This window comes from Rhipicephalus sanguineus, chromosome 1 (genome assembly GCF_013339695.2).
Source record: "Rhipicephalus sanguineus isolate Rsan-2018 chromosome 1, BIME_Rsan_1.4, whole genome shotgun sequence".
Taxonomy (NCBI): domain Eukaryota; kingdom Metazoa; phylum Arthropoda; class Arachnida; order Ixodida; family Ixodidae; genus Rhipicephalus; species Rhipicephalus sanguineus.
The window spans coordinates 65,986,194-66,127,566 of record NC_051176.1 but is presented as its reverse complement, the minus strand read 5'-3'; the positions used below and the strand labels follow the sequence as shown (position 1 = coordinate 66,127,566).

The window sequence follows — 141,373 nt, the reverse complement described above, 5'->3', positions numbered from 1 at the left end:
AGATCCGGCAAACCAAGATGTGCGTATGAAGGTGCACTGGCTGCTGCACAAGGTTCTTGATGAAGATGTGCGACGTGCGTTCGAGCCGTACGGTCAAGTGCGGCACATTAGCAGTTAGCGGTGGCGTGTAAACGGCATCACCGAAAAAGGCTCCACGACCCGCATTGTGGCACTTCGGTTGAAGGTGGGCGTTAAAATTGATGACCTGCCTCATCAAGTGAACGTAAGCGGTGAGCAGGCTTTGGTGGTTGTAGCAGGCAGAGCGCCAGTTTGCCTACGTTGCCGAGCAAAGGGGCGCATACGGCGCGATTGCCGTGTACCACGATGTGGTATCTGCCGAAGGTTTGGCCATGAGGATAATGACTGCACGCTGTCTTATGCCAGCGTTCTAGGTCCAGCTACTGGCAACGACCAAACTGAGCTGTTCATGGATGAACATGAAGCGGAAGAAGCAGCAAGTACGGCCGGGACAAAAGAACAGGTTACGCCCCAACTGGCGAAATCAAGTAAGCCCTGCGGGATAGCGGACGGAAAGGTCGTGGAGAAGCCGTCTGAGCCAGAGCCACTGAAGCCAGAAGCATCAGTCAACGCGGAGCAGCACCTGCCTACTGTAAATGATCCCAGTGACGCAGAGACACTGAAAGACGACATGGAGGTCAGCGAAAACACAGGCAGTGGACTAGCTGGAAAGCGGCCGAGAGAAAATGGGGGCGAAGGCGAGAGTTCCTCCGGGGATTGTGGTGGTGGAGAACCACCAACTAAAACCTCAGGAATTCGGCGTCCGACTTTGAGGCCACGGCCGAACTTCCAAGCCAACTCACGGGCGGAGGCCAAGCAGCTTCCGCAGCATACGCCACCTGAGACTTGAGACTCTTGTGCTTTTTCCGGACAGAAAGTAACCCGTAAGTGAGCATTGTTTGCCCAGCAATATGCCTGTAAAATGTTATGGGCGTGGTGTAAAGAATTTTGCAACCGCTTTTTTTTGACAAGCGTTCACCTGAAGTAGACACGGTTTTTCGCACGCTCAGAAAGATAAAAGCATGGCTTACAAAATAGAAGCAGCCTTACGTGTCGCTACATTTAACGTTAGAGGATTACGTTCTAGGAGGCGGCAGTATCAGTTACGTCGTCTGTTGCTTGAAAATGACGTTGATATTGCCGCCGTGCAGGAAACAAAAATTGAATCTGAAGAGCAGATGGATACTATATTTTCGACTTTCCGCTCTAGCTACAATATATGTGTAAGTCATTCTTTAGGTACGTCAGGTGGATGTCTTCTTTTTATGAAGAACACAATTGGTCTTGTTGAAGAATGCGTACAAACTAATAATGAAGGACGATTAATAACATGTGATTTTTCTTTTTTCGGGTGTGAGTTGGCGCGTTCTTTGCGTATATGCGCCAAATAGACAGCATGATAGGAAAATGTTCTTTGAAAACCTTGAAGTGTATCTATCGAGTGATAAGACAACAATAATTCTAGGCGATTTCAATTGTGTCTGTAATGCCGAAGACAGGGCATGTAAAACGCCTATACGTGACTCTAGTGCCTTGTTTTTGGATTCGATGGTTCGTGAGCGAGATTTGGAAGACGTGGGATATGTGCTATCGCAGGCTACCCTCTACACACATTACCAGTTCAATAGTCAGGCCAGGCTCGACAGAGCCTATGTGTCTACGTCATTGCTTCCCCTGTGCCAAGACTACGCTGTGAAGAATGTCTCATTTAGTGACCACAGTCTAGTCATGTTTACCATTAATAAAAAAAGAAAAGCCCAAATTTAATTGGGACCTCTGGAAGTTGAACAATAAGTTACTTGAGGATGAAAAGTTTGTGGGAAACATAGAGAAGGAATTAAAAGAAGTGGTTGAGGGCAACACAACCAGTCTAATTCACGCATGGGAGTGTTTCAAGGAAAAAGTAAAAATAGATGCGATCGGAAGGTCAGCTTCAATAAAGCACACCAAATTAAAAGAAGAAAGGCAACTACAGTACGAACTCGATTTTTTGCTCTGTCAAGAGTGCACGCAACCTGGCATCCGCAGCAAAGAAATCAAAGAAGTGAAACAAAAATTAGAGGCCGCAGATGTGGAAAGATACAGAGGAGCGGTAGTACGCGCACGCGCAGAAAGGCTTTGGTGTGGCGAGGTTCCTACGAAGCGTGCAGTAGCAGATGAAAAGAGCTACGCGACAAGAAACGAAATCCGGGCGATAGAATACAAAAATGAAGTTACAAAAGATAAAACGCAGATTGAGCGCGCGTTTGTGGAATATTTCCAACAGTTGTTGGGGGGCGTAAAACAGGACAGCAGCACGTACGTTCGGCTTTTCTTGTCACTTATGCCGAAGATTGATGACGTCGCGAAAGCTAGATTAGAAGCACCCATCTCTGTCAGAGAAACTGAAATGACCATTGAAAAAATGAACAACGGGAAGACGCCGGGCCCAGATGGACTAGGTGTTGCATTCTATAAGAAATTTAAAAGTATTGTGGCAGAAGCTCTGCGGAATATGCTAGGTGAGGCATACGAAAAGAAAGAATTACCAACATCCTTCAGAAGAACGCACATAGTGTTAATCCCAAAAAGTGACGACCCTACGAAACAGCTGTCTGTCAAGTCGTACAGACCAATAACCCTAGCGAATGTTGACTACAAAATATTCATGGGAGTGTTAGCCAGGCGGATTCAAACTGTGATTAAAGAAATAGTCGGACCACATCAAACTTGTGGCATAAAAGGCAGAACGATTACGACGAATATTCACATTGCAAGAAATATTTTAGAATGCTGTGATGAGTTTGAGTCTCGAGTAGCTATGTTACAAATTGATCTCGAGAAGGCGTTTGATCGCGTGAACCATCATGTACTCTTGAGCATTCTTGACTACGTCAACATAGGAACTGTGGTGTTAGAAGGGGTACGAATGGCGTACACGGGGTGCACTACGAGGATTGTGATAAACAAACAGCTTAGCGAGAATATAGAAGTCTTATCGAGCGTAAAACAAGGATGTCCTGCGTCTGCACTGCTTTTTGCTATCTATTTAGAACCCCTATGTCAGAAAGTGCTACAGAATGACCAGGTGCGAGGGTTTCGCTTGATGTCCGCGGAGGTCAAAATGCTTAGTTACGCGGACGATATTGCTGTGTTCTGCCAAGACCGAGAGAGTGTCAGAGCAGCACTAAACGATGTGAAGTCCTTCTGTGAGTGCACGGATAGTAAAGTAAATTGGAGTAAGTGCCTTGGAATATGGCATGGAAACTGGCACAGCACACCATCATTATATGAAAACATTACGTGGAAGGTAACACCTGACAAGTACTTAGGTGTACCTCTCCAACACTACAGGGACACAACAGAATATTGGAGAGAAGAAACGGAACAGCTAAAAATCAAGACGAAAAAGTGGGGAGGGCGAGACTTTTCCATTTTTACGAGGTCAACAGTCAGCAATATATTTCTTATTTCACGAGTGTGGTATGTTTTACAAGTGCTATTTATGTCACGCGTTGCTGTACAAAAGCTCCACAGAGTGTTGGCAGTGTTTATCTGGGCTTCGACGTGGGAGAGGACAAGTCGCACAAATCTGTTCTGTTCTGTGCAAAGTGGGGGGCTAGGTCTTGTACACTTGTTCCTGAGGCAGATAGTGGCCAGGTTTATTTTTTTACGAGATCAAGGTGATTGTTTTTTGAGAACGGTGATACATGTGCGGTTGTCCAATTTTTTGCCTGATTTTATTGTAACCACAGTCAACGGGGCGACAAGGCGACCTAGGGGTTACATGCAAGAAGTGATTGCGGCTTTGGAAATTTTGAGAGTGCGATTTTCGATGGAGTATCTCTCTAAGGTGTCGCGAAAGAGACTGTACAAGGACCTCGTAGAAATTATGTTGCCAGAGCCTCTGTATAGAACATTGTACCCCAATGGGCCAGGGGATGACGTCTTAAAGAGAGTGAAAAAGATGCCAGTTCGGCCCGCAGTTAAGACATTCTTTTTCAAACTTCATAGTGGCACACTCCCTACATTACCTTAGCTCCGTGAAAAAGGAATATTTGTCCCTTGGTCAGTAGACTGTATTATCTGCAGAAAACCTGAGACAGTTGACCACATTTTTCTTGACTGTACTGATGCAGTCTTTCTCTGGGACATCCTTCAAAGGACCTTGAAGAAAGAACTGCCCGTTACACCGTATGGCATCCGTTTTCTGCCTGTCATAAGCGTAGGGGGTGTGCCCTACGATATGTTCATGGCACTGGTTCTTCACAGTGTGTGGAGAACACGGATGGCAGTGCGAAACGTAGACGTGAATCCCCGGCCTGCTCGAGAGTATTTCATTGAAAGTGTACAATATTTGATGACTGCATACGAGGCACAAAATGATAAGCCAGAGTGGTTCCCCTGTTTGGTTGAATTGGTTGGCATGAAGCGTCTGCCTTTTTAACTCCCATGTGCTGCAAGGTGGGGCAGCACTTTTATATGTGACACTGCAATGTATTTTATATGTTGAGTTGTACTTTGTTTGCTAAGCAGGCAATAAAGAAAAAAAAAAAGGCATAGCTCAGTGGTAGAGCATTCGACTGCAGATCGAAAAGTCCCCGGTTCAAACCCGGGTGCCCCCTTGAACTCCTTCTTTTACTTACTTTTTAGTTACGACGCTCTTGACAACGACGCCGTGATCCTCTCAGGAGAGTGGGGGCATAGCTCAGTGGTAGAGAATTCGACTGCAGATCGAAAAGTCCCCGGTTCAAACCCGGGTGCCCCCTTGAACTCCTTCTTTTACTTACTTTTTAGTTACGACGCTCTTGACAACGACGCCGTGACCCTCTCAGGAGAGTGGGGGCATAGCTCAGTGGTAGAGCATTCGACTGCAGATCGAAAAGTCCCCGGTTCAAACCCGGTGCCCCCTTGAACTCCTTCTTTTACTTACTTTTTAGTTACGACGCTCTTGACAACGACGCCGTGATCCTCTCAGGAGAGTGGGGGCATAGCTCAGTGGTAGAGCATTCGACTGCAGATCGAAAAGTCCCGGTTCAAACCCGGGTGCCCCCTTGAACTCCTTCTTTTACTTACTTTTTAGTTACGACGCTCTTGACAACGACGCCGTGATCCTCTCAGGAGAGTGGGGGCATAGCTCAGTGGTAGAGAATTCGACTGCAGATCGAAAAGTCCCCGGTTCAAACCCGGGTGCCCCCTTGAACTCCTTCTTTTACTTACTTTTTAGTTACGACGCTCTTGACAACGACGCCGTGATCCTCTCAGGAGAGTGGGGGCATAGCTCAGTGGTAGAGAATTCGACTGCAGATCGAAAAGTCCCCGGTTCAAACCCGGGTGCCCCCTTGAACTCCTTCTTTTACTTACTTTTTAGTTACGACGCTCTTGACAACGACGCCGTGATCCTCTCAGGAGAGTGGGGGCATAGCTCAGTGGTAGAGCATTCGACTGCAGATCGAAAAGTCCCCGGTTCAAACCCGGGTGCCCCCTTGAACTCCTTCTTTTACTTACTTTTTAGTTACGACGCTCTTGACAACGACGCCGTGATCCCTCTCAGGAGAGTGGGGGCATAGCTCAGTGGTAGAGCATTCGACTGCAGATCGAAAAGTCCCCGGTTACAAACCCGGGTGCCCCCTTGAACTCCTTCTTTTACTTACTTTTTAGTTACGACGCTCTTGACAACGACGCCGTGATCCCTCTCAGGAGAGTGGGGGCATAGCTCAGTGGTAGAGCATTCGACTGCAGATCGAAAAGTCCCGGTACAAACCCGGGTGCCCCCTTGAACTCCTTCTTTTACTTACTTTTTAGTTACGACGCTCTTGACAACGACGCCGTGATCCTCTCAGGAGAGTGGGGGCATAGCTCAGTGGTAGAGCATTCGACTGCAGATCGAAAAGTCCCGGTTCAAACCCGGGTGCCCCCTTGAACTCCTTCTTTTACTTACTTTTTAGTTACGACGCTCTTGACAACGACGCCGTGATCCTCTCAGGAGAGTGGGGGCATAGCTCAGTGGTAGAGAATTCGACTGCAGATCGAAAAGTCCCCGGTTCAAACCCGGGTGCCCCCTTGAACTCCTTCTTTTACTTACTTTTTAGTTACGACGCTCTTGACAACGACGCCGTGATCCTCTCAGGAGAGTGGGGGCATAGCTCAGTGGTAGAGAATTCGACTGCAGATCGAAAAGTCCCCGGTTCAAACCCGGGTGCCCCCTTGAACTCCTTCTTTTACTTACTTTTTAGTTACGACGCTCTTGACAACGACGCCGTGATCCTCTCAGGAGAGTGGGGGCATAGCTCAGTGGTAGAGCATTCGACTGCAGATCGAAAAGTCCCCGGTTCAAACCCGGGTGCCCCCTTGAACTCCTTCTTTTACTTACTTTTTAGTTACGACGCTCTTGACAACGACGCCGTGATCCTCTCAGGAGAGTGGGGGCATAGCTCAGTGGTAGAGCATTGGACTGCAGATCGAAAAGTCCCCGGTTCAAACCCGGGTGCCCCCTTGAACTCCTTCTTTTACTTACTTTTTAGTTACGACGCTCTTGACAACGACGCCGTGATCCTCTCAGGAGAGTGGGGGCATAGCTCAGTGGTAGAGCATTGGACTGCAGATCGAAAAGTCCCCGGTTCAAACCCGGGTGCCCCCTTGAACTCCTTCTTTTACTTACTTTTTAGTTACGACGCTCTTGACAACGACGCCGTGATCCTCTCAGGAGAGTGGGGGCATAGCTCAGTGGTAGAGCATTCGACTGCAGATCGAAAAGTCCCCGGTTCAAACCCGGGTGCCCCCTTGAACTCCTTCTTTTACTTACTTTTTAGTTACGACGCTCTTGACAACGACGCCGTGATCCTCTCAGGAGAGTGGGGGCATAGCTCAGTGGTAGAGCATTCGACTGCAGATCGAAAAGTCCCCGGTTCAAACCCGGGTGCCCCCTTGAACTCCTTCTTTTACTTACTTTTTAGTTACGACGCTCTTGACAACGACGCCGTGATCCTCTCAGGAGAGTGGGGGCATAGCTCAGTGGTAGAGAATTCGACTGCAGATCGAAAAGTCCCCGGTTCAACCCGGGTGCCCCCTTGAACTCCTTCTTTTACTTACTTTTTAGTTACGACGCTCTTGACAACGACGCCGTGACCCTCTCAGGAGAGTGGGGGCATAGCTCAGTGGTAGAGCATTCGACTGCAGATCGAAAAGTCCCCGGTTCAAACCCGGGTGCCCCCTTGAACTCCTTCTTTTACTTACTTTTTAGTTACGACGCTCTTGACAACGACGCCGTGATCCTCTCAGGAGAGTGGGGGCATAGCTCAGTGGTAGAGCATTCGACTGCAGATCGAAAGTCCCGGTTCAAACCCGGGTGCCCCCTTGAACTCCTTCTTTTACTTACTTTTTAGTTACGACGCTCTTGACAACGACGCCGTGATCCTCTCAGGAGAGTGGGGGCATAGCTCAGTGGTAGAGAATTCGACTGCAGATCGAAAAGTCCCCGGTTCAAACCCGGGTGCCCCCTTGAACTCCTTCTTTTACTTACTTTTTAGTTACGACGCTCTTGACAACGACGCCGTGATCCTCTCAGGAGAGTGGGGGCATAGCTCAGTGGTAGAGCATTCGACTGCAGATCGAAAAGTCCCCGGTTCAAACCCGGGTGCCCCCTTGAACTCCTTCTTTTACTTACTTTTTAGTTACGACGCTCTTGACAACGACGCCGTGATCCTCTCAGGAGAGTGGGGGCATAGCTCAGTGGTAGAGAATTCGACTGCAGATCGAAAAGTCCCCGGTTCAAACCCGGGTGCCCCCTTGAACTCCTTCTTTTACTTACTTTTTAGTTACGACGCTCTTGACAACGACGCCGTGATCCTCTCAGGAGAGTGGGGGCATAGCTCAGTGGTAGAGCATTCGACTGCAGATCGAAAAGTCCCCGGTTCAAACCCGGGTGCCCCCTTGAACTCCTTCTTTTACTTACTTTTTAGTTACGACGCTCTTGACAACGACGCCGTGATCCTCTCAGGAGAGTGGGGGCATAGCTCAGTGGTAGAGAATTCGACTGCAGATCGAAAAGTCCCCGGTTCAAACCCGGGTGCCCCCTTGAACTCCTTCTTTTACTTACTTTTTAGTTACGACGCTCTTGACAACGACTCCGTGATCCTCTCAGGAGAGTGGGGGCATAGCTCAGTGCCAGAGCCTTTGTATAGAACGTTGTACCCCAATGGGCCAGGGGATGACGTCCTAAAGAGTGTGAAAAAGATGCCAGTTCGGCCATCAGTTAAGACATTCTCTTTCAAACTTCGTAGTGGCACACTCCCTACAAAATCTTGGCATCGTCAAAAATGAATGTTTGTCCCTGGGTCAGTACACTGCATTATCTGTAGAAAACGTGAGACAGTTCACCACATTTTTCTGGACTGTACTGATGCAGTCTTTCTCTGGGACATCCTTCAAAGGACCTTGAAGAAAGAACTGCCCGTTACACCGTGTGGCCTCCGTTTTCTGCCTGTCATAGGCGTAGGGGTTGTGCCCTACGATGTGTTCATGGCACTGGTCCTTCACAGTGCGTGGAGAACACGGATGGCAGTGCGAGGCGTAGACGTGAATCCCCGGCCTGCTCGAGAGTATTTCATTGAAAGTGTACAATATTTGATGACTGCATACGAGCCACAAAATGATAAGCCAGAGTGGTTCTCCTGTTTGGATGATTTGGCTGGCATGAAGCGTCGGCCTTTTGTTTGTTTGACATTTTGACCGCACAAAAAAGACGAGGACAGAGGGAGGTACGAAGTCTGTCTTTTAGATGCGAAGCAGCTTATGGCGGAGTTCAATCCGGTGGTGGTGGTGTGCGGCGTGACCGCCCTTACTGAGCATGCGCAAGCCCTCTCCACACACCTCCTCCCCACACCCCCTCTCTGCTGCCTATCTGCCCTCTTTCTCCCTCTCCATTCCTGGCCCTCTCCACTACCCTTCTGCCCCGCTCCACTCCCCCTCTCGCGAGCCTCATTCTCTACTGCGACGAGTAGGCAGCAGCGACGCCTCCGGAGTCTTGACGTGGCAGGAGCGGCCGATGGCCGCCTCTGCTTCTGTGGCTCTAGACGCGGGGCGCTCGTGGTCTCCTTCCTCCTGCGACGAGTAAAGTCCCTGAAACTTCGTAAAGTAGCGACATACATGCATAAAAGCGCGCCTCCTCTCTTTTCTTCCTCCTCTGCCCTCTCTGAGGCTGACGCCGCGTCGGCATTGGCCAACTGCCGTCACGTGGGACCGCTCGGAGCGTTCGTTTGTTAATAACATCTTCGACTGGTCGTTTTCGAGTGCTCCGCAGGCGCTGAAAAAAGTGTGTAATATAGCAACTAACTATTGCTACTAACATTATCGGGTCAAAACAGAATCAGGAAGGAGAAACATGACTTGCATACCTTCTTGTTCTCCTTGAAAAGGTTTAAAGCTGTTTAATTCAACATTTTCAAATACTGTCAGAGCGCTCTCAAACGACCAGTCGAAGATGCTATTGCAGACGCTCGCTATTGCTATCTTTGCTCTTGAAGCGCGGGCTCGCTGGTTCTCAGCGCATGTGTTTTATGGATAAGCACTTTCCATTCCGCGTGCGTTGTGCTCTGTGATACCTTGCACGTAAGACCGACGTCACGGTTAGTTGCCATGGGCTTCTGCTGCGCTTTCGGATGCCGAAACAAATCAAGTGAAGGCAAAAAGCTGTTCATGATACCGTCCGGGAAGCGCGACGAGTTGCGAAGGAAGGCTTGATTACACCCAACCGGAAGATGTAACTTTCGGCCTACGTTTTCGACGCGACTATGCGAGGTAAGTTGCTCTCCTCCCACTATAAGTAAAGTCCCTGAAACTTCGTAAAGTAGCGACATACGTGCATGAAAGAGCGCCTTCTCTCTTTTCTCCCTCGTCTGCCCTCTCCGAGGCTGACGCCGCGTCGGCATTGGCCAACTGCCGTCACGTGGGACAGCGCGCAGCGTTCGTTTGTTTACAGTCGCTCGCGACTGCCATCTTTGCTCTCGAAGTGCGGGCTCGCTTGTTCTCTGCTCACGTGTTCTATGGATACGCACTTTCCATTCCGCGTGCGTTGTGCTCTGAGATACCTTGCACACAAGACCGACGTCGCGGTTGATTGCCATGGGCTTCTGCTGCGCTTTCGGATGCCGAAACAAATAAAGCGAAGGCAAAAACCGTGCGGGAAGCGCAACGAGTTGCGAAGGAAGGCTTGGTTACACCGAATAGGAAGATAGAACATTCGGCCGACGTTTTCGACACGTCTATGCGAGGTATGTTGCTATCCTCTCACTATAAGTACTCGTCGAGGTTCGCGCAAATCGCTGAGTGCTATAACGCCGTAGAAACGTCTCAGCTAATTGTGCAGTACGTCGCTATTCCTCACACGTTTTATTGCTGCTTCTGCGGGGTCTGCACTGAGTATTTTTTGTTTTTTTTTTCAAGAATATATGGTTAGGTTTTCTGCTTGACGTGATGCGCCTACTGGTTTGAGTCTGCGGTATTGGTTTGTGCGCCTAGCATGGCACGCCGACTGACGATCGAAAATGTGATTGCGAAACTTCAGAGATTCGGCGTAGTTCTTTTTAAGAAACAAAGCTGCAGTGTGAAAGCTCACATTAGGAGTGGTACTCCCTGTTTGTTTTTGGTTGCGTGCTCGGTTGTTTTTTTTTTCCTGGAGCAAATAGCTTTCTCTGGCTCTTGTACGTCGACAGATCGGCCGGTGGACTTGCGATAGAAGGTAGGTAGGCAGAGCGTGCGTGCCCAACCGAGTCGCAGGGTGCGTTCATCGTTTAGGAACCTCACGTGCACGTGTTATTTAGCGCGAAGGTTTATGTGCCATTTAGTGTGGAGGTTTATATCCGCGAGTGGCTTTCCGCCGCGGTGGAGCAGAGGTTATGATGATCGGCTGCTGAACCGAAGATCGCCACCGACCGCGGCGGTCACATTTCGATGGAGGCGAATAGCTTGAGGCCAGTGTGCCGTGCGATGTCAATGCTCGTTAAAGAACATCAGGTGGTCAAAATTTCCAGAGACCTCCACTACGGCGTCTCTCATAATCATATCGTGGTATTGGGACGTAAAACCCCAGATGATATTATTATCCGCGAGTGGAGCTCTCGCGAAGGAAACGTTTACGGTGGCAGCTGGCTAGTTTATTCTTTCGCTTGCTCGTTCGTTGAGCAGCGAGTATAGTTCGCATGTCAAGTACGTCTACGAGGCGCACTTGCGCACTATGGTTGTTGCGTGTAATCTCTTAACGAATCAACCAACGCAACGCTGTCTAAATATATCGACTGGAAATGATGTACGCCTTCTGGCGCATTCTTCTTTCAATGAAGCTCCGAGCCGCTGCTTGCACTGACAGTCATTTTCTAAATAAATAATTGTGGCCACTCTTTAACTAGCATAATACCGCCAACACCCATTGCCCATGTGTTTCTTGCAATTTAAATACTGTCCGTACCATTTGTGGAGTCTTCTTGCCCGTCACCAACAACCGTCCTCTGGCTAGTTTGCGCTTCCTTTCTTGAAAACTCAGCGCTCGCCACTTTCCTATCAAGGTGCTGTTTAATAACACGCACGCCATTCGTGACCTGGAAGTACGGCGCGCCCGGCGATAATGCAAGGAAAGACACGCGAGATTGATGGTTATTGTTTCGAGACAGGAATACGCCTCATAGCACGGAGAGATTTGCTGAAAAAAAAAACAAGTGAGCCACATGCTGGATCTTGTTTTGTGGGAAAGAGATGCCTCAAATATGCCCTTTTGTATTGTATTGTACAGTGCTACATAATACAGGCACGTATAGCGGCGTTAACTATATTTACCCAACCGATATTTCGGAACGGCTACCTCTAGTGCGTACTGGCAGCCTCAGTGCGTCATTGGTATGTGCGGCGAATTCGCCTAGCGAGGACAACGTGTACAGAAAGCTTCAGAAAGCTTCATGTAGAGCGGGACATTAACGTTCAACATTACACATGTCCCTTACAAACGTGTCGTAACATCTCCTAAACAACATATAATTTAAAAAAAGGGTACCTAGAGCTAGACGGCTAGTGCGAATGCTTAAAGCGCGCCGCCTGGCAAGCGCGCGCTCTCTTTGCGAAGCGTCGTCTGCTAAGCGGGAGCAAGGTAGGTGGCGCCATGCTCGAAAAGAGAGTGCGAAGGAGAGGAAAACGAGGAGGAACGCGAGCGGAGGAGCAAAGTGTCGCTACCTTACGAAGTTTCAGGGGTTTTAGCGACGAGTAGGCAGCAGCGACGCCTCCGGCGTCTTAACGTGGCATGACGTGGGGGCATAGTTCGTAGTGGCAACCGTGGGGGCATAGCTCAGTGGTAGAGCATTCGACTACAGATCGAAGAGTCCGCGGTTCAAACACCGCGGACTCTTCATTGTTTTATTTATTTATTTTGTAGTTCTTATGACGCCCTTGATAACGACGCCCTGATACTCTCAAGACTGTGGGGGCGTAGCACTGTGGTAGAGTATTAGATCGAAAAGTCCCCGGTTCAAACCCGGCTACCCCTTTGAACTTGTTGCTTTATTTATTAAAGACGATAGACTTTCTTGGGATACTTGAACGCAGATATTTTGGTCTGTCTGTCTGTCTATCTGTCTGTCTGTCTGTCACACGATTCAACCACCCGGACAAATTTTAAACATTTGCTGAACACTTGCTACCTTTCAACAAAAAACGATTCCTCATGGAAAATAATATTGTGGCGTTGCCATCAATCAGAACAATACGTCGCTATATCGCAAACATAGACTTCAAGTCAGGCTTTGATAGCAAGCTTTTTGCTGCTCTAAAGAAAAATTTGGCAGAAAAGGACAGCTTTCAACAACACCGCATGCTCATCTTTGATAAAATGCAGGTGCGGAAGAATAAGCATGTCAACTTCAACACAATGACGCATGTAGGACTGACGTCAGAGGCCGGAGACTCGGGCGAGCTTGCTGAACACGCTCTGGTTTTTATGTTCTGTCCTTTTGGAGACAGCTATGCCCAACCGATTGGAGCTTTTGCAGCCAGAAGTGCAACAAAAGGCACTGTTATCGCACAGTTGCTGCTTCAAGACTTCGTGTTACTGGAAGAAGCTGGCGCCAAAATTCACGACTTTATCTGTGATGTGCCAGCTGATCAGTGAGCGTCGCCAGAAGACCACTGCGCGGACGGTTACGCTGGCGACCACTGACAAAGTAACATTTGTCGTTAACCAGCTGCTTCACAGTTCGAAAAAGCAATAATGATAGAACTGACAGATACAAGTCGGTGCGGAATCCGCGCCGTCGTGTTCGTAAAGTTGGCTTCGCAGCGGCGATATTGAACATTAACGTTATTTTGCACAACGTGACGGCACTCGCCGAATAGCGGCGCGAGCGGCGCAAGGAAAAGCTATGCCCAACTCTGCTACCTTCAGTAGCATATACAGGGACACAATGCTGCATAGGGTGCCTTGATGCGCGTTTTGTTGCGCGTTTTGGCGCACACATCGAGGCACACTAATGCTGCACTGCTGTCAGCGCCACGAGTGGCTGGTCATACCGATAATGTCTTCCGAAATTTGGGACGACGACGAAGTGTGCCTCTTGCACAGCGAAGAAATAGAAAATATTGAGCATTATTTTTTGTCCTGTCGAAGATATTCACTTATCAGAAAACGTCTTCTCATCACTCCGCTTTCAGAGTTAAGCTTAAACTTAACGGCAGATATTGCACTTAGCTTCGGTGCCTCAGGCTTGGGTTATTGCGACAGGAATGCCTTTGATGCGGTGTGTAATTACACTCAAGCTACGAAACGTACACCATTTTAATTCTGAATCCAACAAATATTTGTTAAATAATTAAAAAAAGCGTTAAAATCTAACAAATCTATTTGAGCTTATTCTGATCAGGTTAATACGACAGTGTGGTCTAACAGCGCAATCGCACTGTCATTAAAGTATTTATTTCATACGGTATCTACTATTCCATTTTTAGGTTTATTTATTTTTTTTTATCATTCTCCATTTTCAAATTAGCTTCCAAATTTTATACAACGAATTCTTGGCCAATCCCCCAGAGTGGGTAGGTGCCATGGTGTAGAAGGACAAACAAGCAAAGAAACAAACAAGCACAGCGCTTTGTTTACCGGGTGACAGTTTTTGGTGATTTTACAGTGAAAGCTGTTATTAGATCAGCAAAACGGCTGTTTGGCGTAGTTGGAATTGGTTCATTATTTAAGAAGCGCACGATGACACGGGGACGAAGTATACACACACACAGGACAAGCGCTTTCTAACAACTGATTTTATTATCGAAACAACTCAGACTTTTAATCCGTACGGGACTGCGCAAATCACATCTGCTAATGCCTTAGTGCACATCACTCAAACAACATAAAAAGAGGTTCACAAAAAAGCAGAAAGCCGGTGTATCTCTTTGTCTGATAGGGCTATTGAAGGATGACTAATGCAATTGTCCTTGTGTTGTGAAATGAAAAAAAGCTTCAGCAATTACTCTAGATGTCTGGTTCTGATGAGTGAACAAGGTGACGGTATTATCTATGTTAGGGTTGCACTCACATTTGTTGCAGTGCAATGCTAGGTTGCGTAGGGACGTCCTTTTAGGCTATTCATGTGTTCCCTTAACCTTGTGTTCACACATCTGCCAGTTTGGCCCACGTAAACATGCCCACACGTCATAGGTAATCTATATACGACCTTGTTCGCGCAGTCAACAAACTTGTTCTTGTGCGATATGGTGCACACTTCTCCATTTTTTACGCTGTCATATTTTCGATTCACTCTAGAGCACACACGGCCAATTTTGTTTTTTGCCGAAAATATTACTTTAACACCATAATTACCAGCCACCTTTTTTAACCTATGAGAGAGGCCATGAACATAAGGGATCGTAGACACTTTTGAAAAACTAGCATTTTGCCTGCTAATTTCGCTGGTCGTATGCTTATCCTGTTTCAGCTTCTTCAGAAGCCTCCCGCACGAGGCCTGCAACACAGAGTGGGGGTATCCAGCCTCCTTTAAGCGTTCAACTTGCGAAGCAAAAGCACTGTTCACAGAGTGAACACATGATTTCATTAAGGCAGACCGGAGGCAAGACACCGCAATTGCATTCTTCACAATTTTTGAATGACCAGAAGTAAAGTTTAAAAGTGGTTTCTCGGCACGAGGCGAATAAGACCAACAAATGTGGTTTGGCTGGAAATTTAAGTTTACATCCAGGAACTGCAGCTTATTTCCAACCGGAATTTCCGAAGTGAACACCAGCCCTTTTCCCTTAGAAGAAAACATGTCTACAATTTTCTTTCTGAAAACATCTTCGTCTACATTCGAAGTCAAAATTAAATATTCATCAGCATAACGGAACACCTTGCTGACTGCACCATCCAAATTTTTTTCTACTTCCCTGTCAACATTGCCCAGAAAAATGTTACTTAAGACGGACCGATGTGTGACAGATTGTGTTAACGTGGTGACAAAATCTTCAGTGCCTGCTAAGACTAGACCGAACGTCGGTAGGACGGCCAAATATTTGTATGACCACAACCTGCGAGTTGTACAAGCTGACAAACAAGGTATGTTGGTTGTTTTGCCGAATGACATGTATAATGAGAAAGCTTCATTGGCGATAGGGAAGAGCTTCAGTCGGTCCGAGGTTAACTTGGAACGGGTAAAGAAAAGAGCGGGGGAATTGTTGAAACAATGCAATCAAGAAAAGCTTCGTCTCAAGTTAAGAACGTAAAAGGAATGAAGCTAAAAGTGTTTTTCACAGCAAAAACGCATAAAGAGGGTATACCGTTTCGGCCAATAGTTTCGGAGAAAGGATCTTGGCAAGTCATCGTAGCGGGATATTTACAGAAAATGTTAAACTCGTTGATCATACAGGATCCTGACCTGTTGGTCAACTCGGAAGGACTTGTAGAATTTCTGGCGAAAGAAAGTGTTAATGGAGGCTGGGGTTTTAGTATTGACGTCCAAGATTTATATTATTCATTGCCACATATGGTCCGCTCATGAACTGCGTCTATGATTGTATAACCAAGGATAATGACGAGGTAGCTTTTCGGAACACTTGCGGAATGACGGTAGAATCATTTTTAGAACTTCTAGAATATTATCTTAATAACACTCACGTTGGTTTTTGTGGAGACACGTACATTCAAACCAACGTATCTGCATAGGGTCAAAGGTTGCTCCCGTCTTAAGTAACATTTTTCTGGGCAATGTTGACAGGAAAGTAGAAAAAAATTTGGATGGTGTAGTCAGCAAGGTGTTCCGTTATGCTGATGATTATTTAATTTTGGCTTCGAATGTAGACGAAGATGTTTTCAGAAAGAAAATTGTAGACATGTTTTCTTCTAAGGAAAAAGGGCTGGTGTTCACTTCGGAAATTCCGGTTGGAAATAAGCTGCAGTTCCTGGATGTAAACTTAAATTTCCAGCCAAACCACATTTGTTGGTCTTATTCGCTTCGTGCCGAGAAACCACTTTTAAACTTTACTTCTGGTCATTCAAAAATTGTGAAGAATGCTATTGCTGTGTCTTGCCTCCGGTCTGCCTTAATGAAATCTTGTGTTCACTCTGTGAACAGTGCTTTTGCTTCGCAAGTTGAACGCTTAAAGGAGGCTGGATACCCCCACTCTGTGTTGCAGGCCTCGTGCGGGAGGCTTCTGAAGAAGCTGAAACAGGATAAGCAACCGACTAGCGAAATTAGCAGGCAAAATGCTAGTTTTTCAAAAGTGTCTACGATCCCTTATGTTCATGGCCTCTCTCATAGGTTAAAAAAGGTGGCTGGTAATTATGGTGTTAAAGTAATATTTTCGGCAAAAAACAAAATTGGCCGTGTGTGCTCTCGAGTGAATCGAAAATATGACAGCGTAAAAAATGGAGAAGTGTGCACCATATCGCACAAGAACAAGTTTGTTGACTGCGCGAACAAGGTCGTATACAGATTACCTATGACGTGTGGGCATGTTTATGTGGGCCAAACTGGCAGATGTGTGAACACAAGATTAAGGGAACACATGAATAGCCTAAAAGGACGTCCCTACACACACCTAGCATTGCACTGCAACCAATGTGAGTGCAACCCTAACATAAATAATACCGTCACCTTGTTCACTCATCAGAACCAGACATCTAGAGAAATTGCTGAAGCTTTTTCCATTTCACAACACAAGGACAATTGCATTAGTCATCCTTAAATAGCCCTATCAGACAAAGAGATACACCTGCTTTCTGCTTTTTTGTGAACCTCTTTTTATGTTGTTTTAGTGATGTGCGCTAAGGCATTAGCAGATGTGATTTGCACAGTCCCGTACGGATTAAAAGTCTGAGTTGTTTCGATAATAAAATCAGTTGTTAGAAAGCGCTTGTCCTGTGTGTGTCTATACTTCGTCCCCGTGTCATCGTGCGCTTCTTAAATAATGTTATTAGATCATTTCAACAGCCGTTTTTGCTGCCGTAGTTCTCCGCCGCCGCCGCCGGTGTCCGTAACCACTATCGCGCGAAATAAAAAAAAAAACGAAATAAGAACAATTTTCAGGATGGAACGGGGTTCGAACCTGGGCCCTCTGCGTGGGAGCCCAGTGTTCTACCTCAGAGCCAACCGGTGCTGGATACTGCCTTGCAAAAAGACGCTATACAGGCTTCATATCCGGAAGGAACCATACTACTCTATGTAATATAGCGTGATAGAAGAGTGAAATAAGAAACAGGCGTCACTCTACGTGAATTTTGTAACCTGGCTTCACACAATGCGAATTGCGCAACGGGTAGGTTGTTGAATGCTTCCAACCCATTACAAAGGGCTCTGTCATAATTCTTCATCGTCATCAGGCACAACATCAACAAAGTGCGCATAATGCCTTCCATGTTTTTAGCGGGTACCACGGCTCTCCGTTGAATGACGAAAAATGGCATAGTGGCTGCTTCCCTACTTCGCAGAAATTATGATGATTTATAGCGTAGTGGGTTCCTCGCAAGTGCACTTGTACTGGTTGCCAAGGAAGCCCATAAAACCATGATCCATTTCCTCGGGGTCTCAATAAAGTTCTTCCCCCCCCTCTCTCTCTCTCTCTCTTTCTGACGTCGACGTATGTTATATTGCATGGTGGGCGAGTGAAATAGCGACCGGGCGTCACACAATGCGAGTTACGTAAATGGTGAGCCGTTTAAAGCTTCCAACCCGTTACAAAGGGCTGAGCTAAAATTCTTCGCCGTCATCAGTCGTCACGTCAACAAAGTGCACATTATGCCTTACAGATGTGTAGCTGGTACCTCGCTTCTGAGCAGAATGACGAATAATAACGTTGTAGGTGCTTCCCAACTTCACAAATATTGTGATTTATGGCGTAGTGGGTACCTTGCTAGTGTACTTGTATTAGTAGCCCCAAGAGAGTTTACAACGGACTCTAGAAATGCCGCTCTTCCAGCTTTCGCTGTCTCTGTGCTGCGCTTTCCGCGCAGGCCTGGCGTTTTCTTTTTCATGTTCATGTTTCATGTTTTTTTTTCATTTGTGCCTGTTACACCATCGGACAATCGGAGACACCTGAATCGGCAGACCATATTGAGGAAACTCGAGTCTCTGACTCCAAACGAAATCAAGGATGTTCGAGTCAACCCCCGCAAGAATGTCTTGGCCATCGACATTACACACCAGACATCTCTGCTTACATGAATCACACGAAGCCTCGTCAAGGGACTGTCCATTAGTGAAAAAAGAATGGAGCGTCATGAAACGAATGGTACGGGACGGCTCAACGCACAATGAGGCTGCTGATATTGTGAGAAATAGACAACGACGCTTGCGTCGGCGACGAAAGTCTAGGACTACTGCCGCCCAAAGTGGACGGACACCGCGACCTCCTACTCCGACAGACCGCCAGACTTCTCTTAAGCGACAGCTACCACCACTGCCGCCACCACCACCGCCCAATGCATCACAATCGGAGAGCCGAAACGACGCAGAGGCTATGAAAGCGGCGGCGGATGTCGCGTGGCCCTCACTGCCACCACTGCGCACTCATAAAGAGCCGATGCAGAATGTCCCGCAATGTGCTTCATCGTGCACAGAGGATTACCACGACGAAAACCTACAAGTCCTCGCTGTGTTGAGGTCTCTCATGACCACGATGCGCACTCCCCTCAACAGAATGACAACTTGGTCAGCTCAATACGCTATGCAAGTTCTGGATTCCTTGAAGCCAGTACTTGCAAATCTTTTTTAACATCTCGGATTCTAGCCTACTTTTAAGACAACCGAAGAGGAACCAATGTCAAATATTTCTCGGTTGTGGATGTCTGTGTGTGTGCGGTTAACACTGATGTGTGTGCGGGTATTACTTGTTCCCTCTTTCCTCCTTGCTCTCTATTTTTTTGTCCCTTTCCCCCTCCCCTCGTGTAGGATAGCAAACTGGGTACAACCTGGTTAACCTTCCTGCCTTCTTTCGCTTTTATTTTATAGCCATAAAATAAGTAAAAAACAAGAAAAAGTTTCTTTTCAGTGCTGGCATTCGAATCCATGTCCTCTTGCTCCGAAGGCGATTGTCGTTAAAACTGGGCTACACACCCTTGCTTGATGAGAGTGAATACGTTTTATCTAAACCATATGAATGCGTTGTACCCACCGTGCAAAACAAATGTAGAAAGAGAACACTTTCCATGCAGGCTTCATTGAATATTGTGGTAGGTCATTAAACGCCCTCTGCAGGACACGATGTAAAGCCGACATGGAGGATTGTACACATCAGTAAAACTTTTCCTTTGCAAAAAATTAGTGCTAAACGTACGTTTCGGTGGTCCTCCTGACGAGGCTGTAAGAGGTGCTGACTAACGAGTGGAAGCGCATAGAGATAGACTACCTGGCGGGTGTTCAGACCATTGGTTGTTGGAGGAATTCCTACGGCAGTGGTCATGCCGTTTCCTGTCGGTGGTCGATGGACGTGTGCGGCTGATTTTCCATCTAGCCTGGTTCTTGTAGCCAGGTGATCAGCCAGTGTTTGATGAATGTATATAATATGTATGTGTTTATTATTTCTGCGTGTGCATGTTACCGTATACGTGTGGGTTATTGTATATGTACATTTCATGCTAACATTATACAGTTATGTATGTTGCCTGCGCCATAACATATGTTGTACATATGTACTTGCATGTTCACGAAGTCGTGTATATTACGTGAAATTAAGTTTGTTGTACGTGTGTGTTAGTCCCCAATAGCATGTGTCATAGCAAGCAATAGCAATAGCAAGCCTGTGGACTTGGACATTTCTGTAACAATGTTTTTTGTATATAGGTGCTTAGACATTTGTATATGTTACTGTCCTTGATTACGACTCTGTACCTAAGTGTAGCGTCCTATGATGAAATAAACTTTTTGTAAAAGCGAAATGGTTCGAGTGGCTGCTCTTTACATTTATATTTCTCTATGGTACAGCGGTATAGCTCAGTCATTCTGCTTCCGGCAGCCGAGCTGATCCGATCGCAGAATCATGTGTCCACTGGGGTGGTGACAGCGGCCACTTTAGCCCTCAGAAGCAAAAACGGCGATTAAGAGACCGAGTACCAGTTTAGTTTGCCTCTGCTGCCAAAATCACGAGTTGTTAACAACACCGTCCTTTTGCATGGTGATGTATGTACGTGCCAGAGCATACGAGGTTGAAGACTTTAGGGGCGCGTTGACGCCGACGGCTCTGCTGCCTGATGTTGTCAGCCTCGAAGCGTACCAGGTTAACCACTTGTGGGCGGTGACATTCAGCGATACCGCTCCAACGAAACGCCTGCTCACCTTGAAAGAGCTCGAAGTGAAGGGGTGGCGCTGCGTCGTCGTGAACCCGCAGGACTAACAGGTGAGGATTAGACTCTACTGGCTCCTGCATGGTATGAGCGATGAAGATGTTCGGACTGCACTTGTGACCATTGGCAAAGTGGTTGAAGTGAGCCGGGAGAGGTGGCGGGTCAAGAGAATGGAAATGTTCAACTACACGGGCAGTGCTTCTAAAGTTCACGGCGATAGGACTAGCGACGAGCGAGGGCCTGGCGGAGCACGTCATGAACGTGGTCGAAACGGAGGACGCAGCGGAAGGTAGCAGCTGAGCCTGGTAGCGTGTTTCTTAGCGCTCCTCCCAGCTCGCTCGCGGTCAGCGTGGGAGGAGTTCAATAAAACTTCGGTTAAGGAAAAACAGATACCTATTGCGGCCTGGGCCGAAAGGGTCGCTGCCTACGTGGAGCCACCTTGAGGACGTCAATAAAGTTGATTCCTGCTCCTCTTTGCGCACCCTCGCCTTCTTTTCTCATTCACAGCTGGGCAAAGCCGCACCAGTTGGCCCGGCGCAGTGCAAAGAACACCAACACCGCAATTCTTGGCCACATTCTTCAAGCGATGCGTTAGGTGATAGATGTAAGGTACTCCTACCCGCTGAATGCCAAGTCGGCTTCGGTCTTCCTTCGTTGAAGAGCGAGTACGAGTCTTTACTTCTCTGAGAAGGCTTGTTCATTGTCATGCAGGAAGTCAACTGCGTCGTCACGGAGTTCAACTTCAATTGCGCGGTCGCGCAGTTTAAGACGTTGTTTACCGCATCCTTTAGCCCTACGGTAATTTACGTTTTGGACAGACGGGACAGTATTTAAATGCCCGGATAAAGGAGCATAGAGCAGCAGTGTCGTCGCCTGCCGCGGAGGGCCACTTGGCCGACCGTTGTAAGCGGTGTGGGCACGTCCCAGCATTTAATGCAACTCGGGTGTTTGGTCGGGGTCGTGACCAGATCCAACGAGGAATCTGTGAAGCTACGCACATACACAGGAAGGCAGGCAGGTGCGTAAGTGCACCCTCAACTTTACTCACACACACAAAAAAGAGATTAGACTCGTGCAAGGGTGCATGCGCGTCACGTAGCTTGGCCCGTGCAGCTCTTGACGGAATCGTGACGCTACAATCAGTCTAGATGTCTTTAAAACCAAGCTTTCTAGCGCTAGGTTCGAAGAGTACTCATGTAGAGAAGATTTGGGGTGGTAGCACGTCCGACAGAACCGCAATGTTGTGTCAGAGCACGCAGACGCGCGCTATAGCAGACGCCATGAATGATATTGTGTGAGTTCGTTGTTTCTTTTAAAGGTTATTATTTCTGCAGTTTCACGCGCGTGTCTATCATCACACCTGCTCATCACCTTAAGAAGAGGTCGTGTCCGCGTCAACGACTGGCAGCCACGTGAGCGCGCCCGTGCTAGTACGCCCACTGCGATTGGCGTAGCCGTCCTAAATAAGGCGTCATTGTCTTTATCCAGTACGTCTCGTCAACCAATCGCGTTTGTCCATTGTATCGTGACGTAAGCGATCGCACTAGCGACGTGCTCAGTTGCTCTTTGGACTCGCATCTGGGTCGGACGCCTGTCGTACGTACTAAAGAGGAGCAGTGGAGTGTCGTGGAACGTCGGCGCGCCCAGAAGAGCGAGTGTGTGCGTCGCCGTCGAGCCAATGCCAACGACGACAATCGGGCAAGTGAAGCCAAAAGTACGCGTGACGGTTCGCCATCGGAACGCTTCCCCAGCTTCGCTGGTCTTCCCTCTTTACAAACAGTTGGGAGGACTCTAATCTTCTTGTGGTTGTGATCATCTTATGCGTCATGTAGTGGAAGTAAAAAATCAGCGGAAGAATAGCGATTTGCCCCTGTTTTTATTTCTTTATTCCTGTTTTCTTTTTCGCTAGTAGTATGTTTTAAAAAGCAGGAGTTCTTCGAGATACTGATGAGTAACCCACCCAACACCGTCCAGGAATTCCTGTCGGAGGCAACAACGCTCGAGAAGACGCTAAAGATGCGCACCCGACAATACAATTTTGCTTGATTTCAGACAGCGCAGGTGTTCAAACCCTCGGCTCCGATGACTAACACGAAACTATGCGAGCCATCGGGGGAGAGGAGCTGTGGAACCTCTCACGTTTTCCACAGCCTGAAGTGATGTCAATTGCACAAGTAGTGCGCGAGTAAATGCAGGAGTGACTGGGTGTTCCTCAGCCAGGGCAGCAGCAGCCCAAAGCTATGAGCTATTATGCGGCAGTCGGCTGTCCTGCTCCCCTTCCGCGCTCACGTCAAGACGTCGCACTGCCACAGTGCCGTCGCCAGACACCGCCGCCACCACCAACGTAATGCCATCCGCCTGGCGGCCAGCGATACGCTCCGAGGAAGACCGACTTTAACGCGCTCCTCAGAACTGTTACGACTGCGTTGAAGCCGGACCCACCTACCGCCGTTGCCAGCGCCGCGAGCAGGGGCTACGTGGTTATGCCGACAACGCACCGCGTTAATAGCGTGGGGAGCGGCCTTGGGACATCGCTGACTACCGGTTGGTAACTGAAAGGATGCGTCGACGTCCGTCGCGTTCGACTTCGCCAGGATGCTACCTGTCGCCGCAATGTCGACCGTAACTGGCGCCACCGGGGGCGGGGCGGCGAGCCCGAATCCAAAAAACTAAAAGCCGCAACCGATGGAGCCGCGGTTTCTGTTCGTCAAGAAAGCGAAGATCCTCCGCTGACGACGACGTCGCTGCTGCGAAACCTTAACCACACGGCACCAGCCAAGCGGAGCCATCAGGACGAAGCATCGTGGCCGGAACAAGACCTCACGATATCACGTACCAGAAGCGGAACGACCCGACGCCGCGGTCATCCGACTCCCCGATGAAACCGAAACGCGAGACGACGAACCACCGACGTCGAAGTGTTTTTCTAGCGCCACAACGTCACCGCTCTTGTAAACACCGGAACTCACTACTCCGTCTTCAGTGGGCCGTTCTCCGCGAAGCTGAGGAAAGTAAAGACCGCTTGGGAAGGCCCTGAAACCCGGACAGCTCTAGGTCACCTAATAAAGCTGGCTGGAATATGCACAGCGAGAGTAACGATTAATAGACAGATTTTTCCTGCGAGCTTCGTGATCCTACAGCATGGTTCAGCAGATGTCATCCTTGGCATGAACTTCCTAATCAAACACTCACAGAGGTGACACACCACCGCCCGTAAGTGGTTTCTGCTCCACGTGCAACTGCCATGCTGATATCGACCACCTGTGTTGGGAGTGCCCCCTCAACATCCAACCTAGGCTTCGTGCCTTGGCCACCATAGCACGGGGACCTTGACTTTCTTCTTTCCGGACATAGGGCCGCCCGCATCCCAAGCCTCCTGATCGAGCCATCGAGCTCTGGTGTGCACGCCACTTGTTCCTCTAAGACCCGGAGGCGCCACCGGTCGGCGATCGGCTCCGCGACAGCCGCAAGATTCAAGCGATTCAAGCGGCCCACACTTAGCTAACTCTAGAACTTCCTTTAATAAAACGGAGGCGGCTCTACCCATTTCCCCTGTATAATACGCTCTCCCTTTCCACCGCAGCGCCCTCGGCGCATAACAATGTGGAATAAACATGATTTCATTCATTCCTAAGCAAACACGGCGCAGTCATCGAATGAAGATCGAAGTCGAAAAAAGCGAGATTGCAGGATACGAGCTTCGGTTACCTCGCCTTGAAAGTGCTCGAAGATCCAATCGACATTGCACCTCGCTCATAAGTAGCAATAACCGTCGGCACCGTAAAAACCGCCGATATAGGCAGCTTTACGTAAGACATATGGGCACCGCTACCTTAGGCTGTTAAACGAATGTTTTCCTATTTTTGTATCTGGTGACATGAATTGATAAGGTCAGGAAACGTGGAACGCATCAACCCAACCGTTTTCATGTGTGCAAGTTCACCATAACACTGTTCGTTTAATTATCCAAGATACATTGCGGCAAGGTTAACAGTTCAATATGGCGGCACCGAAATCCATCCGTAGAGTTGTCTACAGAGGGCGTCATCGAGAACGACCAACATCTGCTGCTTGACGGTAAAATTCGCGTCGCGAGAGGAATCGTTCGACGGCACGAAGGGAAAGGAACGGCCATGCTAACCAACTTCATCCACGAGTGCAAGCACATAAACAAGGGCATAAAGATAGCACACATAGAAAAAAATGTAGCTTTCGGGAATGCGTTTGCCTTCTCAGATTCTGACGAAGCTACAGCGACGACACCGATACCTGTGCCATCATTCGACCTCAACCCGAGCCTTCCCATTTGCAAATAGCGACGGCTCCGAAGCCTTCTGCAGCAATACAAGGACTGTTTCTCGTCGTAATCAAAGGTACGACAAACGCCCCTTGCCAAGCACCGGATCATAACGAAGGAAAGTACTAGTCCACTCCGTCAGAGTCCCTCTCGAGTTTTCACGCACGAACGAATAGCTATGAAGCGACAGGTCGTGGAGATGTTACTCGACGTCGTCATACAGCCGTCAAAAATTCCGCGGGCATCCCTAATAACCTTGGTGAGGAAGGAGGACGGAAGCCGGCGTTTCTGTGTCGATTACCGTCGCCTGAACGAGATCACAAAATAGGACGTATATTTGCTCCCACTTATAGACGACGCTTTGGATTGACTGTGTAACGCCAATTATTCCATCGGATGGATGATTAGGCTAATGGCAAATTGAAGTCGACGAGAAAGACCGAGAGAAGACTGTCTTTATAACACCAGAAAGATTGAGTTCAAGGTAACGCGATTCGGTCTTCGCTCGTCACCCACGACGTTCCAGCGCGTTATAGACACAGTGTTGGCAGGGCTAACGTGACAGGCTTTTCTTGTCTACTTGGACGACGTCGTCATCTTCGCCTTCAGGCTTCACGAACACCTCTGACGCATTGGAACAGTACCTTAGGCAATCAGGCCATCTGGACTCACACTCAAACCAGAAAATTGCCTATTCGCCTACGAAGAGCCCCTGTTCTTACGACACGTCATTAGCAAGTCAGGAGTCTGCCCCAGCCCACAGAAGACAACCGCCATCATTGCCTTCCCGCCATCCGACGACAAAAACGAGTACGGCGATTTCTTGGTCTGTGCGCCTAGTAATACCGGTTTGTCAGACTTTTCTCACATCGCGAAGCCACTATCTTTTCTTACTAAAGCGGACGTCTCCTGTGCTCAAGTGGGAAACGCCGCAAGTGGAAGCATTCCAAGAACTGAAGCGACGCTTGCAGTCAGAGCCGATACTCACACTCTTCGACGAAGACGCTGACGCAGAAATGCATACCGACGCAAGATGCGTACGACTCAGCGCCGTGCTTGTGCTAAGGAAGGGCGGGCTAGAGAGGGTCATCACTTGCGCGATCCGTTCACTCTTCAAGACAGAAGCGAATTGTTTCACGAAGGAAAAGAATGCCTTGCAATCGTTTGGGATACACCAAAGTTTCCTCCCTATTTATACGGGAAACCCTATGAGGTCGTGAGCGACCACCACACCTTGAGCTGGTTTGCAAACTGAAAGAAACGTTCAGGCCGCCTCGCACACTGGGGTGTCAGACTCATGGAATTCAACACCACCGTGGTGTTTAACTCTGGGCGAAAACGCTCTGATGCCGACTGTCTGTCTAGCGTCCCTATTGACCCGCCATCACGGAATGATATGAATGACGACACCTTCGTCGGAAGTGTGAGCGTGGACGACTTCGCTGAACAGCTACGGACTGACCCAGAAATGAAGAGCCTGGTAGGATACTTGGAAGGCAAGACCGCAGTAGTTCCTAAGATATTTAGGCGAGGACAGGCGTCGTTTTAGCTGCTAAAGAACGTATTTTAAGGAACTTTTCACCAGTTCGAGCCAACTACCTTCTTGTTTTGCCTTCAGCAATGCGGCCAGGGGTGCTGCAGGTTCTCCATGAGGACCCGACGACTAGACACCACGATTTCTCGCGCACGCTAGCGAGGATACAAGAAAATGATAACTGGCCGCGCCTTACTGCTGACAGCTCGCATTACGCAAAGCCACGCGGAGACTTCCAGCGACATAAGACACCAGCCGGGTTCCTACAGCTGATGAAATCACCGATAGACCGATCCAGCGGATGGAAATGTACTTAATAGGGCCATTTCCAACATCGATGTCGCGAAATAAATTGATCGTCCAGGGCCCAAACTACCCGACTCGCTACGCCGAAACAAAAGCCCTCCTAAAAGTAGTGCCGTTGAGGTGGCGAAATCCTTCGTCGAGAGCATCCTGCTGCCTCACGGTACTCCAGAAGTCCTCATCACCATCAGAGGTACGACTTTCACGGCCGACCTAACACAAGCGATTCTCCAATACAGCCGGACAAGTCATCGCCGGACAATAGCTTACCACCCGCACACGAACGGCCTCACCGAGCGTCTGATTAAACCCTCGCCGAAATGGTGGCTATGTACCTCGACGTAGAACACAAGACGTGCGATGCCGTTCTTCCGTATGTGACCTTCGACTACAACATGGCCGTGCAACAAACAATGCATATGATGTCGTTACAGTTGCTGTAGGGAAGGAATCCGGCAACAGCACCTGACGCCATGTTGCCGACGGTCACCGACGAAGAAAATGCGGACGTCGCCGCCAACCGATGGAGCCAGGCAACTCTTCCGTCTGCGAACAAGGAATCGTGGGACGAAATGTAGCTTGCGGGCGCACCTGTGAGGTACACCTTCTTTCATGATGACTGTGTGTCGGCGTCTGTTTCTTTAACCGTCCGGTGTGCGCAAATGAACTCTTTTGACCGTATTTCATTTCTTTTTTTGCAAGTATGCGCGCTTTATAGCTAACCGTGGGCGTTATTCCAGTTTGTACTTGTATAGTAACTATCCCTCATTTGCATCAAATAGTTACCTTGTGTTGCTTCTCCCCCTCCCTCCTTCCTCTGGAAAAATATCGTGGGTACGAGTCTGGTTACTTATTCGAATATTCGGATGTGTCCAAGTGTTCTGCTCTTTGGTCGCATATGCGGTCGTGCCCGAATGTTCGGGAAATTGCGAATACGAATTTTTCGAATCATATTGCGTCGAATAAGGAAAATCTTCTATTCGCATTCGAAATTAATAAAATCTGCACACCCCTCACAAAAACTAAGAACTCAACCTTTAGTAGCACATTGTTGATGTTTTATCAAGTGGAGACGAGATTGCTCCACTGCTGTACTACATCCCAAGTTCGCGATTAGCCTGCGCCTGGATGTATCTCTCAATTTATTCCGGGCTATGCACAATAAATTGTTTAAAGTGCCACCCGTGCGGTGGTCAATATGTCTTTCCCAATCGTGTATCCTAAGTTGTGGTGAAATATTTCGTGTTTAAAACGAGGCGCAGAAGTATTACTAGAAACCATTTATTGTAACAAGAGGTTGATATATTTAGGCATAAATAATGTAAAACGAGGATATTTCAACCATAAGGAAAACAACGAATGTGTCCTCGTTTAATAAGAAAAATCTTGATTATAAATTTGTGCAGTTGGTTATACTTATGCACTGTATTTACTGGTCAAGCATGCAAGACGATGAGCTTGGAAGAAACCATGTTTTGTTTTCGCCATTCAAGGCAGACTGCGCTGTAGCAGTCAGCTTTCCTACGGTGAACTAGGAATAAACAATACTAAAGGACCTATGAATGCAGGCAGTACCACTGGTAATGTATCAGCGGGACATAGTCCTTCCAAAGTGCGGCTAAAACACGCACGAATACAGCTGTCGTTTTCACACAACAGCAACCGTCATTGCACAGACTAGATCAGCAGAGTCTCATAGATATAGATTGGCACAATCCGGGGCTTGCGAGGTTGTCAGGCAGTGTTCTCGCTGTCCTCTTCGTCGTCAAATAGCTCCGTTTCAGTTGGAACGTCGACTACGCCCCTGCAAACAAGAACAAAAATTAGTGCGCGCTTTGGAAACATTGAAGTTCGGGAAGACTCCTCGTGCGAAGCTTACAAAAACTGATGACTAATGTAAGTGGTTTAACTTTCAAACTAATGGGCTGAAATTTCAAAGGGTATTTGGAAGAACACTACAAAGCTTGTAGAGGCACTCGATAATTATCGCGTTCCTGATCTGGCTGCCTTCAACGCAAAGACCACGCATGTTAGAAGAAAATAGATTACGCATGGTATTAGTAAAAAAGTTTCTGAGGTATGCACAACGACAGCCTACTTTCGCCCGCACAGCAGAGTTTCAGTAATGCTTTTGTGACTGAATTGTCAAAAAGACAATATGCAGTGCTTGTCACTATTCTTAACATGGCAGTACGGATCGTGCTATTGGCCGCGAGATCGAGCAGAGTCGCCGCCTGGCGGCTACTGGCTGAAGCGCGCCTAGTGTGGATTGATCCCTGTGTCGTCTGCTAGCCACGTCGTGTTTGCATGTGCGCGTACGTCCTGCACATTCTCAAAGGGCGGTTTGTTCTGTTATGTTAGCGCGAGTTTAACTGCTCGTACGTATACCTAACATGGTGTACAGAAGCAAATGGGCTTGCTCGACTGCATGCACATTGCAACAAGACCAGTGAGTGCGACTTTAGAGAGGGCTGTGTATTGGTGTCGTACCCTTCGTTCGCCAGAATCATTTCAATGCTGATGCCGCTTTCTGGTTCAAGCACACCCTAAAGTGCACTTGGCACAGTGCCAAACATAAGGAGCATTAAATAATGTGTGATGCCGCGTTTTAGCGACTCGGTGGTAAACAAAAGCGAGGCTCATGCACTTTTGTTAGGTGTATAACTGCGGCACTGTAGTTCATGATGAGCTGTAGTTGTGCTTATGATGTCCTTTTATTGCACGGTCGTGGTCCCACTGCAGCGAAATATTTCTCTCAAGTGAAGTATGACACTTCGGTACTCAAACTGTCCCCTAAAAAAAGACAATGGAATGACACGGCAGTGATAAAACGGAGTTCCCGTGCGCAATTTTAACATTGGGCGAAATTTATGCAGAAACACCCGTGTGCTTAGATTTAGGTACGCTTTGAAGAACCCAGATGTTTAAAATTAATCCCGACGGCGTGGCATTTTTGTCGTATAATGTCACGCAAAACCTCATCCTTTTTTTTTACATTATCTTGAGCGTTTGTGTGGCGTTGTTATAAATTGATGAAAGGCAGCGGACAAGATTAGTTCGAGAAAAAAAACCCTTATTCCATAACCGGACCTTTGTTGCATCACTGTCGTGCACGTAATCAATCGATGAAAACTCTGTGCCAGGCACTCTTACATGCGTATGCGTATTCGCGCGAACACTGCTATTGAACTCATTGTACAGGAATATGGGCTGGTATACAAATGAAGAAGAAGTAAACACTTAAGTAGTTCAGGCGTGCTACAGCAGTGCGTAGTACACAAAACACAAGGTAAACACGTACAGAGAAAACAACAAAAAACGTCGTATAGTGCATAAGCGCAGACTGTCACCCAGGGCGAGCATACCTTTCATCGGCAGATTGCGCTTCTCTCACTAGTAATTCCTTGGCATTACTGTCTGTTAGTTCTCATTAGTATTGTGTCTAACAAAGAAAAACGAGCCCTTAAGAGTAATCTTCTTTCCTTAGTAATAGTAACGTTGGATGATCTTCGTGCATCGATTCAATAATGAAGAGCGTATATGTTACCAGTAAGCTGCAATCAACGCATTTTATTCGCCAACAATCGGCTCAAACAGCTCACAACGAAGCGCCGCTGTGTGCATTTGTATACGCGCCGCCGACCGCCTCTCCACACTAACGCGGCGACGGTGCTGCCTCCTATAGGTCGATCTCGCGGCGAATAGGGTATTTTGAAACGGGGTCTGATGACATAAAACTGAGTAAGAGCCTTCGGTATACGTTGAACATAAACTAGCACCAATAGTTTTAGAAGTTGATTAAGATGGCCCATACAGCAACTACCTGCCGATAAAGCAAGTGGACCAGCAATATTCGTATAGAACGTATAAAGGTATTTGGAACCAGAATGAATAACGATCATCACTAAACTATATCAAGAAAATTGAAAAACAGTTCAGTGGCCAATAAACGGCCACTGCCTAAAAAAGGCGTAGCGAAAGAATGCTCAAACCATAAAACCATCGCTCTAATAGCTCATATCTGTACACTACACAATGTATTACAGACAAGGTTAGAATTTTCTATGGAACGATAGATTCGTTTTCAAAACGAGTCATACAGAGATTGGTTTTAGAAAGAAATCATACACGGTTGTATTCTTTTACCATACATATTTCACTTATACACAGATTATGCAATCGGACACCACGACCTCGAAAACTGCGATATGGGAATGAAAATTGGTGGAACAAGTGTAATGAACATGGAGCAAGCAGACTACACTGCATTAGTAATATGAAGCATAGAATCTTAAAACATTCATTCTGAAGGTAGAAGAAAAAAGTGAGAAGACTGGTCTTTTTTTTTCGAAACATATAAAGCACTGAAACTATTACACTATGAAAACGAGGCCGTCCATGCACACGATGGTTAGATCGCATTCTGGAAGTCGCCGGGAAACGTCTATAGATGAGATTAAAGAACTTGAAATTAATAGGTCCCACTGGCGGTCATATATTCCTCATGTCAGCAGGAGTCGCCAGCTAGTCGAAGGTACTTAACCACAGCAACAAAAGAACCCGGCACTCATTGAATATTGTGCTCGTGTAATTTTATTTATTTATTCATCTCCTAATACTGCAGGCCTACGGTGTGGGCCCTTGTAGAAGAAACATCAAAGAATTCGTACAAGAGGCTGCAGTTGTAACAGCGGTGAATTACAGCCCATGTTATGTATGTTAAAAGATACATTGTGACACAACAATTAAGTAGTGGATTATCGTGACAACACAGGCTTCTATTTACAGAAGCGGTTGTTCAGAGCTCTTCTGGTATTTTGGGGGCATTACGCGCCAGAACCGCGGTATGATCATGAAGCACGCCGTAATGGAGGACGCCAGTTCATTGCGACCATCTGCGGTTGTTTGGCGTGCACCTAAATATAAGCAGGCGCCGTCTCGAGCTTAGCAGCTTGACACCTTACCAGCTAAACTGAGACGGCGGGTTACAATAAGTAAGAGGGCAAAGAAAAAGGTAACAACATTTACTGCCATGCGGACTGTGACAAAACGTACTACAAATATCACCATAAAGTAATAAACAAATCAGTCAGGAATTTAAAATACCGAGCGACGCAAAGTTGTGAATAAAGATGAACTTACTTCTCGCGAAGCCGTAGCGTGTCCTTGAATGTGTCTGGTAGATTCTTGCGGAAAGTTTCAGGTACTATTAGCGACAGCAGCAGAGCAGCAATGACTAGAACCATGTCGACAAGAGTAGGGACCCAGGGATGTGTGAGCCTTCCCTAAAAAAAAAAAAGAAACAATACGGAAAAAACAACGAGGATTCATTTTACTGAATCGAGAAAAAGAAAAGAAGTTTCCTCTCTTTTTTGTGCAACACAGTGTAATCCAACGGTAACGTGGCACTGTTATAGCAAACAGCGTCTTCTGTTGTTCTTATGTTCACTGCTCTTATTTATTCGTTCTCATCCTCTTTATGTCCGTTTCAATAAATCCCGTCCCGCATTAAGTTTATTTTCTAGCAACTATAGCTGAACGCTTGCTCATTTACGTGGTTGGGGAGTTCGTGTCATTTTGGCTACGTTGGTGGCTTTATAAGTGCAATCTAAAAAAAATAATGTAGCATGTTTTCTTTTTTTACAGATTCAGCTAGCAAACGCGCTTGTCTTTAATTCTGGGGAGTTTAGAGAAAATCGAAGGTGTTTTTTTTTTCTTGAATTGAATTTCAAAATATTGCGTGTTTACAGAGGTGTCATTACTTAATTATTTTTGGCTAGCGTTTGACGTAACTCTCGGCAGATATACTTAGTACGCCTGCAACCTAAAGTGTGGGAATGCTCTCTGAAGTTTTGAAAGTGTTGACTATTATACACGCGGATCGAAAAATTTTAAATTTGAGCATTTCGGAACAATGTGCAATATTAGCGATTTCTTTTTTGCTTAATAAAAGAGAAGCACCAACACTGCGAGGCAACAAACATTTTGACAGTTCGCGGTATTCATAGTATGTCATAAAATTTTCAAGACGCGTAGCTACAACAGTTTGTTTTGTAGGACCTCATGCAATTCCCCTTTTCGAGCAATTACAAAGACAAAAAGAGTGGTTCCGGCTCAGTGGAGACGTCATAATTTTTCGGCGAAGGCAAATTTTTTTCCGCGCCACTAATTTTGGTTTTGTGGTTGTGGGGATTATATATATATATATATATATATATAATATATATATATATATATATATATATATATATATATATATATATATATATATATATATATTGTAGCGAAGCTTATTGGAACCGTGAAGTGGGTCGTCCTCTCCGGCCCCTTCTAGTGGGTTGCCCTCTTCGGACAGAGCGCAGCTTGCGCAGAGTCGGCCCCGCCTTGACTGTCGCTGTCGCTCATCTTCGCCGAGTGTCCGCCAATAAACATCTTTATAATTTGGTGGAGAGTGCTGTGCCCTTCAAACAACTACGGTCAGCATTCAATGCCCTTGGAGCTGCGATCCCGTGCCGTGCCCTCTGCCATGACTCAAGATGCCGCCCAGCAAACGCCTCCCCCTGCACCGACATCTTGTCCCGGTGTGCCCCGTATCCGCGACCCTCCTGTTTTCACCGGCGCGGATGGCACCGACGTCGAGGACTGGCTCGCGATTTACGAGCGTGTCAGCGTACCCAATAAATGGGACGAGGCCGGAAAACTAAGCAACCTGGTTTTCTACCTCGCGGGTGTCGCAAGCCTATGGTACAACAACCACGCTTCCGATTTCACTACGTGGTCCGCTTTCAAGACCGCCATCGTCGACGTGTTTGGCCGCCCTGCCGTTCGTAAGCTGCAAGCTGAACAGCGTTTGCGTGAACGAGCCCAGCAGTCCGGCGAGTCTTTCACGAGTTACATTGAAGACGTCCTGGACTTGTGCAAGAAAGCCAATGCGACCATGCCTGAGTCTGACAAGATCCGGAACGTCATGAAAGGCATCGACGACGATGCCTTCACCATGTTGCTCGCGAAAAACCCTAGCACTGTGGCTGAGGTCATCACACTGTGCCAAAGCTATGAGGAGCTGCGCCGGCAGCGGCTGATGACGCGTCGACCTCCATCACGCGACGCCGACCTCGCAGGCATGTCGGCCATTTCGGACCACTCCGTCTTGCTCGCCGAAATCAAGTCCTTCGTGCGCGAGGAGATTGCCCGCCAGTTCTCTCTACTGGCCTTCGCTCACCCGCAGCCTGTTGAACAGCCGTCGAGCACACTGCTGCCTCCCCTACGCCGGGCTATTGAGCAGGAAATCGCAGAGGTCATGCCGGAATACCACCAGCCCCCTCGGGCGACTGTGCCGCTCAGTTACGCGCAAGTTGTCGCCAGGCCGCCTCCTGCGATTCCTGTGGTTCCCCCACATACTTACGCCGGAGCCGTCGCAAGGCCTCAGGCCTTCGAAGAGAGTGTGCCGGCTGCGTACGCCGACGTCGTCCATACGCCACGACTGCAGCCCACCATGCAGTCATATCAGCAGCCACCCCGTCCCTTCGCGTCCTGCGACATGGATGGGACCTAGCCCGGGCAAGCCGATGGCGCACTTCCGACAACCGCCCCATCTGCTTTGCGTGCGGTTGCGCCGGTCACGTCGCCCGCTATTGCAATCGCATGCAGGCGCCTCGATTCGGATCGACCGTCACCAGCCAGTCCAGCCGCCCATACTACGAGCCGCCGCCGCCTATGTCACCGACGTCACGCCCGTCTCCATCTAACCGGCCGTTCGCCGTCCCCAAGACGCCGCTCACTGTCACCGATGCGGCCCCGTCCGGTCGCGCGCGACCAGGAAAACTAGTCGTCGCAGTCCAAGAGGCAAGGGCTGCGACGCTATCGAACTGCCAAAGCCCTCAGCAAAGCCCATCGAACGTAGTAGACGTGTTTGTAGATGGCGTGCGCACATTGGCCCTTGTGGACACTGGAGCTGCCGTATCCGTTATGGACGCTAAATTTAGCCGACTACTACGAAAAGTGACGACGCCGCTTTCCGGGCTCTCCCTCCGTACAGCCAGCGCCCAAAGTATTCACCCGACAGCGGTGTGTACAGCCCGTGTCATCATTGAGGACGCTCTGTACGCCGTCGAATTCATCATCATTTCTTCATGCTCTCACGACGTCATCCTGGGTTGGGATTTTCTCGCTCGCCACGATGCCGTAATTCGTTGCGCACCAGCCGAAATAGAGCTGTCACCATTCTCCAATTTGACGCCGGCGAATAGTCCATCGGCTGCGACCAAGGTACTCGTCAAAGACGACACAACAGTTCCTGCAAACTCGTCAACGGCTGTCCCCGTCTATTGCACCGGTCTCTCCGACACCGTTGCACTCCTTTCTCCCTCTGACCGCGTTTTCACCAGGAAAGGTTTGCTGGTGCCATTTGCGACCGTGCAAGTCACTCAGGGCGACACCGATATTTTCGTTACGAACCCATCCCCGTACGTTGTCACGTTGGTGCGAGGAGAATGTCTCGGCAGAGCGGAAGCCCTCGAAGACGCACAAGTTATGGACGCACCGGGTGACACGCACTGTGCCAGCTCCCGTACGCTCAGTGCTGTTACCACATCCGACTCGTCACCCGCTGACGTGTTTGCTTCCTCCATTGCTGACAACCTTACGTCGGTCCAGCGTTCCCAGCTTCTGTGCCTGTTGGAAGAATTTCGTTCTTCGTTCGATGTCGCGCAAACTTCTCTCGGCCGCACGTCTGCTGTCACGCATCAGCATCGACACTGGCGCCCAACCACCAGCTGCGGCAACGTCCATATCGCGTATCTCCAGCAGAGCGTCGTGTAATTAACGAGCAAGTCGAAGACATGCTTCGCCGCGATGTTATTCGACCCTCAAACAGCCCATGGGCGTCTCCTGTCGTTCTCGTTGCGAAGAAGGACGGCTCTGTGCGGTTCTGCGTGGACTACCGACGACTCAATAAGATCACCCGTAAAGACGTTTATCCCCTCCCTCGAATAGACGACGCCATTGACAGCCTGCAAGGAGCAGAATTCTTTTCATCGCTCGATTTGCGCTCAGGGTACTGGCAAGTCCCCATGGCTGATGACGCTCGACCGAAGACAGCGTTTGTCACAACCCGACGGCTTGTACGAATTCAACGTCATGCCGTTTGGGCTGTGTAATGCGCCCGCAACCTTTGAGCGCATGATGGACACCGTTCTGCGCAACTTGAAATGGCACACGTGCCTGTGCTACCTCGACGACGTCGTCGTTTTCCGCCCCGGACTTCTCCACGCACCTTCAACGCCTGCGGCTTGTTTTGACGCGTTTGAGCGACGCCGGGCTACAACTGAACCTAAAGAAGTGCCGATTTGCAGCACGGCAGCTGACAATACTAGGCTACGTCGTATCCAGGGACGGAATTCTCCCCGATCCAGCCAAGCTTCGGGCCGTGACAGAGTTCCCCAAACCTACGTCCGTCAAAGAACTGCGCAGTTTCGTAGGACTATGCTCCTACTTTCGGCGCTTCATACGAAACTTCGCGACCATCATATCGCCGCTGACGAAGCTCCTTGGCAGCAACGGGCCCCTCAATACGTGGTCGTCAGAGTGCGACGCCGCTTTCGCGAAGCTCCGTCGTTTGTTGACGTCTCCTCCGATACTACGCCACTACGACCCTGCGGCCCCTACAGAGGTACACACGGACGCCAGCGGTGTGGGCCTCGGCGCTGTCCTTGCACAGCGCAAACCTGGGTTTCCGGAATATGTCGTGGCATATGCAAGTCGCACGCTTACTAAAGCCGAGACCAATTACACCGTCACGGAGAAAGAATGCCTGGCAATCATCTGGGCCCTTACGAAGTTCCGACCTTATTTGTATGGTCGCCCATTTGATGTCGTCACCGACCATCATGCGCTGTGCTGGTTGTCGTCATTGAAAGATCCCTCAGGCCGTCTCGCCCGTTGGGCACTTCGCCTGCAAGACTACGACATCCGCGTACTGTACCGCAACGGACGCCAGCATGCTGACGCCGACGCCCTGTCGCGCTCTCCCTTGCCTGACGACAGTGCCCACATCTCAGTGTCTCCCCTTGCCGTTTCTTCCATCGACATTCACACCATCGCTACCGAACAGCGCAAGGATCGCTGGATTGCCTCACTGATAGACTTGCTGACTGATCCGTCGGCAACACCACCCACTCGCGCGTTGCGTCGTCAAGTCCACCATTTCGCCGTTCGCGACGACCTCCTCCACCGACGCAACTACAGCGGCGACGGCCGCCAATGGCTACTAGTAATACCCCGAAGTCTGCGTTCTGACATATGAGAGTCGTTCCACTCTGATCCGCAGTGTGCGCATTCTGGGGTATCGAAAACTTACCACCGCATCCGCCAACGGTACTTTTGGCGAGGGATGTACCGCTACGTGCAGAAGTTCGTTCGCTCCTGCATCGATTGTCAGCGCCGCAAGACTTCAACGCACCTGTCGCCGACAGGTCTGCAACCTCTACCTTGCCCTGACCGGCCGTTTGGGCGTGTTGGCATCGATTTGTATGGGCCACTTCCTCTGACATCCGCTGGTAACCGCTGGGCCATCGTCGCTGTAGACCACCTCACGCGATACGCCGAAACTGCCGCCCTCCCAGCGGCTACAGCACGCGATGTGGCCTCCTTCCTGCTCCACCGATTCATGCTACGTCACGGTCCACCTCAGGAGCTGCTCAGTGATCGAGGCCGTGTCTTCTTGTCAGAAGTCGTCGAAGCCATTCTAAAGGAGTGCAACGTTGTTCACCGCAAAACTACTGCTTACCACCCGCAGACGAATGGCCTCACCGAACGCTTGAACCGCACGCTCGGCGACATGCTCTCCATGTACGTCGCCGCCGATCACACCAATTGGGATGCCATTCTGCCCTTCGTCACCTACGCCTACAATACCGCCGCTCAGAGCACCACTGGTTTCTCTCCCTTTTTCTTATTGTATGGCAGGCACCCCTCGCACACAATCGATACAATCCTTCCATACAAGCCGGATCGGTCTGAGTGTGCGCCGATTTCTGCTACCGCCCGACTTGCTGAAGAGTGTCGCGAACTTGCCAAGACCTTCACTACGCATGACCAAGAGCGACAGAGGAGCATTAGCGGTGACAGAATCACTTCTGAGCCGACGTTCCTCCCTGGAGCGCTCGTATGGCTCTCGATCCCTACCACTGCACCTGGCCTCTCTTCAAAACTACTGCCCAAATACGAAGGCCCCTACCGTGTCGTTGAACGCACATCCCCTGTAAACTACCTGATCGAACCTACCGATCCATCCTCGGACATGCGCCGTCGAGGGCGCGACATTGTAAACGTGGAGCGCCTCAAGGCGTACCATGACCCGCTCATTGTGACAAGTTGTTAGGTCGCCAGGCGGCTCCCTTTTCGCACCCGGAGTAATTGTAGCGAAGCTTATTGGAACCGTGAAGTGGGTCGTCCTCTCCGGCCCCTTCTAGTGGGTTGCCCTCTTCGGACAGAGCGCAGCTTGCGCAGAGTCGGCCCCGCCTTGACTGTCGCTGTCGCTCATCTTCGCCGAGTGTCCGCCAATAAACATCTTTATAATATATATATATATATATATATATATATATATATATATATATATATATATATATATATATATATATATATATGCGAAATTAAACGCGGTCATGCTCCGACGTTCTTAGCTGAACACACCCAGTAAGGAAGGAAGGAACAGGAGAGAAAGGAAAGGGATGTTACTGTAGCTAATCCAGCCACAAGGGTGTTTATTAGTGCGTAGCATGAGAAAAGGCACCCCTGTAAAATCGGGGCCCTGGGTATTCAACGTAAGAAATGGTTAAAATTTCCCATCTGTGCCCTTAGGTAACTCACCAAGTCCTTGAAGAAGGGCGCTACGATAGCGCCAACTCTGCTGGCGGTGAGTGCGCTTCCCAGAGCCACCGCCCTGACCACGGTGGGGAAGCACTCGGTCATGTGGACGCACAGGGTGCTGTAAGCACAGTGGACAGCCAGCTTACCCACCATCACCAGACTCAGCTGGAGCCACACCATCTCTGCGAGCGAGAAGGAAGGAGTGGTCATCCGTTTAAGTGTCGTGGACACAGCTGTAGCCAGCTGCAGCTTCACGTCCTGGTCAAAGACGACAGGAGCAGCAATTCGTGAAGCTATTATGCGAATTGCCAATGAGCTCACTTCGACCATGACTACATTGCGGAACTCAAGACATCACTGGAAATGCTTCATGTTTTAGACCTAGACATTGCTGTTCCATACTGTTACCACAATAAAACGACGTCGTCTTGTACACCAACGAATCCCTAGATGCCTCTGAACTTGCAGGAATTAACTTTACGCAAAAACGAAAATTCTCCACATTACGGCATGCTAGCCCTAACTATGTTCTCAAGGCAAAGCTGGAATAGTTTTCTGACTGAGGCTGTGGACAAAGGGTTAGCGAGACATTAGCCATCAGAAAATTGTAACAAACATGTTAATATGACCGTGTCTACCGGCCGCGAGATCGAACAGAGTCGGCACCTAGCGGTGAACGGACGAAGCCCCGAAGTGTGGAAGCCGGTGGCCTGTCGCCGCTCCAGCAGCAGTGTGTGTTGTGTTCGAGAATTCACGATGGAAGTTGACGGGGACGATTTGGTTGACTTCGAGTAAACTAATTGTTTCCTTTTTTTCTAATAGAAGTTGTAAAGTCAGTCGCTTTTTCCGAGTAGCGACGCGAAAAGCACTTGTTTAATGCGGCCGCACCACATACGCTAGTCGTTTTTCAACGTGTTAATTAATAAATAATTAATTTACAGTACCTACAGCGCCCGCGTGGGGCATTAGTGTAGGGGGAGATAACAACTTTGAAATGCAGAATGGCGACAAACCATTAACACTGTGGGCGTTGTGGGTGTTAACACTGCGGTTGTGGGTGTTGTGAAACATCTGTAATTCCGTGTCGCAGTACCCTTGCCTCTGAGCACAATTCTGACTTATGTTGGAGAATGTGTCAAGTTTATCGTAGATGACGACAAAGTTGTTGCGGCGGACCACATCACTGAATTCAGTGTCATCTCTTCTACGTGCTGCTCTTAGCATGCCGTGCACGTTATCGCGTTCGTGCTCCAGTCCTCCTCGCTTAGCAAAGAACCAAAAAAAGTCTACGTCATGTTGATTGACGAGAAAACAACAGCAGAATCGAACTGCTCATGTCCTGCAGGATGTCGATAAAACCTCCAGTTCGGACAGGGTTGGTCGCGGCGCTTACCGCGCTTTGTTGTATCGCACCTTGGGAGGCAGCTTCTGCTAATCAAATACACGCGGTAATTCAACTTGGGCCTCAATCATTTATGGAAGATCCATTTAAAAGATTCAGAGAGCAAGTATATCAGCATGAGCAGTGGCGATAAACTCGCTCGCGCATGTTCAATCATCGCTTACATGGTCCGTCCATTTCTGGCTCGTCAAACGACATTTTTTACTCTGTACGAGATCATGCACAAACTGGACGAGTTTCGACGCCCATGTTTATACTTAGAAACATTGAGAATGCTTCCCATAGTTGAATAAGCGCGACGGAAAATGCGCCAACTATAGTAAGGCTCGGTGACGCTCGCTTAAAAGGACTCGCAGCTAGCGCGAACAATCCTTGCATTCACTGCGAAGGTGGCACACGCAGGGTGTAGAACGAATTGCATACTTGGAGACTCGATACAGTTACTTGCGGATATACGCAAAAGCGTTAGCAAATCACGACTCGCTGCCCTAGCCAAGCCGCCACAATCATTCGCGGACTTCAATGGTTTTCACGCACGTAGTGCGCAAAAACTACGTATGCAACCAGCATAAAGAGTGAGAAACTTGTTAGCGTATTTGACTGAGCATCGGCACTTTTCGTCAACAAATGCTTCAACCCATCGTGATCGCAATGCTTGCTACGCACTACCGGAAATCGCCTTGCCGTTCCGACACCTGACAAGCCACTCACGGCGATGTTGCGCGCCGCCGGGATAGAAATAAAAGCCTATCTCTGGCTCTGTGCAATATGTACGGCATTGCGGAGCCAAACAATACCTGCTTTTGGAAATTTAAACGTTTTCTAGAGCTACGGAGTACAGAGTAACGATACAGAAACGGCAACCCGGTACACTTCCACACACCGCCCAGGCGACGTATCCACACTAACGCCGCGACGGTGCTGCCACATATAGGTCGATCTCGCGGCCTATATGTGATGAAGACGTGCACGATCAATATTACAACAGCATTTAATGCTCCCGCCGACCTCCTCTAAGCCAACGCAACCAGTCTTCGTACTGGTCCCTTCTTTTGGGGCGTAATAAAGAGATCACCACCACCAGCATTTAATGAAGATGGAAATAGGAAAACAAATTCTCTAATGCACGGGGTGGAAAAGGAGCATTACGGTTACTGTCCCTTGATCGGTGGTTTGTGCCCTGTGTTTTGATGAAGTTGCGATACTTGTGGACTTCTTGGAGCCAACAACTTGATGCAGGAAACTCCTGTTATTACCAGTACGCCCAAACAGGATATTCAACCTCTTGTCAGTGGGGAAGAACCACTGCTCCGGTGGGACGCGTAATTTTCCTTTGGACCGCGCCCACAAGGCCCGTAACTGAAGGCGCCCTTGGCGATGGCGTCGACGGCGCGTCATAATTAAAGCAGCCAATGGCAGCCATAATGCGGCATCCCCTCTCCTCCCCCCCCCCTTTTTTTTTAACGCCAGTCTCCGTGCTCCTCCGTGCCGGCGGCCGTCGAAGCCACCAGCCTTGAAATTCGTTAAAGTTTCGTGATGTGGTACCGTTACTTGAAAGCGAGCGTTGGCCGGCGTGTGCTATTTTTGTGGTGTTTACTTGTGCACTTGTCCCGCCGCGATGGTACATGGCACGCACCATTCGTAGATCGTGCAATGGTGCACCGATACTTCAAGACCGAGTTCGGCACGATTCTTCCACGTTCCGAAAACAAAAGGTGATCATGTGGTTTCCGTGCCGGTTTTCATTTGCGCCAATTCGTGCGCGCAGCCACATATAGCTGCATTGCAGTTTGACAACAGTTATTGCTTTTAAATATGTCTGATTCGTGAAAAGAACGACGTTGCAGTATTATCGTAGTACCAAGAAGCAGGGAAAATAAATTACTTGAAAGTTATAGTTCCCGTCTCTGACATAACCGCGTTCTCGGTAGTGTGTTTTGCATTTTTCTCCTGTTTACCACTCGCCATCGTTTAAATACGCGCTCCTTAAGACTCAAGAATGATGCACCGCAACTAGCATTGTGCCTAGATGACGATGCTACTTTACCGTGGTCCCATTGCGTAATTTGTCTCGTTGGAATTAATGGTTTTTGGATTAACTTTCATTAGGGCGGAAATGTTTCGGAATATTCGAGAAGGCCAGAACTGATGCGTTTGCCCAAGGAAAGGTTCGCAACTATAGAATCTGCTGCGACTGCGAAATCTCGATCCGCAATTTCACCCACTGAACCATTGTGCCTCCCGTGTTTTTTTTCTGTGCGTGAATGTTTTATGTACTTAAAGCTGAAAAATTGCTCCTGACATTTACAAATTCCCGTTATAAATACCTATGAGAAACCCGCTCAAACAGCCTTCATTTGTAGGTATGACACAGTTTTTTTTCTGGAAGTCTTGAGCATTGCGAATGTCCTATATGCAGAATTTTATAGTTTGTGCTTACTACACAATGGAGTGCTCAGTGTATCCGGCATGACGTACTGCCTTCAGTGACCTAATCTTACAGCTAGGCATTGCATTCGCTGTAAAAGCAAACTTCTGTTGTAGGCTTATTTCAGCTGGTCTTTGAGTTGCACACTTTCCTGATAATGTTATGTGCTGCTGCATAAAGCGACCATCTCCTGCATCCCCTTGCCGCCAGCGAGCTCTCAAGTAATGGTCAAGTACAAAATAATGTGTCTTACTGTGTTTAGTGCAATGTATTACTGTGCTAAGTCTGCCTTTTCATTTTGTTTAACATTAGTGAACGTGTCATGCATTTTATGTACTATTGTGCAACATCTGATTAAATATATACCTAAGTGTTATCTGCTTTATATTAGTACAGCGTTCCATAAATCGATCTTTGCATTATTACTTCATATTTAGGCATCTTGCGCGTCTTCATTGTTCTTGCCCTGCACTGAATTTTCGCTTTCTTTATTTGTCATGAATCTGTCACAGAAGTGCAATTTAGTGCAATATATGAGTGCATACATTAGACGATCCTCTGCACTTTGGTCAGTATTGCACTAAATAAAAATCGTGTTCCTTATATGTGTATACATCAAAGGGACTACGCCTTTCATTGTTTTCTATTTTTTCTTTCACTGTTCGTTAATTCCTAAACTTTGCAGTGAACTTTTGGTTAGTGGTCGTGAACACGCTCTGCATCCTTCCCTTCTGTTCATTTCCTGAGCGTGTATCATGCCCCATTATGTGCAAATTTGGTTTTCGGAAATGGAGCTGTAAACACGGCGAAATATATGTTGTCAGTGGAATTCATCAGTTACGGTCCGGCAATTGCTGCCGACACGCATTCAAACAAACGGCGCACCATGAGCGACAGGTAACACGAAACCATAAGCGAATACACAAATAGCACGAATGCGCGGCGAAGCACAGCACGCGCGCACAAAAGAAGACGCGCTACGCGGATGGCAAGAAAGAAAGAAACAGACAAAAACGGTGCGTTGCATGGCGGGGGGGAATGGGGAGAGAAGGAAAGAGCGGCTGCTGTTCCTGTTGACACGACGGCGTAAACGACGTAAGCGCTAGCATCCTGCCTTTATTTAGGCCCCCGCTCGCGAAGGTCGTAACTGAAGGGGCCCTTGGCGCTAGCGTCGCGGAGAATCCCCATTTAAACAACCAATGGGAGGCATACAAAGATTCACTCTCCTGCTATTGCCACGACTCTAGACCACCGAGTCAGTCGGCACCTACTAGGCCTCAGCCCGTAATTAACCACCATAGCGGCTCCTACCATGGTGGAAACTCCTACAACATTCGGCGAATCACCCTATACTTCGTAGAAGACGATGACCCTTTGCCAGGTGGTGGCGGCTGCATTTTCGATGGAGGCGAAAATGTTTGAGGCTCGTGTACTTAAATTTAGGTGCACGTTAAAGAACCCCAAGTGGTCGAAATTTCCGGAGCCATCCACTACGGCGTCTCTCATAATCACATCGTGGCTTTGGGACGTTAAACCCCAGATATTATTATTTGCCAGGTGGTTCTTTAACACTCTTATGTTCCAGACATATTACATGGCGATGACTTCAGTGATATTAAGGACTGGCTTCACCAGTACGAAAGTGTCGCTGGGGTCAGCCACCTGAGAGCGCAACGGAAAGATTTCGATGACATTTTCACACTGTAGGCAGCAGTGTTGTAGGCGTCACTGAAAAAAGCAACTAAACACGTTACTCGTTACGATAAGAAAAATGGAACCCGTTACCGCCGCGCGTTACATTAAAAAAAAAGAAATTAAGGCACCTTCGCACTAGGGGTGGCAAGCCTGAAGGAAGTGCGGAGCTGGGCAGCTTTCCTTGTTTCTCTCCGGTTTTCTCTTTCTTTCCTCCTCTCTTTATTTTTATCTTTTCCCGTTTTTTCTGTCTTTTTTCCTCTCTTTATTTCTATTTATTCCTTCCTCTTTCTTTATCTATTTCTTTCTTTTTCTTCCTCTTTCTATTTTTATTCCTATTTCCTCCCTTTCTATTTCTCGCTTGCTAACTCTTTTTCAACATTTTTATACGTGGTTTTGTCGGGCCCCTAATGTGCTCCGCACTTATCATTATCAAGGCACACGAATAACAGGTGGAAGAAGACTTCTCCTTGGCCCGAGCGCGCGCTCAATATGCTACAGATGGCTATGCTATTCGTAGTTTTGCCTGCGTTACGGCAAGCTGCGACAGCATGCGACAGCATACGACAGCCAGGGCCCCTGAAGTGCTCCGCACTTAAAAGGTAACGCGTTACTGTTACAGAAAAAAAAATAATAACGCGCGTTACTTGTGCGGTTACACCATGGTCAGAAATTTGAGTCAGTGCGTCTTCGCTGCAGGAACCCACGGTAGCAATGTTATTAAGCATGTTATGAACCTTATATTAATATTTTACATAAAACTTCGAGCCCAAGCCACAATTTTACCTGAAATGCTGATTTAACATGAATTCTTTGCCAAAATATACTGGACCCGAGCAACATTACGGTGGCCTATGAGAGAGAGAGATACGAAGAGGAAAGGCAGGGAGGTTAACCAAGCTTTGGCTCGGTTGGCTACCCTGCACTTGGGGTGGGGGAAGGGGAAATAATAGAAAAGAGAGGGTAAAGAAGAAGGAAGAAGAGTAAGAAAGGGATGGATGAACAGCGTGAAACTACACAACACGAACTCGCGCTGTCAGTTCACAGGCGCTCGCGAAGTCCGGTGGTCCTCAAGAAGCACAAGAGGGCTTTCGTGGCCTTGCGCATATGCGAGACCGTAGGCCAAGGTCCCAAGATCTTCTTTTCTGTCAGTGGTCTTGAGTCCAGGTGACGGAGCTTGACCTCCATACTACGTCGTTGAGTCTGATGTGCTGGGCAGTGACATAGAATATGTTCAAGCGTCTCCTCGCAGGCGCAAATGTTGCATGCCGCACTGCTGGCCATTCCAATGAGACACGAATACGCATTCATAAATGCCACGAAAATATAGTGGGGGTAGCCCAGACCACCTTTAGGTATAATGGGCTTAGCCCTTTCCGACGCCACCTATGAAAAACTGTCTGTAAGTTTGTCAATTCGATACAACGCTATTTCAAGGCACTCAGTAGTCTATTGCAACAAAAATAATGCCATAATATGTGTGTTACAGTAACTAATTTTAATTAGGTTGTCATTAAATAACTCTTTATTCTGAAGTCATTGATGCTCGGTTTTGGCATAAATAGAATGAAATCTCAGGCTCGAAATATAGTGCAAGTACATTTTTGGTTATGTCCATTTTGAGCAAAGAAAAATTATACTTTTCACATGGCTCGCAGGAAGCGGCACGTGGAACGACTCGTCGAACGTGGTAGTACCTTCAGCAAAGTGATCATAGGCAACAGTACACGGCAAAATGAAATTAACTTAAGACAAACTTATTATGCAGGAGGTTCAATTCATCCACAGCTTGATATATCTCGCTCTTTCTTAGCTACTAGTTGATTCAAACAGCGAAAACAAGTGGTGTACACAATTGTGTACATAGCGTGTCAAAGGGTTAAATCAAATGCAGATAAATATACCGAGGAAGAATTCCAAATCAATATTTTTTTAGTATTAAGCCAATCAGTTTGAGGAAAAAGAAAAGTCGAAAGGGTAAGCAGCAGCACGTGAACCAAGAAGTAAGGGTGTGACCGAATTAGTAATCTGATAAGGTTTGCCGACTTACAAGGCACCACCTGCATGCCCCAAATAAAGTTAAAGGGGTTGTTATGGTTTGACTTGATATGCATTTTCTCTGCTTTTTTGAATGTGTGACGGGCTACGAACTCGATGCTTGCGCGTGAACCGTCGGTTTGCCGTTTATTTCAATATTGTATGATAATAGCAGGTGCGAAGTAATGAAAGGTGTGAGCGACATGTCGACGACTCGACGTCTCAGGTGAGGCTGAAAGAGATGTGAATCCCGTGCCTTGAAACGGTGCGTGTCTTGGGAAGCCTGGGTACGCTGAGGGTGCCATACTAGGTTGAGTCGAGGAAAGCGTAGCTGGCGTAGTGGAACCACGTAGTTTTACGAATGTGGATGCTGGAAAGGTGTTAACGGATTCCTTGAAAAGGAGCGAAAGCAGGAAGTTGTGAGGGTGTTTGCATTGATGCTGAGTGCAAGGGCTTGTTAAAAGGTACGAGCAGCAGTAGAATTGATGAATGACATTAATGATGAGAGGCGTTACTATGGAAGAGTGAGTCTGCCGCTAGTAGTCGTAGGGGAATATTCCTGCCTTAGTCGGCTTTATCCCCAAACAGAACGGAAGCATGCACTCGAAAATAATTGAGTTGTGAAGAGAGTGGGTGGTAGTTATGCGTGTTTTTATGAATAGTGTGGTCGTGTTATCAATAAGCGTCTGGAAGGTGTTGCGGTGGGGTGAAATATTGACTGAATCTTTCATAATAGACAATAACTGTAATAGTAACGTGCATGTGTTCTTGTTGCGTAATAAGGTGGAATAGTGTGATGGAAAAATGGTGGCGTTGTTTGGCGCACGTAAGCGGCGCGCACTGTGTGCCGTGTTGGGGCAGTCATTAAAGTAGTGCTCCTCATTTGTACACGGAGAACCACACGTGCAAATGGTTGGGAATGTCCTGTTGAGTCTGTACAAATAATATTGAGTGTGGCCGTATCCAGACATCAAGGGCGCGAGACTTTGGTTTGGGGGAAACCATTTTGGATTTTGGTAAACAAATGGAATCTATCTGAATTCTGGTGTCCCCGTCCCTCTCACTACCAATAATTATGTCAGTGAGAATGTTCTTTGTTCTGGAAGCGGGGCTTTATGGTTCGCGTAGAAAATTTTTCATACCGCACACAGTCATTGTTCGCGCCTGATAATGCCGCATTGTCGGCCAATTCATAACCCAAAATTCCCATGTGGGCGGGTTCGTAAAATAATTTCAGAATTGCACCAGACAAGCAGATGTCATTATTAAGGCACTTGATGCTTCAAATGGGTTCGTCATCGTCGGAGTAGCTAATAATTAAATATTGATAATTAAGATTGGCAGTCCGTGTAGATATGTACAGGGACGGTGTAACGCGATCTGTGTATGAACAGTAGTGCTTCGTAAAATGCGATTAGCTCCGTTGCATGAGCGACGGAAGCGTGAAGCACGGAATACCTGCCGACCTTTATCACCTGCTATGTGTGGGTGAGCGCGATGAACGCGGAACCTGAAGCGCGCAATCTATAAGAGCCATCTGTATAAACGTCGACGGCCTTTGCAGTCGAATCGGTATACGATCAGTTGAAGGATAGCTTGTGTTATGTAAACCGATACCGCATGCTTGAATGGCGGACCCAAAGGCTGCAGCGAAACTGAATGTCAAATTCGTAGAATTTAAGCAACAGCTGCATTTCAGAGCTGCAATCAGACAGCTTACCTCGTTTCTTAATGAATACGTCCGCACTCACGCTAAATAGGCGCTCGACGGACGCATTGGATGGTACTTTTAGCGCTTGCCGGGCGGACAGCAGTCCGCCGCTGCGACAAAAGAACGTGGGGCGAGTTCTGTGAAAGTGGCGAAACCAATGGGTTTTGTGTAAATCTCCCGGGATAATTGGAATAAAAAGTAACGAGCAACGTTATACACTTCACGTTACGGAAGAATGTTAACGTAAGTACGTTACGCGTTACAGTTCCTAAAGGGCAACGAGTACGTTACAAAGTTACCGAAAAGAGTAACGCGTTACCCCCAACACTGGTGGGCAGCTCCCATGGATATTCTGGATCCGTCCCTTGTACCCGCATGCCTCGACTGGTTGGCTTCGATGACAGTAGGGCCAACTGATGTACGCGTGTTCAGCGCGGACCGAAGCCTGCTGACGGCTTTGGTAAAGTTCTCATGGTACTACATAACGCCTTTCATTTCCTCGCCTAACTCATCACCGTCAATGACGTCGGCGATCTCTTTGTTCAGTTCGGCGAGACCTGAGTCTTTGTCGCGAAGCCCGTCGATGATTTCCTGCAAGTCGGCGGAATGCAATAGAGTTCCTTGTAGGAGGTTTTCGCTGGCCTCGAAAAGTAGTCGGGTAGTGGCACCAAGAAGGACGCATTGATGCCTTAGCAGCATTTTCATCCTCCATCCGCGCGGAGGATGTCGGCCTTCTCCCGGATTTCAGCACCAATATTGTAGAATCAGGGGAGATACCCACACCCGCGCTTTCCTGAACAAACATTTCGTCTTTGATTGCGTGCTCACGAGCAGCCACGCTTTCCACCCGCTTCTTCCCTCGTCTTGTGTGCAGCATGCCGTTTCCACCAACGCTTTCCTGCGGTAGACTGAGCGCTCATTATCATAGTCGAGAAGTTGGGTTTGGAAGCTTTTCGCGTCCCGATTCCTAGCGCATTGAAGACATCTTGCCTAGCAAAATTATCATCTGTCGAGCAGCCAAGCAGCTTCACGTCGTCGTCGCTGGCAGTGTCCGTCACCGAACCGCCAGATTTTCGCTGAAGTTCTCAGGGGCCGTTGCCCCCGCCCGCGTAGAGAAAACCAGCCGAAGCGACTTCAGGGGTGCACGTTGCCAACCGTTCCGAAGCTTTCATATGTTTCACCGTTCAGAAACATTCCATGGGTTTCTTTAAGATGACAGGGTAAACATATGGAACACATGTGGATTGTTTAAGAAAACATGGAATTGTTGGAATGACATATGGAACGTTTCAGTAGCTGAACGTGCTTGGAAAACTGGAAAGTATTCGCGTGCCGAGCGGCGCGCATACATAGCGAATACGGAGATTGCCAAATAATCTTAGATCCCTTCACTATGCGCCGTGCCTGAGACCTAATCTTTGGGAAGGCCATCAAATGAGAATAGAAGTGCGAACTTACGGTGTGGCACGAAGATGAGTGCACCACAAACGAGGATGGCCGGAATGTAGAGCAGGTAGTAGATGACGCGTCGTGGCACATAGTTGATGAGCAGCACGTTGACCAGCATCACGGGCAGCTCGAGCAACGACACAAGGAAGAAATTTATAAAAGGATTGCCGCCGAAGTCAGTGATCTTGTAGATGAGATCGTAGTACACCAAGACTACAACGGCGCTACGAGAGAAAAAAAAAGCAGCAATGTGAGAGTGAATGAGGAAGGCTATTCCAGCGTTGTGTGTACATCTCAACCCACATGCACACTGTTAGTCATTTGAGTTGTGGCATTTGTTGTGCCGAACTACACGTCTGAGCGCTTGTGGCCAGGACATATCACCCAGAGGGTCGCCTCCGGGATTGCTAATGCTAACACTACGTCTTAGTATAAAAGGTATGAGAACTGTTGGTACTGTTACATGGAGGTCTTTGTTAAGTGTCCACGACTTAGCTGTTGTTTAAGAGGAGCAAGGCTTTGCGGCCGATCTTACAATTATGAAGGCCCCCAACCCCCTCGGCGGCTTTTGCTTCCTTAACGATGATTAAAAAAAACATTGTTACACACTCTTGGGGCAGTTTCTACGATTCAGATAGATTAAAGACGAAGAAGAAGGAAAAAAAATCAAGCGTAAGCAGGAGTACCGCGTTCACACTGCAACTTACAATTGTACATAAGTAGCCAGCGTGATGACCGCTATTTTCCTCTTCCGGAACAAGTCGACTATAGATGATTTCCTCTTCTTTCTCTCCTGCCAAAGAAATAAAAAGTTCAGTTGATAACTTCGCCGCATACAGTGTAGTACACCCATGCAACTAGCACTTTTTTTTTCTGTCCCAGCGGCGACCGCACTGTGAACAAATATGTATTCTGGGAAATTATTACACAGTGCCAGTCGAGCCAGATGTTCGACGAGGTAGCCGGATGGACCCAATTTGTTAACTGGTTAAGTACGTAAAAACCGTGCATATTGTCATGCAACTACGATTTCCCATTAACTCGGCCAACGAGAGATAATTTCTGAACAGTTGCCTTCAAAGTTTTGACCGATATGAGTTGTGTTGCGCCCCAAGTTTTAGGTCATATATGAGCCTTTCTAAATATATTTTTCACCAACGATGAGGTTGTGGCATCTTTAGATGATGCATCACTCTTTATCTGTAACATAAGTATTGGAACATATTGCCCCCATGTTTGACGTGACTGCGCATGGAAACAGCAAAACGTGTACCGTAGTGGGATATTTATACAAGGAGGAGACAAATCGAAACAGGAATTCATCGATCACTAGAAAACTTACAAGCTCCACCTTCTCCTTCGTTTGGAGCACTATTTTGGATATGTCCTTGACTTTGATGTTGTTCCTTTCGGCGATTTTCAAGAGCAGTTTCTCTGCCTCATCAGATCTCTCGGCGATGAACAGCCACCTTGGTGATTCATCTAGGTAACTGCAAAAAAATTGCGCAGAAAGAAATATTCAAGCACAACATCGCGTTATGAAAAACTATGCAACGAAGTGACAAACAACGCTGTGTGCCGCGGAATATCCAAGTAGCAAGATGAAAGAAATAACATAGACGAAAACGCATACTATAAGATAAATTGAGCGAGTACACTTTCTCTTACATTGAAGTGTGGCCCGCCTACATGGTTCGCAGCGTTGTATTTCCTCCATAGAGCTAATTTATTGCGAGATTACAAATACACTTCCGGGAAGGAAACACCAACGCAGTTGGCGACGCACGTTCTATGGCGAACAATCACAGACCTTGAACATCACTGAAAAATACACCCAAAACACACTTAAATGGTTTAAATGCAATAGCGGAAATCGCAGATTAAAACCGCAGTTTAAAACCAGTGAACAGAGACCAAACAAAACAGATATGTATGATACAGAGGTCCACAACAAAAACCTGACAGCCCATCAATCCACACCCTACATTCCGTCTCTATGGAGGACACCAGGACAATAAACACTGACAAAAAAGCCTTGCTAAAAACACCAATAAGGATGTAGGCAATAGAACATGTAGTACCCATTCTTTAATGCTACCCTTATAAAAGAAACCCTAAAACGTTAATAGGAGAGACACACGGTCACTTGCTCTGATTGTCCGTATGTTATGCCTCAAAAGTATGACTATCAGTTTGAAACTTGCGCGCGTGGTATGAAATTGTACATTACTTTTCTGAGCATCATCTGCCAACCTATCATGACACTTCGCTAGTTCGGGTCCTCAGTCATCATTTGTACGCAGTCGAAAAGCTTGCTGAACAGAAAAACAGCATATGCAATCCGCAATCTCCGAACGAAACACTTCCAAATGCAACACATATTTGCTCGCCTGACACTAACATACAGATGATTCATCACATAGTGTGCGAGGCTTTCGTACGCACGAGATGTGTGATTTGGTTTATAGAGCAGAGTAAGTGAAGCATGCGGTCGAAAATTGAGCAGTTAGTCTGCGTTACGGCGCAATAGAGGAAGCGACTCCACTAAATAGACACTAAAGGTATATCCATGGTATATGCCACTAAAGCCACTAAAGTCATATGCCACTAAAGACATATCCACTATACAACTTCGAATGCAGCAAAAAGTAGGAACAAAAAAAAAGAGCCAGTTCCACGTTGTGGAAGCCATCAGACAGCGAAGCTGTAAGCGTGCGAGTGTATGTGATTGGCTAGAGAGAGACCCCATGCTGTCGCAAGTCCGCCGCTAGATATGAAATAAGCGCACTTACACTTGATAGGGCGAAGCGAAATCACGTGACCTACGGGCCCCTGGAATGGCGGTTTGTGACGATTAATGAGAGACTATATTTAATAAAATTATTGGCCCATAAATTTTTGTTGCGAGATTGCGTTCTAGTTCATTCTTGCCCTAATGGGTGGTTAGAAACTTGTGAAAAAAAGCCCAGTTACGCAGAATTATAGCGAAGCTTTAAAGGGGTCCTGAACTATTTTTCTAGGTAACCATCGAGTGGCCTCGCTACCGGAGTTGATTGCTTCACGAATCCATTGCCGCAAAGATTCCTGGAATCCGTCAAGAACGAGCGGAGTTGCAGGGATATGTCGCACACTGTCGCAGCTCACGCTAGCTGCCGTGCACGAACTTCGGCATCTCCAAATGTACTGAAGCAAGGTGTGTGACCGGGCTAGTTGGTATTCCATATTGACGTGAACAGTGCGTGTAATACACAAGGACGAAGAAACGACGAGGACTAGCGCTGACCTCGTCGTTTCTTCGTCCTTGTGTATTACACGCGCTGTTCACGTCAATATCCAAATGTACACCGACTGCTCGGTGTTGCCAGACTTAGTGCTCACTTAGTGTGGCGACAGTCACATTATCCCAACGCTTCAGCGTCACGAACATAGACAAATGACGCATCAGGGGTCCTCGACGACACCTGAGCACCGTCGACGACACCTGAGTAAGCATGGGACTCAACCTTCCTCTAGAGGTGTCACCAGCCCCACGGAAAGGTGCACTGCGACGCGCCCCACTCCGTCGCATCCAGAGCAAGGGCTACGGCTCCCCGCTCGTGCGCGATAAGCTCGCCGCACTCCTCAGGAGTAGTGTCACAGTCCGACTGCAGTGCGTCCTGAGCCACTGCGGTGTTCCTGCAACGAAGTTGCCGACGAGCTAGCCGCAAGTGCACATTACTGCTTCCCGTCGATGCACCCCTGAACAGCGAAGGCATGCGTCTTGCTATCCGACGGTACCTACAAGAGCAGCGCCCTGACCCATGCATCGTCCGCGGGGAGAGGCTGGCGCAATCACCGCGCGCTGCATATCACACGGACAAAGGGCGGTGGTTGCGTGTTGGGTGTGCGTGGACGCAAGCGCGCAGGCAAAGCCTCGGACTCGCCTGTATACGGACACTTGTCAACACTGTGGTGAAGTGGAGACCCTCGAACACTTGATCCTGCGGTGCAGTGCTTTTGAAGCACCATGGGAGGCTCTGTTCAACTTGTACGGCGTGCACGGGCCCCCGGCCAACCGCGCAGAGACGCTCCTACCTTTAGGGCCTCACGTCCCCTCCCGAGCGTGCGAGGTTGCTCATAGAACTCTGTGCGACTTCCTCGAGCAGTCCGGCCTCGGCTGCCAGCTGCTCACAGTGATGTAGCAGTGCCGGTGTGCGCCTCGGGTGACAAACGTTTTCCAGGAGGTCACTTCACAAGCGAAGTATGAGGGTATACGTCCTTATATGTACGTACATATGTAAATAACCATTACATCTATCTGTGTAAATATGTAGATAGCCCTTGGTTTCTTCCTGTCCTTTACTCCTCCCTCATCCTATGATGGCAGCCGTTCAGGTGTCAGCCACTCGAGCTAGACAGTTACAGTGCGGCCATCATTTGCTCTTTTTCCTCTTCCTTCACCCTTTTCGTATATATTGCTAAAACAAACAACCACTTACTACTGCTCTATTCTCTCGTCCCGACAAGCGCGCTGGAAGCTACACAAGGAGGGATGGTACGGGGGAAAGAAGTTACGTCTGCCCGCGTCGTGACCTTAAGCCCTCGTGATGAAACACGATCTCTCTCTTCCGATGTGTTTGCTGTGCGCGCTAATGTGGTTACTGTGTAATGTTTCAGACTATGGAGCACGGCGATGGCACGTTGCGGCACAACGTGGCAAAAAGCGCATCTGTTCCAAACACCACTCCTGGTTAATGCAAGCTATTTGGGAATAGCGTACTATCAGTTGTTTAACGCCAAACAGCAGGCTTCGGCAGCTCCGAAGAGAGTACTCACAGGCCTGTGTATGAAAAGACCGTGCCCGAGAAAATGGCGACTTCGCGTCCCGCTTCTAAAGTCTCCTTGCCACGCACGACTGCACTATTTGGCCGAGCTGTTTATAACGGTGTGTGCTTTCCGCAGGATGTGTTTTTTCACCGAGCCCGAGGGGTACTCCATGGCGCCTTTAAGTTGCATGCGCTTTGACGCTCTTGTGAAATAATGTGCGTCTGCTATAGTTAACGAGACGATGATCACTCACGACAAAAGTCAATTACAGCAGCTATCGCTTGTCAGGCAAGTTCTCGCCAGAATCAACAACGTACTTATTGCGCGAGAAAAATGTCTACTCGAAAGGCTGCACTTACAAGGCTGTGATGAGCATGACGACGAGTGGAACGCTTATGAGTAGCTGTATGTGGACCCAGTTGGTGACCAAGTAGGCGATGCCCGGTAACAGCATGAGGCCAAACACCCAGCCAGTCTCCTGGACCATGGACACCATTGCACGCTTGCCCGGTGCCACACATTCGATAGCTGCGGAAGAGGCACATGTTGTTGTTGTTGTTGTTGTTGTTCCTCAGACACTTGGCGCAACCCACTGTCACGAGATATGCCGGAATTCACACACGTTTTTTTTTTCTCTAGGAAAATTTCATACCATTACAAATTTGAATGGTAAGACCAAGACAACCAATGCCAAATATAAGGTTATTTTATGAGAACAGGAAAGGATGTTCCTCAGATGTGACCATCAGGCTGGAATACTCGAACCCGCGTATTTTGAGAGGCAAGGGGCATTTTACCTCTGCGCCATTCTGGTGGAGCCGCGCGCGGCTCCTAAATGACAACATATTGCAGGCTACCCATCGCAGCGCCACAAGTGACTTCATTCTGTTTTGGCTTCACTTTTCGAAGCTCGTTTCGATCACTACCCCTAGTTCTAGTACACTCCAGTTGCGGGTTCGAATCCACTTAGAAGACACTTACGTAGTCTTCTATTTACAGTCCACATTACACCCATACAAGTACAGTCTCCTCTCACTCTATTGTGTGCGTATTGTGATTCCTCGTGTTTTCTTTCATACGTGTTAGGTCCCAGTATACTGAGTGCGAGCGTATGCGTGCTATAAAGTATGACACCTAAATATGCACCGTTATCGTGCCACATTTGCCAGCCGCTGTTCAAGTGCCCACGCACTTGGATTCAAGTGCGTATTCTACCATACTGTTGGGAAAGAGGTGCATACTGGGTCACAAGTCGGCTTGGTATTACACTACGGGAGGCTCGCTTACCTATGCAGCGATTGGACCTTGTTAGCACCATCTCGGGTTCAGTCACATTTTACGTTGATGGTTAACGGCACAAAAAATTCTGACATACCACTGACAGCATCCCCGTGAAATTAACATGAAGAAATCTACAGGGTGTTTTCTTTTTTAGACAAGAGAGGTCGTTTATAAAAATAATATGGAAGTCACGCTCCAGTCGTTTTCGCACATATGCTGTATATCGAGGAGGAACTACCTTGGTGCAACTAAAACGACATTGACAAGAATAATTAACAAAAGCTCGTTAATTAACTTTTAAAGTTTTTACTTGAGGGCAGTTGTTTATATTAGACAGCAGTAGTGCGTGGCACTTTATTGAGAACTCATTTTCTAGACATTCAAATTTCGTCACTTCCTTGTCACGGGTAGTTCCGGTCTGACGTAACCGAGCGGCCGCGTTTACTACGCGCCGGGCGCGATCAGTTTTGATTCCGCCCTTAAAAATCGGTTATGAATATCTCGAATTACTTGCAACTTTCGTGATTACAAAAAAACGGGTATGCCATAAAATGACACGCACTACAACTTTCTGATATAAACAACTGCCTTCAAGTGAATAATTAAAAAAGTTAATTAACGAATGTTTGTTAATTAGTCTCGTCAATATCATTTAAGTTACGGCGATCTCCACATCGACATAGAGTACGTGTGCGAAAATGACTGGAGCGTAACTGTCACATAATTCTTATAAAAAAATCTGCATTGTCTAAAAAAGAAAACACCCCATATACTATGATGTTCAAAAGACTGTGCGAGGAAAATTATATTGGCTGTCAGTACCTTGTATCATACACACACGTTTATATACGGGGGACCCGTAAGAAAGCCTGAAAAATATGCCATGTTCAAAAGTGTCGCTCCCCATTCTCTCACTTGGTTTCCCCACTCATCTGGGGTCGATTGAGGGCTCTCTCTCGAACCCTAACGAGGGCGCGCACGAGGCCGCGCGAGGACTCGCTGAACGCGCCGCCTCCGCAGTCCCCCTGCCCCGCGGGGAACCCTTGCTCACGTTCAACGAAATAACGAAACACTTCTATCTGTCAAGACGGGTGTTCCACCTCCCGCACCCTGCCTTGAGTTGGGCGCGGGCAGTTACCCTTAGGCTTTTACGAGCCCGCGTCCTAACCTTGCGGTTCTTCATGCTGTATACCATGAAAGGTATCCCAGTGCGGACTGCCCTGCCTGTGGACCAACGGCAACATTGGACCATGCGTTATGGGAGTGTGAAGCCATCGAGGAGAGGTGGGCGACGCTCTTGCAACGCCCCGAACTCAACGACCATACCCTAACCGTCGAGAGTGCCCGCGATCGGGCCGTCAAGCTTGGCTTGGCGGTCCCTACGTGGGACTAGCCGGGTGGCGCGGGGTCTCCCCGGCGTCTTCTCTGGACCAAAATGAAGTTTACTCGTCATCATCATCATCACCAAGGAACAAAAATGAAATTGAAGGCATCTGATAGCCCAATCCTCCTTCGATAAACGTGATAACTAGCCGATGTAATTGGAAATATAATTAAGCATATCATTCACTGCGTATGGGTGGATCCTGCGTCGAAAAAAAAAGATGAAGCAGAAATTTCTTAATAGGTAGTTATCAAGTCATACGCAAGCACTATTTTATTATTGTATCACTTAACTGACGTACGGCTACACCAGTGCGACAACAGCCGTCAATTATCCAGCTCTGGATTCCATCAGCCAACGCTATCTGACATTAACCAGGGCTAACCACTGCGGCTAATGTGTCAGTAAATACGGTGGGACAGGACACCACGCACACCGCTCTTTTAGAAACCTAGTGCGAGGGTATACGCAAAGATTTCCGCTGTCACATGGTACAGTTATTGTTGTGGCGACTGTGCTATCCTGGTTTCTTTTTGCGCCAACTGTATAAAACATTTGCTAGTTTCGTTATCTGTACTGTCCATAAAGGAAATAATTTGTGGGATCTGTTGGCATTTCTGAGGAAATTTGCCCAAGAATGCTTACGCCTTAAAATGTTTCCTCATCCGCTAGCATTTTTTCACTGACCCAACGTGGCAGCAATTGCATTCATAACGAGACCACGGGCTTGGTCAACTGCACGTGGCACTTACGTAAGAAAAGCTTTTTTTTTTAAATAGTAGCCGTGAAAACCGGCAGCACGCATTGTGCGGTTGCCCTGGCTGCTGTCGAAAGCGGTAGGTTAACACGCGCTGGCACAGAACCAGTGTCCAAAGGTACTATTTCGGGACCTCGGCTGCGACCGCACAGCTGCAAGAATGCGCTTGAACCCAGAGCGAGTCGTTTTTTATTATTTTTTTTTTGAGCTGGTGTAGGAATACGCTCGCAGCGCTGGATGTGAAGTGCACGCACTTCTGTGCGCACAAACGCGCTATTCTTGTCTTTATCGTTGCTTGCTCTACATTTCCTTCCTTTGCGGACAGTAGCTCGTAAGAGAACGTTGTATTATTTTGTTTATTTATTTATTTTATTTAATAAATACTGCGGACACGTGGATGAGTAACTAAAGGTACATGTAATAAATTAAGCTTGGAAAAAACTATTCAGAAAAACAATTTACAAGATTGGGATATCGGGTGAATTATACAATTCCATTTGGCTATGTTATGAGAAAGCAAATAAATACTTATATGCGTTTGTTCTTGCAAAGTAAGCTGTTGATGTAATGTATACGGTGGTGAGCAGTTTTGGCTACTAACAGCGATAAATATAGAGGTATAGAGGTTGGTCTAGGGACCAGTTGTTAGTTTAAAGTTGTTTAAGGAATTAAAGTCTGTATTATTTTTTTTCTAAGCTCGGAGCCAGACTTTTCACAATTACAGTCAGTTTTCTCAATTGCTTTTTAATTCAATCTTCGTTTTCTTTCTCTCATATTTCTGTTAATTGTGCTGTTACATTCAGTTTATTCGGTTGATAGCATGACGAAGTTGCCTCCCCGCTTCTCTTTAGACACATCTGTCTGTACAATTCATCTTACAGACGTTTACTGACCCCGCACCAGAGCAAAATTAACCCGTGGGCTGAAGCTCACGGAATATATGCGCCGTGTCCTACATAAAGTTAGCCGCTGTCAGAAAAAATTCCGGATGTGATCTATGTCACGAATGTCACTACTAGATTACGCACTATTTACCTCGATTCGACCAAAGTAAAAGAAACAGCGGCAGGTATTCTCGCTTATGTGCCCACATACCTATCGCGTAGGCTATGTTTGTGAGCCCCCCGTGTCCTATCGAGGCCAGGAAACGAAACCCGTTGAAGAAGGCGAATGAGCTAGAGAAAGCCGTGGCCACTCCTGACGCCAGCGAGAGAAGTGTCGTGGTGAAGATGGCTGGCCGCCGACCACACCTGCATCCACGTAGGGTGGAGACAATGATCAGTTACCGGGTAGTAGAGTTGAACAGTAGAGTTGCCATAAAAGGTAGGCATATCGCACAGGTGGTGCAAAACGAACGCAAGCAGTATGCACACAGATGCTACAGCAAGCAACTATACCATGTGCGGGAGCAAATTTTAGTGTACCCCCGCGATTTCTGAAAACCGCTGAACAGTGAGCGGTGGCTGGCCTACCGTTTTTAATCCCATACTACCAGCACCTGACGTTCCGCATTTACTTGTATGCAATGAGCAATGGTTAGCCTAGTGTTGGCGACGTCATGGCTAATATCGGCCCGCGTTGGCATGTGACGAATAAATGAGAGGCAGCTAATGTTGTCATTCCTTGGTTAAAACAGTAAGACTGAAAATGGTGGGTGCGCACTTTCTGACATTTGCCTAGTAGGGTGTTGCGGCTTCAATTTGCCTCGTGCGCTGTGACGCGAGGTGGTGTTACAAAATACCAATGCATAAGTTAATTACTCAAAGAATAAAGAACTAAGTTGATTATTTAATGAATTACATGCCGGTATTTTGCGATATGAGCTGTTGCTTAGGTCTTGCTCAGGAAAGCGTAGTAGTCTTCAGTATTCGGAGTTTATTAGTGCCCAGACTGCGGACATTGCAAAAGAAGACTTCATATTTTCCTTCGCAGAACACTCAAAGGCAAACAAGCCTTACCAGTCAGACATATGAGAGAAGACGAAGTTGCCGACCATGAAACCGAACATGAGTATCGACTGCGACATGTCCAGCATCCACAGGTCTTCGCACACGACATTCCACTGCACGAGGGAAGTAAAATCATAGCGGACAATACATTTGTGAAATAGGTTAGACAGAAATGTGTCGAAAAAGCATTGCAACTGTTATTGTCCTTCCCATGTCGTAGTTCTTAAATGTACATAGGCCAAGCAGCCAAGGTAGTTCATAAGAATAATGTTTTATTGTAGTCACGCACGCGTAAGCAGATTTGCCTCTCTAATTACTTCTCATCTCGTTTCATTGTGTGCAACACCAGGCCAAAATGTACTTCATTTGAAGACCAAGCCCTAAGTTCCGTATTATTCATCAGTATTTATTGAGTGATTTATTATATTTATTTAATCATACTGCCAATCCCAAGAGGGATTATTGCAGGGAGGGCAAGAATATACAATACATAAATACAGTCAAAAAGCGAAATTATACAGGCACACAAATTTTTGAAATTCTGGGAATGTAACACAATGCTATATAAAAAAAGCATTGAACATGTTCACAAGCACACTATGTCACTGGCTTCACCAAGGTTAAATTTCTAAACAAAATAAGGAAGATGATACGTAAAGCGAACCCTTTCAGTTGTACAGCACGCGCTTGGAATATTTCAGTCGAATAACTTAATTGCACGAATCGTAACGCGCATAAACTGAGACGCAGTGTATGCGAACCTCGCTAGACACGGTCCTCTCGTGAAAGCTGTCGTCGAAGTCCCAGCTGGAGCATGGAACGGACGCTACGTGCGGCGTGGTCTGATTGAACGTCTGGGCATCGTCGCTGGTGAGAAAGGGCAGTGAGACGAGCCGCGACAGTTCGTCCCATCCGTGCATGTAGCATCTGCTCGGTGCCGTGATGCCAGCCTCGCTGGTCTCCAGCGGCAACGCCAAGTTCCTCCACTGCTGCGTGGTCCAGTTCCTCAGGTGCGCCGGCTTTTCACACCAGTGGTCCTGCGAATCAAACAAGCGGGATGAACGGAATCGACGAAGTAGACGTTTGTCGTGACTAAGGTGTAGAAGTGTTGCGAAGGAGAGGCAAACAACGGTATGAGCCATATGTACTTCAAGGAAACGTTTCTCGTCGGCGAAAAGTTCAAAAAATCAAGTTTCTTGATTTAGCTCAGGAAACCCGCTTTCAATCCTGGCGATTACATTTCATTCAAGGTATCAAAAAAAAAAAAAACCAAGGCATTGTCATGTTGGCTTAATTACTCCTTTCAATCTGGCTTTTCTTTTTTTTTCACTTTCACAGTAACTAAGTGGAAACTCCTCCCGTTGCGTCGTTGCTGGGCACTGAGACGATGCAACAAATGGTCGTTTAACGTGCTGTGGTGTTTTATTTCTACATTGTAAATATTTTATGTAGGATTCGTATGATGTGGATATTTACACACCCCATTTTTTTTTTACAATTGCAGTTTTGAAATCTCCCTTTTGTAGTTCTAGAAAGCGTACTTTATGTTTTGAGTTATCTGTATTGCATATTTCCGCACACTTGTTGGATGTAACTACACCCACTCTTGTTAGGGCCTGCAGTATTTTGTAAATAAATAAATAAATAAATAAATAAATAAATAAATAAATAAATAAACAGGCCTCAGGTAAGTTTGTGAGTATTGGGCGCCTAAATAGCGCAGCAGATAGTGTGCGGCTTGGGAGAAACATTAAAATAAATCTTCAATTTGAAGGTAAACATATTCGCCAGAATTTTGTCGGGCTGGTTAACAAAATTCTAGTACATGACGACATTCAGGCGAAGATTTGACTAAAACATAACGTTTCAAAGCCAATTCGGCCTCTTCTTTATACGTGACTGTTCCCAAAGACACCAGAGGTAGCTTTCCTAAGTGGTCGTGGGTCGTCCTTGCAACTGTCGCTATTGCCAACCTCGCGCTCTAAGCCTTCATTAAAATTAAAACAAGGTCGACTGCGCAAAAGGGACACGGACACGAAGAGAACGAGGACGGGCGCAGACTGAGGACTGGTTATATATTCTGAATAAAAACTAGTCCCTAGTCTGCGCCCGTCCTCGTTGTCCATGTCTCTTTCGCGCTCCACCTTGTTTTAATTATGTACGACCGACTCGACCAGCAACACGCATTATGTAGGCCTTTATGTTGCCTTTTTCGGCGGTGCGCTTGTAGGCCGCCAAACAACACTTAGCCAATGCTTCAAAACTTAAAAGTTCTTAATGTTAAAGAAACTGCCGGGGCAGAAATAAGAGGTGAATGCTATTCCTCTGGGAACGCGAAGCATTGACACGATAGCTGGCGCAATAAACGCAGTAAGTCCTCGAATTGTATATTCTGCTATCTGCTGGTGTAAACGTTCGCAAGCGGGCATGGACAATCTACTTTCGGGAAGAAGGAATAAAACTTCCTTACATTAATAAGTGTCTTCTTTGGTTGTCGATGTTGCGTTCCCTGATTGCGGAGAACTCGAGATTTTTCCAAATGAGCCGCTTCAATTTTACTCCAGCTTTCGTTTATTTGATCGCTGTAAACGTGTTGCGGATGAAGCACAAGACTGTGTGCGACACACACACGCCCCCCCCCCCCCCCCCACACACACACACGCATCGCGAAATAGGTTTCTTGAGTGAGTCTGAGAGAGTTCACTTTTTTTGTTGGCCTCTGGTCCTATATATCTACTCATCTTCAACATTACAATCAGCCGTACTTCGGCTCACGTTCTACTCACGCCTGCTCACATGTACTTTTTTTTTTGTTGAATTTCAACGTACTAGTGTTCATACGCCAACTCAATATCAAAGGCGTGAGTTACGGAGGGTGGATGCCGTGACATCACCCCCCCCCCCTCGCAAACTCTTTACCGGGAACTTCTCAAATAAAATTCCTCGTGTGAGTCGTGTCTTTCAATAAAAATATTGTTATTTGATTGCAACCGCGGATAACTTGTTCTTGAAGGTACGACGTCAAAAGGCGCCACGCAGAGCGCCGATTATGTGAGATATTGTCCTTAACGAGTCGTGATACCACAATCAAAAAGGTAATTACATGCTAACGCACTCATAAGTCGACTCACTCAGACTCAAATTGAGCCGTGAGTCTGAGTCGGGAAAAGGCACGTTGGGGAAGGCAGGTTGTAAATTATTCCTAAGTTCGTTGAATGTGCGCAAGGAATCATTTACAACCTGCCTTTGACTTGTGGGACCAACTGTGTCGGTCAGAATGTACGTTGTCTGAATGACAGGCTTCGGGAGCATCGCAACAATATGTCTGAAATGAGAGGGGGGTGGGGTGTACGCGCACTGCAGAAATTGCATACATAATCAGACAATGACCAGAAAAATTCCCACGTGTAGTCCGCTACATTATGCCTGCTCAATTGTTAGCAAAAGTAGTGATCAGTTAATCCGTGAAATCATTGAAGCGGAACTGATTGGGAGACTGGGTGACAACTGTGTGTCAAACCGTCGATCACGCTTTCTAGGAAGGTGCTCTCTTTCTTGCGTAAAGAAAAGAATTACCCGTGGTGATGCAGACGTGATGTCACGGATTTTTTTGCCATATAAGGGGTTGCCTGTTTCGAAATAAAACATTCTTGTAAGGCAGCGCTCTTGTAAATCAAGCCTCTTCTCTGCCCTCATCTTGTGCGCTTTCAGTTTCTCATAGTTATGCCCCTTGCTTTATAGTTGCTGGCGTTTCTATTTATAATATTTCTATGGTAGAATCTGTTTATGGATAGAGAGTGCTCCTGATTGCAGTACGCAAGTGTTATTCAATCATGCAAAAACCCAATACTTTGCTTACCTGCAGGGACACTGCTAAAGAGCTTACGCGTGCATGCGTAATCTAACATTCTTTAGTTCCTGAATAAAAAAGTGCGCGAAAAATAATGATGAAAAGCTGCGTGTTTTCCACGCCAATACCAAGTGGGAAAATGTCATTTTTATGAGCCAGCCACTTTGGTTGTTTCCGTCTGCCGATAATCCGGCCGTGCAAATGAGGGTCGTAGATCACATTGGGGTAGCTTAGAACGTTACTGCTACAGAAACGGGTCATGTGGTAGAACTTGCTCTTCACTTTGATACAAGTATTCAAGTTGTCGGACGGTACTCAAGCACGACGTAGCTGATATCATTCTTGGAAATTAAATTTGACGATGGTCGACGCAAGCATATAAAAAAATCTTTTCAGAATGTTTCTATCTTGATCACTGTGATGAATGGAACAAAAATGTGTCGACGACGACGAAGTTGCGGCGTCAGACGCGTGCAATTTGGAGCCAGCTCTGTGCGTGAGGCCAGCCAATCAGCTGATGACCTGTGGGGCTCCATAGAGGTGGTGTGTCACGATTGGGCCACTTGTGGAGGATACGTGGCTAAGTGCTTGGTGGCTGGGGTCAAGCCGAAGCAGCTGCAGACGCAAGACAGCGGGCCGAAGCGTCGGACGCCGGCGACCCAGGTTCCAGTCAGGGAACGCGGCCGTCAGTGCAGCGGCCGCCCGACCACCACCTGAGGCGGCGTTGCCAGCAACATCTCGGAGCGTGGCCTGGCCTGCTGTTCTGTTCCTTGCCGAGAGCATCGTGGATCTCCGCGAGGCGTCTCTATGGTCAGCTGTTCAGCCCAGCATTGAGCGTGGCCTGGCGAATGGTCACTGGCGCGCCGAGCATCGCGACTCGGGCGCAAGCTGTCCGCTGAGCAGGCTCACCATCCATGCACGGAGCATCGCGTCTCAGATGCGGGTTGACTGCTCGTAGTCGGACCCACGCCGTCAAGCGTCATCATCGCCACAGCGACGCACACCGAAACGCACCCTGCTACCCCTCAACTTTCGCCCGCCTCCTGCCCCTGCACCTCAGCGTCCGCCGTACCGAGCATCGCACCGTGAGGTCCTCGAACTGTGTTTCTTGAACTCGCGTGCATTGTTTTTCTAGTGTTGCTTATACTGTCTCTGTATTCCTCTTTTTTTCCTTAACGCGTTTTTATAGTTGTTCTTTTTGTCATAAACGTCGTGCGTGTTTTACCACGTCGTCCCCGCGTCCATTTCCTCCTCGCACGGCACGCATAACAAGCGTGATGATCGGTCCAACATACTCATTACAATCACAAAGAGGACAAATGAAGGAAGCGTATGAAAGAGATGGAAAACGGCACGCTTGTCCGCCTCTTTCTTACGTCCTTTTCCTCTGCACTGTTTCTGCTTAAGTCATGAACCAACCGGCTCAAGTATGCCCGTTTCAGTTGTTTTCCTCCCTTCAACTCTTTACATGCAATTCATAATGCCCTACAGCTGTTTCAGGCTGCTCTAGTCATCTTCGTTTCACTAATGATGCGCCACTAGAAAATTGCATCAGGTTTTTAAAATTTGTCACTAACCTTCCATCTATGTGGTGATGTTTCTCAACGTACAGTCGAAGGAAAAAAAAACGATGGTGCTCCCGTACGAAACTTGTGAAGCATCTTGTGCATTTCCGATGCGTTAGAAAAAAGTTCGTCGCATTAAATGCAAAGCAGTTTCTACCAGCAAGTTGAGGGCGTTGATGGTCGGCTACTCTCTGTCTGCTTGAACAGCTGTGATGAAATCATAGCACAAGCGAGTGAAACGATTCGCAGACACCATAGTGACTGCGCAGATAGTGAACAAGCGAGGAAAAACGTGTTTATAATGCCGTACGTCCAAGGCATTTTACACAGTCTTAAAGAGGCTGTTGCTTGTATCTGTATGGGCATCGAGTAGCACGGTACGAAAAGGCCTGAGTGCAATACCGCGCACGTTCACAGGCTTAGGAGTAGTGAGACATGTGCGCAGGGGCGTAGCCACGTTAGGGCACACCGGGCCCGTGCCCCCCCCCCCCCCCCCGAAATTTTTTTTTGCCATAGAATACAGAGCAGAATATGACACTCGACCACATCTGCCTGCTCGTCCCCACTACAGATCAAGGAGGTGCCCCCCCCCCGAAAAAAATTTCTGCCTACGCCCCTGCATGTGCGGTTTATGTTATTCCCATTACCTGTGGCGAAAAGTACACCAGACATTCAAGCAGAAGTATCAATGATACGACGTGTGAGCATATCAATTTGCTTCCCACAGGCACGGGGTTGCAATCTTCCTATACATTGTAACCTTCGTGGTGACCCTCCCCTATTCGTCAAGGTTTCAGTAATTTGGAAAGCTAAGGCGCGAAAGCAAAGAGAGATCATAGAAGGTTTTCACATCTACAAACTTCGTCCGGACAAGTGTGTGAACGCGCCAGCTGTGTTCTCGGGAAGCGCTGGTGTCTAGATAAAGATTCTCGCGCGAAATTAAATAGGTCGCCTTCAAGTGACTTGCTGTGCTGTCACGCATGATCGATTCGGTCTGTGTGGACGCGTTTTCTAAGAAATAAAGCCAGTTCTTAGTCAAGCATCCTTCCTGTTCCTTTCTTTTTGTTCCCTGCCTGAAGCTTCTCCCAGCTATTATTTTGGCTGCTGGTATACCCTTACCAAGTACTATGTGCTAACTCGCCCAACAAGCCAGCTTTTCGGACTCTTTCCAACTCTATTTTTTTTTCATCGACGCTCCGACGTAGTCCCTAGAAGCGAATGTGGCGGAAATGCGCGGATTTCATAGCGAGCTCTTTGTGTGAAAGAAATGCTTTGAAATATCTAAGTCGAAGCGACACGAATTCCGAGCAACTGAAAGGCCTTAAGGTGGGCGGAATGGCACGTAGAAAGAATAGGGGATCCGGACCACTGAGCGGGTAAAAACGCTTATACTTCGAGATACATGCTTAGCCATCTTGCAAACTCCCGCAACCACAAAGGCAACACGGCATCTTAGCTGTTATGACGAGCGGAAACACGAATGGCGAGCGCGATTGTTACGGAAGTGTGGAGCGCCCTCGTAAAGGTCATTGGCCTGCAGTTCATAAGGCGTGGAAAGGCGATGAGCACAGGGAAACTTTTCAACAACCACAGAGCGGTAAGATGGCTCCAGGATTTTGTAGCGTTAGCTACACTTGCCTAGCCGGAGCCGATTTCGCGTGGAGCGTCATGAGCCGTGCTGCGCATGCGCGAGGATCAGTGATGTCACACAGCTGGGCCACCGGAGCTGGCATCTCACGCGCTCTCCGACACCGCCGCGCGCGGCTCGCCGCTGCTGGTCTGCGCCGCATTCGAGAGGAGTGACGTCGTAGACACAGTGGCGCCAGCGCGCGCGCAGCTATTCGCCTTCGCTGTGCAGTCGCCGTCTGACACTGCGCCGGGGCCGCTTGATAGCGCCTCTGACTGGCGTTTGCAGGTGGGTAATGGCATGCTGCTCGACGACGCAGAAGAGCCGAGAAGCTTATCTCATCGGATCCCGAAGTAGTTGCCTGGCAATTAGCGGTTACTGTGTTGGGGCCATAGAGACGGCAGCGTGCTACTTCACTGACCACCGAGCCGTCTTTGTGGCAATAGAGAAGCAACCTGACGTTGAGCAAAAATAAATATGCATGTGCCACATAATACGTATACCGTGTGTGTGTCATTGGAGCAGCACTAAGCATGACAATCAAGCTAATTCTAGACAATCTGGAAAGCTCAGAATAATCAGCTGAACCATTGCTAACACTACGTATATCCTGGCATAGCCGAGCTAAGCCACTGCACTTTTTTTTCCCTTGGGGCGAAGATGCGATAAGAGATGTCCTTCAGGGTGGTAAGAGTGCCCCCGAACTTCACTATGCTGTCTACCTTTAGCTATATACAGTGTCACCTTTTTGGCGTTGCAGGAGGACAACCTCCTCCTCTCTGGCACTACCCCTGGCCCTGCCCTGTGTCAGCGATAATGTAAAGCATGTGACCTGGCTGGGAACTATTGCCTATGGTTCGGCGTAGAACACTGCGAATGAAGCAGAGATTATACATCTACCACGCGGACGCAGCCACCTAGTTTCGATGTATCATGTCGACGTTGCAGGCTTGCGGACATACACATAAAATAGACAAGAAGCCAGAACATTTATTTGACCGAGTGACATAGCAAGACAATACCGCCTTTTTCTTTGCACAGCTATCTTTTGTGCAGGGTGTTTTTTTAGACAATACATATTTTGTTCATGGAAATGTTATGACAGTCAGGCTCCTGTCGTCTCCGCAAACGAACTAGGCGGAAATACTTTTGCGACAGATAAAGTAATAAAGATAAACCTAATAACAAAAACTCGTTAATCAACTTTTTAGTAATCGACTTGACGAGAACCGGCGCATTCAGCATGGTATGGCCGATGGCAGTAATCGACTTGAGGGCAGTTGTTCATATGGGAATGTTGTGGGTTGTCATTATTTATGGCGTACCCATTTTTCGGAAACCGCAAGAATTGTACGTAATTAGAGATATTCATCATGGCGTTTTCACGACTATGTCGCAAATTACCGCGCCGATTGCGCAAGAATCGTGGTCGCCCGTGACAAGCAAGTCCCGTGACAAGGAAGTGACAAAATTTGAATCAACGCACGTCGAAGGAAAGTGTAGTGAGGAATATCGGCACGTCGTTTGAATTACACAAGTATACTGCTTATTCTTTGCGCGCGACGTGTGATATTTATCTATTTACTTCTATAACTATAAGCGGTCACAGAAACCTCTTTCCCTTGTCTGCAAGGAGTAGCGCCGCAGTGGCTGCCGCATAGTTTTTGCTGGGAAAAGACAGAAAAGTTGGACATTGTGGTTTTCTAGTGCACAGTGCGAAAGAAACAGATAAGCACCAAATATCCCACACAAATACAAAGCGATCCGCCGTTGCAATTCAGGTGATTTGCCGCTTTCCATGAAAAGATACTCGTTCATTCAAATTTCGTCACTTCCTTGTCACGTGTTGTTCCGGTCTCACGGAACAGACTGACCGGCTTTCCTGCCCGCCGGGCACGGTTAGTTTCGATAAAGCCATAAAAATTCGACGATGAAGATTTATGACGAGCATGCAACGTTCGCGGTTTCTAAAACACTGAGTAAGCTATGAATTGTGACGCCCTACAGTCTCCCCATATAAACAACTGCCGTTAAGAAAATAATTAAAATGTTATTTAACTAGATTTGGTTAGTCACTTCAGTCATTTTAGCTGCGGCAAAGTATTTCCGCCTACACGTATATACTGTTCGTGTACGACTGACTCCCATAGCTTTTTTTTTTATATTAAAAAGTCAGCATTGCCTAAAAACAAAAAGCAAGAAAACTATACTATCTGAGGTTCGTGTGGGAGGGTTCCTGGCTCGGATACCTTTAAGAAGACTGCAGAGGCAGTCATAATTCGTGCTCTTTACAGACATGTACTGTCTCATATTGCTTCACTGTTTTCGAGATTAACAGTCGCTATGCTTTTAGTGCGAATGTGACGCCGTGTATGATGCGAAAGACTGCAGGACGTACACATATCGGGAAAGCAAAAAAAAAGTCAGTTTCGCCGTAAGGGCGAAGCAATGAATGCGATAGCGAAAAATTGGAATGCCACACAAAGAACGACAGGCAGCTTGTAGCTTGTAGCGATCCGCTGAAGTACAAAGGACGCTCGAAAAGAACAAACAGGTATACACAGGGCAAGCGCGAACAATTGTCACAGTTGTTACGCCTTTGCGTTGAGCAGCGCGCTGCAAGTGTCGGCTATGCAGAACCCCAGGCTCTTAGATATTTCTTTTTCTTTTTAAACTGCGGCGCGTGGAGTGACCCCTCCCTGGCTCCAGCCGCGCGGTGGCGTCTGACGGTGTACCCGGCATTCTTTTTTTTTTCATTCCACATCACGAGTGGGTGCAGAAAGGGGCCACTTTTTCGTGCGCGCCTCAAAGACAGTTTTCAAAACGAAAGAAAATGTAGGAGCGTTGCGGGATAGAGAACACATTCAAGCTCCTCCGAGATCTGCGTACCACCAGCGGTAAATGGTGTATATAAATAGCTGGCCGATTTTATGCCGACAGATGCATGGCAAGTTGTATAGCGCGGCGCTCTGCGGAGCGAGGCGTCGCTGGTTCGAATCCCCGGGTCGGGTGCTTCGGATTTTGTTTCTTCAGATTTATTTTTCTTTATATATATATATATATATATATATATATATATATATATATATATATATATATATATATATATATATATATATGTATGCACATATACGGGATATGACGACGACTGCGACGGTAAAAATCCGCCGAGTGTCCATATAATTGCGGTCACAATAACAAGACCAATGCAAGAACAGTCAGAATAGTGAGTCCCGCTGAGCAAAGCGCCTGTTATCTATGTTACCATGCACGCGCCTCCAACAAAGGTACAACGCTATGGTCGCGTAACCACATGCCTTGATGTCAGGAAACTGGGGCGCGAAGGAATTTACATGCAATTGTCGGTCATGGTCCACGTTACAAAATTGCGGCGGGATGCAAAACAGGCAGTCGACACGTGTGGCCCCGCCGCCTCTTACAAATGACACATGCAGGTGAACCATTCTTGAAATTGCAGTCCCGAAGAAGTCAATAATTCATAAACGTCGATTATTACCCAAATAAGTCTTAAAACCAATGGCGATGAGCTTCGTGTGGTAAATGACGGTTTTCCAGATAAATTATTGAAACTTACTGACGACTAGAATAACCACTACGCAGTCTACTTTGTTGAAAGCATAGCGTCTGTTCTTGTTAGGGCCCACTACCAAATACAATGACATGCTAAAGTTTATCATATTGCAGAGTGAGTCAGCATCTACGCGTTGGAACTGGATGAGGTGCATAGCTGAAGACAATGCGAAAAATTTGTTTTAAAATAGAGTTTTCCACGAATGGAGATTCAGACTCAAGTTTCCATGAGTACCACTGCTAACTCCTAGGCAATGCCGTCGCGGATAAGCAAGTTGTGCAAAGTTCATTATACGCCACCGGAAACATGAGCAATCGCTACAAAACCTATTGGTTCTTGAAATACATCGTACGACCCTCTGATACATTAGAAAAACGTCAGCTAACGTTGTCATTCGAAAGGCGGTCTTTCCCATATTTCATATATGGGTTATTTATGAAGCGGATTTAACGTCGGGTTTCGAGAAACATATCCACACTGATATCCAGAATGACTGAAATGTGGACGCCGATTCTGGTTTTGGTTTTGTTCCACGGTTGTGTTTTAACACACGGTGACCGCATGGGGTACTTTACGAAAAAAATTCTAGAGACCAGTCACGTCTGTGTAGCCCATGATCTTACTTATTAGAAAAAAAAATATGGGACGAAGATGGTTATGAGGTCATATGCGGGCCGGGCCGCGTGTTTGAGACCCCTGACATGGACCAAGCAAGATGTTTACTGTAATCAACACTTGGGTTCTTAATGTCACTAGGTGTATTTATTTCTTGCCTTGTAGAAATATACACATTTCAGTCGATTTTTATTTTTTGCGAACTTGAGCCCTTGCATCGTTCGTTCGTTTCTTGTATAGCAAGCGATGTTGTGTTCGTACTATAAAGTGAAGAAAAAAATGCGACGCTAGGAGGCCTAGCAGTTCATTTGAGTCGATTACTGGGCTAGTGTGCGTGCGTGGAACGGGGGGGGGGGGCTCGTCTTAAAAAAAAAGATGGTTTATCCCTCCGTCAGAGGGATCGGAATAACAGGAAAGTGTGCCCTTACAGAAGTAATGTTTACTGTACATTGATATAAGAGAGTTTGCACAATGTATATTGGTGTCTGGTAGCTATTCTCCGCGAGATCGGGCTATAGGTGGCAGCACCGTCGCCGCATCTGTGTGGATAGGCGGTCGGTGGCGCGTATACAAATGTACGCAGCGACGCTTCGCCGTATGCGGTTTGAGTCGATTTTTGGCGAGTAAAGCGCGTTGGCTGCAGCCTAATGGTGATATATGTGCCCTCCATTGCCACATCAATGCACGCAACCGTCCTAACGTACCCATTAATTTTGAGAGAAGTGCAATCTGCCAATCAATGGGGTACTGGCCCTTCAGTCACATTCGTGTTTTGCCCCCTGCTCGATGTTTTTTTCTTGCTTTATTTGCATGTGTTTAAATCGTGTTTTGCCTAAACCACAATATGAACTGTGTTGCGCGACTGAGCCATTGAAGTATGCTGAACATATCGTAAGTGGCGCGAAGCTAGGAACATGAAAAAGGGCCGGAGGAAAGAGACAGAAGAGCGCCAAACTACCAACTGTTTATTGCCAGCGCAGGCTGAAAAAACAGGTAAACTTCCACACATGCGCAGTGGAGTGGGAGAGTTACCCCAAACATGACATCACGTGAGCAGTTCATTAAAGAAGGACAACTCAGACTGAAAGAGAACAATGGATGTGTCACTGACACAAGCGGACCCTTTACTTCTAATATGATACGCCTCTAGTAATTCCCTTGCTGTCTGATCTCTGCTTTTGCCGATAATCCTAGCTTGCGCAAAACGTGGCACACACGAGCATGACCTGACATGCGCGGGAAGGTGCGCACCATCACTCTTACCTATGCTGTTGGCATGCTCCCTGAGGCGGTCGTTGATACACCGACCCGTTTGACCGATGTAGGTCTTGCCACAGCTCAGGGGAATTTCATATACAACCCCTTCGGCACAACGAACAACCCCTTCGGCACAGAAATTCTGATGAAGTTGTAGAGTTCTTTCGCTGCAAAGTGAACACAGGGTATCTTTTTTCTGTCGATGTGACTGATCTTTTTTATTCAGTTCCACACCCTGAGCTCTTTGCTGCTGTTAAGCTATGTATTGAAAAAAGCGGTGAGGCTAATTTTGTTGCTTGTGCTGAAATGTCGGTAACTAATTTCATGTCTGTACTGGAAGCGTACCTCAAGAGTACTTTCGTTACTTTTGAAGCAAACATTTATTTGCAAAAGAAAGGCATTTGCATCGGGTCAAGTGTAGCACCTATTTTATGTGACATCTTTTTATCCCTTATTGACCAGGCACTACAATGTGTTTCTAATTCATCACATCCTTTTTATGTTTTTAGATATGTTGACGATTTTTTAATTGTTTTAGATAAGACGTGCCCAGTGCCCTACCATGAAATGGTGGACTTCATTTTAAATGCCTTTAACGCAAATTCCAAAGGATTAACCTTCACTCATGAGCTTCCTACCGACAATGCTTTGCAGTTTTTAGACATTAACCTGGCCGTGAAAAGCGATCATGTTTGCTGTGCTTACATGCCTCGCAGTAAAAAAGAGCTTTTGCCATTTGATTCCGCGCATTCTAAGACTGTAAAACGTAGTATTGCTCAGCATTGCCTTCAATCCGCGCTGCGCAGATCGTGTCCGCACATGATGCAGACCAGCCTGTGTAATCAGATTGGCAGACTGGAAAAGGCTGGCTTTCCTCGGACGGTCTTGTATGCCGTTGCCGAATCTCTGCTACGGAAGCTGAACTTCAGCACTCAGGAAGAGCACTCGAGAGAACAGGAGCGCGTCAAACCACAGGTGGTGCCGTACTTGCACAAGTTGAGCCACAACCTCAAGAAGGTGGCCGCCAGGTTCGCGATCCCTGTTGTGTTTTCCGCTCCGAATAAACTGGCGCACTTGTGCCGACGAATCTCTCGTGCTAAGGAGCAAGGGTGCCAAAAGAGGCACGTAAAACCATTCAGGCGTTGTGCCGAAGGGGTTGTATATGAAATTCCCCTGAGCTGTGGCAAGACCTACATCGGTCAAACGGGTCGGTGTATCAACGACCGCCTCAGGGAGCATGCCAACAGCATAGGTAAGAGTGATGGTGCGCACCTTCCCGCGCATGTCAGGTCATGCTCGTGTGTGCCACGTTTTGCGCAAGCTAGGATTATCGGCAAAAGCAGAGATCAGACAGCAAGGGAATTACTAGAGGCGTATCATATTAGAAGTAAAGGGTCCGCTTGTGTCAGTGACACATCCATTGTTCTCTTTCAGTCTGAGTTGTCCTTCTTTAATGAACTGCTCACGTGATGTCATGTTTGGGGTAACTCTCCCACTCCACTGCGCATGTGTGGAAGTTTACCTGTTTTTTCAGCCTGCGCTGGCAATAAACAGTTGGTAGTTTGGCGCTCTTCTGTCTCTTTCCTCCGGCCCTTTTTCATGTTCCTAGCTTCGCGCCACTTACGATATGTTCAGCAAACTAAGGCACCAACTCGCCCAAAAACAAGTTCTTTTAGACCATTGAAGTATTTACTTCTTGCTCTAGCGGCTACAAAGAAAGGGAACCTGTATTTCTGCGTAATTAGATAAAGTAGAACTTTGTGCACGCAGCTTTTCTGTTTGCATGAATACGCGTATTGCCGTAGAAATGCGTGGCTTCAGGTCTCTTTTACCGCTTACCATGCTTGCGGACGCTAGTTCATGCTTTGCGGTATCACAAGGATTTCCAAATCGCGAACACATCACGAGATGGTGTCACTAAAATTCTGCATTCCCACCTCGACATTTGGTACTTTTTTTTCGTTTAGGACGACGCCGAATGAACTATATGACGTGCTCGAACGAGAAAGCGGTAACCACATTGAAATGATTTGGCGAATGAACGGTACGATGGTTAGACCTAGCGCCATACCAACACGGGCGTGTACTCACTTATTAGAGTGCATACATGTCTCGTAAGGCGAAATGCCTATGTATATCGTGTAGGCATACGTGCAAGCATTTGATACTGTGCTAGCACAACGGAATAAGCTGTAATCTGAGGACACGCATAACGTACGCACACATGCGAACACGGTGTGGCTAGCAGGCGACGCAAGGAGCCATCCACACCGCGGGGTTGCATCCGCTCGCCGCTAGGTGCCGACTCTGCTCGATCTCGCCGCCAATAGCACCGTTTAACGTGGATGCACCCACTTTGATGATTGGTGGTACATCTCCATCCCAACGACTAACGTCCATGGTAAATGATTACACAACACCTTGTGGTAGCTGTAGTAGTTAACGGTGAAAGCGTAATCAGAGAACGAGGTGTGATAGCCAGAAGAGCGTCACATATTGGACGCAGAACTTGGTCGCCATCCCGCGGCACGTTAAAATGTGATTGAACACCACGGCCGGAATACAGGGAAACGCAAAGCGCGTCGTGCCGCCCCCCGGACGCGAATTTTCTCAGGGCGAGCGCGTAAGCGGGGAACGCGGTGTAACAGCCAGGTGAGGCAGGCACACGTCGCAGAGCTATTTTTGGTTTGGATTAGCGCGATGCTATGAGCGAGGCCGACGCTCTAACGACGCTTACGACACTTGGGCTAAGATCGCCACCTCGCGGTGTGTTAAGGCATTGACAAAATTGAACTTCTATTGAAAACGCGCCGAATGGGACAGACGTGTAACGCGTTGCAGGTGTTAATCGCGGAGGCCACAGTAATGACGAATTACTTTACTTTACCGCTCCCAGAGGGCAACACCACCACGCCGACCGGGAGAGTGGTAGATATAAAAGACGCGTTTGTAAAGGCTGTGCAGTCTGTGACCGTGGCGCAGTGGATAGCGTGCCCGGCATTGTTGTTGCGGACCGAGCGGTCGTGGGTTCGATGCCCGTTGACGGAACTTTTTTCTTTGCCATCAGATCATGTAAATTTCTTCGACGTCATTTCCGTGACGGAAATACGTCACTGAAGTCTTGGTGGACCCCGGCATAAAACACTTTCGTGTTAAAAAACATCGTTGATCCCTCCTTCATAGGAATCGGTGTGACAGGAAGGTGAACAGTGTCCTCACTGAAGTATAATTGATTGTTTATTATACATTGGATGTGGTATGAAAGCTTGCACAATGTCTATTTGTGTTTGGCAGCTATAGCTCCGTTTGACGTGGATGCACCCACGTGGTGCATCTCCACTCCGATGACTAAGGCCAAAGGTCATGATTTAACAGTTGTGGTAGCGGAAGTTGTTACCATACACCTGGACAAAGCATAAGCTGAATCTCGCGCAAAGATGACATCAACAAGCACATAACAGTGGTACTGGATATGTAGTCATTCAAAGTGTCCTTATTTTAAAAAAGAAACGCCAAGGTCTGCGCTCTCCAGTCATAGGGTAACCTACGCCTGTGCTCATGCATATACCACACAGCGCTTCAAGAACGCGAGAGGCAGAGTCCGCAGCTTGAGCCGCGAACGCGGGAAGGCGTTCCGCTTTCCCGAGTTCGGTAGTTTCAACGAAAGTTGAAACTACCGAAGCGCTGACTGTTGGCGCTCGTTACTGCCATGATGCGTTACTTCCCTTCAGCGATCCCAGATTGGGGCTTTGTATGGTATAGCTCTCATTGTGGACGAGCCAAACATTTTCATTACGCCTTAAGCGGGCAGCAAGATACGGGCTAACGTTGCAGCATTCTGTCGTTTTAGCTATAATACTCGTCTTCCAGAGCAATCTAGTCGATAACCATCTTCGCAGGTGCATGGGAGAGGGAACGCCACTAGTGATCAACGTTACTTGTACCAATTCAGTTTTGAAGCTCCCTATAGACGCTTGCTCTCCGAAGTGGACGAGATCGCCATAGCTAGTGGCGCTGCAGTGCAATTTTTTTCACGCCTCCCACGTCGTCGGCTGCAGCACCGATAAGCGCTACAGTCGTCACAGCTTTCGCCGGCCGTAACAGCCAATATTCGCAATTCAAACGGCTATAGTTACCTGAACTGCTACAAAAAGCATTATTTTCACAAGCCTTGGTCCATAAACACCAAAATATAATCGAAGTTCACCTGGTGCCAACTTCACAAGTCTTGCTGTCCGCTCGAATGAATATTCAGATGCCGCCAACCTGTGTGTTTAGCCGCCGTGGTGCACGGTACGGTGGTTACGGTGCTCGGCTGCTGACGCGAAGGTCATGGATTCGATGCCGGCCGCGGCGGTCGCATTTTCCACGGAGGCGAAAATGCTAGAGGCCCGTGTATTTAGATTTAGGTGGACGCTAAAGAACCCTAGGTGGTCAAAATTTCCTGAGCCCTCTACTACGGTGTGATTCATAGTCATGTCGGGGTACGTTGAACCGCTGCAGTTCTTAAGCTACGTGCAGGCTTGTTGCAATACTAAGCTGTCGTTACACGAACGTTATTCCGTAACTTAGCTGTATTCATGGAAATCCTGAATAACTTATCTGCACTCCAAGAAATCTGCACTCTAAAAAAAATGCATGTAGGGTCCTTCTCACACACAACAATGATAGTCGCCTATTTCGCGTGATTTCCTTGGGTTTTCGCCGCGTTCCCGGTAGATCCCGGTCGTCAATGACCTCCAGCCGTCACAGAGACATAGCATATTCTTTATAAGAAAGTGGCGATAGGCTAGTTGTTTTTAAATAGGAAACCCAGCAAAGCCAGATGACGAATATTGTTCTGTGGCAGGATTGATCGCCAGATATTCAAGTTTTTCACATGGTATGGGAAAGCAACAAAAATGATAACGGGATATAGTATGGCGTGCACAACCTAACAGGCGTTCTTAATTGCGCATTGCCCGGTGGTGCGAGAAACGCTAATGGCTCGCAGCAGTCTTGCCTTCTTTCTCGCTGACTGCACTTGTTCAGAAATCAGCATTTCACTGTTCTTCTGTCTTGAACAGAAATGCACCCTCACGATAATATAAAAATCGATTACCTTAGCTGTGGTCTTTTGAAGATGAGCCGCACAGCCGACAACAGGCAAAGAAGCTTTCTCTAGTTGCTTCAATATCACCCAAAACAAGTAGCAAATCACAGGGCCGCTGTCAAGTGTCTGGCCGAATTATGGTTTCCACTTTCTTGACGATGGTGTACAAACCGAACAATGGCTGGTGAACGTAGCCTGACTTGAATTCCATAAGCTCGGTTAGGTGACTTTGAGTGAAGTTGGTTCCCATCTTCTCGAGTGTTTCGGGCTCGACGTTCAGAATGTTTTGAAGAAGCGATGACCGGCGTCCTATCTGCTAAGCGCGTGCAAAACAAGGTGGCATTTTTCAGCAGTTTCTCCTTTTACACACGCAAAATTGAGAGGACTCCTTCCCAAGCGATGACTATTTGCGAACAGTCACGCAAGGACGCAAGCGAACACGGAGAAACGCGACACGGGTCGCGAACGGCTGCTACTAGCGTCTCAGCTCGCGGCCACAGGTACGTGGCCTCCGCGATTGCAACTGCTCGTTGCACCAACTAATTACACAGCAAACATGTACGGAAGCAATGGGTGAAGCTGTGATGGGAATCGGGAAATAGCTTCAGCTTTGCAGCTTTGCGCCAACATCCAACGAAGCGAGGGCGGTTCTCGGTTGCACACACACACACACACAAAAACAACAACATTAGGAAGTACAATAGGCTAGGAATGCATACGTAATAGAATATAAAGCCAAACCACAACCTGCATTTTCTTGCTTTCGACATTAAACGGCTGAAGTATAGGTCGCCTCCAGCGGCAATTTCAAGCAATGATGCTTTCACGTAATACTGAACTACAGTGTGAAATGGACAGTGAACTAGTGAAATAATCGGCTTCACAATGCCGACTGTAAATGCACAATACACTGCTGTGAGACGGCAGGCTCTGATAAGAAAATAAAGTGAAAGGGTCTGTTTCCGAGTGTTAGAGGCAGATGGGTGAGGGAGAACTTGCTACTCTAGGCTAATATTCCCGAGCCCCCCCTCCCCCCCCCCCAAAAAAAAAAGAAAAAAAAAATCAGTCTGCTGTTAACAGTGCAAAAACGGGACTCAGATTAGCGGACACATGACACAGGTGCTGTGTAGTACGTCCACTGTGTTGTGTGTCCCTTAATCTGTGTCCCATTTTTGCACTGTTTATAAGTAGAACGTGTTCGTGCTAACAAACCCGGTTAACAACCATTTTGACGTCCAAAAGAAAGCGTTAGGCGTTGAAAATTTGACTACAGGTAACTGCACCCCAGCGGCGATACCGTGGCTCATAATAAGGGGAAAACATTTTATAGTCTGGTGGTCGTATTCAGGGCAGCCTGTTGAATTGCCCTTCGAATTAAACCCCAAAGCCGGAAGTTGACTGTGTGTAGGGGATTTAAAGTCAAATTATGCCGCGGGGGATCTTGAAACATGCACCTGAAATTTGTCAAATGAGTGCTTTTTTGTTTTCCTTTCTTGCATAGCACGCAACTTAATGGGGTCGCTGCATCTGACAACCGTACTCACTATGGCGTGACCATCCGCAAAATGTCACAGCCACAAGAGATGTCACTCACATCGTCGTACATGCTAGATTATATATTTAAACACCCCCTGCAAAGGCACATTGGTTATCTGTGAGGTTGCTAACGTGCCCCATATAGAAATAAACTAGTAAACAAATAAATAAATTCAGCACACCCACCTGACTCTGTGGCGCCATGAATGTGAGGCTCATGACGAACAGCGACGCCGGCATGCCGCGCAGCGTGCCGAACAGCAGCACGGGCACGTGCCACGGCCCCACGGGGTCCAGGATGCTCTCCATGTCAGCGGCGCTCGTTTCTCTTCCTCGTCTGGGCGGCCAGCAGGCAGGCCACTCTGCGTGAACATGCACAATTTGTGCACACTGCACAATGAGTTCTTCCGAACCGCGCGAACGCGGCACACTGCGTCAGCGGTCGCTTTCACCATGCGCGCGTAGCCGGTTGGACGCCGGGAGACAACACGACCCGCGAACGGAAAGTCACCGAGGGTCCCCTCGCGTTCCGCAACTCGTCCTTAGCTATTCTTCGAGGGAAGCATGCCCGAAGCCTCTTAGTCGCTTTTTTATCGCGGCGCGTCTCTTTTACGTTTCCTGAACTCGAAGGCTCACCCTTCGGGAGCTTGGCCCGCGGCTCGCTTGGCGCGTGGCCACATGCTCGGCGCAACGGGCCACCACCACTCGCTTCGTGTTTGGAAGGGTAAACATCCAATGGCTGAGCTCCGAGAGGCATCGCGGAAGGAGATGTTGACGAGGGGAAGGGGAAGCGGTGACGGGGCAATGTTCTCCGCGTGTTTTCTTCCAGCCAACGCGTCTGCTGGCTTCAGAGACTGCGAAGGCCGGTAACGACCGCAGACCCCAAACAATGCCTTTGCGCTGCCACTTTCGCTTGCATACACTCACTGCGCGGGTAATACAGTAACATATATTTATTGCTATGTGTTAATAGATAAACCCCAACAATTATTATTATTATTATTTTCTACCATATTAAATTGCGAAGTGTTTTTATGTACAATTGGTACACGCGTGGCAGCGCCAGCAAACTGCTAGTTTACGATAAAGTAGCTGAACCGTTTCATTTAAAGGGAGACTGAAGACAAACAATGAATCGGTTTAGATCGATAAATTGTGCTCTGAGAACTCTAATGTCGTCAATTTCACCATCATAGATTTATTAATAGAGGAGGAAATTAAGTTCAGTTTGATTTTCAAATTTTGAGCCGAAATCTCCCCGCGTGACGGCACGGATTTCAAAGTATACTTATCGTATTTTGGCTCCATTGGCTCAACAAAATAACCCCAAACTTGGTATGTTAAGTGTATGGCCCCCTCAGAGGACAATATACTTCACCTTTACCGATTAGGAACTACGTAGTGGCGCCGTCAAAACATGTGACGTCACGGAGAATGGTGCGGAAACTTCAAGGTGGCGTCGCCACCCACATTTTGTTTCTTCGCGTTTTCTCTCTTAATAAGCGTCTTCTCGTAGCAAGCGTGGTGTTTTTGGTATTGTGAAAGTGTACTTTACTAATATGAGAAAAACCGTTTTGCTCTTTAGTGTCCCTTTAACCACCCCTAACGCGTGACTGATTTAACAATCTGACATGGCGGGGCCGCAACATATTCTGCTTTCTAATATCTGCGTTCAGTCTAGAAGAAGAACATAGAAAAATAAATACACAAATAAACAGCATGGTTTCACGCGAATATCAAAGCATTGATAGCTATAGCAAAACATCATACAAAAAAACACAAAATGAGGTTTGCAAATTTCGTTGGACAGCAGTACGAAATGAAATAAACAATCGCTTTGTATTTCAATTAACAGGGACTGTGTGAAGCATGCATAGGCAAACATTATCAAACCTCGCTCAGTGACGGCCAGTCTTCGCTGTCACAACGCTGGCGTGATGAGGAGCGTCGGCAGCGGGAAGCGAAAGCTTCGTGCGGCCACTTGCATCACCGTGCCTTCAAATTAATGAAGTAAGCGGCCTCCGACACTAGGCACGTGGTAAGACTGCACGAAGGAAGCCACCATCCTTCTCGGTCTTCCTTACTTAGCCTTTGCCGCAGGTTATCACCTAGGTACGGCGCGTAGCCCGCATATGCACTCAGCCGTGCGGACTGCCATACGTACACCACGGCGAGGAGGATACGGGCACTCTAGCGTGCGCTTAGTCACACAACCTCCATCATTCGGGGAGACGCACTAAGCCAGCATACTTCTCGGCTCACCCTCTAGCGTAACCCTTGTGCAGCATACTGCAAGTGGTGTGCAGAACACCTCGACGACAGCGACCGACGCCGAAAGTTCGCCTCGAATTTCCATATGAATGCTATCGTAGTAATAAATAACACATGCGATACAAAGGAAAGTTCCAATGCGTTAAATTAGGCGGAGAGGATCGCATCGAAAAGAAAAAGCTATATTTTAACGTAGCATTTATGTTCAGCTTTATGCCGAGCAAAAGTTACAAGCTACAAACAATGGCCCATAAAGCGGCGGTTAAAATTACGAGTGACCTGAAAATGACCTGACTATGCTCAAATCACCGGTTTATCTGAGCTACGGAAGATTAATCGTTGCCGCAATTATTACGGAGGTGAAACCCGCAGTTTGAAACATTTTTTTTTATTAAGCCATATGAAGAGGGCAGTAGCAACGTTTCTAGTATTTCAAAGAATAAACTGCGTGTATCATGCCGTGTGATGTTCTTACTTCGAGAAAATCAAGAAAGAAAGCCTACAAAATTTATTGGAATGACGCGTTCCCAGTTCCGTGAATAAGTTTTATGTACTCCTCAAAATCAAAACAGCCCATCCACTAAATAAACGTTAAATGATACGCTGAATGCCAAAATTTGCGGCGCATTTTTATATACATAAGTTGAATGCAACTGCTATGAACGCCTAGTTCTGTGTTTCTTCGTTTCTGAAATGGCAATGCAGAACGAAATGACGCGCCATCACATCATTCGTTCAACATTCCGTATTATACGCTTACGGCATGGTGAACAGGCTTTACAGCGCGGAACTTCTTACACAACGGACAAGGAAACACGACCGGCACAAGCGCTTACTTCCAACTAACGTTTGGTACCAGAGCTCAGAAATATATGCAGTGAAAGAGAAAGAAGGAACAGCTGCACCCAATCACCTGATCATAACAACAACACGGTGAAGTGTGGCTTATGTTACAACTCCTCTGTGACAAGGGTTTGTTGGTTAGCGCTAGTTAGCGCTTTTGTCTGGCTGTTACTTCACCTTCGTCCTCGTGTGTTTGCCGCGCTATGCAGTAGAATCCTATGTGACGTCGTATACAGAGCAGCCTAAAATAAAGCTTTCATATGCCACACGACAGTCTGGCTTGTATCTGATAATGAAGTGATCATGCGTCAAATCGCAAGAGGAGGAAAAGCACGAGTCGGAGTGAAGTCGTGGGAAGAAGGAAGTCTGCTTCATGTTACGGCGCGCTCTTACACCACAGCGGGTTGGACACATGGTGAATCAGGTAAAGGGAACAATCACGGATTTTCACAAACGTCTGGAATTCTCTCGCGCGCGCCCCTTCGAGGGAGGGGCGCCGTTTTGTCGAGAGAAACTTCCCACGGCTGGCTTTGGCAGAACGGCGCCTACGGGACTTTCCCGCATCTGCAGCAGTAGGCGCGTGTTGAGGGAGTGCGCCTGAGGTGGAGGTGCGTAAGCAGGGGAAAAATTTTGGCTGCTTGGCTGTTGACGTTGAACTAGCGAAGGGCACGGTCATCGGAGTCGCGAGTCTCGCGTAGGCGCAGCGAGCGCGGAGTGTCCCGCACAATGAATCGAGTCGGCTGCAACATTGGGCACCCTATTGCTCGGGAGCGCACATCACGCCGTGTCTCTCCTCAATTAACGATGCTTTGAAGAAGTGCCTATCGAGTACCAGTGTTTAATATGTACTTGTTGGTGTCATCTTTGCGCGGGATTCACATTACGCGTTGTTCAGGCATATGTTGACAACTTCAGCTACCACAGCGATTAAATCATGATCACAAACGTTAGTCGTCGCGATGGAGCTGTGCCACTAGGCGTCAACGTGGGTGCGTCCACGTCAAACGGTTCTATAGCTGCCAAACACCAATAGCGCAAAAATGTCTTCATCAATACTTCTTCGCGCCCTCAGGCACCAGAATGCAATATAAAAAGCGAAATCTTATATTTTCAAGATCAACTGAGGTGCGGGAGGAGAAAGAAGAAGAAGCTGACGAGTGCACACATCGACACATCGGCTTCTGTTTTCTTAAATGTTTTCGGCCCGCAAGTCACCTTTAATCCCTGACAGAACTGGTCCATTCGTCGCCTAACATCAAGCGAAATCCATCGACGCCTGATTTTTATGGTGGGTGGCCTTTTTCAGAATTTGAGAGGTCTGACTGCGCCGCCGCGCTGCTAGGCCTAACGCTACACCGGCCTAGCCTCTCGACGGAGGTTTGGCGGTGGTGCCTTCGCGGCATTTCTCAGCTATTAGAAGATGGCTACGGCTATGCAAGTCACTGTTGAAGGGGAGGATATCGGGCCCGCGGAGATCAGCGAAAGTGCGGGATGGATTACAGCATTTTCAAGGAGAAAATCGACATCGTCACGCCAGACATTACAGCCCTGCAATGTTCCACGGGGCGCAAACAAGGGAGCGGCTCCGGCCAGTGTCAGGAAACGACTCACCGCGGCCTCTAGGCTCCCTAGGCTACCGACGGAGCACTTTAGGGTCATCGTTCGTCCACGGGGGGGCCTGGATATCAAGAAGACTGGCCATTTCAAGATCGCACAGGCCCTCATTGCGGCGGCAGGACTAACATCCGGAGAGGTGGAGGAGGATGTCATCTGCCCGAATATGATTCAGAACATCATGGTAGCTAGTACACCTTCTGAGAGGAATGCTAAGGCCTACAACACAGTGGCTTCTTTGATCATTGACAATGTGACTTATGAGGTTAATGCCTACATGGCAGCTCCAAACAACACGAGCAAGGGAGTGATTCGAGATATCGATCCTACCCTCGACCAAGATGAACTCACGAGACTCATCGTCCAACCCAGGAACCCTACTGTCATAGGAGCTAGAAGAATAAAGAGTACAAGCTCTGTGATAGTGCTTTTTGACGGACTTAAGGTGCCGGAATATGTAAAGTGTGGGCCTAGCCTAGTGAAGTGCTCGCTATACCGGAGGCAGACTGACATTTGCTATGCATGCGGCAGATTGGGCCACCGAGCCGATGTTTGCCCATCTCCGGAGGACGGGATATGCCGAGGTTGTGGCACCAGCAACCCGGACGATCAGCACAACTGCTCCCCGAAATGTGCGCTTTGCGGGGGTAATCACCTCACTGCGAGCAGGGATTGCAAGCGAAGATTTCAAGTTCCATACGTCGTACGGCAAAGAAGAAGAGCTCGGCGCTACCAGAAATCCCAAGAAGCCCACGACTCCACTGGAGCAGAACCTCTCCCACCCAAGTCGGCCACCAGCAGGAGGTCCCGAAGTTCGGAGACCAGAGGCAACCGCTACCGGGTGCTGGCGGAAGATAACAGCCCGAGCCCGGGCAGGGCTTCCTCTAAGGACAAGGGGCGATCCGTCTCCCGGGGCCGGAAGGGCTACAAACCAGACTCTCGTTCGAATGGACGATCGCCATCCAGGAGCAGATCCAGGTCCATCGGCCGTTCCAGTTCTCGGTCCCGCAAGCTCAGCGTCAGCATCCAGGAACCGGCAGAGCAAGGCACTGGTCCCACTTGGGCCGATCGAGTCAAGGGACAAACCAAAAAGGTAACGGGGGGCACACCGCCAGAGCATAGCAATACTAGAGTAGCGCAGCTCGAGAAAGAAAATGCACTGCTGAAAAGAGAGATGCAGCAACTCAGAGCCGAGATCGCTGAACTTAGGAACGCGACAAAACATAATCCGGTACAACCTCCCGCGCCCCTTCAGTACGTAGAGGATGAGGCTCCCATGGAAGTCCCAGTTGAAGAAGCATCTAGCGAACGCCCCGCCAAAAAGCGAGCCATTGTAGATTCAGCGTGTAGCAGCTCAGCTATGAAGGCCAAATCGGAAATCAAAGACGCTATTGAGTCACTCAGCATCACGGTTGGAGCAATCAAGGCTACGCTTGATGGCCTCGTGGAAGGTTTCAGTTCTCTGAGTCTCCGACATGACGAGCTTGAGAAGCATGTATTCTCTATGAGTCAAACCCCAGATCCTACTAAAGGAAAAAAGATTAGTTCCGCCTCGGCCGAACAGACAGCGGCTGCATCTCGCGGCATCTTCTACGACCAGCTAGCCTTCAACCATAATCATGGCAGCAAACCACAAGCCGATTAGAATTTGGCAGTGGAACTGTAGGGGATTCCAGCGCAAGAGGAATGTCCTTCAGCAGTTCATCCGCTCGCATCAGGAAAACCGCATGTCATTCTTCTACAAGAAACGCTCACAGACTCGGTCTCACTACCGGGCTACAAGGCGTACACGATTCACGATAAAGAGAAAAGGGGCATCAGCACCCTTGTAACCAATAGAAGCACTTTTATCTCTCACAGCATTAACGATCCCGTAAGGAAAGTAGAGTACTCCCTAACAGAAATTATACCCGGTAATCTAAACAAGGACAGCATTTTCGTACTCAATATATACAGTACGCCTTCGGATCTCAGACAGAGATTCGCAGCGATCATTGCCAGAGCGGCTAGTAAAGCAAGGAATTCCCCTCTAATCATAGCTGGGGACTTCAATGCGCCGCATCGGGCGTGGGGATATCCGCAGAATACCCACAAAGGCATCGACCTATGGCAAAGTGCAGCCAATCATAACCTCACTTTAATCACTGATCCTGCTTTCCCAACTAGAATTGGCAATTCGTGCTCTAGAGACTCTGTGCCGGATCTTACATTTGTCAAAAATGTCGATTCGATGACCTGGTCAAACTTATTGACAGATCTTGGCAGCGATCACCATATCTTAGCCACTAGCATGTTTGTGGAGACGAAAAGACTGAGAAGCTTTACCGTCACAGACTGGGACCTGTTTCGAACACTCCGAGAAAAGCGTGGGCAATCCCAACACTCACCTCCTGATTTGGACCGATGGTCTGAACAATTAAAAGAGGACGTCAAGGCAGCCACGAAGTCAATCCAGACCGACCTCGAAGTCGACAGGATGGACAGCCGGTTGGCGCATCTTCTGGAGGCTAAAAAGTCACTCCTCGACCGATGGAAAGGGCAGAGGCTCAATCGGAAGCTTCGAAAAAAGATTTCAGAACTGAACGGGACCATTGAAGAGCATTGTCAGGTACTAGCTAAGCAGCAATGGGACGAACTCTGTAACTCTGTGGATGGTCAGATGAGAGTCGGAGGAAAATGGAACTTGCTAAAACACCTCCTAGATGACACGAATTCTAAGTCTAATCAGAGGCACGCGATAGAAAAGGTCCTTCATGAAGCGAAGCGGTCGGAACCCATGGGCGTCATTGCGGATAAGTTGGCAAACAGATATCTTCCGGTTGGTAGCGTGCGTCCGACGGACTATCCTACGTACAAGGGCGAGCCGAATCCAACACTTGACGAACCATTCAGCACCAGCGAAGTCAGGGCAGTATTACATAGCCTAAATGGAAGGTCTGCCTCTGGTCCGGACGGAATTTCCAACAGGGCTCTCAGGAACCTGGATGACGACTCCATCGAGTATCTCACTGAAGAGATAAATCGGGTCTGGAAGCAGGGCTTGGTTCCAGAGACCTGGAAGTCCGCATCGGTGATACTCATTCCGAAGCCGGGAAAACCCCCAGGCCTCGCAAACCTTCGACCCATCTCCCTCACGTCATGCGTGGGGAAGGTTGCAGAGCACGTCATTCACAAACGCATTTCGGACCATGTCGAGAAGAGCAATTTATTTCCATACAACATGGTTGGCTTCCGTCCGGCTCTGTCGACGCAGGATGCGATGAAGCTCATCAAGTGTCAAATAATCGACAATCCAACCAGAGACGTCCGGGCTATTCTGGGTTTAGATTTGGAAAAAGCTTTTGACAACGTGTCTCACGCACACATTCTGAATGCCATATCGGATCTCAATTTGGGCGCATCCTTTCACGGTTACATCAGCTCCTTTCTCAAGGGGCGGAAAGCGACACTTAAAATTGGAGACCTAACAACAGAGGCTTTCGAGCTTGGCCCTAGAGGAACACCGCAGGGAGCGGTCGTTTCACCGCTATTGTTTAACATAGCAATGAGAGGTCTCTCGGAAAAGCTCTCTGCTATAGACGGTGTTAGTCACACAATCTATGCAGATGACATAACTATATGGTGCACCAAGGGATGTGAAGGAGATGTTGAGGCGAGTCTCCAATCGGCAGTCAATGAGGTTGAATCATACCTGGAAAACACGGGACTAAAATGTTCCCCCAGTAAGTCCGAGTTACTCCTTTATAGACCAATCAGACGAGGTCCCAAGCCCAGGGGATGGAAGCCACTCGCAGATGTCGATATCAGGCTAACCACACGTGATGGAAACCTCATTCCTAGAGTCGAGTCCATACGCATGTTGGGCATGGTTATCGAATCCAATGGATCCAATAGGCTTACGTTAGATAGGATTACAAAGAAAACGGAAATGGTCATCAGACTCATTACTAGAGTGTCTAATAGAAGAGGAGGCCTGAAAGAAGACAATTTACTCCGGATTTTCCATGCCTTTCTCATGAGCCACATCATCTACGTAGCGGCCATGCACACCTGGCACAACTTCAAGAAAAAGAAGCTTAACACCCTCATTCGGAAAAGCATCAAAAGGGTGCTAGGCATTCCGATGACGGCTAGCACAGAACGCCTTTCTCAATTAGGTGTGCACAATACGCTGGATGAAATCATCGAAGCACAAGAATCAGCCCAGCTTGCTCGACTATCCTGCTCTTTGGCAGGGAGAAGAATCTTAGCCATTCTGGGCCTCAATCCAGTGCTGGCAGAGGAGAGAAGCCATCCAATCATCGAGGAGCAAAGAGAAAATATTCTTGTCGCACCGATCCCTCGCAATATGCATCCGCAGCACAATGAGGGAAGGCGTAGAGCAAGAGCGATTGCGATCCTGAAGAAGATCAAGGATGATCCTCAATCGGTCTGCTTCGTAGATGCGGCACAATATGGTCGCTCATCTCACTATGCCGTGGTCGCAATAGATAACAGAGGTGAAATAATCTCGTCGGCCTCCCTGACTGGGACCACTTCTTCTAAGGCGGAGCAGGTTGCTATTGCTTTGGCACTCTTGGATGATAACAGGACGCAAATCTACTCGGATTCTAGATCGGCAGTCAGGGCGTTTGCCTCGGGCTCCATAGCGAAAGAGGCACATGACGTTCTTAAGAACCGGACCATAACTATGCACACAATCATTTGGTTCCCGGCACACCTAGGTCACACTTTGGACTCCCTCACCAACCTCAACGACATCGCCCACTCCCAAGCGCGCGTACTAACTCTCCGCGTGGGAGGAGAAGCCTTGTCACAGAGCAGGGTTCAAGAGTTCCGAGACACTTTATTCACATTTAATGAATTCACGAAGCATTTTTATCTGGAAAGAAGAGTATTTCCTCCACCACACAAAAAGCTCACGAGACCACAGGCGATGACCTTTAGGATGCTTCAAACTAATTCTTATCCGAATCTGGCTTTCATGCACTGTCTATTCCCAAGTGACTTCAGCTCACAATGCCCTGGCTGCGGGGGAACGTGCGATTTAGAGCACATGCTTTGGCGGTGCCCCTCGTTACGTGGGGATAAGGACCTCACAGAGCAGAAATGGAGCTCGGCCCTCAAGAGCTCGGAATATCAGCAACAACTTTGGGCTGTCCAGAGAGCCTGCGATGCGGCGGTTAGGCTAGGTCTAACTGTCCCCACGTGGGAGCGGCCCGCGGTGTCACCCTAAGGGGTGGCACTTCTCCGGATCTTTAAATAAAGTTCTTCGTACCGTACTGAGGTGCGCTAATACGTCCATATTCTTCGTGAAAACAAGCATGCCTAAATATATTGAACAAAAAAGGCAAACGATAAAAACTTCAGTGAGCTCCTATGTAGCTGTGGGCGCCTGTCAACACCTCGATGATGCTCATGGCTTTAGACAATTATCAGTGAAAGGCGCTCATAATAAATGAAAAAAAAAACAGCGGGTGTGCTATTCTGGACACTGTCAAATTCCGCCATCTTGTCAAATTTCGTAAAGGCCGCATTTTAAGCTAATCGGAGAGGCCGTAGCAGCTCTCCGGGCCAATCAGAGTTGAACATTGGCGGGATTTGACAATATGGCGGAACTGGACAATGTCTATAATAGCACCCCGGATAACGCTGCCGAAAGTGAATCCGCCTAGCAAAGCCGAATACACTTGCACTTGGCTGCGCATAGCGCGCTATGCGCGCCGACGTGCCCCGTTGTACGGCGCTGTTTACTTAAAGATATGTTGAAGTGAACAGCGCAGCAGACGGTGCTCGCAGTTCAGCGTGCTTTGTGCGCTTGCGCATCGTCAGGAGATCTCGTTACCTTTCGAGAATATTAGACGCTACCATATCCCGCGCTCAGCGCTCGCGCGATACTGTTAAAAAATTGCAAGGAGGGAAGGAAGGAAGGAACACAAAAGGGAGAAGGCAGGGAGGTTAACCGGACAGCAGCCCGGTTGGCTACCCTACGCCGGGGGAAAGGGAAGGGGGTGGAAAGATGGGAGAGACAGAGAGAGAGAGGGGGGGAGCGAGAAAAAAAGGAAATGATCAATAATTGAGCTGACACGTATACATGTGGCGGTGGCACTGTACAACAGTCATAGGCGTTCACAAAAGCCCGTAGTCCTTAAGAAGCACAAAAGTGCTTTAACTGCCCTGTCGGCCGCCGAGCGATGGGGACGGCGCTCCAGCAGCATCTGCACGGAGAGCGGCCGATCGTCCAATCGTCGCATCGCATCAGGAAGAGTGCGTCTTTCAGAGGCAAATCGAGGGCAGCGGCAGAGCCGATGATCGATGCCTTCCTCAGTGGTGTACGTACACAACGCTCGTCCTGTCTACGTGTTCCTTATACTTGTGTGGGTGTTGCTTTAGCGCTTGTGAAAATGTCTAAGTTCAGGTATCACCAGCTAGCCCCAATTATGGCGCAAAATTACATCTGCCGCTTGTATTACATGGGCTTAGTGCACACTAAGCCGCCATAATAACTCTTGCGTCAAAGATAAGCGTACCTGGTCCTATATAAAGCCTAATGATAGAAGGGGCTGATAAGCGCGCGCAGCTTTACGCGGATCAACTGAGGCTATCATGTGTTCCCACCGAACAAAGGACGGATTACGGTTTGTGTCCTGCTTCTTCTTTTATTTGTACCGTACAAAAATAAGAGTTCACGAAGGTTGGACGTGTCATGGAGGTAAATTATTCGCCGCGAGATCGGGCTATAGGTGGCAGCACCGTCGCCGCGTTTGTGTGGATAGGCGGTCGGTGGCGCGTATACAAACGTACGCAGCGGCGCTTCACCGTATGCGGTTTGAGTCGATTGTCGACAAATAAATCGCGTTGACTGCAGCCTAATGGTGATGTATGTGCCCTCCATTGCCACATCAACGCACGCAACCGTCCTAACGTACCTATTAATTGTGAGAAAAGTGCAATCTGCCAATTAATGGGGTACTGGCCTTCAGTCACATTCGTGTTTTGCCCTGTGCTCGATGTTTTTTCTTGCTTTATTTGCACGTGTTTAACATTTGTTTTGCCTATACCACAATATGAACTGTCTTGCCTGACTGATCCATTCAAGAATTTACTTCTTGCTGTAGCGGCTACAAAGAAAGCAAACCTGTATTTCTACGTAATAGATGAAGTGGAACTTTGTGCACTCTGCTTTTCTGTTTGCATGAATACGCGTATTGCTGTAGAAATGCGTGGCTTCAGATCTTTTTTACCGCTAACCATCCTCTGCAGACGTAGTTCATACTTTGCGGTATCACACGGATTTCCAAATGGCCAACACATCACGAGATGGTGTCACTAAAATTCTGCATTCACACCTCGACATTTAGTACTTTTTTTTTCGTTTAGGACGACGCCGAATGAACTATGTGACATGCTTGAACGAGAAAGCGGTGCCCACATTGAAATGATTTTGGCGAATGGACGGTACGATGGTTAGACCTAGCGCCATACCGACACGGGCGTGCACTCACTTATTAGAGTGCATACAAGTCTCGTAAGGCGAAATGCTCATGTATATCGTGTGGGCATACGTACAAGCATTTGATACTGTGCTAGCACAACGGAATAAGCTGTAATCTGAGGATGCGCATGACGTACGCCCATATGCGAACACGGTGTGGCTAGCAGACGACGCAAGGAGCCATCCACACCGCGGGGCTTCGCCCGCTCGCAGCTAGGTGCCGACTCGCCTCGATCTCGCCGCCAATATAAACTATATTCTTAAGAATATAGTTTATATTCTTACATATCCGCTGCCTCCACATCTTCTAGGACGTATCTTCGTGTCTTCGAACTCTTCTTCATAATTCCGCCTCTTTCCCTCAACGAATGCTAAACCGTGTTAATCACACAACGTCAGAAGTACACTTTTTACTTGACACTTTCATTTTGCTTTACTTTTGGCATTTCTTACATTTATACTGCGACAATGCAGAGACAGACTCACCGAAACTTCGAATAGGCTGCAACATCAGCGGTTAGAAGGAAAACAAAGTGCGAACAAAAAGCAAGATTTTTGTCATAAGTAGCTTATGGGACTTCATCGTGTCAGAATTTATCGAAATTTATCTTACTTGGAATTTATCTGGTTGCTAGCAAATTGTTTCCGGGCAAGCGTTCCGTGCGCCCATCGAGATAGGCTTGCAGAGCGCAGCGAAGCTTGGCCGCTGGTAGGCCAAGGCTTCGTTCTTTCACAACTAACCTTGGCCCATTGCCGAAGTCTCAGGAAGAAGCACGCTGTTCAAACTGAGACTAACCTTTTGAATGATAGCGCGTCATTTGAGCTCACCATTCCTGAGGGCCACTCTAACTGGGTCAAATAAGTATAGTGGGAAGGACGGTAAATGCTTCAAGGGACTGTGGAAGCCGCGGCGAGGGGGGTGGGTGTTGGGGTGAAGGGGAGGGTGTAAAGCGAAAGTGTACAGGAGTGGCAAACTTTATGCTCATAAGCAATAGGTATATGCGAAAAATTCGAAAAAAACAATGCCCACCGCAGAACCGCGAGCTGACCCTTGTTTCATTACGTTCAGTGCTGGGAAGTATCGAAGATGCCTGTATTTTAAATACCATCTTAGACACTCTTTGGTTATCTTGTATCCGTATCGCGATACATCTCGCAAGACGAGTATCTGTATCTGTGTTTCCGGCACATGAAATAATGAACTGTGTATCTTAAGATACATGATAACTCTTATGGCAACACGACCATGCGAGACAATAAACGCTGGCTAAACTTCGCTTCTCTGCCTGATATTGCTGCCACTAAGCCACCTGAACAAAACTAAAGGCAGTGACATTCTTTTAGCTTCCCTCCAGTGTTATCCAATGAGGGCAGGCGATGAGGTCTGCGTGTCCCTATTGGTTACGTGTGGGCGCTCGCGCAATCTCGACAAAAACAAGCGCGCGACCGTCTACGTGCAACCGACCTTTGTTTTGACCTTTTGATCTTTTCTTTTTAACTGTGTCGGTGCCATGACACTAGCTCGTAGCCACTGTACTGTGCTGCCCACTGCGATGCCTGCGGCGTCTTTCACGCAAATTCTGGTGCCACTATAGTGTCGTTATCGAAGTTTCTCTTGCGTTGTGATTCGTTATGAAGTCTGAAAAATACAAGAATGGGGTTGCTTTGCGCCTCGTGCCTTCCACACGTCAGCGATTTGAATGCTCTCGTGGATGCGTGTTTGACTTACGTGCCATGAGAATGTCCATAGGCGTGCGCAGGGTTCCCCATTAGGGAAGGTGGGTGGGGGAAGTCTCAATTCAGAACCCCCCCCCCCCCCCCACCACCTCCCAGTTGGTCGATCTCGAAAAAAAAAGCAAGCTTCGCAGTGGGTGCAAAAGATGAAAATGAAGCGTGCTTCCCACAACGGCCTGCCTTTGGTCCCTAACTTTCAGGGGGTAAAAATGGGTAGTAAAGAGCTCTTGGAATGAAACATAAGTGGGCCCCGCCCGCCATTATTGTCAAAAACCTGCATGGTCATAACCTTGCACTTTGAAGAATGACGCTACAGGTAGGACTGAGTAAACGTATAGAGCAGACTTCGCGCCCACCTTCAGTTGATTAGGGGTGGCGACCGCACCCTCTACCCCCTAGTGCGCACGCCTATGAGAATGACTTATATGCAAATAAGATTCTAACAACTATCGCACCAGCGTTACCGGTGCGTGATGGAATAGAACAAGCATTTAAGTAACAAAAGACATCTTGGCGTACTGTATCTTTGTTCTTCCTGCTAAATTATGCCTGGAGTTTTCTTAATCGTAATTTGAATGTATCTGCCGGCAACCAAAATAAGGGTTATTTCTCGCAAGGACGTGTGTACTTCGTCCACTTTGTCTTTGCGCAGTTCGCATGTGTTAAAAAATAAATAGGAGCACTTGAGTGCGCGAGCTTCGCGTCCACTTCTCCTTTGCGGTGTTCGCGTGAGCAGTAGAGCAGTAGGGCAATACTGGCGATGGCACTGCCGGTAATGCATGGTGTAGCCGGGGGGGGGGGGGGGGGGGGAGACGCGCGAGTCGCGCTCGTTTCTAGTCGGGGCCAGGCCCAATTTCGCTACTTCTGCTCGCTAGACCCTTGATTCTTGCGCTGCTGTCGCATTGCGAAAACTCCATTGCACGGTGCCTTACATCTCTGCGCGGGATCAAAGCTTCATTTCGATCTCTACAGATACATTCTGGTATATCCTACGATAACCATAGGACCATGTATGGCATTACGGTGACCTATTTTCATTTATGCCATGACCTACTTGACTTGCATATCATGCTATCTTTGTCATGACCTCTCACACGTTCGTCATACAACCATGTCATGTCATGAAGTTGTGATGTATATGAAGGTAGCGAAACGACCACGAGAGCCCAAAGACGTAGGAGGTTAGATAGATAGATAGATAGATAGATAGATAGATAGATAGATAGATAGATAGATAGATAGATAGATAGATAGATAGATAGATAGATAGATAGATAGATAGATAGATAGATAGATAGATATGGTTAAAGTGGGTTTTCTTTCGTGAAGAAACATTAAAAATGTAAATTATGCGCGAACTTCAGACATGCTTTCCGAAAGCAAAAGTTAGGTCGTTTTTTTATTACTCCGATCTTGCTCTAATCCTATCAGTGGTAATGTCAACTATATGGCTGGCGTATCTTGTAAGCGATGTCATGTCTTGGAGTCACGTTACGCCACGCTCTCCAAGTGGGCGCGCGTGTCTCGCGTCATCTGTTCCGGAACACGCCGGCGGATATCGCTTATCTCTGGTCATACGAGCATGCACACAGCACGTGCCAATTCTGACTTTTCCTGGAGGCCCGCTGCGGCAAACTGCTCCTCCTCGCCTCTGACAAATTAAGGCGCAGAAAAGATACAGAGGATACACGCTATCAAAGGTGAATTTAGCTCTGCATCCCATTACTTTTTGGGATTAAAAAAATTGGCAACTTTACACGCATAGTTGTGCTTGGAAATATGCATTTTTCGTCGTCTTGCACCACCAGCAGATTCATCAATAGTCAAGTAGTAATTGAGTAGAACGTCATGATTCATGAGCGCATTTTTTTCATTACTCGTGGGTAACGCTTCTCGAAAGATTTTTATAGCGACGATTTGATGAAACATTTTTAATATTGAGAAGTCGGTCATAGCTAAGCGGCTTAGCTACTGGACGCAATGCTAAATATGAGTAGTAATAATGAATTTTTTAACGAGGCTTTGCCTTTTAAAAGACGAATTGATAGGCTGTTGACACGAAATTATGCCCAGACAGCGCTAACTAACAAGTGACTGCTTTATTGCACGGGAACAGGAATAGATACTTTCATGGCATCCGTGAAAGGCGTTTTCCATTGCCTCTCACGACACGCCGATATATATATATATATATATATATATATCTATATATATATATATATATATATATATATATATATATATATATATATATATATATATATATATATGGTGATGACGTCATAGTTCCACCAAGGAAAGGCATTCATTTCTCTCAAATTTTCATAAAGATCTTATGTTCAGGGTTCGCTCAAATAGAAGCCCAACAACTTGCGTCATTACTTTTGTAAAGAGTCACATTTATATAGTGACAACCAAATGATCCCAACTGACAATTAAGCAAAGAACACATGAGGACATTATTGTTTTTAACTATAGTGTTGTATTTATGACAAATATAAACTAATTAATTAACCTGAAATAAAAACACCCTTTCCGTCGGTGGGGCCCGCACTTACAGCCTTCGAATTCATATAGTGAGACACAAATAATGTTAGTAGCTTTTAAAATAATACTGCATTTAGCGTAGAGCTCGAATGTCTATAGCAAGCTGTTCACGTGGCGCGAAAATTTGACACAGGACAAGAGAAGGGACGAAGACGAGCGCTACAACCTGCTTGGCGTACCAGCCAAGGAGAGCTACACACCTCTGCTTCCGTGCCGTTCCACTCATACAAAGGTCGTAAAGACAGGCATTGTTAATCTATCCTTCCGCAATGCATTACAAAAGTCGTGCCCACTGATGTAATCGGGGGTCTGCCCAGAGGACCGGAGCCAGCCAGAGTACCGGGGAGATGTCGAGGAGAGGAGTCCGGAGCTGTTAACAGTAACGTTTATTTACAGGTAGCGTGTTGCTACATGATGGGGTTAGCATCATGGAAGCTCTCGGAGCTCGTGAGAGCTTGAGAGAACTTGTGAGAGCTCGTCGGGAGCGCATCGGCGCTCGCATTTTATGTCCTGGCCTTCCCAGGGTTCCCTGTAGGAAAAAAACAATGGAGGCCAGGATAGTCCAATGAAAATTTCCATCTTCACCTCCGCCCCCAAAAGGGGAAGGTGAAACGCCGCCTCCTTCCCAACCCACGAAAGGAGAAAGAGGCACGTCCAGTTCGTCCCATGGCGAGGGAAAAACACTGCCCACCGCGCACACACGGCACAGCACGAAGACGTTGAGTCTTACGTGGAAGTCAATTTCGTAGTCTGTTGCAATGATGGGTATGCGCGAGGCAGACCACGAATTCTGGAAACAGCGGCAACAAGGCGCCACGGAGAACGTGGGAAATGCATCCGCAGACGGTTCCCAGACGCTGGGTCCTTTGTCCGGGGCACCTTGACGACAAAGCAAGCCGCCTCGACGGCCAACAACTCTTCCCAATCCGTCAGTCGGTCAGGCGTGCCCAAAGGGTTTTACGAGGGGCGCAGACAACCTGAGAATAATAGACGAACGACCTTCGTGTTGTCGCCGCTCTTGGGGCATCTCTGGAACAGCTGACCCGGAAGAAATCAGGGTAGTCTTAGCCGCAACGTCTCATGCGTCAAAGCGGCGCCAAGCCAGGCAGGCCGATCATAACAGCCCGTCCACCGTCACAGGAGGTCTCGAAGGGGTTGCAGCACCAAGCACTCCGCAGAGACCGTAGATCTGCTCCCTTGTAGACGTTGACGCAGGCTGCACCAATCTCTGGACCTGAGCCATGGCCAGCAAACGCCAGAAACGAACCACGCAAGACCCGAGGCACAACAAACATAGAGCACTCAACTGACCTCGAGAAATGCCAGGTTACAATTTTGGTAAAACTCCCTAGAAATTTAAAATTGGTGCGCTCACTCGTGAAAATCAAGAATCAGATAACGAAGCCATAACAAACTCAGACCTACTACGTGCGAAGCAAATCAACAGCCTAACGTTTTGTATCACTTCCCAGAGAGATTCACAGCGTTCAAGGCACGCAGGTGCTACGGGCGAAACAAAACGAAAGGAGGTAGTTAATGAATTACGCCTCTCCATTATAAGTAAAACTCAAAAGCAAACTTGCGCGTATGAAAATAAAACAAACAGAGAAACAAAAAAACTACACTACACTGATGCGCATACTAACAAGCGTGCTGCAATTTACACAAGGTTTATACAGAGGCTTTTACCCTCAGCCTACTTCTCTGTTAAAAATCAACTTGCGCAAAACCCTCTACTCGGGTGTTAGGTTTCGCTAAATGTAAGCAAACACTCAGTTCACCAAGTATCTTAATGTCTGCAGTTATCATGAGGAAGAAAATAAAAGTTACAAAAATCGACATATTCCTTGCTCATCTGCAGACACGCGAACATTAAAAGCAAAACAATTCAAAACTGGATACAAGAGAAATTCTTGGTAGCCTTACACTGTCCGAACATTATGCGGATAAAATAAGATCAACAAAAGCAAAAACCTACACTACACTGCAAAAACATAAGGTTTAAACAGAGGCTTTTTACCTTCAGCCTACTTCTCTGTTAAGATAAACTTGCGCGTAAAACATAAAACAAACAGAGAAACAAAACCTACACTTCACTGCAAGAACAGAAGGTTTAAACAGAGGCTTTTACCTTCAGCCTACTTCTCTGTTAAAATCAGCGCAAAACCCTCTACTCGGGTGCTAGCTTTTGCAAAATGTAAGCAAACAAGCAGTTTAGCAAATATCTCAATGTCTGCAGTTAAGATGAGGAGGAAAATAAAACTTTCAAAAATCGACACAGTCCTTGCTCATCGGCAGACATGCAAACGTTAGACAGCTAAACAAAACAATAATAAAACTGGATACAAGACAAATTCTTAGTATCCTTCGTGACACTGCGTAATTTAATGCGGCACCCTTTCAGACGTGCTCTGGGGGGACGCGCATACCACAGTTGTCGATGGGCCAGATCGCGACGGAGGGACAAAAAGCCAACCTGTCCGAAGCACACAGTGGCGGTGACCTTTGTTCCGCGGGCCCCGAACTCGGACAAAGACGCACCCGGACGCCTAAGCTTCCTCATTGTGGGCCGCCCAGAGCCGCGGTCACTCTCTCGCAAACTTGGGGGAGGACCTTTGTCGTTACAGTCGCGTACGCACCACCTCGCTTTGCTCCACCGTTTAGCCTTCCAAAAAGATGATGAAACCAGGCGACCACTTCGGCGTCTCTTTTTCTTGGCCCTCGCGACACGCTTCATGCCTAATCTCGATTTGTGCGAGACCCGCAACTTTTGGCTTTTAGAGAACTTGTTGGGGTTTTCCAGCCTCCGCTCGAGGCAACTTGGACCTTTCCCCTTTCTTCGAAGTTTTCGCTGGCGCCTTTTTCTTTCGGGGCGGCACGGAACGCTCCCCGACTCGGCAATAATACTCGGAAGTACATTGCTCCAAACTCCAGGCGGCTCAACTGGCTTATCCTCGGCGTTATTTCTAGCTGTCTGCTCTTCAGAAACAACGCTACAATCGACACTTGCTAAACCAGCCGGCTCGCCATCAGATGTCTCTCCTTGATGAGAGTCATCACCTCGCGCTAATCTAAGCGCTTCATCACCTCGCGCTATGTTGAGCGCCTCTTCCTCTCGTGGTAAGCTAAGCGCCTCATCATCTGAACTTTTACAGCCTGCTTCGTTAGCGCTTTCTGCTTCCGGAAACTCATGAGCAGACTCACAGGCCATCGGATCCGTCATAGCTGCCGCCGATTCGTCACCAAAACAAAGGCCTTTCGAAAGCATATCCACGTCATTCTGAGAGGGATAATGCTCGGGCAGGTTTTGGGACATCAAAGTTTCCGTGGCGAGCAGTCTGAACGGTCCCTCACTCTCAACGCGGGCTAATGGCAAACACACACTTTTATTTTCAACTACTTGCCATGCACACGGGCGTTCCCCTGTGGTCACCTCATTTGTCAAAGGGTACGGATGTACACTATCAAACGTTGCGGCAGAGTCCCGCGGTACGTTTTCCTTAACTAATTCCTGAATGGGGGGTTTCAATTGTTCCAGATCATTGTCGCTGCTGTCCCGAAAACAGAGAACATTCCTAGGCTTGCGGCAGCCGATTGCGATGTGACCTAGCTCTTTGCAACGGTGGCATACAACCGGCTTCCTAGCCTTAAACGCCTTTTCTTTCTTTCGATCTTCTGAGTGGCTCACTGTAGACGTGGACTTAGCAGGACTGCCTTTCTTTTTCTTCTCTGAGGGTGCTATCTCGTTATTCGGGTTACTTGATGCCTGATAAAGTGCTAAAGCCAATCGCCTTTTCTCATTTATCCTGTCTTCTTCAGCCCATCTTTTGTTCTTCTCAACTTCCTCCCAGCACTCCTCAATTTCATCATCCTCCGCCCCGCATTCCTGAATAGCCTTAATCAGCTGTGACTCTCTCTCTTCTCTCCCAACCTTAATTCCCAGCTCTTCACACAGTAGTAAGAGGTCTGGTCTCTCTAGCTTCTTTACCAACTCCATGGTCTTCACGAGTGAGGACTTTCTACCCGCCGTGACGTTAGGTAGCGAACAAGCGAAGCCTAGACGCACGGTAAAACACTGCCAGTTTTAGAACATGAAAGCTAAAATGGTGAATAGCTGTGACGTATGGTAGCGGTACAACGAAGCCTATACGCACAGAAGATTACACTCAGATTTAGAAACTTCAAAAGCTAAAACCTGGCAAAACTCAAAGAAAGTCAAGCACTCACCATATCGTTGAGGCCCGAGTCAAGCATGGGTCATCCCGTTGCTGCTAACCAGTTGATGTGTTCCAGTTGTCAGCAGCATCCCACCGCTGCCACCAGTTGATGTAATCGGGGGTCTGCCCAGAGGACCGGAGCCAGCCAGAGTACCGGGGAGATGTCGAGGAGAGGAGTCCGGAGCTGTTAACAGTAACGTTTATTTACAGGTAGCGTGTTGCTACATGATGGGGTTAGCATCATGGAAGCTCTCGGAGCTCGTGAGAGCTTGAGAGAACTTGTGAGAGCTCGTCGGGAGCGCATCGGCGCTCGCATTTTATGTCCTGGCCTTCCCAGGGTTCCCTGTAGGAAAAAAACAATGGAGGCCAGGATAGTCCAATGAAAATTTCCATCTTCACCTCCGCCCCCAAAAGGGGAAGGTGAAACGCCGCCTCCTTCCCAACCCACGAAAGGAGAAAGAGGCACGTCCAGTTCGTCCCATGGCGAGGGAAAAACACTGCCCACCGCGCACACACGGCACAGCACGAAGACGTTGAGTCTTACGTGGAAGTCAATTTCGTAGTCTGTTGCAATGATGGGTATGCGCGAGGCAGACCACGAATTCTGGAAACAGCGGCAACAAGGCGCCACGGAGAACGTGGGAAATGCATCCGCAGACGGTTCCCAGACGCTGGGTCCTTTGTCCGGGGCACCTTGACGACAAAGCAAGCCGCCTCGACGGCCAACAACTCTTCCCAATCCGTCAGTCGGTCAGGCGTGCCCAAAGGGTTTTACGAGGGGCGCAGACAACCAGAGAATAATAGACGAACGACCTTCGTGTTGTCGCCGCTCTTGGGGCATCTCTGGAACAGCTGACCCGGAAGAAATCAGGGTAGTCTTAGCCGCAACGTCTCATGCGTCAAAGCGGCGCCAAGCCAGGCAGGCCGATCATAACACCACATTCAATGGCCGCTAGTTTTAATCAGCAAGCTGAGCGACTTTAGAATGCTGGCAACCCGTCTCACGTACGGGTTTCAGTAGCGGGAACATTGAACAAGAAGCTTCAATCCCCGGAACAAGTCCTTCGACAAGGTTAGTCGGCAAAACCACAGCTTTCTCGGCTTTCTCTAAAAAGAAAGCCGACTTCTTTTTTTTTTTGCCCTCAATGGCTGCTTCATATGTTACTTACTTGCACTTAACAAAAGCTTTGCCTCTTCGCGGAGTGCCCTTGCTATTTTGGTAGCGTCACTACTGCCAGTGCCTGGGTAGTCTCTGATAATGAAGAAATACTTAAAAAAGGCAAATAAAGCCTATAAAACAAGTGACGGGTGTAATTTGGCGCAGCAGTGCGTAGGATTAACGGGGAGCGAATCTATTTACAAAATATTTACCAGCAAACGACGGCTACGTGTGCGCGAGATGCTCGGGTGAAGATGTGCGCTTAAAGGGGTCTTGAACCACTTCTCGATGTAAACATCGAATGACCTCAAAATCGGAGTTTATTGCCTAATGAATCGATTGCCGCAATAATTTCTTGAATCCGTTACAAATGAGGGGAGTTAACGGGGCTTGTCACACGCTTTCAGCGCTTTTTTCTCTCGTCCCGACGAGCGTGCTCGAAGCACACAGGGTGGGATGGCACGGGGGAAAGTAGTTACGTGAGCGCGCGTCATGACCTTCAGCGGGCGTGGGGAAACGCGATCGCTCATTCCCATTGTGATTCATGCAGTGATGCTAAGCCTAGGGATTTATCCATAGATGTAGGCGGTTTGTATCTGTTTCAGGGAGTTGGCGTCTTTTCATTGAATCTAAAGATTTTTGTAAAGCTCTGGAGATGTTACATTACGCGGCCTAATGACAGGCGTTACTGAGTAATCATACGTTTACAACTAAAAAAAAGGCTATAATAAACGATAATTTTTGTTATTTGCTGTTTTTTATTTAAGGGAGCTCTGGTGTTATGCTGGGCCGAGTGAAGGCGATACCAGTTCTGTACCTCGAGATTGTGGTATGCTGAATACTGAGGGGGGGGATAAACTTTGTCGGCGTAAGTGTTTAGCATGCACGAGCGTATCATCATGAGCGCCCTGAGTGATTGCTGCTCTGGGAAACCAGGCCCGTAGCCAGGAATTTTTGTAGGGGGGGGGGGGCACTTACTGAAAACCTTGAGTAGAAAAACGCCTATTTTCATTATTTACTTTTGGTAAAAACGCCTACTTCACCAAAATTTCGGGGGGGGGAGGGGGGCGGGCCCTAGACCGCCCCCCCCCCCTGGCTACGGGCCTGTGGGAAACAATGAGAAATTTTGTATTGTAGAGCACATGAAAGCGTGCCAAGTTCACGCTCGCCGCGTGCCTTAATTCACCGTGCAGTCTTCTTGTAAAATATCTTCTCGACCAGGAGACTGACAGAAAGAGAGCGAAAGTAGGACTGACAATTACGCGAGTTCGTACAGATTGATTTTTGAAAAACAGCTTTACGGAAAGAGACGAAACGATTGTTAATGTCTTTTCAGTCTTTTCGTCACGCCGTTTCCATAAGAACGAGACTAACGACCAAAATATTTGGACGAATGGGAAGCTGATCGAAAGTAGACATGACGGCTCTCAGTCAGAAAAAAAAGGGCGCCTGTGTATCTACTGCAAATCATGCAACGCTGATTGCAAATGTAGAAAATTAAAAATTGACCACCATCTCGCCAGCTGCAAGTACCAGAAAGACGTCACAGACTTGAAATTGACCCGAATGATCGCATCTATGCCTTGCATGAGTGCGCAACGTGAACTTGACAAATCTGTCTGTCTCTGTAGCTACCAGCGTCATGTGCACGCCATTTAGATGCAACTCCACACACACACACAAAACGACCTGTCCCGAAAAGGCCTTCAGTGGCTGCTAATATGATGCTTTTTATTTCTATTAAGGTTCAGGAGAATTGGGCCAGAGAGCGAACTACCTTTATACTGCGCTAAAGGTGAATGAGCCTGAAGAACATTAAAAAGTGAATCAAGGGGATTTTCTTGCTATCTAGGGCATTTTCGGGGGTCACTCTAGGGAAAAAATGTTGTCTTAGGTTGTAATCACTGGATTCCTGTGGGCTTCTAGTCTGGCTGCTGTGTAACGTTAGCAGACTATCAAGCGCGGCGCCAGCACGTGGCGGCCCCTCGTGGAAAGAGGCGCATCTGATCCAAACGCCACGCTTGATTTATATCGGCTATTGACGAATAGCATGCTAGGTAGCTTGTTAGGCAGAGGTACCCTCTGGGGTGCCACAAGGCTCTGTGCTGGGTCCGCTGCTCTTCCTGATATTTATAAATGATTTGCCTGCTAACATAACATCTGGTGCACGTATGTAGGTTGATGACTGTGTATTATATCAGACAATTTCTTGGTTTAACGACCACTTAGGCCTTCAAAAAACATCGTCTGAGTTCAGCTCTTGGTTTTCCAACCTGGCAAATGACAACTAAGATCCGTAAAACTGTCGCTATGACCTTCACTAACCAAACGACACCTCCCGTTTTCACTCACGAAACTAACGATACCCCCATTCAGAGTGCTAACGAACATAAATACCTTGGTCTTGTTTTCAAATCCAATATGTCTTGGTCCAAAGACATGGATCTGATAAGCTCAAGACGATGAAAAAGTTAGGCTGTCTGCGCCGCACATGAACTACAGCGCCTTGAGATACTAAATTACTAATGTATAAATAAATAATCCGGAGGCTATTAGAATATACATGTCCTGTATGGAATCAGGACAAAAAACGCGGCATTAATCCAATTGAGTCCATCAAAAAAAAAAAAAAAGCCATTCGCTTCATATGCCGCAGGTTCGACAGAGATTTTTCACCCTTCAAAGCGCTTTCAACCCTAGGCTTACAACGGTTCTCAGATCGCCGACGCACTGAATCACTCAAGTTGTTGCGCTGCATAATTAACTCCTCAAATCGTCTCACTTCAGATCGCTTACCTAACTCCTACTGTACCGTCCAACGCAAGAAGCCACCATCACCTAAACATCGCGCCTTATTTGGCCCGTACAGATACATTTAAATACAGCTTTTTTCCTTGTGTAATCGAAAACTCGAATTAATTGTCTGGGTCTACTCGCTCTCTTGCCTTAAATTTATTTTTGAAGCTACTGAATAGCACGAACATTTATTTCATTTCCCTTGTTTATATTCATATCGTCTCTATTTTTCAGTGTTCTGTATTCACACCCACTCCTGCAATATCCCATCAGGGCTGCAGGATGTACAAGACAAAATTATAAATCTGTTTTTCGACGTCAGCCAGCAGGCGCCGGCAGCTCCGAAGAGAGTGAGCACTGGCCTCTGCATGAAAAGAAGAAGCCTGAGGAAATGGCAACGTCTCGCTCTGGTTCTGAACTCTCCTAGCCGCGCACGACTGCAAGATTTGGCTGAGATGTTCGCAGAAGTGTCTGCTATTCGCTGTGTGTGTTTTTTCACCAAGCACGAATGGTGGTTCTCGAACCATTTACGGAATTGTAGAAGCGCTGGCAAGTTCGGTATTCTCTTCCACACGGCACCGTAATCATTGCTTCACTCGAGCAATCACAATAGACTCTTTGTGATTCCAATTCATGGAAAAGACCGAACCGCGGTGCTTTAGTGAATGTGGCGCTCAGCTGCTAAACCATTGGTCTAATGGTTTTCTTTCGGTTCGCGATGGTACAATTCATATTAAGGAGGTGTGTATAAGGAAAAAGATGTAGGAAACAGTGACGTTGTACCATGCGTTGCGCATTCAATTACTACGCGTGAAGGAAGACACTGCGGCTGCACTACGGTATTTCTTTTAGAAAGATGATTTACTTGAAATGGTACGTAAACCACGGTGATCTAGTGATTATGCAGGGCACTCGACTGCTCACCCGAAGGCTGCGGGATGGAATCCCGGCCGCGGTGGCCGGATTTCGATGGAGGTGAAATTCTAGAGGTCCGTGCACGTTAAAAAAGCCCAGGTGGTAGAAATTTCCGGAGCCCTCCACTATAGCGTCCTTCATAATCATATCTTGGTTTTGGGACGTAAAAACCCAACAATTATTATTAAATGCGAAGCATTTCTTAGCGAACCTCTGGCACTTTGAGCGTTTCTATCTACGTACCTATCTATCTATCTATCTATCTATCTATCTGTCCGCCTACGTCTGGGTGCTCTCATGATCGCCTCCTCAACTTGGTGTCGACCAAAATTGGCATGGGAGGGTAAGGGGATTTGCCGAATATGACTGTCGGGTCATAGCGTGAATAATGTGAAAGTCCTGTCGCGTACGTCGTCAAACCCTTTCCTCCAGACACGTGTGGCACATACCCGTTTACCACGGGCTGCGGTGTACGGGTATGCGTCACAGGTTGTTGACAGTTTATATCTACCCAGGAACGGCGAGTACAGACATTGGTAACTTAAGTGCGAGAACATTAAGAAAATCCGACATCGGCAGCGTTCACACGACGAATGGAAATAATGAAAATTAGGATCCCAGCAGGAATCGAACCCAAGCATTCTGCGTGGCAATCACGTGTTCTAACACAGAGCCACGCCAGGCTTATAAACTGGTTTGGAAAAACAGCCTATGCAGGCGTAATGTCGGTGCAACGCCAGTTGTGGTTATGATGCTGGCTATGTAATATTGCAAGAAAGCAATAAACACTACATGACAGTCCTACGATGTGTACTCCTACGATACAGGCGTCATATCAGATTAACGTCTCTGGTTCCAGTGTTCGCTCCGCTTTTACAGAAGTCTAATAAACATTACGCTTGTATTCATATGATTCAGCAAGCTATATTGAAGCATTGCTCGAGCCCGGAGGAATACCTTAACGAAAGTTAAAGGTATGATATTCACATTATCGCACCGTAAAGTGCACTTAGTCCGCCAGAACGACGCCGTATCTTCAGTTCTTACGAGGCTGGGTGATGGCCTCACGCTGACCGAGGATGATGCCAGATTGATTGACAGTCGCTTTATAGACTAGGCTACGTAGGCCACATACGCCCAAGTAGTCTGCGAATACGACAAGCGCCATCCACTGATGTTGGTCTACGTAGCACTATTTAGGCCTACGAGCATCCACGGCCTATACCTCACCAACAGGAAGGGTAACTTCAGGTTCCAACATCTTGCCAGCTCTATCGGCATACAGTTTGTCGACGAGATGAACGAGGCATCCACGATTTCCAACAGCTGTACTATACCTCATACTTCACTACACATGGAGCCCTTGTCACCGCGACCAGGACCGGATCCAATAACACGTCGCGACAAACTGCGCGTGCTCACTGACCATGGTGATGATGACCTCATTCAAGAACTGTCAAGAACCTCTTCCACACATGCACACGGGTTCGTGAAACGTGCGTGCGTTCTCCGTCTTTAGGGGCAAGTATAAGCACTACATATCAACTTACAACTTGTGGTGCTGGTAATACTAACGTTGCCGTTGGCAGCGTTACCCAGCTGTAAACAACTGATTATATAATACATATGTGGCTCTTCAACTTATATGTGTGGGTATAAAATTTATACAGCTCTTTAGCGTCATTTTGTAACGTTTCGCTCAGTAAAAAAATTACGCCACAGTCACCTTCCAGCCGCATGCTTCGCATAACATCGATTCCCACTGTACGTGGGATCTGCCGAATTTTTATTACTTGAAACGGTAACACCGAAATTTAGTTTAGAATACCCAATACATGGTCAATGAAAGGAGTTCCTAAGCAATAAATTCCGCGCGAATCCACGAGAAGGGCAGTTTCATTTATAGATTACGTGTCTATGTATCAATCTATCTGTCTATGTATTTGTGCTCTCATGGTCATTTTGTTACCTTGTATACATCAAAATATCATGACATGACATGGCTGTATGACGAAAGTAAATGAGAGGCATGACATATAGCATGATATGTATGTCATGGCGTAAGTGACATGTCCTAAAGCGACTACACGCATACACGAGGCCTTTATAGGGTTATTCTCCGAAGTTGCATCAAGCACTGGCGTGGCTCTGTTGTAGAACACCTGCTAACTACGCAGAAGGTCTGGGTTCAATTTTGGTTTGGACTCATGTGTTAAGCATGAAATGCTTTGAGCTCTTCTCGCCGGCCTTCAAGTGGCCTTTAGCCAAATGGCAGCGCCATTATCAGGGTCATAAGGTGAGACATCCGGGAAGCTCAACGAGACATCCGGGCAATCACCCCAGAACTTTAAAAAAGTGCGGTATTCGGATGTCAACCCTTCTTACAGGACCGCATTACATACCCTAGATGCGGTCCAAACAAGTTACAAAATATATCGCTTCGCAGTTCTTGGTGTTCACAACATCACTGAGGCTGTAACATCTTGTACGCTGAAATCGTATTTGTCATTTACAATAGCGACGTTCCAAAGACAGATAGGACACCATACAGTTCCGAGGTAAAAGGCACGAAGACGACGACGGACAAGAGAGAGACATACACACAGGGAGCAGAGGGCGCCCTGTGTGTGTGTGTGCATGCAATACCCACACGCCCACTTGTTCACCCTAAAACCGTACAGTTGCTCTTTTATACGCCAGCGATCTTTTGAACGCTAGCGGGGGGCAAGTAAACGGCGCGCTGCCAAAGGCAACGGTATCGGGGCGCTGGTTGCCGCATTCTTCGAGAGATGGCGCTACTCTGTGTGGGGCGCACCAGCCTGCTGTCGCATTGTGGCCACATCGGCCGCATACGCTAAGCAAAGTCTAAGATTTGTCTCGCACAGTGAGAACAACGGAAACAACGAAATCCATATGGAAACAACGGAAACGTGAGACAACGTGAAACAACGGAAACAACGTGAAACAACGGAATCCATATGGACGAGTACACAGTGTAGCGTGGTGTAGTTTGGTTAGGTGTGCCCTTGGGAACATGCACAAGTCTGTGGCTAGTATAAATTGCAACCAATCTGCTTTGCCGGTAGTCATTTCATCCTTATATCTACTCTCGATTGTGGGACAGCCAGTGATCTTTTTTTTTAATGTTCGCATCCATCGCTATTTCTCGCTCACGGCCAACACCAATTTTTCGCTCAGAACCAACGACGCCGACATTGGAATTTCTGAGGCCCGAGCTGTTTAACGTCAGCGCGACAACATTGCGGTATATGTAAGCCCTCGCTGATTGCTTCGCGTTACATCTATTCTCACAGTGCATGGGATCTGCAGATTTTGTTTGGGCCATCAAATATATTTCATGTGCGTCGAGTCTCAACAATCTTTGCATTCCACCTCCATCAAATTACGGTCGTCGCGGGCGTGGGACCAGGAAGGGCGACCTCGTTCATCGCCACGAACAGCGCGGCTACTGAGACACCATCGCAGGCCCGTAGCCAGGAGGAAGGGGTGGGGGGGGGGTGCTATAGGGTCCCAGGCCCACCCGAAATTTTGAGGGAGGAGGTGTTTTACCAAAAATAAATAATGAATATAGGTGTTTTACTCAAATAGTGAAGGTCTTCAGCAAGTGCCCCCCCCCCAAAAAAAAAAAACAAAAACATTCCTGCCTACGGGCCCGCACCACCGTGAAGGGTAAGTGGCCGACTTTATTGGGGAAACAGCACACCTTGATAAGAAACAGCTGAAGAGCACGAGATCACTGAACTAGTAAGGGCGATTGACGCAACGGCGCCCATTTCGTGCTGCGATAAAGATAAGGCGTGTAGGGCTTCGCCAGCGAAAACTTTGATGTCGTCTTTTGCACCGTGTTTCCTGCAGCCGAGGACTAGATAAACAGTTTCGACACTGTCCGGCAGTTCTTCCCCGTTATGCCTGCCTCCGCAGACGTGAACAAAGCACCGCAATACAGTAACTCCTGCTGTACCGACATAAAAACATACACACCCTTGACCACGGTGTAAGATTATCCAGGAGTTGACATTGCGCGCGCCTAAGCGGCCAAAGTATGTTCGGTTACAGTGTTCTAGAAGTAGTTCGGTCATGGGTCCGTTGAGCGTAGCGCCATCTAATGGCTCGAGGCGGAGAGCGCCCGCCATGCGCCCTCGAGTAGCCGAACCACGGTGGTGCCGCGTGAGCGCAGCCGCGCCCTCTCCTGTTACTCTCTCGATTCGCCCCTCCAGCCGCCAAGCCACACCGCGTGCCAAGCAGACGACGCTCTCTAGCAGACGACATTCTTCGCCGCCCGCGCTCTGACCTTTCGCTCTTTTTCGGTCGTCTGCTAAAGAGAATCTCGAACGTTCATCGAAGTTGTTGCTACGGCAGTAACAAAAATAACAATGAAATAAACTGTCAATACGACTCTTACCGGCGCAATAATTTGCACCCCAGTCAACTCGCAGACTAGCAGGAAATAGACGTTTTATCCTGAAAAAAAATTAATTCAGGCAGTTGTGGTTGGGCCCTCAGTCCATGGCTACACTACCACTCATTTTATTTTTCAGCATAGGACCCACCTTTTGCCCATAAAGTGACATCGCCTTCATGAAGAGCTGCCCCTACCTTTCAGATTTTTCAGCCTACATGCTAGCTCTATGAGGCCTACATTAAAAAGTATCGGGGATAGTATGACTCCCTGTGGGGTGACTCTATTTTGGCAGTCGAAAGTTTCAGACGCAACCGAGTCTGTTCCACTGCTCCAGACGATCCCTGTCGAACGGCGCTTTGAAGAGAGGCACACGCTCCGCGCAAGTCCAATAGCCAGAGCGGCAGTTCGGTACGAAGCACGTCCTACCCGTTGCAAACACCTCTCAGCAGTCCGTTGCCTCCTTCTTCGATACAAAAGCATAAAACCACCGTGCATAAAACGCGCACGAACAAAAAAGCCGGCAGATCCCACGCATTGTGGGAATCGATGTAATGCGAAGCAGCCAGCAAATAGCTGCATACATCGTCTTGCATGTCATTGAGGAAAATGCGTGTCATGATTTTCATGTTAACTCCCATTATTTATGTTCGTCACACAGTAACGTCGCGCAATACCAACTTCGGGGTAGATCAAGGTAGCGAAACGGCCGCCAGCGCACCATGAGCGTGGCACGTAAGTCATGCTGTACATGACATGTGTGCCATGACTTTCATGTTAACTCGTGTTATTTATGTTCGTCACACAGTAACGTCGCAAGATACCTATTTTGGTGTATATCAAGCAAGCGAAACGGCCGCCAGCGCACCACGAGCGTGGCATGTAAATCATGCTGTACATGACATGCGTGTCATGATTTTCGTGTTATGTCTTGTCATTTATGTTCGTCATACAGTCATGTTACGCCATACCAATTTTGGTGTACATTCGATTAACCAAGCGACCAGGAGAGCACAAAGTCGTAGGCGGCTAGATAGATAGATAGATAGATAGATAGATAGATAGATAGATAGATAGATAGATAGATAGATAGATAGATAGATAGATAGATAGATAGATAGATAGATACGCTCAATGTCGCAGAAGTTCGCTAAGAAATGCTTCGCATTTAAAATGCCTGTCTTCAGAACAGCGCGGCTGCACATTCCAGCAAAAGGCACATTATCAGCAGCATGCGCGTTGCTATGGAGACGACTGCCCCGCTTTTCATAGCGCCCTTCAAGAAGGCGCCGATGAAACTGCAAGTCAACTGATAAGAACCCGAACATTATCTGGCCGCGCGTGGACTGCGGTTTTGCACGCGTTGGGGGGAGAGTGTCAGCACCTGAGTATATTCTTACACCGCGCCCTTGACATGGATTATGAGGTGAGGCTGCTGTAGCCTGTATGGCATCCCTTGTCGACACAGAACGCTTTGCACATTTTGATAATCTCTACGAGCTAACCTTTTTTCCCTAGTCTTCAGTATGTCAGTCAGATTGCGCCATTCTTTAAAACCTACACGACACATATGCAGGGCGAGGCCAATCTCACAGAACAATTAATGTAGTATTTTCGTCTGATTTACTTTTACCGCAAAACATTACAGCACAACCTGTCTATGGTGTGTTCAGATAAGAACGTCGGTGCATGTCCGCGGACCCCCTTTAATTTCGCTGAAAAATATATATTTTTCTGTTCGAGTCCTCAGGGACACGACACCATTCTTAGTAATGCGCAAAAAATGCCTTAGCCGAAAAAAATCGGAAGTCTCCACTCAGCAAAACAGCTTATTGTGAATTGCGCGAACATGGAATTTTGACGAGGTCCTACAAAATAACTAATTGTAGCTGTGAGTGTCAAAAATTTTCTTGGAATACCATGAGTAACGTGTTTTTATAAAATGCTGTTACCTTGCCTTTTTGTTGCCCATATTTTGTGGAAAAAAATCGCAGATACGGCTCATTCCTTAATATTGCTATAATATCAGATTTTTTCGCTTCGCGTCTATAATAGTCAGAATTTCCAAAATAACCCATAGTGTGGCCGCACGTTAGTTTAACAATTGTGCTAAATATGATTGCCGAGAATGGTGTCAAACGCAAACCAGAAATGCATAAGTGAAGGCGTGTCTCTAAAAATGCAATATTTTGAAATACAAATAAAAAAAAAACCTGCTTCGATTTTCATTATACTCCCCAGAATTAAAGCACAGTGCGTGCTCTAACTTAAGCTGAAAAACATATTGCATTATTTTTGTGAGGTCGGAGTTACAATCCGCTAAAGTGTTCAAATTGACGTTTACGCGCAATCGCTTAATTGAGCGAGCATGCAGCTGTAGTTGCCATTGTCATGATTGTTAGGTCTTAAGTATGTTCTCTCGTGTTCGGGAAACATCAAATTGACAGAAAAAAAGACGAAGAGTTGCTTTAACGTGCAAATTTGTACATATGCGTGCTTGTACTCGTTGTAGTATTGTTCCTGGCGAAAGCATTTAACGGGAAAAAGTTCGTCTAGATGCACACCCGAGTCGAGTTTTCGCACGCAACAGTTTATTCAGCCGTAATGCACACAGGACGCCTGACAGGCATTGAAGGAAGACTGGGTCCGTGCAGAAAGTGTCCTGGAGACGGCACCCACGATCTCCGCCTTCTAGCGCCTGGTGTTGGCCGTCCGACAGTGACGTTTCCCTTCCCTGCCACCTTCAGAGGAGAAATGTCTGTTAAGTAAATGACTGAATTAGCTCCTTAGCAGCATTTTGCTCAAGAACAAAATTTTTGACAGGCACAGATGCCTCTGTACATTTTACGACGATATGTTTGAAGGGGCTGAAGCAGTTTCAAAGACGGAGAGAGTTTCTTCTGGCGCAAAGCTCATGAACAAGGCGTTATCCAAATCTTTTATACTCCCAAAAGTTTCGATTATAGCTAATCTTTTTCTTGTGGCTGTTGAGATAGCGCTAGACGTTCGCTTTCAGCGGCGCAACTGAGCCATAAATCTCAGGGGAGTACAAGGAACACATCGATACTCGCGCAGGCTGCTCAGTAGCGGACTGCCGGCTGTATCCTAGGGGTGCATATGTAGTGTTTATTGCTTTATTGTAAAATTAGATAGCCAGCACCACAAACACACTTGACGTTGCACCGACAATACGCCTGCGTAGGCTGTTTTTCCAAACCAGTTTATAGACCTGGCATGGCTCTGTGGTAGAATACCTCATTGCCACGCAGAATGCTTGGGTTCGATTCCTGCTGGGATCCTAATTTTTATTCTTTCATTTCGTCGGGTCAACGCTGCCGATGTCGTTCTTTCTTAACGCTCTCTCATTGAAATTACGAATGTCTGTTCTCGCTGTTCCGGGGTAGATGTAAATTGTCAATCACCTGTGGCGCATACCCGCACACCGCGGCTCTTGGTAAACGGGTATGTGCCACGCGTGTCTGGAAGAAAGGGTTTGATGACGTACGCGACAGGATTTTCATCTTATTCGTGTCATGACTGGACAGTTATATTCGTCAAATCCTCTTACCCTCCCATGCAAATTTTGCTCTTCACCAAGTTAAGGAGGCGATCATGAGAGCACCCAGACGTAGGCGGCTAGATAGATAGATACGTAGATAGAAACGCTCAAAGTGCCAAAGGTTGGCTAAAAATGCTTCGCATTTAATAATAAGTAAATAAATAAATAAATAAATAAATAAATAAATAAATAAATAAATAAACAGCTCAGTATACTTCAGAAAGGTTGAAATCACTACAGCGCATCATCTATCACGTCCGTCAGTCGTGTCGTCGACAGCCCTGCAGTCCTCTCCTGAACAGCCTATGTGAGTATGCTTGCTCTTCTTGTACTCCCCTGAGATTTATGACTCAGTTGCACATCTCAAAGCGAGCGTGTAGCCCTATCTCAACAACCACAAGAAAAAGATTAGCTATAAGCGGAACTTTCGGAGAATAAAATATTTGGATAACGCCTTGTTTATGAGCTTTATGCCAGAAGAAACTCTCTCCGTCTTGGAAACTGCTTCAGCCTCTTCAAACAGATCGGCGTAAAATGTGAATATGCGTCTGTGTCGGTCAAAAATATTATTCCTGATAAAATGCTGCTGAGGAGCTAAACCTAGTTATAATTACTCAACAGAAATTTCTCTTCTGAAGATGGCGGTGAAAGGGAAACGCCAATTCCGGATGTGCTATGCACCATGCAGGCGCTAGAGGGTGGAGATCGTGGGTGCCGTCTCCAGGACACTTTCTGCGTGGACCCAGTCTTCCTTCAATGCCTGTCTGGCGTCCTGTGTGTGTTTTAAGGCTGAATAAACTGTTGCATTGCGAAAACCAGACTCGACTGTGCATCTAGACGAACTTTTCCCGATAATTGCCTTCGCCGGGAACAATACTACGACGAGTACAAACACGCATATGTACAAATTTGCACTTTAAAAGCAACTCTTCATCTTTTTTCTGCCAATTTGATGTTCCGTGAACACGAGAGAACATACTTAAGACCTAAGAATTATGACAATGCCAACTATAGCTAAATGCTCGCTCAGTTAAGGGGAGACGCAGGAATCAAATCGCGAAAATAGCAAAAAAAAATCAATTTTCGGAAAACACTCGTTTTGGCATCTGTGGTCTCATGTTTACGCAGTGTCTAAACGATTACGCTGAAGACGCGCTCGAAGTGCCCGAAAAAAATAATTTTGTAAGTGAGGTCGGTGAAAAAAATGCCCGAAATTGCGCTAAAACGGCGCAATTCACGGCGTCGTATCTCGTCTTTGCTGCCACCGAGCGCCGCCATCTTGGCATCGTTTCAAAGCTGAAAGTTCCGCCTTTCTGTTCCCGGCCTTCTCGCTTACGATCACCGCATACAAAAAGCGCAAAAAAAAAGAATCGGAGGGCGTTCTCAGAAACCTTGCAATGTACGCGGCGCTCCTACTGGCGGAGCGCACGACACCGTTGAGAGGCGCTTTTCTATTAGTTGTTCACACGGCTACGGCCGCTGTGTTTACGAGCGGACTGCTTGCTGCTTCATCACTCCGCGGCCTTATACGCAATCGCCGCTTTTCGAAAGGTGACGCGGGTACGGGAGGCAAAGTGCAAGCCTCTTTAGTTTTGTACAGAGGAAAACGGGGGACGGTATCGCAAGGATCGGGCGATACCGTCCGAGCCAGCAGTACATCGCAGCAGCAGATCGATCCAGCAATGATTAGATTGAGGCGTACCGACTGGGTTGTCGGCACGTCATGTGATCCCTTGCCGGGACGGTAATAAAGCGGCAGCGATGGAAACCATAGCGCTTGATCATCAAAACGCGTAATCAGATAACGCGCAAGTGCCGCTTTACCGGCTTTACTTCGGAGACGATCTGCCGACGCTTGCTCTCGCGCCGCGCCGCTGAGACCCGAGCTTCGTGCGCGCGCGTTCCTGGTCCCGTTTCGATAAAACGGGCGTCTAATGTCGGAAGAGCGTTCTCGTTTCACTTATAGAAAAGTTTATGTGAGAAAATGCGTCTACGGTATAGTTCGGTGCGAAGTCGCCGTCAGCGGACTGCCGAGAAGGCGTCGAATCTGCACCGCGGGTGCGGTTTATCGTACAAGAAAATGAATCTTTAGGTGTTAGTAGTTGGCATGGGTGATCGCAAAGCTTCATCAAACTAATACACCACTATTTAGGCCGCCTGACGACACGTTCCACGGCCGCAAAAATAGCGGTACAGTCCAACATGCCCAATGTTTACATGCAGCCTGGTGCACTTGCGTTCCAGGGGGCTGCACAAAAGCGTCTGCGGTAAATTATAGAGGCTAATAAACTCCCTAAATCCGGCCAAATTAACAAGTAGAGGCCCAAAAGGTTGCCTCCTGGCAAGGACACCAATTATTACTGTCCTGGCACACTTTAGCATAGGGTCAACTGCAACCAAAACTTTGTTGTCCATTTTCTCAAAAGAGTGTTTTGTGCCTGTGCTTGTGGAAAGCATAGCGCAACTATGTCTAGACCGATTTTTATGATGTTTATTTTATTGTAGTCTATAGACTGCGCTGTACTTCAGCACAGTCTTGGAATTTTTGTTTCGGTTTTCATTATTTTTTTATTTCATAATTAGTGCATGGCACGATTGGCTGTGGCACAGACATTTGCATGTCATGTTCAGCTGAAAATTATTAGGACTGTAAAAAAAATATAAAACTGTCTTTAAGTACAAACAGTATGTGACCAAAGCTACAAAGTAGTTCCAGCCTCCTAGCATGTTTCATCACTGTGCGAGGCTTTCCACGAGCAAGGGACATGTGAATTTTTATAAAATGAAGGCTAGTGAAGATATCTTTACGAAATTTAAAATTTTTATTTTTAAGATGATTTGTAGTGTGCGTGCCAAATTTCATTGACCTAGGCCAAGAAACTAAAACGGTACAAGAGATCTCCGCGTCCCCCCTTAAAGTGATTGCGCGTGAACGTCAATTTTAACAGTTTGGCGGCTTTGTAACTCCGACCTCACAAAAATAATGCAATATGTTTTTTTACAGATTAAGTTAGAAGACGCACTGGGCTTTAATCATGGGGACTTTAAAGAAAGTCGAAGATGGATTTTTTTTATTTGCCTTTCAAAATATTGCATTTTTAGAGACATGCCTTCACTTACGGATTTTTGGTTTGCGTCTGACATCCTTGTCGGCAATCATATTTACACATAGTTAAACTAACGTGTGGCAACACCCTGCGAAATTTTGGAAATCCTGAGTATTATAGACGCGAAGCAAAAAAAAATCTGAAGTCAGAGCTTTGTTGAGCAATGTGCCGTATTTGCCATTTTTTGTCATAAAATGTGAGCAACCAAATTGCAAGATAACAACATTTTGTAAACGTACGTTACTCATAGTATTCCAAGAAACATTTTGAGACTCACAGCTACAATATTTATTTAGTAGGACCTCGTCAAAATTCTATTTTCGCGCAATGCACAAAAAACGATGCTGCTGAGTGGAGACTTCCGAATTTTTTCGGCTAAGGCAAAACTTTTTTTGGCAGATCTAAGAATGGTTTCGTGGTCCCCAGGACTCTAACAGCAAAATATATATTTTTAAGCGAAATTAAAGGGGGTCCGCGGTCATGCACCGACGTTCTTATCTGAACACACCCTATTGATAATTATCACAGTCGACGCACATACTATTGTCGTTCATGAAGTGTTTCTTAAAGGGCTTATCCGCACTCACGTTCAATGAAACGGCGAGTCGACGGCACTCCGTCAGCGTTCTCGAAACGCACCAAGCGTCTAATGGCGCTGGTTTGCACGATGGAAATTCTTAAAGAAACCATCACCATTGCTGAAAGCGCACCAAGCGTCTGAACGCGTGTGATTACGCACACGACGTTCCTAAAGATCCTGTGCTTAATTCCCCTTGTTAAGACCTCGTTTGTGTCTGTGTGCGTGCGTGCGTGCATGTGTGTGTCTGTGCGTGTGTGTGTGTGTGTGTGTGTGTGTGTGTGTGTGTGTGCGTGTGTGTGTGTGTGTGTGTGTGTGTGTGTGTGTGTGTGTGTGTGTGTTTGTGTGTGTGTTTATAATGAGCTGAACATAAAGGAATCGCAAAGGGAATGAATGCTCGAGCTGCATGTGCTACAGCATCGGTAGAAAGACTGCTGCCTATCGTTTGTGCTGCATATTGTCACGTGGTCGTGCGTGACGTTGACGAAGGCAGCAGTCAGCACGTCAGAGATGAAACTCTTTATTTGGCCGAACTTGTGGCCGGGAAACTGAAAAGCAATACACTGATAGCGGCGAGCAGAGCGTCGACCGTCGATCAGCTGACAAGCGATCAAGCGTGTCGGCTTTTATACAGGCGCTATCGAACTTTCCAGCAATATCGCTGGTGGCGGCGTTATCTCTAGACAAAACTGGAACATTCGCGTGCGGGGCGCAATCTTAACAAACCGATCTACTACAATCGCGACGCTTCTAGAACACTACTTCGCGGACAGCGTCGAGCGTTGATAACAGTCCCTGCCGGTCAAACCAGAATACATCAAAACAAGACAAGAAGTGGGCGTGGAAATATGCTTATCCGCACTCACGTTCAATGAAACGGCGAGTCGACGGCACTCCGTCAGCGTTCTCGAAACGCGTCAAGCGTCTAAAGGCGCTGGTTTGCACGATGGAAATTCTTAAGGAAACCACCACAATTGCGGAAAGCGCACCAAGCGTCTGAACGCGTGTGATTACGCACGTGACGTTCCTAAAGATCCTGTGCTTAATTCCCCTTGTTAAGACCTCGTTTGTGTCTGTGTGCGTGCGTGCGTGCATGTGTGTGTCTGTGCGTGTGTGTGTGTGTGTGTGTGTGTGTGTGTGTGTGTGTGTGTCTGTGCGTGTGTGTGTGTGTGTGTGTGTGTGTGTGTGTGTGTGTGTGTGTGTGTGTGTGTGTGTGTGTGTGTGTGTGTGTGTGTGTGTGTGTGTTTATAATGAGCTGAACATAAAGGAATCGCAAAAGGGAATGAATGCTCGAGCTGCATGTGCTACAGCATCGGTAGAAAGACTGCTGCCTATCGTTGGTGCTGCATATTGTCACGCGGTCGTGCGTGACGTTGACGAAGGCAGCAGTCAGCACGTCAGAGATGAAACTCTTTATTTGGCCGAACTTGTGGCCGGGAAACTGAACAGCAATACACTGATAGCGGCGAGCAGAGCGTCGACCGTCGATCAACTGACAAGCGATCAAGCGTGTCGGCTTTTATACAGGCGCTATCGAACTTTCCAGCAATATCGCTTGTGACGGCGTTGTCTAGAGACAAAACTGGAACATTCGCGTGCGGGGCGCAATCTTAACAAACCGATCTACTACAATCGCGACGCTTCTAGAACACTACTTCGCGGACAGCGTCGAGCGTAGATAACCGTCCCTGCCGGTCAAACCCGAATACATCAAAACAAGACAAGAAGTGGGCGTGGCAATATGCTTATCCGCACTCACGTTCAATGAAACGGCGAGTCGACGGCACTCCGTCAGCGTTCTCGAAACGCGTCAAGCGTCTAAAGGCGCTGGTTTGCACGATGGAAAATCTTAAGGAAACCACCACAATTGCGGAAAGCGCATCAAGCGTCTGAACGCGTGTGATTACGCACATGACGTTCCTAAAGATCCTGTGCCTAATTCCCCTTGTTAAGACCTCGTTTGTGTCTGTGTGCGTGCGTGCGTGCATGCGTGTGTCTGTGCGTGCGTGCGTGTGTGTGTGTGTGTGTGTGTGTGTGTGTGTGTGTGTGTGTGTGTGTGTGTGTGTGTGTGTGTGTATGTGATTGTGTTTATAATGAGCTGAACATAAAGGAATCGCAAAGGGAATGAATGCTCGTGCTGCATGTGCTACAGCATCGGTAGAAAGACTGCTGCCTATCGTTGGTGCTGCATATGCTTATCCGCACTGACGTTCAATGAAACGGCGAGTCGACGGCACTCCGTCAGCGTTCTCGAAAAGCGTCAAGCGTCTAAAGGCGCTAGTTAGCACGATGGAAAATCTTAAGGAAACCACCACAATTGCGGAAAGCGCATCAAGCGTCTGAACGCGTGTGATTACGCACATGACGTTCCTAAAGATCCTGTGCCTAATTCCCCTTGTTAAGACCTCGTTTGTGTCTGTGTGCGTGCGTGCGTGCGTGCATGCGTGTGTCTGTGCGTGCGTGCGTGCGTGCGCGCGCGCGCGCGCGTGTGTGTGTGTGTGTGTGTGTGTGTGTGTGTGTGTGTGTGTGTGTGTGTGTGTGTGTGTGTGTTTATAATGAGCTGAACATAAAGGAATCGCAAAGGGAATGAATGCTCGTGCTGCATGTGCTACAGCATCGGTAGAAAGACTGCTGCCTATCGTTGGTGCTGCATATGCTTATCCGCACTGACGTTCAATGAAACGGCGAGTCGACGGCACTCCGTCAGCGTTCTCGAAAAGCGTCAAGCGTCTAAAGGCGCTAGTTAGCACGATGGAAATTCTTAAGGAAACCACCACAATTGCTGAAAGCGCACCAAGCGTCTGAACGCGTGTGATTACGCACATGACGTTCCTAAAGATCCTGTGCTTGATTCCCCTTGTTAAGACCTCGTTTGCGTCTGTGTGCGTGCGTGCGTGCATGCGTGTGTCTGTGCGTGCGTGCGTGCGTGCGTGTGTGTGCGTGTGTGTGTGTGTGTGTGTGTGTGTGTGTGTGTGTGTGTGTGTGTGTGTGTGTGTGTGTGTGTGTTTATAATGAGCTGAACATAAAGGAATCGCAAAGGGAATGAATGCTCGTGCTACATGTGCTACAGCATCGGTAGAAAGACTGCTGCCTATCGTTGGTGCTGCATATGCTTATCCGCACTCACGTTCAATGAAACCGCGAGTCGACGGCACTCCGTCAGCGTTCTCGAAAAGCGTCAAGCGTCTAAAGGCGCTGGTTAGTACGATGGAAATTCTTAAAGAAACCACCACAATTGCTGAAAGCGCACCAAGCGTCTGAACGCGTGTGATCACGCACATGATGTTCCTAAAGATCCTGTACTTAATTCCCCTTGTTAAGACCTCGTTTGTGTCTGTGCGCGTGTGTGTGTGTGTGTTTATAATGAGCTGAACATAAAGGAATCGCAAAGGGAATGAATGCTCGTGCTGCAAGTGCTACAGCATTGGTAGAAGGACTGCTGCCTATCGTTGGTGCTGCATATGCTTATCCGCACTCACGTTCAATGAAACGGCGAGTCGACGCCGCGGCACTCCGTCAGCGTTCTCGAAAAGCGTCAAGCGTCTAAAGGCGCTGGTTAGCACGATGTAAATTCTTAAGGAAACCACCACAATTGCTGAAAGCGCACCAAGCGTCTGAACGCGTGTGATTACGCACATGATGTTCCTAAAGATCCTGTACTTAATTCCCCTTGTTAAGATCTCGTTTGTGCCTGTGCGCGTGTGTGTGTGTGTGTGTTTATAATGAGCTGAACATAAAGGAATCGCAAAGGGAATGAATGCTCGTGCTGCATGTGCTACAGCATCGGTAGAAAGACTGCTGCCTATCGTTGGTGCTGCATATGCTTATCCGCACTCGCGTTCAATGAAACGGCGAGTCGACGCCGCGGCACTCCGTCAGCGTTCTCGAAAAGCGTCAAGCGTCTAAAGGCGCTGGTTAGCACGATGGAAATTCTTAAGGAAACCACCACAATTGCTGAAAGCGCACCAAGCGTCTGAACGCGTGTGATTACGCACATGATGTTCCTAAAGATCCTGTACTTAATTCCCCTTGTTAAGACCTCGTTTGTGCCTGTGCGCGTGTGTGTGTGTGTGTTTATAATGAGCTGAACATAAAGGAATCGCAAAGGGAATGAATGCTCGTGCTGCATGTGCTACAGCATCGGTAGAAGGACTGCTGCCTATCGTTGGTGCTGCATATGCTTATCCGCACTCGCGTTCAATGAAACGGCGAGTCGACGCCGCGGCACTCCGTCAGCGTTCTCGAAAAGCGTCAAGCGTCTAAAGGCGCTGGTTAGCACGATGGAAATTCTTAAGGAAACCACCACAATTGCTGAAAGCGCACCAAGCGTCTGAACGCGTGTGATTACGCACATGATGTTCCTAAAGATCCCGTACTTAATTCCCCTTGTTAAGACCTCGTTTGTGCCTGTGCGCGTGTGTGTGTGTGTGTTTATAATGAGCTGAACATAAAAGAATCGCAAAGGGAATGAATGCTCGTGCTGCATGTGCTACAGCATCGGTAGAAAGACTGCTGCCTATCGTTGGTGCTGCATATGCTTATCCGCACTCGCGTTCAATGAAACGGCGAGTCGACGCCGCGGCACTCCGTCAGCGTTCTCGAAAAGCGTCAAGCGTCTAAAGGCGCTGGTTAGCACGATGGAAATTCTTAAGGAAACCACCACAATTGCTGAAAGCGCACCAAGCGTCTGAACGCGTGTGATTACGCACATGATGTTCCTAAAGATCCTGTACTTAATTCCCCTTGTTAAGACCTCGTTTGTGCCTGTGCGCGTGTGTGTGTGTGTGTTTATAATGAGCTGAACATAAAGGAATCGCAAAGGGAATGAATGCTCGTGCTGCAAGTGCTACAGCATCGGTAGAAGGACTGCTGCCTATCGTTGGTGCTGCATATGCTTATCCGCACTCACGTTCAATGAAACGGCGAGTCGACGCCGCGGCACTCCGTCAGCGTTCTCGAAAAGCGTCAAGCGTCTAAAGGCGCTGGTTAGCACGATGGAAATTCTAAAGGAAACCACCACAATTGCTGAAAGCGCACCAAGCGTCTGAACGCGTGTGATTACGCACATGACGTTCCTAAAGATCCTGTACTTGATTCCCCTTGTTAAGACCTCGTTTGCGTCTGTGTGCGTGCGTGCGTGCGTGCATGTGTGTGTTTGTGCGTGCGTGCGTGCGCGCGCGCGTGTGTGTGTGTGTGTGTGTGTGTGTGTTTATAATGAGCTGAACATAAAGGAATCGCAAAGGGAATGAATGCTCGTGCTGCATGTGCTACAGCATCGGTAGAAGGACTGCTGCCTATCGTTGGTGCTGCATATGCTTATCCGCACTCACGTTCAATGAAACGGCGAGTCGACGCCTCGGCACTTCGTCAGCGTTCTCGAAAAGCGTCAAGTGTCTAAAGGCGCTGGCTAGCACGATGGAAATTCTTAAAGAAACCACCACAATTGCTGAAAGCGCACCAAGCGTCTGAACGCGTGTGATTACGCACATGATGTTCCTAAAGATCCTGTACTTAATTCCCCTTGTTAAGACCTCGTTTGTGCCTGTGCGCGTGTGTGTGTGTGTGTTTATAATGAGCTGAACATAAAGGAATCGCAAAGGGAATGAATGCTCGTGCTGCAAGTGCTACAGCATCGGTAGAAGGACTGCTGCCTATCGTTGGTGCTGCATATGCTTATCCGCACTCACGTTCAATGAAACGGCGAGTCGACGCCGCGGCACTCCGTCAGCGTTCTCGAAAAGCGTCAAGCGTCTAAAGGCGCTGGTTTGCACGATGGAAATTCTTAAGGAAACCACCACCATTGCTGAAAGCGCACCAAGCGTCTGAACGCGTGTGATTACGCACGTGACGTTCTTAAAGATCCTGTGCTTAATTCCCCTTGTTAAGACCTCGTTTGTGTCTGTGTGTGTGTGTGCGTGCGTGCATGCGTGTGTGTGTGTGTGTGTGTGTGTGTGTGTGTGTGTGTGTGTGTGTGTGTGTGTGTGTGTGTGTGTGTGTGTGTGTGTGTGTGTGTGTGTGTGTGTGTGTGTGTGTGTGTGTGTGTGTGTGTGTGTTTATAATGAGCTGAAGAGAGAGAGAGAAGAAATAGTAGAGAATGAAAGGCAGGGAGGTTAACCAGTATAGGACAACCGGTTTGCTACCCTACACATGGGGACAGGGTGGGGACAGGGTGGGGATTTAAAGATGAAGAGGAAAGAGAGAGAAAGAGAGAGAGAAAGATAGAAAGATAGCACATGACACAGCACACATAGAATCAGTCGGTCACTCTTGCGTGGTAGCATAGCACACATAGAAACAGTCGGTCACTCTTGCGTGGTAGTTGGTCACTTCTGCGTGGTACGCGACATTTCTGTCACAGGCGCTTAGCCAAGTTCGTCGCTCTCAAAAACCTCAGCAGTGCCTTCGTCGCCTTCAGTTGTGATGTCTTCAGTTGACAACATGCAAGTATTGTTTGAACAGACATTGGTCTACTATCAAGGCGCGCTAGAACGGACGCCAATGACTGTCTCTGACCATTATATACCGGACAGTCGCACAGGACGTGGTGTAGCGTCTCCTCGCAACGACAGGCATCGCAGAGAGCGTTGTCGGCCATTCCAATTCGAAAGAAATAGGATTTCGTAAATGCCACCCCTAGCCACTAATGAGCTGAACATAAAGGAATCGCAAAGGGAATGAATGCTCGTGCTGCATGTGCTACAGCATCGGTAGAAAGACTGCTGCCTATCGTTGGTGCTGCATATGCTTATCCGCACTCACGTTCAATGAAACGGCGAGTCGACGCCGCGGCACTCCGTCAGCGTTCTCGAAACGCGTCAAGCGTCTAAAGGCGCTGGTTTGCACGATGGAAATTCTTAAGGAAACCACCACCATTGCTGAAAGCGCACCAAGCGTCTGAACGCGTGTGATTACGCACGTGACGTTCCTAAAGATCCTGTGCTTAATTCCCCTTGTTAAGACCTCGTTTGTGTCTGCGCGTGTGTGTGTGTGTGTGTGTGTGTGTGTGTGTGTGTGTGTGCGTGCGTGTGTGTGTGTGTGTGTGTGCGTGCGCGTGCGTGCGTGCGTGCGTGTGTGTGTGTGTGTTTTTAATAAGCTGAACATAAATGAATCGCGAAGGAAATGAATACTCGTGCTGCATATGCTACAGCATCGGTAGAAAGACTGCTGCCTATCGTTGGTGCTGCATATGGAGTGCCCCGCTACGGTGGTCTAGTGGTTATGCTCGACTAGTGACCCGAAGGTCGCGGGATCGAATCCATGCTGCGGCGGCCTCATTTCGATGGAGGCGAAAATGCTTGAGGCCCATGTCCTCAGATTTAGGTGCACGTTTAAGAACCCCAGGTGGTCGAAGTTTCCGGAGCCCTCCACTACGGCGTCTCTCATAATCATATCGTCGATTTAGGACGCAAGACCCCAACAATTATTAGTATTATATGTAGCATAAACTTGGAGAACAAATAAAGCACTGCGCAAAGGAAGCATCTCTAGTAAAAACAATGCGCGCATGCCATAGTATACAGGAGGAGGTCTTGGTCATAGTATACAGGAGGACTTGTTAATTGTTGTATTCCCCCAGTAGCGCGGAACGCTCCGCCGCTGAGGTGTTCTTGTGCTAATTGAATGTGCTACCGTATTTGTTGCCATTGGCGATATGTATCTCAGGTGAATAAACACCTTCACTTGAAAGACTTGTCTCTCCCCACTGGCCTGAAACCCGCGGCGGCCGCAACTCTACACCATCTGCGGGATAGGGGGGTCGCAGCTCTAAATGATAGGGCTGCTGCGGAAGCACTAGCGAGAGTGGCTTCCACTCCGATGGCGCACGGAGCGATTCAAATGAGGGACAAGTTCGCACGCGCGGATCTGTTGCGTTCATTTCAAATAAGAACCCCTATACACTTCCCACAAGTCAAGGAGATCTCGCATACGACGCCCCGCCGAGCACCCGACGAACTGAGTGGCGGGCCGCTTATCGCTGTGTTGAACGCCTTATATCTGTGGAGGAGAAGCGGGGGCATAATGAGGCCAACTTGCAAACTTGCGTGGAGCAGAAAATGCCAGGTGGTACACCTTAGCGATTTGCATAACTGTTTAGGTTGTAAGACACCCTATGGATATAGGTTGTCTCACAATTTGAAGCGACTCAGTGAATCGTCTCGTGGTTACCACGTCTTACTGGTACTTGCAATAGAGTGTTACCTTGCGCACCTTTTTAAGCATTAAATGCATAAAATTGTACTCCTTTATGACCAAGTTGTTCAAGTGCGCGCTCCCATACATTCTTGCATTATTTTCGCTTGAAAACTGTGTTCGCCGGCCTATACCATATCGAGTACAAGGAGGCGGACAAGATATCTTTCCCAATGCCATTTTCGTGAACAAATTCAATATGTAGTAAAGACACAGTAATAACACAGAATGGTTGATAGGGATTAACATCTCAAACCTCTTATCACTATCTCAGGTAAATAAAACAGACAGTTAGAGGAGGGCTTCGAATAAATTTTCACCGTGTGAAGCTTTTTTCACTACATAAGTCTAGGAACGCGGTAATCTTTTCATCATTCTATCCGTGGAAATGCTCCCAAATTTCACGTAGATCGAACCCACGACGTTATGCTCAGATGCAGAACGCCAGAACCTACCTAACGCAGGTGAGCAAAACGTTGTCAAGGGGCACAGTAGCGGCAGGTTAGAGGCATTGTGTCTCCCAGCCTACATCTTTCGCTTCCATCTAAATTGAATGATTAGTGTGAGCTCCGAGTGGAATTTAAAAATAAAATATTTAAGAACGCTCACAGTACCTTCAGTAAGGCGATGGGCGCCGCCGAGTGGAGCAACCGGCCCGCGTCCCCGCTGCCTCCGAGTGTGTCGCGGACGTGAACGCCGCTGGCACTTCTACAATCAGAGGCGAGGGCGAGGCCTAAACAGGAGTCAAACAGAGCTCAAAACCTTATCTCCACGCAGCGGGCGAGCGTTGCGGCACGCGAAGATGCTGTCACCTGATCACACGGCAGCCCACGACGACGGCGCTGCGGGGAAGACGATTTCGCCGAGCAAGGGTTACGCGCTGCGACTCGGCGGCAGTTGCGTGCAGTGTTCTTGGCGGCTTATGTGAGTGAATGGCAAGCACCGTTGACTTGTCACTACTTCTCAGTACTTAAGGTGTGGAGCCTACGCTGTTGCCATTGCTTCCCAATTGCTGAGCGTCCTTTTTCTTCATTCAATCTCGGTGTAGACAGATGTATAACGGTGGTAAAGAGACATTGTTTTACGGCAATCGATGGCCCTTAGAACTGCGTGTTTAAGACTTCAAAAGTGCTTCGTTAAACAGGTAATATCACTCTAAATGTAGCGCACAATATAGCTGGGACGCAAGACATTCTTCGTCGTGGCAGAGAAGAGACATTAGACTGTATGCAAGCTCTGTATGATCCCTTTGTTTGATGCTTTGATGACGTTTGAGTACGATGTTTCTGATATTCTAATAAAATCGCATAGAAATGGGTATCTTTCATATCTTCCATTTAATGCATGGTGAACTTGCAAAATTCGTATGAGTTTCCAATGACTTTCATATTTTCCCAATTAGCGTGCGCTTTCACATTTGGCTCACGTGGGTGGCGCCAAGTTTTAGAGAGTTGGCCGAAACGTTTTGTACTTTAAGCGCTGAATTTGAGTGAAACATTGCAAACGAAAAAAATGAGACTGCGAAATTATGTGCACTGGTAGTACACCAAGTTTTCTGACGTGATGCTTCCTGTGATTAACTATTGTGTCAAAATAATAGTGCGGGCATTTAGTTGCCAAAAACACGACGTAATTATGAGGGACGCCACCATGTTCGGATCAATGCAGAACGACGTGCTATTAGGTCTAATTATGCACTACCTTTTTGACAATTCAGCGCCTTCAAACTGTGGTCGCCGCGGCCTGGTCAAAACCTTCGACCACGGGCTCAGTAGACCAGCACCAGCACCAGTAGACAGCACTGAGGCGGGTGCTGTCTTTAATGCGAGCAAGATTGTTCGAGTGAAACTGAATCAGTTGTGGAGCGAAACTTACCCCAGTCAAGGCATAATATTTGTAGGTGTTTGGCTTTGATCATGTTATCATGCCACTGATGTCAAATCGAACTGACCGAGGACCGCTCTGAAGCACCATGCAGGAAAATATCATTCTATTGTAAACGGAAGCACTGCTCTCGGCTGCGTTGTAATTTTTCTTGTCAATAAAATGAACTATGAAATACGGAAGCTAAAGAAGCGACCGCAACCAGAAACAGCTGACCGGCATGCTATGCGGCCGCAATGGTGTCATTAAACTTCATGCACTTTGCGCTTCAAGTGTTCGCTGCCGACGCGCGCAGTGATGCCATATAGAGATGGTTTTCTGCAGGGTCGTCAACGCATGCGGCCATCAAATACTAATGCACTAATGCTCGCTACTTGTGCGCTCCACTTTTCATGCGCATTTGTGCAATAATGCCCCCTCGGTTGAGTCACGCCACGTGTGTATGTACGTTATTATTGTAATTCATAAACCATCCACGCAATCCCAACGTAAGTACGTAGTACGTCCGTGCGCTGTAGTTCCTTAACGGCATTTGCTTGCAACTTGAATCTTTCCATTAAAAGTTGCCGAGAGTATTTTTTGCCTGTTTTTCTTCCTTTCACTGGGAACTCTTGCATTGCGAAACAGCTCTCTGTCCCTTGCTCAAGATTATATTATCAGGGAGGCATAAACCATATCGCTCGTTCTGTGAATCATGGGACACGCCATTAAGTGAAGCCGTTGCACAGCCGCGCGGCTTGGCGCCTATATATATATATATATATATATATATATATATATATATATATATATATATATATATATATATATATATATATATATATATATATATATATATATATATATATATATCTTCTCACGACCATCACACACTTTTATGGCGCTGAAAGTGACTTGCGCTGCCCCGCGTTTGGCACGTGTTAAAGCTGCAGTGGCTTAAGCTGATGAGAATTCATATCGGTCGTGAAACTTTGAACGAAAAGCGGTCGAAAACCTCATGCCACAGACATCAACGTGCGTTGTAAATTGAGACATGACTAGTTAAGGTGGGGACAAATAATTAAAACCAAAACGCAATGCAATTTACTTGAATATCTTTAAGTTCAAAAATGAGAATGTAAACTAGCCATTTACTTTACGGCTTATCTACCATTTGGCTAAATAGCTGACTGCCTCATTTTTTAGTCGATCGCCCGAAGCGGGGCGTATGCAAGCAGTCTTCAAATGGGAATTCGGCTGTTTGGCGCATTGTCGGGTCAACAAGGCAACGATCACTTTTGTACAATGGTTTCGCACGTATCTTCCGTAGGTTATTTCGCTCGTGTGTGTTGTTTACTCGCGCAACACTCGAGAGAAGCTAAACTAGCTCACAGCAGCTGTAGATGACCGTTCGTGTGACTACAGTAAAACTTTTTTTGGGCCTAGTTGGTCCGTCTTCATTTGCGCTGAAGTTCTGTTCCTAAACGTGTGACTACAGACTGCTTTCGCTGTCGCTCGGCCGGGGTGCCCTCGCCCTTCGTGACGGGGAATGCGGCACGCCAAACGAAGAAACGCTGTGATGTGTAAGGCTGCCAAAGGGATCCTTGCCCGGCTTCTGTCTCGCTCCGGTGGTTTTCCTTCATTGGGCAACGTGAGTTTTTGAACTATTGAGCTCGTGAGCCGTTGTATCCTCATTTCTTTTTATCTGGAAAGTATTTAGGCGTATATTACAAGTACGCTATTTGGCTAATAAAACGAGGTTGCTTCTCAAGTCTTTCTTGTTGATCTTCCTTTACCCTTGCACACGGGTATTAGCGAGCCGCAAAGACGCGAAGTTTTCAAAAGCAAGTAAAAGGGTAGCACTTTCAAAAATATGACAATTTCACACCATGTAGCGTGTGAAGCGCGACGTCGCTACCGCTTCCGGTTGTGACGTCATATTTTATTTTTATTTTTGCTTGCTGTTCTCCTCACGATGCATGTATATGGCGACGCTGGCAACGAGCCACCAACTTCTTGATACGTGGGCTTCTGTGGGAAAATCGTTACCAATTTACATATACCTTGGCTTAAGCCCCAAATTTCAGAAACATTCCGAGTCGAAGACGTATCATACAAAGGTTGTGCCCCAGTGTGCAACATCGCGAAAGGCTCCGTGTGTTCAAACCAGGGCGCGTCGCTCGTATTTCGACGAATAGGAAAGCTTGAGCCTTCTCCCATGTCTCAGTTCGCTCACCAGAAAGAAAATAAATTACAGCCAGTTATTTATAGTCAGTAAAAATGCGCCCGTCGCGCTGCTAGCGCCATCTCGCTGGTAATGAAGAAACGCTTATTATCGCCTGCCGTCTCTGAGTCCGTCTAGCGGTAAAGGGTATGTATATAACGCTCGCCGTTAGCTACGTGGAGGATCTGCGTTTCGTGGCGTAGTGGATAGCGCCACTCGCTGCGGAGCAAGAGGTCCTTGGTTCGATTCCGCGCTTCGGAAGCATTTTTCTGAATTATTTTTCTTTGGGGCTTATATATATATATATACATACTTATACATATACGGTGCATGAGGGCGGCGACGGCGACGGCAAAATCCAGCCGAGACTGTCCATATAATTGCTATCGCAATAAAAAAAAAAAAGAGAGAGAATCAGCGACACAGAAGCAACATTCAATTGTTGTTTGGAGGCCTTGTAACCGAGTAGTTGAAGTTGAAATAGCGACTTCGTTGAGCGCACACTGTCGCTTTAAGCGGTCGTCAGCAAAGAGCAGCGATCAAACGGAAAATGTTGCTGGGCGGCGTACGCACGGAAGTGCACGCATTTACCATGGAACCAAGCGTGTGTGCAAGACACGGCGGCTCTTTGACAGCAATCTGTTTAGCTTGCACAACTACACCGTGACGCACGAGGACGTCTTCACGAGTGCGCTGCTCTAGACCTGTCGAAAAAAGCGGAGGGAAGGGAGGGGGTGCACACGAAGACTTTGCCTGTCGAGCCTCACGAAGGACACTGGCGGAGTTTCGAAGCCGCTGTTTTTTTTTTTTTTTTTTTGACGAAAAAGAACAAGAGCGCGTGATGCTTCCGAGATCTTTGGCACCGATTCTTCCCATTGCCGAGGGCATACACACCTTACAGGAGAGCAGCCTGCTACTGCAAGCGTCACCTGAGAAGCTTGTGTCTGCGCTGTTCTTACCGCTGCGCTGTGGCTGACATATAATGAAAATACAGCTAAAGATGAATGAAGAAAGTTCGTGCCCCGTTTTGGACGAAATTCTCCGAATAGTTACGCACTGTAAGATGGGGAATGGGACGCTCTTTTCAATGAAAACTTTTCGACGTGCCAGCGACTAAGGGAGGTTTTCTGTTTCTGTGAAGTGAAGCTGCTTCTTAACTATTTCATTGGGGAAGAGAAGGAGGATCGGGAGAAATTTGTCGTAGCGCGAATAAAACTCGGCATTGACATTACGCTACCAAAAACTCTTAAAGCGGCCGAAACAAGCAGTCGAGATTACTGAAAGAACGCTAGAATGCATTAGAGGTCACAAGCCACCTGGTGCTGAACACGACGTGAGCCATGCATAGGAAACCAGATAATGTATCCCCGAAGCCCCAGTATAAAGTGGTTACGATGCCTGGATTCGAATGAATTTCGAAGGACACACACACACACACACACACACACACACACACACACACACACACACACACACACACACACACACACACACACACACACACACACACACACACACACACACACACACACACACGCACGCACGCACGCACGCACACACACACACACACACACGCACACACACACACACACACAAAAAAAAAATAGGGCAATATTGCGCTCAAGCCGCTTCTTCCGAAGTCTTTGTTTAGCAACGGGAACAGAATTTCGAGGTTTAATTTTACGGATATGATAGTGATAGGCATGCTTACACAGAGGTCACCCAGCTGTTGGATTTGATTAGATCAGTTGCCCTAACCAAAAAGGAAATCGCGTATCTGGCTTAGATGCAATAGGTTTGTGCGTTTGTGCTGATGTGTGCTGGTGTTATCAGCTGTATATATTTCTAGCGTTTCCGCTAATAAAATTCAGTTGAAGTCAGCGCCTGTGTTGTGTCCTTTCATACGTCCTCGTTCACGTAGCGCTGTGCAAATATGTCGATTACAAATCACCAACTAGTCCATGCTGCCGTTCTCTCATGATAGCTTGTGTCATTTAAAGGGTCATGAACCATCCCTCGTGCTTGGGGAAATAAAAAAAAGCACATCCTGCGGAAAGCAGACATTGTTATCTTGCAGTCGTGCGCGGCAAGGACAGTTTAAAAGCGGCGCGCGAAGTTGCCCTCTTTAACAGGCGCCTTGTTTTCGTACAAAGTCCTGTGCTCACTCTCTCCAGAGCTGCCGGCGCCTGTCTATTGTCATTAAAAAGCAGATAGCACTCTACTGGCCAAAATGCCGGCATAAATAAACAGCAGTGTTTGGAGGAGATGCGCTTCTTGCCACGGGGTGCCGGCCCCGCACTCTATAGTCTGCTAAGATTAAACAGTTGCCACACTTACGCACAGAGGAATCACAACGAGAGAGAGCAGTCGCGTTTCCTCATGGGTGCTCAAGGTCATGACGCTCGCGGTGATGTATCTTTTTGTCCCTGTGCCATCCCTCCCTGCGTAGCTTCCAGCGCACTCGTCGGGACGAGAGAAGACAGCAAGCGCTTAAAGGGACACTAAAGGTAAAAAACAATTTATGTCAGAGTGAAAGCTCAATGTATGACAGCGTCTAAAACGGCAATATAAATCAACAGCAGTGCCCTACTTACCAAGAAATTAAGCTAAATGTATCACACGATGAGCGCCACGAGCGGGACATTTTTAAAATGATCCTGATGACGTGAGAGAGTTCGACTACAATTAATCACTCGTAATCAAACTAGCTGCAATAAAAAAAGAACCTTCCGTGCATCAAGAGACGTAATAAAATGCTGCTTGTTCGTTTCTGTTTGATTCATGGAAAAAAGAACCTCTTTGGCCTGGCCATGGGGAACGGCGCGCGTGGTTCAAAAGTTCCGTTTTCGCCGAACTGCGCTTCGCCGGCGCCCTGCTTCGCTCACGCGGTCGCGTCTCAGTGGTTGTTTTGGTATCGCGTACTGCCGCGTGTGCTTTGCGCGCTCGTGAAGTCGCTCTGACAGAAAGTTCGACAAAACGCCGCATGCATGTGATGTTGCCGGATGTCCGAATGGTGCACGCCGCCAGTGCACGCCGCCGCGCAGTAAAGGCGGCAACGTTGGGCACGGCAACAGTGACGTGAAAAAAACCGCTTTCAGGCGGGTGATTTGAAGAGCGCTAACGCGATGCGGACCACTGAAACGTGATTTTATTTCAAAATAAGCACTTCCTTGGCACAAAAGTAGCACTACGAGGTTTCTGATTTGCGGCGCGACGACAGCGCCGCGCTGCGGCTCTGGAGAGAAGCTCTGGTGCAACTGGGTGCATGCGCGGCCCGCTCAGCCTGTTTGTCGGCAGCGGGAACAAGCGCGCGCGCGCGTTCTCAGTCGGTGCGGGGAACTGGGGCGCCGTTCCAACCAACGTTGGTACCGACAGCTTGGCACGCTGAACCGAGAGGCTTGCAGTGCGAAGCTGCATTTCCACGTTGGCAGAAGCGACCCCGCGGAAGCGCAAGTGAGGTCCGAAGTATTGCTGCGTCGTGGCCTGCCACAACAGTGCAGACAACACCGAGGCACGCGGCACGGCAACAGTGACGTGCGAAATACCGCTTTCCGGCGGGTGATTTGAAGTGCGCTAACGCGATGCGGACCACTAAAACGTGATTTTATTTGAATATAAGCGCTTCCTTGGCATAAAAGTAGCACTATACGAGGTTTCTGCACCGCTATTCCAACAATCAACGTCGACTTAATATTTGCCTTTAGTGTCCCTTTAAATCATGCGATAAATCGCTGTTACTCCACTCGTACGTGAAGGTTCTGCCAAATTTTTGCGGCAATCGATTCGTCAGGCAATGAACTCCGATACTGATGTCATTCGGCGATTACTAGGGGAAGCTATTCAGGACTCCTTGAACATGCAGTCTTCATAAAATGAGTAGGTGTAATACAAAACACATGATACTATTCCAGAGCTGTATCGATAATGAGCTCTGTAAGACTCCACTTCCATGCGGTGAGGTGCATGTATGTCAGTCTGTTTGATGTCTCAATGATTTACTCGGTGAATCTACAAATAATGAAAAAAAGTTAAGACAACTTGCACTATGTTGAACAAGGCTGGGTCACAGTGCAGCTGGTGATCTATTAAACAAAAAAAAAATGAGATGGAATAAATGTTATAATTTCGTGCTGTAAGATGGTCACGCTAAGGAAAGGACACAGACTCAGGAGATCCGGGTCAGTAACCATGTCAAGCAGCTCCACTGCAAAAGAATCCCTGTTATGATCTAGTAATCGCACTCCTGTACAATATACCAATGTTTATATAAGCAGTACCCAAGATAGGCCATTTACACAGTGCACCACAGTTTAGTGTATATAGGCAGCATAGTGAAAGTTGTAGATCTCCGTTCTACCAGATGAATAATTGAAAAAAAAAGCTTTCTTCCAAATGTGTGCCCCTCAGTAAAGGAGCATGCAGTCGAAAATGTTTTGAAGACTACGCTTCTTTCTTTTTTTCTGTCATGTCAGCCTTCCATGCAATAGGATCAAATCGTGCCTCAGTGCACTGCACAGTTTTCGCTAGCGCTCTCCAACGTAAGTTGCAGTGTGGACTATACTAGCAAAGTCCGTTATTGCTCACCGCACATTTAGTGCGTGAGACCAACACCGACGCCGGCCAAGCAGTGTTTCTCGCGCGCTAGAATAAACCGAGATTACAGGTGAGTGCTTTGCGCACCGTTATGGAAATAGGCGACACAAGTACAACAAAGGTCTCGAAATATCTTTTTTTAGCAGGGTGGAGCTCTTCAGATTAGCGAGAGTACCCTACACGCGCTACTCGACAGAATCGCCTTTTCAACAAAAAACGGCGCAGTAACTGACGCACACTAGAAACAAGGCTCTCGAAAAAGGCGCGCGTCAAAACTGGCTTGTGCATGAGTGACGCAAGAGCAAGTAGCATTGTGTCCGGTTGGAACTGCGCCCAAAGGGCGGATGGAACCGGCTTGCTTCTGTTCTCTGTCATATTTTTTTTCTTTCTTTTTCGATACAAGTGACAGCCTTATATATATGAAATTGTCTGTTAGAAACTGGCGTCGTTGGCTATAGCGGAGATCTTTCTAAGGAAACAGTGAGCGCACTGATAAACACGTAAATAAATAAATCAGGACTATTTGGGTTCTATGATTCATCATAATTACCAGTGATCTATCAGTCGTGAAATAAAGACCAGAGGGAAAATTAAAGCTGCTTTATTTGGAATCTTTAGGTGAACATGCCAGCTAATTCTCTGCATCACCGATTCGACTAAGACATTTGTCGTAGCGTGGCACAAACTTATATATTCTCCACGTAGAAGGCAGCCGCCTCTGCTTTCAACCAGTTCTGTACGCCGGTCTGCAGCTTGCTGTCTGAGTCAAACTCCAGTCCTCCCAGCCAGGGTTTCCTGTGAGCAAAGAGATCGTAATCAGAGGGAGCTAAGTACACGCTGTATGGTGGGTGATCGAACACTTCCCACCGAAAACATTGCAGCTGAACTATGTGGTCGTGCATTGTAATGAAGAAGAATAATACCTGATGACAACATTCCTCTTCGCTTCTTATGAACTGCCTTTCGCAGACTTTCAAGAGTCACGCTCTGCGAGGCTGCAGTGATGGTCGTGCCAGGTTCCATCATTCCACCAAGAGAACACCATTTCGGTCCCAGAACGCAGTAGCCACACACTTCTTGCTGGAGAAGGTTCGCATGAACATCTTTACTCTCGGGGAATCCGAATGCTTCCAATGTTTGGATTGCGCTCTCGTTTCTTCAGTTTCGAAAACGGACCCACGTCTAGTCTCCTGTGACTATTCTGTTCGAAACAACCTTTCCTTCATCGCGGTAGCGCTGGAGAAACGTTAAGGCCGCGCACGTGCGCGGCGTTTTGTGATGGCCGGTCAGCATCTTGGGAACCCACGTCGCACAGAGCTCGCGATACTGGAGTCTCTCACTCACGTTGATATAGAGAGCTGGCCACGAACTTTCGTCATATTAATAACTCAGCGCAGAAACTGATGCCCGACGATTTTCTCGAATCACTTATCCACTCGCTGAACAAGATCATCGGTTGCCACTCGCTTCCTTCCCGGTCCGCCTGCATCATGAACGTCTGTGCGCCCTGCTTCAATTTCCCCACACCACTGCCACACGCTTATGTCAGTCATGAAAGTTGGGCCGTACATATTACTCATTCGTCAATGAATTTCAGCCGCAATGCACTTCTGAGCATGCAGAAATAGAATGACAGCACTTGGCGGTAGACTCTGTTATTATTATTAGGCAGAAATGCTATCAAAGTTTTCGAATGGTACCCACAGATGAAAACAAAAGGAAATTGCGGGATATTACATGTGAGATCAAAGTCACTATTCGTATGGCAAAGGATTCATATTCTGGTACTATGCACTTTAGATTACAGCAAAATCCCAAAGAATTTTGGAGGCACGTTAAACGAAATAGTAAGGATAAGATAGCTATTCCATCGCTGGTGATCGGCGGTGACACTTTAAATGGCGACACTGAAAATGCCGAAAGCTTTAATCAGTATTTCTGCTCTGTTTTCTCCCCAGTGATAAGAAACAATGAAAGCAGACAAGTCAGCAGAAGCGGCATAGGCGAGATGGACAGCATCAATCTTTCCACACGTGGCATTGAAGTGCTGTTGCAGGGGTTAAATGCATCAAAGGCTTGCGGTCCTGATGGCCTTCCAAACCGATTTTTCAACTTTGCGCAACATCAGTGGCACCATATTGAAAGATCATTTATAATAAATCACTAGAAGAGTCCTCTCTTCCTGATGAATGGAAAGTTGGGGCCATTGTTCCGATCTATAAGTCAGGTCCCCGTAGTGCTGTAGCAAATTATGGACCGGTGTCCTTGACGTGTGTTTCCTGTAAGGTTTTAGAGCATATTTTGTATACCTCTGTTGTAGCACATATTAACGAACATTGTCTGTTTAACCCAGCCCAGCACGGATTTCGTAAAGGCCTGTCTTGTGTTACACAGCTAAGAGAATTTACACATGATATAGTAAAAGCTCTAGATCATCGACTTTCGGTAGACTGCGTATTCCTGGATTTTCAGAACGCATTCAACACTGTACCCCATGCTTCATTAATCGAAAAACGTGCAGTTTATAATATACATCCGCAGATTATTTCTTGGATAAGCTCGTACCTAACATCACGAAAGCAGTTCGTCACTGTTAACGGAGCCGAATCTCGTATCGCAAATGTCACATTGGGTGTATCTCAAGGATCTGTGCGGGGACCACTCTTATTTCTTTTATGCATAAATGATATAACTGACGGTATTCAATCCCAAATGCGTTTATTCGCCGATGATTGTGTGTTGTATAGGGAAATAAAAGGCATGGACGATGTAGTTGTGCTTCAAAAAGACTTGGACAGTATTAGAAAATGGTGTGCAAAATGGCATATCAAGTTAAATTTAAATAAAACAGTTTTCATGACATTTACCAGGAAGAATAATCCACATGTGGGTATTTATCATATGAACAGTGTAAAATTAAGACAATTATTTTGTAATACAACTATCTCGGTATTTATTTTACGTCTTCGGCTAAGGTGTCAGAGACAGGTTAATTGCGTTGCAGCAAAGACCGGCAAAGCGCTGGGATTTTTGCGACGAAATGTGAAATCTTTTCCTATTCCTACTAAAGAATTATTGTTCAAGACTAACGTTAGATCCATTCTTGAATACGCCTGCACAGTTTGGGACCCTCCAGCTAAGCGAGACATTGATAAATTGGAAAGGATCCAGAGTTTAGCTGCTCGGTTTGTATCGGGGATTTACAACAGAGAAATTGGGGCGGCAAGCCTGAAAGAAAGATTAGAATGGGATTGCTTACGCAACCGTCGACGTAAACTGCGACTGAAGTTCTTTCATGCCATCTGTCACAGTCATATTAAAATTGATAAGACAGATTATTTACTTTCACCGCACTAGGGCCGTGGCGGCTGCATTTTCGATAGAGGCGAAAATGTTTGAGGCCCGTGTACCTAGATTTAGGTGCACGTTAAAGAACCCCAGGTGGTCGAAATTTCCGGAGCCCTCCACTACGGCGTCTCTCATAATCATATCGTGGTTTTGGGACGTTAAACCCCAGAAAGAAGAGAAGACTTTCACCGCACTATGTCTCAGACCGCGTAGACCATACGTTCAAGGTACGAGAAATCGCATGCAAGACTGATGTATCTCAAAATGCTTTTTTTCCCAAAGCAATCCGAGAATGGAACCGATTGCCTTCAAACATTGCCTCTATCGTGCCGAATGATTCCTTTTGCTCTCTCTTAAAATAACCGTGTTTTTATTTCTACTTTTCTCATTGTTATATGCAATGTCATATGTTATATGTCATTGTTATATGTATTTGTGTTGTGATTGTGATTAATTGGTGATCTTGATTATTTGTTTGGCGGCATTGTATTCTATTCTATTCTATTTTTGTGAACCCTCCCCACTGTAATGCGAATTGGCGCTGTGGGTAATGAAATAATAAAAAAAATAAAAAAAATAAATAAATCGTAGGCGTGTTTACATGCCCGTCGCGCTAGGAACTGAGAGCTGCGACCTCATGCAGTAGGCGGGCACACTAGAGAGATTGCGCTACATACGTGCGCGTTGTTTAATCAAATTTTACCATGCTTTTTATTCGGTGGCCAATCGGACCTTGAAAAAACAATAGGCCTCGTATATCTTTTAGGGAGGGATGCGATGGTTGTTTAGTTCTGAGGACTTCCCCCCGCAAGCACTTTGTATATAGGCTATATTATCGCTTATCCCTGAATAAAGTAGTGCATTAGATCTACAGTTAAAACTAGATCTACCGAACGCCGATTTTACCCTGATCTAACGAAGAAATCACAATTCCCCGACAAGTACCCATAGGGCTCAATGTTGTCGTCAACCCGAATAAACTTAACTAGCTTGCACGAAATCTGATTTAGCGAACTTTTTTCTGAAATAATAATAATATCAGGGGTTTAACGTCCCAAAACCACGATATGATTATGAGAGACGCCGTAGTGGAGGGCTCCGGAAATTTCGACCACCTGGGGTTCTTTAACGTGCACCTAAATCTAAGTACACGGGCCTCAAACATTTTCGCCTCCATCGAAAATGCAGCCGCCGCGGCCGGGATTCGATCCCGCGACCTTCGGGTCAGCAGTCGAGCGCCATAACCACTAGACCACCGTGGCGGGGCTTTTCTGAAATAAAGGGGTTAAAAATTGGATGATTTTTCTCATGTACAGATTGCTTTGTTGTTTCGAGCGTGCGCACTAACGCTACGGTGTTAAAATATATAGCCACCCTAGTAACGACACTAGCTTTGTTTTGACGAGACTGCTTTTGAAGAGACCAGATCGCGCTGATGGCGGCGACGGTTTAGTGTTGCTAGAGAGGAAAGCTACGGTGGTCGCTTTTGCTATTGCATGGTTTATGCGAGATGGCAATCGCAACTTTCTTGCTCGGCCTGTTCGCACAATCACTGAATTCGCTGTCCCCGTCTTTGCACATCGACGGCCTGCCATACGTTCACGTGACCATCTACGTAGTCTTCATTGCCCGGACATAGAGCGTCCCATGCCCGGGCCACGGGCAGGGGGGGGGGGGGATCTATGTACGGGCCGCCCTCACAGAGTATTCACGCGCGCAGGTGCGGGTTAGCGGCAAATACGATGCCGCGGTAGCTTTTGGATGTCGCTACGTTACAATGATAGATTTTGAAAGATCGGAAAATTCATTTCTCGATTTCACGAGCTTCCCGATTTAACGAAATAATTTGAGCGTGGTCATGACTCCGTTAAACCGAGGCTCGACTGTAATCAAACGTTCTGATATAGTGGCAGACTGCAGCCTTCGTTTTCTCCAAGTTGTGCTGCATCCATTGCTGTATGGTCAAGGGTACCACTCTGGGCGAATAGGAGCGGGGTTACAACGATGAACATCAGAATGTTCTTTGCAGGCCCCTAATATAAGACTTTAATATTAAAATCACGCAGTTGCCTCGCCACAGAGGAACTACATCCACGATGGCGGTAAAAACGCGGGTGGTATGCGGCAGACAGACTGACGCGCCGACGTGGGCATGGCCCACAGCCCACGCTTGCGTACGTCTTTTCCTAATTTAACGAAATAATGAAATAGGTTGTGGAGTTCATACACGAGGCATAACCAAGTTATGACGACTCCTTACCGCCATCCTGGGAAAAAAAAGTATAGAATCATTGCTGTCTACCCCCTACTGTAGAGGGCGCATAGAAATTATATACTGACTAGTAGCGCCCTCATAAGAGGGGCTTTTGGAACGCGACTCCGGAGTGTACGGGTCTCTTGCGAAGCGCTGCGCTGACGGCGCGTTCTAGGGCATTGCCTTTACCAGCAGAGCGTCTCGACATGGTGTCAGAAGTGGGATCCTGCCACTAAGATGTCCGATCCGGAGACTTCAAGTTCTGCTGCTCCCATTGGCGCCAGCGTTTCCCTTCGCTCTCTGCCGCCGTTCAACTTCGACAACGCAGGTCAGTGGCCGGCATGGATTCAACAGCTCGAAGACTTCTCCTTCGCGCCAGGCCTAGCGTCTGCTGCCGAAGAAACAAAAGTCCGCACCTTGCTGTACTGCATGGGTCCTCAAGCTCGTGTTATTTTGTCGTCTCTCATAACTGACACGGAAGCTTATGCCTCATACGACGCAGTCAAGGAAAAGTTCAACGGATACTTAGCTCATCCGGTCAATCAAGGAAGCAAGCCAGTGCCCGCAGCTCAGACGCGTCTCAACGCTGCTCTTGTCCAGAGGATAATCAGCATCGTGTCTCATCGAACGTTTCGTGCGACTACTGTGGTTACTCGGCGCACTCTCGCCAAGATTGCCCGGCAAAGAATGCCACAAGAGAGGACACTTCGCTGCAGTTTGCCATTCCAGGAAAAAGCGTCTCCACCCTATTCAGCTGCTCGCAGTAAACGCCTCTTGCAACTCGGTCGTTTCGTCAGTGTGGAAGTCAATGGACGCGCTCTTCGCTTCAAAGTGGACTCGGGTGCCGATATGTCTGTTGTTCCTATGACGTTCCAGGGATGCCCAGCTTCACTTGACCCGCCAGAAGGCGAGCAACTTAATGGGCAAGGACACAACAGACTCAACCTCATCGGTACGTTTTCCGCAACTTTGACCTGGCGTACTCGCTCCTGTCAACAGAAACTCTACGTCGTGGATGGTATCGACACACCTCTACTGGGTTACGAGGCGATAGTTGGTCTCGGCGTCATTCACTATCGGCGTCATCGACGTTGGTCTCCGCGCAACGCCCCAGGCATATCCGGTAATCGTACACCTCGACTGTTCATGGGGCGCTCCCTTCGGACGCGCAGCCCAGTTCCAAGATCGAAGCTCAGGCCTGACTGTCCGTGGACTAAAGACTCCAAAGACAGGGACTGAAGGCAACAACAAGATAAGGCAAGAAGTTAAAATGCCTACCAGGCTTCTAAATATCTCTCTGCCCTGAAAGAAGGGGAAGAAGTGTGGGTGCAAGACGTTGATGTGTGGGCTACAGTTCTGAGGTAAAACTGTAATGACGCAAAGAAGACGGGGACGAAGCGAAGACACGAACAGACAGACACGGGCGCCAACTTCCAACTGTTTATTATCAGAAACCGCGCCGATTTATATACGCTGCCGAACAAGGTAATCCCATAACAGAAATTGAGTCATCGCAGAACTAACAATTCATCATGTGCCATAAATACAGAGACAAGGCATGCGCCGGAACTGCACTAACGCGATCGAACTATGAAAACATGCCAGCACCTGTGAACACGTGCCAATCCTAGTGAGAGGTAAAAAGAATGTCGCACATTCTAAACTCTACATGTCTAAATGCTATCTTTCAAAAAGATAGCTTCTTTCTCGCTTAGATCGAGAGATGGGGCACTAACGCACTGGCTACCTGCCCTCTTTATTAGAAACGCTTCAGTTGTCTCCCTTTCAGTGCGGCTGTTTGCTCTCCTAAGAAACGTGGTTTGGCTGAAGTGTGGCGCACAACCACAGCGCTTGCAGTGGTCTGCCAAGTGCCCGCCCATGTTGCTGCTAACCGCCAAGCGGTGCTCCCTTGCACGATCGTTCTTTGCGTCATTACAGTTTTACCTCAAGTTATGAACCAACTAGCTCAGCAACAAGCCCTGTTGACCTACAGTTCTGAGTCCCGCTCAAAGGCCGCGCTCTTATGTGGTTCAGACGCTCATCGGTGTTCTCGTCAGGAATCGCCGACATCTTGTCCCAAGTGTCAGTTCCCCACCTACTTCTCCAGCATCTGCGTCTTTGAGAATTCCAGCCGAGACACCTTCGCCAATGCAACAGTCAACGGCCTGTACAAATGTGGATGAACTAACAAGCGAACCTCCTGGCCTGGTGTCGGATACTCCAGTCAGCTGTGACCTTAACCTAGATGCTTTCACGGACCAGTCTGCGAAGGACACCGAGCGCAACAAAACTGCGCATGTTCCTGGGTTTCCTGGTGCTCGACGTTCACGCTACAGAAAACGTGTGAAAACAAGCAGACTGACGTTCTGGCTTTCTTAATGACATGTGTTAGCCCTATGGAGTCAGGTCTAATACATTCATGCTCCGGAAGGGGGGATGTAGAGGGCGCATAGAAATTATATAACTGACTAGTAGCGGCCTCGTGGTTATGTAAGGAGTGGTCGAGAATAAAGAGCGGCTTTTGGAACGCGACTCCGGAGTGAACGGGTCTCTTGCAAAGTGCTGCGCTGACGGCGCGTTCTAGGGCATTGCCCTTACCAGCAGAGCGTCCCGACACCTACTACCACATGAGGCAGAAACTCAGAAAACGTTTTGTTGGGCAAGTTGGCTTGTGACGTTTGGAGAAAAAATAAGGAAACCGAAGCGCTGAAGGAACGAGGACGACACAAGAACACAGGACTGGTACAGTTGGAAGTTAGTGCCAGTCCTGTGTTGTGTCTTGTTTGTTCCTCTTGCGCTACGGTGTTTTTACTTC

General features: G+C 47.6%; 1 protein-coding gene and 25 non-coding genes across 26 annotated transcripts; 25 read left to right on the top strand and 1 right to left on the bottom strand.

The window, feature by feature from the left end:
• Positions 1-4,550: 4,550 nt before the first annotated feature.
• Positions 4,551-4,624, top strand: Trnac-gca (transfer RNA cysteine (anticodon GCA)). The gene has a single exon. It is a non-coding gene; the product is annotated as a tRNA-Cys (tRNA).
• A 70-nt stretch (positions 4,625-4,694) lies between these two features.
• On the top strand, positions 4,695-4,766 carry Trnac-gca (transfer RNA cysteine (anticodon GCA)). Its single transcript has one exon. It is a non-coding gene; the product is annotated as a tRNA-Cys (tRNA).
• Positions 4,767-4,838: 72 nt separating this feature from the next.
• Trnac-gca (transfer RNA cysteine (anticodon GCA)) lies at positions 4,839-4,909 on the top strand. Its single transcript has one exon. It is a non-coding gene; the product is annotated as a tRNA-Cys (tRNA).
• Positions 4,910-4,981: 72 nt separating this feature from the next.
• Positions 4,982-5,052, top strand: Trnac-gca (transfer RNA cysteine (anticodon GCA)). Its single transcript has one exon. It is a non-coding gene; the product is annotated as a tRNA-Cys (tRNA).
• A 72-nt stretch (positions 5,053-5,124) lies between these two features.
• Trnac-gca (transfer RNA cysteine (anticodon GCA)) lies at positions 5,125-5,196 on the top strand. The gene has a single exon. It is a non-coding gene; the product is annotated as a tRNA-Cys (tRNA).
• A 72-nt stretch (positions 5,197-5,268) lies between these two features.
• On the top strand, positions 5,269-5,340 carry Trnac-gca (transfer RNA cysteine (anticodon GCA)). Its single transcript has one exon. It is a non-coding gene; the product is annotated as a tRNA-Cys (tRNA).
• A 72-nt stretch (positions 5,341-5,412) lies between these two features.
• Positions 5,413-5,484, top strand: Trnac-gca (transfer RNA cysteine (anticodon GCA)). The gene has a single exon. It is a non-coding gene; the product is annotated as a tRNA-Cys (tRNA).
• Positions 5,485-5,557: 73 nt separating this feature from the next.
• On the top strand, positions 5,558-5,630 carry Trnac-gca (transfer RNA cysteine (anticodon GCA)). Its single transcript has one exon. It is a non-coding gene; the product is annotated as a tRNA-Cys (tRNA).
• Positions 5,631-5,703: 73 nt separating this feature from the next.
• Trnac-gca (transfer RNA cysteine (anticodon GCA)) lies at positions 5,704-5,774 on the top strand. Its single transcript has one exon. It is a non-coding gene; the product is annotated as a tRNA-Cys (tRNA).
• Positions 5,775-5,846: 72 nt separating this feature from the next.
• Positions 5,847-5,917, top strand: Trnac-gca (transfer RNA cysteine (anticodon GCA)). The gene has a single exon. It is a non-coding gene; the product is annotated as a tRNA-Cys (tRNA).
• Positions 5,918-5,989: 72 nt separating this feature from the next.
• Trnac-gca (transfer RNA cysteine (anticodon GCA)) lies at positions 5,990-6,061 on the top strand. Its single transcript has one exon. It is a non-coding gene; the product is annotated as a tRNA-Cys (tRNA).
• A 72-nt stretch (positions 6,062-6,133) lies between these two features.
• Positions 6,134-6,205, top strand: Trnac-gca (transfer RNA cysteine (anticodon GCA)). Its single transcript has one exon. It is a non-coding gene; the product is annotated as a tRNA-Cys (tRNA).
• Positions 6,206-6,277: 72 nt separating this feature from the next.
• Trnac-gca (transfer RNA cysteine (anticodon GCA)) lies at positions 6,278-6,349 on the top strand. The gene has a single exon. It is a non-coding gene; the product is annotated as a tRNA-Cys (tRNA).
• A 72-nt stretch (positions 6,350-6,421) lies between these two features.
• Positions 6,422-6,493, top strand: Trnac-gca (transfer RNA cysteine (anticodon GCA)). Its single transcript has one exon. It is a non-coding gene; the product is annotated as a tRNA-Cys (tRNA).
• Positions 6,494-6,565: 72 nt separating this feature from the next.
• Positions 6,566-6,637, top strand: Trnac-gca (transfer RNA cysteine (anticodon GCA)). Its single transcript has one exon. It is a non-coding gene; the product is annotated as a tRNA-Cys (tRNA).
• A 72-nt stretch (positions 6,638-6,709) lies between these two features.
• Positions 6,710-6,781, top strand: Trnac-gca (transfer RNA cysteine (anticodon GCA)). The gene has a single exon. It is a non-coding gene; the product is annotated as a tRNA-Cys (tRNA).
• Positions 6,782-6,853: 72 nt separating this feature from the next.
• Trnac-gca (transfer RNA cysteine (anticodon GCA)) lies at positions 6,854-6,925 on the top strand. The gene has a single exon. It is a non-coding gene; the product is annotated as a tRNA-Cys (tRNA).
• A 72-nt stretch (positions 6,926-6,997) lies between these two features.
• Positions 6,998-7,068, top strand: Trnac-gca (transfer RNA cysteine (anticodon GCA)). The gene has a single exon. It is a non-coding gene; the product is annotated as a tRNA-Cys (tRNA).
• A 72-nt stretch (positions 7,069-7,140) lies between these two features.
• Positions 7,141-7,212, top strand: Trnac-gca (transfer RNA cysteine (anticodon GCA)). The gene has a single exon. It is a non-coding gene; the product is annotated as a tRNA-Cys (tRNA).
• A 72-nt stretch (positions 7,213-7,284) lies between these two features.
• Positions 7,285-7,354, top strand: Trnac-gca (transfer RNA cysteine (anticodon GCA)). Its single transcript has one exon. It is a non-coding gene; the product is annotated as a tRNA-Cys (tRNA).
• A 72-nt stretch (positions 7,355-7,426) lies between these two features.
• Trnac-gca (transfer RNA cysteine (anticodon GCA)) lies at positions 7,427-7,498 on the top strand. Its single transcript has one exon. It is a non-coding gene; the product is annotated as a tRNA-Cys (tRNA).
• A 72-nt stretch (positions 7,499-7,570) lies between these two features.
• Trnac-gca (transfer RNA cysteine (anticodon GCA)) lies at positions 7,571-7,642 on the top strand. Its single transcript has one exon. It is a non-coding gene; the product is annotated as a tRNA-Cys (tRNA).
• Positions 7,643-7,714: 72 nt separating this feature from the next.
• On the top strand, positions 7,715-7,786 carry Trnac-gca (transfer RNA cysteine (anticodon GCA)). Its single transcript has one exon. It is a non-coding gene; the product is annotated as a tRNA-Cys (tRNA).
• A 72-nt stretch (positions 7,787-7,858) lies between these two features.
• Trnac-gca (transfer RNA cysteine (anticodon GCA)) lies at positions 7,859-7,930 on the top strand. Its single transcript has one exon. It is a non-coding gene; the product is annotated as a tRNA-Cys (tRNA).
• A 72-nt stretch (positions 7,931-8,002) lies between these two features.
• On the top strand, positions 8,003-8,074 carry Trnac-gca (transfer RNA cysteine (anticodon GCA)). Its single transcript has one exon. It is a non-coding gene; the product is annotated as a tRNA-Cys (tRNA).
• A 20,122-nt stretch (positions 8,075-28,196) lies between these two features.
• LOC119392453 (organic cation transporter protein) lies at positions 28,197-125,017 on the bottom strand. The gene is made up of 12 exons (XM_037659689.2): positions 124,891-125,017; positions 79,019-79,194; positions 60,460-60,735; positions 59,708-59,811; positions 58,845-58,999; positions 54,687-54,855; positions 50,864-51,011; positions 50,229-50,314; positions 49,531-49,745; positions 38,803-38,984; positions 32,074-32,216; positions 28,197-28,735 (listed from the first exon to the last, which is right to left on the bottom strand). The coding sequence occupies exons 2-12, from the start codon at positions 79,139-79,141 to the stop codon at positions 28,666-28,668; spliced, it is 1,671 nt and encodes a 556-aa protein (XP_037515617.1). The 5' UTR covers positions 79,142-79,194; positions 124,891-125,017; the 3' UTR covers positions 28,197-28,665.
• Positions 125,018-141,373: the final 16,356 nt, after the last annotated feature.

What these genes read in the sequence shown, in the direction of transcription:
- LOC119392453 (XM_037659689.2), bottom strand. Translation starts at nt 79,141, where the DNA reads ATGGAGAGCATCCTGGACCCCGTGGGGCCGTGGCACGTGCCCGTGCTG. An exon ending in TCATGGCGCCACAGAGTCAG is followed by an intron (nt 60,736 to 79,018) that starts GTGGGTGTGCTG and finishes TTTGATTCGCAG; the next exon opens with GACCACTGGTGTGAAAAGCC. An exon ending in AGAGGACCGTGTCTAGCGAG is followed by an intron (nt 59,812 to 60,459) that starts GTTCGCATACAC and finishes TCCCTCGTGCAG; the next exon opens with TGGAATGTCGTGTGCGAAGA.